This window comes from Chanodichthys erythropterus, chromosome 13 (genome assembly GCF_024489055.1).
Source record: "Chanodichthys erythropterus isolate Z2021 chromosome 13, ASM2448905v1, whole genome shotgun sequence".
Classification (NCBI taxonomy): Eukaryota; Metazoa; Chordata; class Actinopteri; order Cypriniformes; family Xenocyprididae; genus Chanodichthys; species Chanodichthys erythropterus.
The window spans coordinates 17074948-17205341 of record NC_090233.1 but is presented as its reverse complement, the minus strand read 5'-3'; the positions used below and the strand labels follow the sequence as shown (position 1 = coordinate 17205341).

The window sequence follows — 130394 nt, the reverse complement described above, 5'->3', positions numbered from 1 at the left end:
GTTTTCCTGTATTGTCTGATTTGTCATTATATTCACCTGTGTCCTGTTAATTAACTCTTTAGTTTCTTTGTTTGCTCTGTGTATTCAAGCCCTCCGTTCTCCCTTACTCTTTGTTGGTTCTTGGTAGCTTGTGTGATTTACTCCTGCCTTTATTCATGTTTCTAGAGCATTGATATTAAAGTCTATTTCTCTGTAGTATTTCTCGTCTTTGTGTTCTTCAATACTATGTACCGTAACATTGCAAGAGTAATGATGTAATCCAGAGTATCTTTGAGTGTCTTATCCCTGTGATGTATAGTGCAAGTTATGATGATCTCTGTAACTAACTGATATTAGAGGGCAACGCACCTACTATAGTACTCTGTGAGTATAAGGGGAGTAGTGCATTAGATGCTTCAGAGAGAGGAAACAGGCCCTAAGAGGAGGGATTTCCAGGAACTGGTCACAATCTTACTGGTCTGCTTTATCAACCTTCCTCCCTCAGGGCTGATTGACTGGCCTCATTGTGACAGAAAGCAGAATACAATATAACACATTCACATGCTGTGTGCCCATGACTTTACCATGAAGCATCCCTGGTGAATTTTGAGGGTTTGTGTTGCTGCTATATCGGAGTGTGCATTATCTCGTTCTAGGAATCTGTGTTGATAGTGTTTTTAGAAGGGCCACACGGGGTGTCCAAACTTTGACACAGTACAGAGGTGAGCTTTTTCTGTCACTTTGTGTACTTTAGGTCTGTCAGTATACCATAGCAACATTAAGTATTATTTTTCAAAATGTCTTTGTCATATGATCAAACCCTGATGTGTGTATATATAATAAGGAACTTGAAAGCGTAAGTTTTACCTTTTAAGAAATTATCTTAAACATCAATCAGAAATAATAATAATAAAAATATGGGTTTGTTGTATATCCTGGTGATATTTGTCACACTTTTAATATTTCTTTTTGTGGGTTTATTAAATTCTTGATTATTTTACACACAAGTCTTGACTACACAAAAGCTGTTTAGTATCTCTACCACTATTGCTCAAAATTAGATCAGCTCATGGACCACAATGTGGCAGTAGTAGGACTAATTGTCACACTGTGCTAAACTATGCTGAACTTTTTAGCAAAAATTAAACTCTAAAAAAAATGAATAAAAACTTTAAATGAGAAAAAAAAATGTAAATGGCAACATAAAATACAAATAATTCAAAAATATATATAAAACCATTGCTTTGGTCAACAGAAATTGTAAATGGTCAAGGCCAAAGTTACAGAACCCCGGACAAGACATGCAGAAAAAAAAAATAGTAGGCTAAATCGTGCGCAGGATTTACTATTTCGTTCCCTCGATTTACTAAATCGTGCACACAATTTACAAATTCGTTCCATCGATTTACAATCGAAGATTTAATTTTTTTTCTTGCATGTCATGTGCGGGGCTCCGTACAAAGACAAGTTTATTTTTTTAAATCAATTAATCGATTAAAAGTTTGACCCCCCCCCCATGTATTCTCTTGTTTAAAAAAAAATCACAACAGTATATGGAATTGAAATAATTCACAAACATTATTTTATTTTAAGATGTTTTTGTACTACAGTAGTGGAAGTTTCAAATTCCAATATTTTATTCAGAATACAACACAGATGACATATCAAATGTTTAAACTGAGAAAATGTATTTTAAGGGAAAAATAAGTTGATTTTAAATTTCATGGCATCAACACATCTCAAAAAAGTTGGGACAAGGTCATGTTTACCACTGTGTGGCATCCCTTCTTTTTTATAACAGTCTGCAAACGTCTGGGGACTGAGGAGACAATTTGCTCAAGTTTAGGAACTGGAATGTTGTCCCATTCTTGTCTAATACAGGCTTCTAGTTGCTCAACTGTCTTAGGTCTTCTTTGTCGCATCTTCCTCTTTATGATGCGCCAAATGTTTTCTGTGGGTGAAAGATCTGGACTGCAGGCTGGCCATTTCAGTACCCAGATCCTTCTTCTACGCAGCCATGATGTTGTAATTGATGCAGTATGTGGTCTGGCATTGTCATGTTGGAAAATGCAAGGTCTTCCCTGAAAGAGACGATGTCTGGAAGGGAGCATATGTTGTTCTAGAACTCGGATATACCTTTCAGCATTGATGGTGCCTTTCCAAATGTGTACAACTTGTCCTTGTCCTCTTTAGTCCAGATGACATGGCATCCCAGTTTTCCAAAAAGAACTTCAAATTTTGATTCGTCTGACCACAGAACAGTTTTCCACTTTGCCACAGTCCATTTTAAATGAGCCTTGGCCCAGAGAAAACGCCTGCGCTTCTGGATCATGTTTAGATATGGCTTCTTTTTTGACCTATATAGTTTTAGCTGGCAGCGGTGAATGGCAAAGTGGATTTTGTTTTCACCAACAATGTTTTCTGGATGTATTCCTGAGCCCATGTTGTGATTTCCATTACAGTAGCATTCCTGTATGTGATGCAGTGCCGTCTAAGGGCCTGAAGATCACAGGCATCCAGTATGGTTTTCCGGCCTTGACCCTTACGCACAGAGATTGTTCCAGATTCTCTGAATCTTTGGATGATATTATGCACTGTAGATTATAACTTCAAACCCTTTGCAATTTTTCTCTGAGAAACTCCTTTCTGATATTGCTCCACTATTTTTCACTGCAGCATTGGGGGAATTGGTGATCCTCTGCCCATCTTGAGAAACTGCCACTCTGAGAGGCTCTTTTTATACTCAATCATGTTGCCAATTGACCTAATAAGTTGCAAATTCCTTATGTGTACATTTAACTTTTCCAGCCTCTTATTGCTACCTGTTCCAACTTTTTTGGAATGTGTAGCTCTCATGATATCCAAAATGAGCAAATATTTGGCATGACATTTCAAAATGTCTCACTTTCAACGTTTGATATGTTCTCTATATTCTATTGTGAATAAAATATACGTTTATGAGATTTGTAAATTATTGCATTCCTTTTTTATTCACAATTTGTACAGTGTCCCAACTTTTTTGGAATCGGGTTTGTATAAAGCTGAAGTAAACACACATTTTTGTAATTGGATGTTTGACTTAAAACTTCCCAATTTGATGACTTGCCCCAGTCTCTCCTATATAAAAATGTTACTTCTGCTCAATCAGTATAACCAGATTGAGTAAATATTCTGGAAAGAAGATGACGTCAGTTACGGTTTTCTTTCTTTCCTCTCCTTCCCTACACAGAGAGTAAATAAAAATCAAACTTACAAACTTGCAAAAGTAAACGGGTGGAGCAGATGTTTGTCTCAATGGCTCAGTGGTGAGATTTTGATTCCAAAGTTGAAATTATTTGATTCATTAAAAGCTTTTGTTGCTTAGAAACTGATAAATTACAGCAGTAATTAGAGACTCAAGCAAAGCCACTGTCCTGAGGGAAAATTATTTTTGTGTGTGTGTGTGTGTGTGTGTGTGTGTGTGTGTGTGTGTCTCTTACAGTCAGAATGTGATAATGAAATGTATGCTGGCCCTGCTAAGTTTAATATGTATGTCCCATTGTAAGTTAATCTGAAATCAGTCTCTGTCGATTCATACATTTCATAATCACATTCTGACTGTAAGAAACAAAAAACGTCTATACACTGATCATCACTGCTGATTTCATGCTAGCTTGATTTCAACAGCATCACTGTAAGGTTGTGGCTGCCCACTTTCACTTTAACTTAGCTCTGTTAAAATATTCATCTACATCAGATGCTTGAGTTACAGGTGGCTGACTTTGTCCTTCTCTGCTGGGACACTTGAAGTGAATGAAATTAAGTAACTGTGTGATGGGCTATTAATATGAGAAACAAATAATTTATTAGAATAACATTCTGAGGGGACGTAAAGAGAGCTTTACTTGTGCTCCACAAGTAAGGATGAATATATGTGACACCTTTTTATCTGATTAATCATAAGCAACTGATATATAAATTTCATATATATATTTAACACATAAATGCTGTGCTTTTTTTTTTTTTATCTTTCTATTATCCAAAAATCCTGTATTTTTTTTATTTTTTTTTACTTGAGGCCCACATGGAATCTGCATCTGGAAAAGCTCCACAGATTTCCACAGAAATTTTGGTTATGCTTATGGCTACTGGTGGTGTAGTAGCTTTCAGCTGTTTAAGACATTTCAATATGTTTAAATCCTTTCTGCAGAATTCCACATTTTCTAACACTGCAGAAATTTCAAAATATTAAATATATAAATAAATCGCATGGGCCTGGTTACACATAAGGATCTGGCTTTTTATTAATATGAACAAAGTTTGCCAACAAATACCAGGTTCATGAGCGTACCATTTATTTTGGTTATTTTGCCAACACCATCCCAGTGACAACAACTTCATGTAGCTGAGATTAAATTAATACGTTGTTCCATCACTCATTGCAAAATGTTGCACTGGACTGAGTACAGGGTTTTTCCAGAGTCTCCCTAACTACAAATTGATCTTTTCCGTTGGTGGAACACCTTGATCTCTGGAATGAATGAGAAATGCCTATATACCTTTATTGGATCAGATACAATAAATGTCAGAACTTGCATCCCTCCCTATTTTTATGATGGTTATCTTTTGAAAGATGGGTACAATAAACACCAGATGGAATTTCCCCTACTACACACAAACACTTGTTCACACTCGCTTGTTCACACACGTGCTTGTTCTCACATACACAAACATATACCTGTTTGACCTGCGTAAAAGAGACTGCTACAATCAAAGGTGAAGCTGCAAATGTTTTTTTTTTTTGTTTTTTTTATCAATGACAATCTGTTTTCATATTCATCAATTAACACCAATTCTGCATTAATTTTGCTGTGATATTAGAAAATAGGCTTGTTGAATGAGATTCTGCCTTTTCACTTTGTACTCTCAAATTGCAGTTCATCGATAAACTGATATATCGTAAAAAAGGATTCGTTTCACAATTGTAATGGGTGCTCACTTGCATTTTGCATTTATGTGGACAAGCTGTTCTTTTACTGCCAATGAACATTACACCTCTTAATGGTCCATGAGTACAAAAATGACAGTTCCTGGCATGAGAGAGTTTATGCTTAGTCATTATTACACAATACAATATTGAAGCTTCTATCCGACCCAGCCCTTTGTGCAGGTGCTGGAAAATTCCATGAAGATTATTATTCATATGTGTTTGCAGTGAAGGCAAAGCCAAAAAGAAGTACTAAGTACAAATTCCAGAGTTGAGTGAGCTTCAAATACATTACGAAATCCTTATGCCTCAGCATCAGCAGAAAGATTAATTGTTTGGTTAATTGCTCTTAGACTTTTAGTTGTAGTAGGCCTCCAGGTAGGAGACAAGCCAGGATCAATTCAAATTAACTGACTTGCATTTCCTGATTGCAGATGAGGGAGTTAGCAGAGAGTAAAAACTAGGATATGTACGTCATTGATGACGTCTTCAGCTATCTACGCAACCTGCTATTAATCACAATACAAGACCAGCACAGAGCTCCCTTAATGTTATCTTTGAATGATTTGTAAAGTTTAATTTCTTTAATGCAGTGAGCACCCTACAAAAAATGCTGAATGTAAAGCCGTGAGTCAGTCTTCTACAGTCTAATGGCAAAACCAGAGCAGATAAATGATAAAATAATAATTGACTGCACAAATCCTGTCGCAAGACCACCACAAACCTATATTCCATCTTTTGGTAACACATAAAAGTATATTATATATATGTTTCATATATATTTCTCAACAGTAATAGTACTAAATACATTGCAAAAGACAATAATAATAATAATAATATAGATTTTTAATACAGGAAGTCAGAGTTGCCACCATTACAGGCAATTAACAATAATATTAACCCACTACATCTCACATATGAGGGAAAAAAATATATATCATTGCATATCTCTGCTTTAATGTAATATGGAATATTATGCATTTAAAGCAAAAGTATACCTGGGATCTACATCATAAGTTTTTCAAATGCCTTAAATATTATATTTTAAATATACTGGTCAGATTAACTGATATAATCAATCATGATTATTTTAAAAGAATATTTTTCTTTACATATTTTGTATATTCAACTAGTTTTACAGTTGTTTAGCTGTCATAAAGTCCTAGCACATGTGAATCATGCTAACTTTTTTTTTTACCAACAACCAAGAGATAAAATAGATATGGCACTAGTATCACAAAAATACTTCTGAAAAAAAAAAAAAAATAAAAAAAATAACATTTTGCTGAAGTCAGAGAACTCCACTGAGAATATGCTACTACATTTACATAAAAGCAGATGCTTTCATCCCAACGACAGGGCATTAAGTGTATACTTCTATATATTATATTTTTATGTGCATCATTTATCATCAGCAAATATATACACTCTAAACACTCTTTTGACTTTGGATATTTTGGTCCTGCTGCTCTTTATTTGTTGTTGTTGTAAATGCAGCTTCTTTCTGCCCATAAAAGAAGTTAGTCGCTTTGTGTGGGATCAGTTATAGGAGAGAAAATAAATGAAAGAATTATGAAACCATTGAAATTAACTATTAAATTGTTTTGGATACGTAACAAGTTAGGTAGGAATTATTATGCCTAACTCTATATGTTGTGCCTCCTGATCCTTTAATGAGTTAGGTTGCATCCATTTCAAGTGATAAGAGATAAGGCACTTTGGAGTATCATTGTGAAACCTTTCTGAGCAAAGAGCTTAAAGTGATTTGGACATCCTGCTGAATAAGAATGGTTGAAAGTAACTTTGAGGTAAGAACCTGTCGAATGAGGGGCTCTATAGTGGCTCACCCCAGGTTTCCCGCTGGTCCTTTAGCACCAGTGCCCATTGATATTCAGCAGTATTGACGTCACATGTTTGCAAGGAGTCCCTCTGCAGCTGTGAGAACCAGAACACTGAGACCAGGAGCAGACGATGTAGGAAGTGCATTCAGTCATTTTCTAGGCTCCCTCTGCTGCTGACATTCAATAAGGAAAAGCAATAAGAGGGTGCACCAGAACTCTGGCTGGAAAGGCTTCGATACTCTGTTATAGGTGCCATATATGAATTTAGATCGGTTACTCTTTTCCCTACTGTATGTGCTTCCTATTATACATCAGCGCTATATGCTCCCTAAATTCATCTTAGTACTCATGAGGGTAATTTCACAAAATCCTTCAAAAAAAGATTTAAAAACATTTTAATTTCAGTCAGACGGGAAAATTTTTTTTTCAAGTGTTAATGATTTGATTTTTTTTTTTTTAAATTAAGAGTCTTAAGAGTAAGACCATTTTATTATTCATTTGTCCATTATTGTCTTTTAAGGTCACAGTATGTTGGTTAATATAGAAAGAGAAAATAGAATAAATAAATAAAAGAAAAAAGAAAAGACATTTACATTCATGATGTCATTCAGTGTTCATCATAAAAGGATGATGTAATTTTTAAGTTTATTTATTTATTTATAAAATTGTAGATCATATACCAAATATACAGGGAAACTAAATTGAAAATATTAAATGGGGACTGGTCAAAAAGACATCATGGAGGGAAAAAAAAGAAAATCAAATTAATATTTACCTTTATTATTATTATTATTATTTTCATTATTATTATTATTATTATTATTATTTATTTATTATTATTATTTTATTTTTTTTTGATGTCGTTTTTCCCTTAGTGTCAGCTTTTCATCGGTAGAGTCATTATTCGCACATATTTATGCTGCACACAAAAACCATCCTTTTCTTGACATTTTGATCATCTTGTCTGCTATACCTTCTCGTTCTCCCGATCAGCAGCCCGCTTTTGGCTTTCTGTCATTCTGCTTCCCCACCCAGCGCTGCACACGTTAACATGTCGTTGTGGACAAAGGAAAGAACAAAAAAAAAAATATTTAACGTGCCTGAGCATATTTTGTTTTTGTTTTTGTTTTGTTTTTTGTCTTCTTGTGGTTTTCTTGAGAGTTCATCGTGTAGCCGCTAGAGGGTTCTCAACGCAGCGGTGCGCAAAATAAAAACACTGTCCCGGTTCAGATAAGCACTGAGAAACAAAACAGCGAGCAGGTTACCTGCTACTCCTGTCAGAATGAACCCGGCTATTCGCACTGTGCCTTCGGCCAAATAAAAACAATGTGACGTAACGACGAGTTGCCTGAAACTTGTAATCATATCTTTTTATTTCCACTGTTACGAGTCGATTTAGACCGTTTTAGATATTCGAATGTTATGTGTTATTTCAACTTAATGTACGCGAATCCCTCTGAAGAAATTCACGCCGGTCTTGCCAGTGACCCCGTTCAAATACTCATACATGTACGCGTATAGAGTTGTGCATGTGATATGTTTGACCAAGTTTATTTGAAATGCGGATGAAGAAAAAGTGAAAGGGAAATGATTTTGACCTCTCCACACTGATTGATTACTCAGTCATCCCTGCAGTTTAATGGGATCCATTCAATTGAGAAGGTGGAGCACTTGGATGAATTAACATATTCCTTTCCCCCCTCAATCTGTGTTGAAGTGTCTTTGAAAGGGGCAAGGAAAGGGGGTCGTGGCTTAACATTATAAAGGAAAAAATAAGACAGCATTGCCGTCTTGGTTGGTGTTGAATACGCGTCTTGACAGGCTTTTGTAAAAGCAAAAGACCGGGAAAGATCTCCAAAGAGGAGCGCTATTTAGTATTTTGAAATCATCAAATCCCCTTTCCATTGACAAAAATCTCTTCTCTCCACTTGAAAATGAAACTTTTGCCCATTTGCACTTGGCTCCTATGCCTTTTGCTTTTTATCGTGTGCTTGGGATCTGAGTGTGGGACTCCACGGCGAATTACAAGGTCTAAAAGAGACTTGGTACGCATTAGGGAAGCCAGAAGTACCTTCCCAGGAGCTTGTGCCACACGCCTGCCTCGGGGCAAACGCTCACTTCCCGGGATAGATCGGCGCTCCCCTCGCCTGTCACAGGCGGGGGAAAACAGCCCAGGTCGGCGGAGGGCTGTTTACTTTACCGGTCGAGGAGACCAACTGCGTCTGAAACCCAATGCAGAGGTGCCAAGGGGTAATTTCACCCTGGAAATGTGGATAAAACCTGAGGGTGGGCAGCGCTCTCCAGCTGTTATCGGAGGTTTGATTTGCTTAATTATGACTTGCATTATATTCACTGCAGAAATCATTTCATAGTGTAACTGCAGCATGCCCGTGCTTCATAAATCACCTCCAGCTTTCGAATAGTTGCATAAACACTTGCCACTAGCACTTCTTTATATCACTTTGACTATTTATGAGCTAATGCATGCATGTACTGAGAATAGTTAACAATAACTGATCTCTCCAAAGACGGAATATGAGCCTTTGCTGTTGTTTACAAGCAAAAACTCTCTTGGGTTTTGCATGCGATCGGCAGGTTATCGCCACCCAACTTTTGGTGGCATCTTGTAGTTTTAACGTTACCGACTTAAATTGCGTATCTAGTTGATGATCTTTGGACGGTTTGTTGTAGCTAATATGGAGTAAAGCAATTTCAGTACCCTAATATGCTATATTTATTGGTTTGATGTTTAAGCGTTTATGAATTTTATTGGTTTATTTATTGTTGTTACCATTTTTTGCATTTTTAAAACTGCACTTTAAAGTGTCTGCGAGAAAACTGTGATAGCGGCGTAGTCTGTAGATTTTTCTCTATGATGCTGTATGATTAAGTGTCTGTGTCAGAAATCGCTTAAACAAATACGTCATCCCTTTGATGCATAGGCTACTGTGCTCCTTACGTGCACTGCTCTGCACTAAATGCTACACATACACCCTATATCCCAAACTGACACTACAGCGGGTGCTTATTTTTCTTTAGTCATAATGTATGCTTATTCTTAATTGTGTGTTTCATTTTAAAATGTGTTTTTCAAGTATGTATTTCCCACTAACGAAGCGCGTATAGTTTATAATCGAATAACAAAATCCCTACGTTTATTTTTCTTGAAAAATATCTACTTACGCGCATTACGCATTATTCTTATGGGGATGGAGTAGCATAGGTGGGCGTGTTAGTTGCTCGGTTGTATTTTTTTTTTTTTTCTTTAAACAAATTTATGTGATTTCTTTTTTCCCCATCCCTTCTCCAGCCAACAGAGAGCGTAATACCCGTGGAGTCGGTTTATGAATCCTGCGTGCACCCCATGAACCCCAATAGCACGCAGTTTTGTGGGAACATAAACGAAAATGTACTCTAATGATATACAAATCAAATCATTTTTATTATCTCTCTAAAATGCTTGGGGGTCACTTAAAGGCTAAGTAAAATGCAAACCCACGTGTAGTTGTTGAAAATGTATGTAAAGGGACAGATTTGTTAGCTTTAATTACCAGACTGCCTGCTTTCTTATAGTTTCTCTAAAATGTAATTAGAGATCTACAAAAGAACAACAGTGCTTAGTTTGTATTTTCACAAACATCACAAAATTATGCTTATATAAATTAAACTTAAAAAGTAAAAATTACAAGATCATGTTTTTTATAAATAATTCTCAATTAATGAGACATGCACATGCAATTCGGTGGTAGATTTCAAGATGCATGATTTAAATTGCAAATCATAGACTCAGGACATTGAAAATTAATTACATTATATACAGTTGGGTACATTGTCTTTAAATAAGCTTTATATCTCCAGAGAGCTGCATGCTAATGGATTGATTGAATACATCTTGTCAGTGAGTCATCTAAAATTAGTCCACTCCTCTGTCCTCACAATGATCTCCTTAGTCACAGTAACATTAAGAAGCAACGAGGGGGCGCTGGCAGAGTTTATATAGCTTCTCCAACTGCGCATCAAATACAGTTGTTCAGCAAATTTCGCTTTAAACAAAGCATTAAATGTTTGTGGTCCATGTAACTAAGTTGTGGCCCTTGTATATTGACTGTCAGGTTTTAACCCACAAATTTGTGCTGTTTTATAATCAGGAGTCTTCAGGTAGTGTAATTAGAGAAGAGAATGATTTAAGTGTCAGTCCAGATGGAGGATGCTATAAAATTAGTGCCTTGTCCATCCTTTCTTCAAGTGGTTTTGTTATTGCTTCTTCTTGTAAAGATATTACAGTCCTTGCCACAAAACATCATGAAATGGACTCGGCAGTGCAGTCAATCAGATCCTCAGATGCAAGAGCGCACAGAGAGGCACTGAGCCTGTTCTCAGACAGATGACTTTTTTACTAGAAGTTTTACAGCATGTCTGCTGACGTTAGGCGGCGGCAACTGTTCATCCGAATTTTTACTCAGTCTGATTTCAAATAGAAATGTGTACATTTTTACTTTTTCTTGTCACTGTTGTCAGTGGGATGAGGTATTTTATGGCACATTACAATAAATTAATAATCACCTCATAAAACTGTCAATAGCACAGCTTAGAGGTTTGTAATGATGGCCATAAAAATTTAAATATTCAGCTATCATGTTACCAAATAGAATGATTTATGTTTGGTAGTTGTTAACAGGTACTTTGTTTCTGTAATGGTATTAAGTACTTAATAATATAATATAATATACGTGTGTACTGATAAATAATTATAATGCATTAGTGAAAATATCATAAAAAACACTAAGCAATCTAGATTGTTATTTTACTTTAAAAGGATTTTACTGACCCCATAGCTAACAGAAAACTAGTCTAACAACTAAGTGTAAAAGTAACAAGTCTACAATTCATTATAGCCTTAGATGTTTTAATAAAGGTTTACAGACAGTACTGGTGTATATACATATTTCTAAACAGCTGCTGCGCTTGTGTCTTTCATTTCGTAATGCTCACTTTGTAGTGCTCTGTCCATGGTGCTGGATACTGAGATTGAATGAACTCAAAATGGATGCGTTCATAAAATATTGGAAAGGATTACAAGGTACGCCATATTCGGCACAAGGAGCCAACTGCATTCATTTCCGAAATTACATTTTTCAACTTCAGCATGTACTTAGTTCAATGACTGGATTGATTTCATAAAGTTAATTTGCAAAGCAAACTGTATTATATTTGTGTACGAGACTTTTTCTCCACTCTGTTTATCATGCATTAGTATTTAATGCATTATCTTTGAACTATTTAAAGCTGTGTACGGTTTTTCTTATGCTCTGTTGTTTTTAATGAAATCTCTATGGTGATCAATATAAAATTAGCATTCTCTAGTGCATCCATCCATCCATCCATTCATTGAACCCCTATCCCTCTCCCTACACTGAGCCCCTTACATGTCTAAAGTTTGGTGCTGGCAAGAATTGTACCTGTTTGTTATTTCCCACTTAGTGGTCTCATTCCAGGATTTCACAGATTGTAATTTCCTCAGTTTTATGGCACAATTTATTTTTATAGATGCTGGCAGTGGTTCTGCTGGCAGCCCAGAAGTGAGAGGGAACTACATGCTCCTGTCTGCTCTTTACTAAGGCGCTACCGAATGAATGATCTCTTTAAAGTGGTCAGTCCTAGCGGTCAAAGGATCTTCATGCATTCAGCTTCACTGATGGAGATTTAAGCAGTTCTGTCCAAATGCATTTCCCTGTTGCAGAGGCATGTGTAAATTTGGAGTTATGTTACATATTGTGTGTAGTAATGTGGCATAGTAATATTTTCCTCTGCTACCCTGGTAACGCTTTACTGCTGATTCGCACTAACTGAGTTTCACCAATTACCTCTACCAAACACACTTCTCTCCGCTGTGAGATTTCCTCATGCAGAAGACAGAGTGAGGGTCACTAGATCCTCACTTTCTGTCTTTGACTTTAGGTTTCATTGCTCAGCAACTTACTGGATTAAGCTGCACTGTGTGGATTTGCAGGGCTTGTTGGTTAAATGTTAGAATTAAAATTTTGGAATATGCCCTCTATCTGATTTCTGCAGTGTTGAAGTACAATGATTCAAATAAAATCCTCTTTTACACATTCTGGATGATTATGAAGGACGCTTACCCATTAAATGTAAGAATACGTTTCCTTCTGGAGCTCTGCACATGGTTTCCAAATGAAACAGGAAGAAAGGGTTTTAGAGCCCCAATCATAATACGGACTGTGCCGAAAAGGACCATTTTTGATTTCAAACATCCCTACTGCTGAGGCACATTTCAAGAAAATAGACTGAAAATTCAAGTAACCTTTGCTCTGTTGATACAAGACCACACTGTCTGGGCCTGATTGCTAGCAGATGCTTCCTCGTAGGCCTGTAGTCCTTGGACTGTACTGTTGCAACGATTTGATCATGGGAACCACTCTGTGTTCCCCACTTTTCTGGACAAACATAGTTTTTCGTCACTCTCTGTATCAGGCTGCGGTAACTTACGTCTGTGCTGTTGCGTCAGTCAGTTTGACAAATTACTACTGTGCACCTTTCCTTATATTTCATTATAAATCTATATCTGCTAATTGTGTTTACTGAGCAGTAAATATCAGTACTGATAAAAGATACAGTCTAAAAGAACATCAAGTTTAAATCTGAAGACAAAGTTTTAGTATTTAGGGAAATTGAAAAATAAAAAATATATATATATTAACAAATTATAAAGAAATTGATGCTTTTATTCAGCAAGCATGCATTCAGTTAGTCAAAAGTGAGAGTAAAGACTTTTAATTTGTAACAGAAATGTATATATCAAATAAATGCTGTTCTTGTGAACTTTCTATTCATCAAAGAATACTGAAAAAAAAAAAATCCACAAAAATATTAAGCAGTTGTTTTCGACATTGATACTAAGAAATGTTTCTTGAGCACAAACTGGCGTATTAGAATGATTTCTGAAGGATTATGTGACTATATTAATAATGCTGAAATTTCAGCTTTGCCATTACAGGAATAAATTACATTTTAAAATATATTAAACTAGAAAATAGTTATTTTAAATTGTAAAAATATTTCACAATATTACTATATTGGCACTGCATTTTTGACCAAATGCAGCCTTGGGTGAGCATAAGAGGAATGTTTTTAAAAAACATTTAAAAAATCTTACCGACCACTTTGAACAATAGTGTAAACTTTGAAATAAATTTTGAAATAAAGTCTTAAAATATAGTAATAAAATGATGAAAGTTATTACAAAATATGTAAAATTATGCACTATTTTTAGGTCACTCACAAATCAAATTAGTTGCATTGATCATGTGACATGTGAGTATTGAAACTCAAGATGTTTTTTTGGCTCTATCTTTAATCATGCTGGAGAACATCATCAGGTTTTACACAAACTTGTGGAGTTCATGCAGCTCGAGTACTTCTGCTATAGAAGCAAAAGAGACAGAATTACTGAGACTTTCTGAAATCACTGTTAATTTTCCCATTTTCACTCAAATAATTTTCCTGATAATATAATTTATGAAAAAATTGCATTCAATAAAAAAAAAAATGCATTTTATTTTTGACCCCTCTGTACTTAATCTGCTTGTTCATGAATCTAATATTTGTCATTTCCTTCAGGTCTCTATGATAAATGTTTCTACGCATCCAGTGATAGAGGATGGTTGCTTGGCATCAAAGCAGTCAGTGACCAAGCCAACCGTGACCCTCGCTTCTTCTTCTCCCTCAAGACGGACCGAGCCCACAAGCTCACCACCATCACCTCCAATGCACCCTATACTCCCAATCAATGGTCGCACGTCGCCATCACCTACAATGGTCTCTTTATGAAGCTGTACGTTAACGGGGCGCAGGTTGCTGTAAGCAGAGACCAATCTGGTGAGATTTTCAGTCCACTTACCAAGAAGTGCAAGGTGCTAATGATCGGTGGCAACGCGCTAAACCACAACTTCAGGGGTACGATGGAACACTTGAGCTTGTGGCATCGGGCTCTGACACAACGTGAGATCATTAGATACATGGGCCACAGTTTAGGTCAGTTTGGTGACCTCTCTCAGCTAGTCATCCATGAGAACTTTGAGAACATGTCAAGACGGTGGCTTACGGTGAAAGATGGCAGCTTCCCCCGGTTGGAGCACTCAGACCGAAGCCTGGCAGGTGACCTCAGTGACACTGCACTGAAACCTCCACCTTGCGGACAGACCGTGTGTGACAATGTGGAGGTGATTACAAACTACTACCAGCTCTGGAGCTTTCGAAAACCCAAGACGGTGCGCTATCGAGTGATAAACGTTTACGATGATGATGGACGGTGGCCGACGATTACCGATCACCAGATCAACCTTCAGCACCAGCACTTGAACAATGCTTTCCGTGTCTACAACATTTCCTGGGAGCGAACCATTCACAACGTCTACAACTCGTCCTTACGGAACCGCCTAATACTGGCCAACTGTGATGTCAGCAAAGTGGGCGATGAAGAGTGTGATCCAGAATGTAACCACACCCTTACGGGCTTTGATGCCGGATACTGTAAGAGGCAGAACGCACGCTGCCCTGAATACAAGCAGGGGAATGGGGTTTGTGACCCAGAGTGTAACTGGGACAATTTCTATTACGACCATGGGGACTGCTGCAACCCCAACATCACTGATGTCACGAAGACCTGCTTTAATCCTGCGTCACCCCTCAGGTAATTCTCAGACTGCTATTTCAAACCTATTCAGTGAAATCCACAGAATATTGCATACAGATTATTTAGTTCAATTTATTATTTATGCAAATATTCAACTATATCAAGTATGGCTTAACCCTGTTAAGCATGAAAAATCTTTTTTTTCTTCTTCTCATTTCTTTTTTTTAATGGAAAAGATTATTGAACCTTTAGACTAAATCTAAAAAAAGTTTGTATAGGTTTGCTGCTTTTTTTTTTTTTTTTTTCATATTTAATAAATCAGGCTTTAATGGCTCATATACACTGCCCGGCCAAAAAAAAAAAAAGAAGAAGAGTCGCTGTTTGGATTTTAATAGGCAAATATTAGGCAAATACTTAAGAGCCTATGGATGGATCATTATTACAGTGATTATTATTTTTCTAGCATGTTATATGTTTGGCAACGGTTCTTTTAACCCAAAAATTTGGAGTGTGTAGCTTTTCATTTCTTAAACAACCATGTATTAAGATGTATTTATATTCCAGGATGATAGTGTCAAGATTCATCAGGCTCAAATTGTGAAAGAATAGTTGGGAGGGAGCATGAAGAATAATTTTCACACATGAATTGGCACTGACCTTAACCTCAATGTATGTTTTTGGCTTTTGCTGGAGGAGACTTTACAGAGTGCTCACCTCTTGCATTGTCAATACAAGATCTTGACCAAAAAATTACACACCTCTTGATGGAAATAAATGTTGTGATGTTATTTCCATCAAGAGATGCATAAATTTTTGGTCTAGTTCTTGTATTGACAATGCAAGAGGTGAGCACTCTGTAAAGTCTATTCCAGCACATCCCAAAGACTTTCAATGAAATTAAGGTCTGGACTCAGAGGTGCCAATTCATGTGTGAAGATGATTCTTCATGCTCTCTGAACCATTCTTTCACAATTTTAACCCTGGTGAATCTTGACATTGTCTTCCTAGAATATGGTCATGATGTGTCTTCCTACATGGTTGTTTAAGAAATGAAAAGCTACATACTCCATCTTTAAGGGTTAAAAGAACCATTGCCAAGTATATATCATGCTAGAAACATAATAATCACTGTAATAATGATCCATTCATAGATTCTTAAGTATTTGCCTATTCAAATCCAAGTGACTTTTTTTTGGCTGGGCAGTGTATGATATAGGACAGGGGTATTCAGTTAAAATTCCAAGAGGTCTGGTCTCTATTTCCTTCCTAGGACTGAGAAAACATACTGGGGGTGCAGGGTTTACCTCTTAAGAAAAGTATGGACCATTTTTATCTTTTACTCAATGTAATAAACTACTAAAAATAAATGACATACATAAACTAATAATTAACTGTAGTAAGCAAAGTTAACTGATTTTAAAGTTGTTGTTTTTTTGTCTTCCCTTGTCATCTCTAAATAATTTTCCAGATTATAACATAGTTTATTTTGAAATGTTAAAATAATGCTAAATGTATAGAGGGAAAAACAAAATATATAAAGGCACCACACGTTAATTTGTCACAAACCTGGTTTAATTCACATTTCAATTCAGTTCACATTTATTTGTGCAGTTCACATTTATTTCACAATACATATCGTTTCAAAGCAGCTTTACAGAAAATGCATCTCAATGCATTACAATTTAGAGTAATCTATTATAAGGTGTCCAAATGATCTCATTTCAGAAATGTACAAACATAAATCACGCAGATAGCTAACAATGTATTAATTTAAACAGTGTATTAATTTAAGGCAGAAACAATGTGCTCATTGAAGTAATGAATATATGTTAACGGTGATTAGGATAAATAGCAAAATTTGGAATGGTGCATGTTGATCCAGAATTCGCATCACCCGAAGTCCTCGCAGGGGGTTAGGGTCATCCCTTCAAAGGTGTTGAAGCATCTGAAGTCTTCATAAGAGGCTGAATCCAAACTGGATCTGATGTACTCTCTAGTTACCTTGGGATGGGCATCCCGAAATAAAACAGCAAAGCAAATGGAAAATAATTAGCATAGCTGCTGTTCATAACATTAACCAAAAATAATCATGTGCATTTGATCTGATATAACTGGAGTACAAGGTTATGAGATGTATTATGTCAATGCTTGGCAAAAGAGAAGTATATTTAATCTAGATTTAATCTGGGAGAGTGAGTCTGAGCCCCGAACATAATCAGGATGGCTATTCCTGAGTTTAGGAGCCAAATGTGAAAATGCTCTCCCTCCTTTAGTGGACTTAGATATAGATATATAGACTTAGCCAGTGTAGAGGTGTTAAATTGATGTTATATGATCATATTTTCTTGACCTAGTAAGAACTCTAGCAGCTGCATTTTGGACTAATTGTAGCTTGTTTATTGAGGATGCAGGGCAACCAGCTAGTAATGCATTACAGTAATCTAGTCTAGAAGTCATGAATGCATGAAATAACTTTTCTGCATCAGAAACAGATAACATGTTCCGTAGCTAAGCGATGTTTCTGAGGTGGAAGAAGGCTGTTTTTGTAACATATGAAATGTTACAAGTAAGTTGGAAAGGACAAGTAAGTTGCTGTCTAATATAACACCCGGGTTTAAACTGTAGAGGATGAAGTAACAGTACATCCTTCTAAATGCAAAATGTATGCTAAGAGATCATGTGTGTAGATTTTTGGTCCAATAAGCAATACCTCAGTCTTATCTGAATTTAATAGAAGAAAATTACTGGTCATCCAATACTTTATATCTTTAACACACTCTGTCATCTTGGATAATTTTAGAGATTTCATCTGGTCGTGATGAAATATATAACTGAGTATCATCGGCAAAGCAGTGGAAACTAATTCAGTGTTTTCTTATTATGTTACCAAGTGGCAGCATTTATATTGAAAATAGTAGAGGGCATAACACATATCCTTGCGGCACTCCAAAATTTACTGATGTTACCATAGATTTTTCTCTGTTGAAATAAACAAAATGGTAACGGCCTGATAAGTACGATCTAAACCAGCTCAATGCCTGTCCCTGTCCCATTTAGTTAAATGGTTGGAGTCATCTGTATGACAGTCTATCATTGACAGATAAAAATAATTGTATTTGCTGTATTCTCGTTGTCTGCCATGTTTTAGTAAATATCTATTTTGCTGCTTGCCATCTTTCTGCTAGTGTTGTTAAAATAACTGCGTCATCTGCAGCTCTTAATGTGATGCTTTATGTCTTTAGCAGGAGAGAGAAGCAACGTGCATGGTACGGAAAAGATTAGAATGAAGCATGTTTGGCTCTAGATGAAAATATTAGGATATAGTACCGTAAGATCATAACCGTAAATGACCCTGAGCGCTTGTGGTGTGTACCGCTCTGTTGTTTTGACAAGCTGCTCACTTTAAACTGTAGAAATGGTAAAGCGGCAAAATTATGTCTCACGGTCCAGATGGAACCAAGGTCCGCCATTTGAATACCGCTGATATTGGAGAATATAAAGGTATAATTCAGAGGTCCAAACTAAGCAAATTAAGCAATTTGGTGCAGTTGCTGATATTTATATCTAAAATGTAAGATGCAATGTTGTAATATAAATCAATGAGATATTTATAAAAGTACTGCAGACTACTAACATAAAATGCATATAAATGTCAGTTGTCACTCCAAATAATATGTCTTAGTAAGATGATATTTAACTGCTTAGTTTTATGATCAGAGCTCTGTAGTTTTTATGTGTACCACGACCATTATTTTAAAAGTCCTTTTACTTGTTAAAAAGTATAAACTCTCAGTCAGTCAACAGAAGGCATGTAGTAGATGGTGTACAAGTTTTTCAGCAAAGTTTTGATCCTGTTGATAATTTAGAGGCTTTAGACATTTGTGTTTCAAACTGGCACAGTAGGATTTATATGGATAAAGTGCTTTGTGGGTCAACGACATGATGCTCATTTTTCATCTATTAATTTGTTCAAAAAGACTTTTTCAGATCATACATTCAGATCATACATACAATGATTAGGTACCGCTTCTATGATGAGCATGTTTTTAATTTCTGAACTTGGAATTTATTTATTTTTTAGACATAAATTGAAATATTTCAGAGTGATAATGTCCAGAATGATATTATTGTAAAGAAAAAATAATTAAATTGTATTTCTCATCAAAAAAAATCAATTGAAATGACATTTTATGTTGTAAAATGTCATGTGACGTGACACCTTTTACCTTGAAAATTATTTTTAAAGACCTTTTTGAAAATATTATGGCGTATCAAATGTATTCAGGGTGTGAGGAAAATATGTTGGTATATTTTACTTGATGGTTACACCACAACATTTTTAGAGTCATGTTATAAATGTTATAAATGTTTTTCAGAACCATATGAATCCAACATGAACTGGATCTGTCCCTTTCTTTATCTTGGATACTCTTATTTGTCATTGACCCTTGTACAACAGTTTTTTCTTCTTATGAAGCTCAAGGTTAGAAGTTCATAGCTGTTTAAAGATTTTGGAAGGGAACTCTAGGGTACTATAATTTTCATTCCTATGTGTGAAGCTTTCAGCTATTTTAATTCTGTTCCATTAATGCATTATGACGTGACATCCTAAAAACATCTTAACTGTTTAACCGGAGTCAGAGTTCTGGAGCATGAATCAAAGTATACAGGGATGGATGCAGTTTGAGGGACAATAAAACACCATGAAGGATGAGTCTCTGCCCTATGGTTTGGTGCGCACTGTTTGGTGTGTCTGCACTAGTGAGTTTCAGGCCTGTGCTTTTGTGTTTCATGTATCCCCAGAGTCCATTTTGGCACCGATTCAGAGCTCGGCAACCAATCACGATTTACTCTGTGGGTGAAATGAACTACTCTCGTGGTGACCAGATGTGAAGACTGAGGAGATTCTAGACATAGTTCTCCTTTTTTTGTAAGCTTATAAAAGTGATTTTGATAGAGAGTAAGTGGGAATGGAAACTATGTCCCCCTGGACAAGCAGGGGAGCCAATCACAGCTTAAAGCAGAATCTCCAACACTATTACTTACAGCATTAGAGGCTCTTCTGGGAGTCCTGCTCAGGAAAAAGAACCTTCCAGAAATATGTTGAGGTTGTGGGGGCACTGGATACTGTTGGGGTAAAGCACTGTATTTGTTCTCTGGATGGTGGGACAAACCAAAGATCTCTTTTCCACTCTTCTTCTTTCTCAGCAACAGTTCGTTAGCCTCAAAGCATAATTGCCTAAGTCATTTTTTGGCCAAATTGTGATATCTGCCTTTGAAATATGATCTGGGCAATTATGCTATAAGGCTAACGAGTTCCTGTAACCGTTTTGTGACATAAAGTGGGGTTTAAAAGTCTACACTGACAATCTGGGATTCAAAATTGAATGTTTGAATCCCAGAATATTTACATTTTTTAAAAAAAAATTTAAAGAGAGAAACATTATGAATAAATGTTATAATAATATAAATATTTGATTGGTGATTAAAGAAGTGATTAAAGAAAAAATCTGAAATAAGTAAATTTGTGACTCAAATCATGCTAAAGAATACAGAATTACTTTCTGAAATTCATGCTAATTTTTCAATACAACTTTTCACTCAGATCATGCTGATAATATAATTTGTCAAAAAATATGCCATGTCATAAAGTATTAAAATGTAATAAAAGAAGCATTTTCACAGGTGGACTTTTGAAACCAACTTTATGTCTGCAGCAGATTCTTGAAAGCAAACCGCTGATTATCATTTAGTCCAGTTAGTGTATTTAATCAGAATAAACAAAGGCATTTAAGGACAACCAGCGGTCTGTGCCAGAGATCCAAGATGAAAGTTTTATTCTCTGGAAACAGTAACTGGATAGGGTTGAATGATTGCATATTTAATATCTGTAAATCGAAACAAATTAAATATAAAAGGCATCACTTACCTTTCAGAGGTTCTATAAATTAAAATATTGGTTCCAGGTTCATAAACTAATTGCATTGTGGCACTGCTCACAAATTCCATAATCATATTGCTTCCTGTCCATCTGTGGTTACAGATCCTGAGTTCACTGTATTTGTTTTTTAGTTGCTGTAATTGCAGTTTGTCCTGTTGATGTTTGTGTGTATTCGTGTGTGAGATGAGACTAGATCGTGTGGTCAAACGGAGAGCACTCCAACTTGTTTGTTGCTTGTTTTTATTTGATTATGGTATGTCTGGAGAGCTTTGCCGAAGGCTGCATAACGAAGTGATTTGACATTCCTTTTTGATTGTACAAGAATGCATGAACAAAGAGTTGTGCAAGAACAGAACAATGAAATCAAATGCTGTGGTGAATGTGTTTTTGCCTACAAATCATGCAGATGTCAACTTTAAAATCTGCCATTTTCAACTAAATGTTTTATTTATAAGTTTTAAAAAGGTCAGGGTTTTATTAATCCTGTTTTTCATATCTGTATTCTTTCGTTAATGTATGTGATATTGAGTTGGGTTTTAGTTAATAATAACTTAGTTGCCTTTATTTTAAAGCAAAAAATCTCAGTAACAGGTTGTTATTATAATGTAGCGTTAGTTCTAACTATATTGTGATACCATTATGATCACCAAGGTCTCTTATGTTCACTAAAGACTTGTTTACACTGCAAGCGTGTGTGGCAGGTTACAGCTGCGATGCGGCTACCGGAGCTGATACACGGCCACTCTAGTCAATGCTTGTGTGTACGCCAGCCGTGCCGCGGTGCGTTTGAGAAGCGTCCCAGAAGCGGCTCGACGCGCCGCTTTGCTAAAGATAGGCGCCTCGCCTATTTTTGACGGACGCCGCGTCCAAGACGCGCAGCTCAAATACAAAATAAAGTCAAAATAATCACCCTGAGTAAACTCCCGATCATATTTCACATCACTAGGATGCCAGAAACTGACGTCAAGAGATTCGAAGTTGAAAAACTTGAAATTTCTGTTTTTGTTGTCCATAACTGGATTTTTAAGTGTATTAACTTCATCTGTATGGCTACAGCAAAATAAAGTATGGTATAGCAATAAACACAATAAAACCGGACAAAATATAACAATTTAGCCATTAAAAACATGAAAAAAACAATGTTCGACAGGCAAATCTAGTGGTCTCGCGAATCCAGTCACTTTGCTTCTGAAATGCTTCTGGTGTGAGTTGACATTGCGCAGAGGACGGAACAAAACCTTGCCGGAGCCGCAACGAGCTGAACATGTGTGCAGTGTAAACAAGGCTGCATTTGTTTGATCAAAAATACAGTAAAAAGTCATATTGTGATATATTACAACTACAATAAAATTTAAACTGCTTTCTAGTTTAATATATTTAATTTATTACTGTGATGGCAAGGCTTAATTTCAGCAATTACTTATTTGGTGCTTTACCGTCATTTTTAATCAATTTAATGCTAGCAGAATAAAACTACTAATTTCAGTAAAAAAAAAAAAAAACTAAAATCCCAAACCTTTTAACAGTAGTGCATGATAAACAACCACAACTTTTTGTGGCTGTAAACACAATGACAAAACACCAATGACAAAGACATTTAATTAATATTAATTAATATTAATATTCACTTTAAGCTTATGCGTACACACCAATCAGGCATAACATTATGACCACTGATAGGTGAAGTGAATAAAACTGATTATCTCTTTATCACGGCACTTGTTAGTGGCTGAGATATATTAGGCAGCAAGTGAACATTTTGTCCTCAAAGCTGATGTGGTAGAAGCAGGAAAATTGGACAAGCGTAAGGATTTGAGCGAGTTTGACAAGGGCCAAATTGTGACTGGGTCAGAGCATCTCCAAAACTGCAGCTCTTGTGGGGTGTTCCCGGTCTGCAGTGGAAGGAACAGTGGGGAACCGCAACAGGGTCATGGGTGGCCAAGGCTCATTGATGCACATGGGGAGCGAAGGCTGGCCTGTGTGGTCCAATCTAACAGACGAGCTACTATAGCTCAAATTGCTCAAGAAGTTAATGCTGGTTCTGATAGAAAGGTGTCACAATACACAGTGCATTGCAGTTTGTTGCGTATGGGGCTGCATAGCCACAGACCAGTCAGGGTGCCCATGCTGACCCCTGTCCACCACCGAAAGCGGCAACAGTGGGCATGTGAGTATCAGAACTGGACCACAGAGCGATAGAAGAAGGTGGCCTGGTCTGATGAATCACTTTTTCTTTTACATCACGTGGATGGCCAGGTGTGTGTGCATCGCTTACCTGGGGAATACATGGCACCAGTGGTGTCAGTGTTACTGCTTTCACTGATCATCGATGACTTGAAGGTCACAACTTCAAGAGAGAAAAGAAAATGCATTGCTAACAGCACATCTCAAGTGCATACTTGTTTGTCTCAGAGCAATCAAAGGTACTGTATATAGCACTGCTGTGCTCTCTCTTTGCCCCCTGCTTTGTCCTTGAAAAGGGGATCCAGCTCAAATAATATAAGTATGTCTATTAGACTTCACTCTGTGACAATCTAAGCCACTTGGCTTGTAAACTAAGCCGGCTAATAGCTGGTTAACTTATCAAGGATTTGGACACTATTAGCACCTTTTTTTTCCCTCTGGAGGCTTGAGAAACCACCAGTCTACAGAAGTGGCAACCTAAAAAAAAAAGAGATTGAGATCTGTCTCCCTATTCATCGCATGCAATGGCACACACTCATAGGCACACAGCCACAAGGTCCAACCCCTGGTGTTCAGAAGTAGGTTTGGATAAAGAGTTAAGCCCTGGGGACAGAAGGATTTCCTCTTTCTAAACTGCAGCAATTAAATAGTCCTTTAACATGCCAATGTGAAGCCAGCTGATTCATTTGTGTGTGGAGGCCTTTTCATCGGGGACTTCCACTCCACCACATTAGCATCACTGGACACACACACAACCTTATTCAGTTTTAAGGAAAGAGTTTCAGTCGTATTTCAAAAATATTTGCCTCCTAAAATATAGTGAGAGATTCATAAGAACCAAATAATGCTGATGCTTTGTTGCAGCGTTGGTGTTTGTGTATCTGGCTGTCTGCATCGAATGTGATGGTACACAACTCATGTTGAGTCAGCATGAATAGGCCTGGTGATACAGTTCTCAATATTTTTCAGTATATTATATTATATTATATTATATTATATTATATTATATTACATTACATTACATTACATTACATTACATTACATTACATTACATTACATTACATTACATTACATTACATTACATTACATTACATTACATTACATTACATTACATTATAGTAATGTATGTATCTGAAATGGCTCAAAGGGCTGTATTTTTTTTTTTAAATCAAAATAATAGTATTTTGGAACAGCTACTGTTGCCACATAGATTTGCAATGTTTAATATTTAGCACAAAAAATCGTATTAAAAATAATCAAGGCATATTTTTCACATTGTATTTTACTAAGGGGACCTGGTGGGGGGACAAAAATATGAGATGAGATGAAAAAATATATATTTTAATGCTTTTGCATTCACTCACAAAACTTTTGCTTTTCCTCCCACCTGATATTATTTTCCTCACAAAAGTTTTGTGAGCGAGCACAGTTTTTCAGGGGAACTCAAAGTTTTGCGTGAGAATGGAAAAACAGAAATATTGAGATGATTTATTGTGATTCATTAAAGCAAACCATTGGAACTGAATCATGAATTGAACACAATGAATGTTTATTAAAGGCTCAGCAAAAAAAAAAGGAAAAAAAAAGAAAACATATATATATATATATATATATATATATATATATATATATATATATATATATATATATATATATATATATATATATATATATATATATATATATATATATAAAATGTTTTTTTTTTTTTTTTTTACTTTTTTATTATTTTTAAAGCTGATGCTGATGTTTTTTATGTGATAAAATTACTATGATTATAAGTAAATCTTTTTTTATTTAATAAATTAACCATATTTGTCAGATTTCTGAGAGTGTAAAAAACAACAGAAGTAATGGAGGATTTAGGAATATACAGTTCAGAAATGAAAATGTCATTGTTTTTAAAGACTTTGGGCAGGTGTTTCCTGTGGAAAACAGTCTCAGACATACATAGGAATATCCATACTAAAGCTGTACATTGCTCTCATTCTTTTGAGAGCCTACAGTGAAAGTATTGTTTACAATATTCTTTTCATACAATATTCCTATGTTTTACCAACTTCAGTTCTCTTTTTTTCATTTTTAAAACAGCCCCCGTTTTTCGTAGACCTTGCATAAACGAGTCCGCCTCTCTTCTTCTAGTCCCTTTTATGGTAACTGTCTGTGAATTATATTATTCCTGTGGAGGTCAGCTACAAATTATCCCACGAGCCTGTGAACTTCACGCCTGGTTGTGCACGATGCTAATTGTATAGATGATTGATCACTCCTCTTATGTACTTGGAGCTGATGAAAAGATCCCTGAAAGGCTGAGAAAATTATAGCCCTCTCAGCCAACTGGTGAACACTGCCATGCCAACCCGCCCCGAGCAGCTCTACGCAAAACCACACTCAGTACATCTGGATGTAAGGCCGTCTTTACTGATTCAGATGAATAATACATGGGTGTAAATGGATGAAGCCATAATCACGCATTTAATAGGCATTAAATATAAATGCGTCAACACACCACTTGGAGCACTCTGAGTGCAGCCAGGCGGAACTGATCAGCAGTGACGTCTCTGCTTTTTTCCCCCTTTTTTGCTTGTTTAATGGACAGCCTTCCCATGACACAAGCCTGTACTGTACATGTCGATATGTAGATGTGAATGGACTGACCTCTTTTAAGACGTTCTGCCCTGTGAGATTGGCACCAGACTATTTTGCAGAATAGTCTGGCATTCATGAAGGTGATCACCACGAATGTCAGCCTAGTGATTCATTGTGTGGCTTCAAACATTGTACTGCCAGTGACACCCACTTCCCTACTCAGCAAAAAACCCTCAAATGATCCTAAGCAGCATTGTGCAATACATGACCACTGATGCCTGCATACTTTGGCTGGACATATGCATACTTTGGCCTGCTGTTTTTGTAGTAGGCCTACGTCCACATCTGATTTGTGTTGTGTTTTTGTAAGTGAGCCAGTGGATTAAACTTAATTGAACTCAGATTAGGTGGCTTTGACCTACAGTAGTGGAACTTTTATTAAAGCTGAGGCCCTGCATTTTAAAAAACAAGTTCTTTTTGCACTTACTCTATAGCTGACTTATTCATCTTGCCATGAAACTCCCTGACCCCCTTTCCCCCTTCTGTACAGCCAAAAAGCCAGCCAAATATTTTCATAGGAAATAATGAAATTCCTGAAATTATTAGGAGGGAAACCTTATATCATCTGTTCTCCTGAGCTGGCTTCCATAGTTTCACAAACGAACCTCTGCCGCCTTTTGATTTCTTTTTCTTTCTTTTTTTTTCAACTTTTTTTTTTTTTTTTTTTTTAAAGGACGACATCATTTTATTGCAGTATTGCTATATATATATATATATAGATAGATAGATAGATATATAGATAGATAGATAGATAGATAGATAGATAGATAGATAGATAGATAGATAGATAGATAGATAGATAGATAGATAGATAGATAGATAGATAGATAGATAGATAGATAGATAGATAGATAGATAGATAGATAGATAGATAGATAGATAGATAGATGCAGTCTCACTTTTCTAGATAAACTAGACTCTAGATCAAGATAAACCAGTGAGATACTTGTCAAAGTGCTCATACAAGTGTCAAAGTGCTCATTCTTTTACCCATAACCAGTGATTATCACAGTAATGTTGAAAGAATATCTATTCTATTTTGAGTTGTTTTCTAAATATATAAATATATATGTGTGGAATGAGGCAGGTTATTTGAGAACTGTACCACACAAGATGTTTCCTTTGCTGCATCTCATTGGCAGCTGTGTTGGCTTGTAACGTCACCACCACAACTAATCATCAATGTTCTGCCTAGAGAACATCACGCCCTCAGCGTTGTTTGTTCATATTTGTGCAACATTATCATGCCTCTGTCCTTTGCTTTCATTCACACAGAAGGGTTATTATATGGGTCAATGAAATAACAATCTTTTTTCCAGATCTAATTTCTAAAATGTTTTTAAAAATGCATGATTAAAATACATTATTGAAAAATGCATTATATACATATAATGACTTGAAAACACCTCTTCTACGATGAAAATGTTTTGTTATATATAATATTTGGGTGGATATCAAAGAGACTGATGACTGTGTAAAATATCAGTTTATTTAATTAGAAAATGTAATATCACTTAATTTAAGCTTAAGATGGAAAATGTTATTGACCAGATGTTGACTGAATTTTATTCCCACAAAAATTATTAGATATTTGACTGAGCATATTGTGCCCAATTTGTGTTGTTATTTTAAAAATGGGATATGCAATAACCAACATGCTTTATGTATTTTGTGTTTGATTGGAAAAGTGATCCAGTATTTAAACGCAAAGTGTGTTTACTAGGCTTAGTCTTCTTTTGAACTGTCATGAGGCTTCTAGTGTTTCTCTTTTATGACAATGAGTGATGACTTTACAAGACATAGTGCCATAGTATAAGGCTTACGAGAAAATAAATACCAGGAAATGGTCATCCTGTCTCCTAAGCCTGTGTCTTCCTTAGAAGGTTAATACATCAAAAAGCACTACAAAGTAATACATACATTTTCATAATGTCTCGGCTAACCCTGGGTTTAGCAGTATGACAGCAGATACCGTGTTTGATTGGTCCTCATGGTGAACTGGCTAACAGATGTTGCTCTTAAGATGAGGAATGAGACCTGGCTGTTTTTTTTTTTTGTTTTTTTTTTGCCCCCCCCACTTTTAAATGTAGTGTTTACTACATTTAAAAGTGTTGGTTGTAGGAGCTCAACACCACTTGTATTCATTTTTGTTCCAACATTTTTCAAAAGGGAAATGTTTTGAGAGAATTAAACTGGGCCTCCCATAAAGACAGAGGAGGTTAGCGGAGAGGTAATATGAAATACTATACGTCTACGCAAATATGAATATATGCATGGTTACATGCTGTTGTACTTATGGAAATGTATGTCTCCAGCAAGCCAGCATTCATCACTCCAGTGAGGCTTGTCTTTGTTTGACTTGCATGACAGTTATCACTGCAGGGGAAAGGCTTGCATGGGAATAACATACCCAGTGTGTTTGAGGTGAAATAATAAGCATTTTAAGGGGGCCGTGTTTGGAACTATCCAAATGACACAATGCATTCCTAACTAGACAGGGCCAATGACCTCTGACCTCAGCGCTGGCTGCAGAGCGGAGCTCAGGTTTCCTTCCAAATACAAACTCTGTGTGACAGCCTCACTAGGGCCATTAAATTACAGATCACTACTTCTCTTGACAAACATTTACACACATGCTCTTCGTGTATTTTCTGTACAGGCTTTCCCATTTATCCTGAGACTGTTGTATTTCATTAATAAAAAATTCCTCAAAATGTGGTCATTATATTTACACTTTAATTGGACATTTAGAAAACCAAAAAAAAAAAAAAAATTATCATTTGTAAATCCAGCGATTCATGTAGATATAGATCTCCCTATTTGTTTCACAAGCTCACAATGTGATTCAGTTCAATTACGATTCATATTTGACTTTATTTAAAATATTTCTGGGAAATATTACAGGGAAAAAAAGGTCCATTGTATATTGTTAAAAGTTAAGTACAACTCACACAGAAGTCACTTTTAAACCAAACAGATTTCTTTTGGTCAATGAGAAATCTGCATTTTTCACCCTCACGCGACATTCCAGATTGCTTGGTTTTTACGAAACCACTGTAAATAGGCATAAAAGATCAATATTACCATTTTAATAATTGACTTCAACATGGTTAAATTAATTGGAAAAACAATTGTTGTAGTTTCAAACATTATCAAGATCCACAATCTTATCCCGATTCTTTTTCATGTTGGTTTTAAGACTATTTTGCAAGTCACTGAGCAGAACAGCCAGACTAATTTCTCTATTTTAAAAATTTAGCCTTGCAAGGTAACAAAATAAATTATATATTAATGATCCTGACTGTTGTGTCACAGTGGGTGTTATGTTATGTCGCCTGTTCTTCGGAGGTCTTTTAAACAAATTAGATTTACATAAGAAGGAGGAAACAATGGTGTTTGAGACTCACTGTATGTGATTTCCATGTACTGAACTCTAATTATTTAACTATGCCAAGGTAAATTCAATTTTCAATTCCATGGCACCTTTAAAGCTACTGAAGGTATTAAGAGCAGTAAGTGATTTTTCTCTGTCTTTTGTTGTTAGATTAACATTAATTACACAGACGGCAGCAGGTTTATTAGGTTGCTGTCACTTTAATACCAAATGCACAGATCTAATATACTAATACACATCTGAACTGTTTGCATTCACTTATGATATAAATGACTGTGTTTATGTAAATTTTGTGTGTATTCAACAGTTTAAGTGCAATAAGATGCGAATGAGAAATTAGTTTAGTACTCACACTCGGTGTGACAGGCTTTTAGTCTGTATGTGCTTTGAGTATTTGTGCTCTGAAAAGCGGATGTCAGAACAGCAGTAATAATCAGGCAAGAGTCAGAATTTGGCTGGACAGTGGCATCAGAACTACAGCTGATAGAATGTGCACTGTAGCACGATATTACGATCTTTGTAAAAAAGCAGATGGTGAAGACATTTTAACCCCTTAGCATTCCTAAGGTCTCTTTTGGAACGGTATTTGTACCACAGGTGGTACAATGGAATGCCTATTCATTCACAATCTAAAATCATGATATCCCACACCCCTACAGTATAGGTTGAAGATTTTGAGATTTTGAATAAGTGGTGTTTTTTTTTTTTTTTTTCTGCAGGGCTTACATGAACGTGAAGGAGCTGAAAGAGGTTTTGAATTTGGATGGATCCACACACTTGAACATATTCTTTGCTAACTCATCTGATGAAGATGTGGCTGGTGTGGGCACTTGGCCTTGGGATAAAGAAGCTCTAACACATTTGGGTAAATAAATACAGATAACAGCACTTAGATTAGCATCATATATTTTGCAGGTTTTAGACTTTTTAAAGTGCCCCTATTGTGCTATTTTAAAGGTTCCTAATTTTGTTTTGGAGTTTACAAACATGCATCCAAAGTCAAAAACATTTTAATTTTCTCATGATATATATTGCACATACTTTTTAAAAAGACTAAAAATGGTCTGTTCAGTCTCTCTAAACCCATCCTTTCTGCAAGCCTACTCTCCTCTGATTACTCAGATGGCCAAGTCTGTTGTGATTGGTCTAGAACAGGGGTGGCGAACATCGGTCCTGCAAAGTTTAGCTCCAACCCTGATTAAAACTCACCTGTCTGTATGTTTCTAGTAACCCTTCAGACCATGATTAGCTGGTTCAGGTGTGTTTGATTAGGGTTAGAGCAAAACTCTGCAGGACTGTGGCTCTCCAAGACTGACGCTTTCCATCCCTGGTCTAGAGGCATACAATGTCAGAAACTCAACTCCTCTTACCATATCTGAATTTCAGATCCAGAGGCTTCCTCAGTGCTTGATAAAACAATGATATGAACAGTAATGATGGCATAGTTTCCCCATAGTTTTCTGTATCAATTCCACCAAAAGTCCTCATCCTTAGGAAAAGCATGCACAGTGGCAGCACTGAAAACAGCATCTTCTTGATATGTCAACAACACAAACTTCAGGCCTTAGCTATAACTACAATGTTTGAGGGCAGGTCAAAATAGATGTTGTTCATGGGCAGTGAAGACCATAGGCTGGTTTTATGCAAATGTTATGTACAGTAGGTACATTAAGTGAGACTGGAATTGCTGACGACTCATTTCAGCAGTTTCTTTTAGGAGACAATAAATTAATTTGTTGTGCACTTTGATCTTCATTTGTCATACACTTTGCAGACCTTTTACATTCACAAACAACTATATTACACACTGCATGAAAGATAATATTCGAAAAAGCATAGGGGCATTTTAAAGAGCAGTGACCAAAAAGTTACCAAAAGTTACCAAAGCTATGGCACAGTGGTAGCGCACATTATGACATTGAGTCTGAATTGTCATTTCCTGTCAATGTTCATTGTCAACAGAAAATAGACATTAAACATTCCAAAATGAGCAGGTACCAAAAGAAGATGATGCTTATGATACCTGTTCTTACTCTGTCTTTTTTGAGGTGGGATTGTATTAAACCCTTCATTTTATGGTACGTTTGGCCACACTCACACCATGATCCATGAGATTGGCCACAGCCTCGGACTGTACCATGTCTTCAGGGGAATCTCTGAGGTGGAGTCCTGTAACGACGCCTGCTTGGAGACTGAGCCCTCTCTTGAGACAGGAGATCTGTGTGCAGATACCAATCCCACACCCAAGTACAAGTACTGCAGAGATCCTGAGCCAGGCAATGATACCTGCGGCAGACGTCATTTCACAAACACCCCCTTCAACAATTACATGAGCTATGCTGGTAAGACATATCAGCTCTCAATGTCTGTTTGTTTTTTTAGCATTTTCTAGAATGGCTAGAATGGTGTAACGTCTGTGTTTTTAAAAAAAATTCTGTTCCCATAAAGATGATGACTGCACAGATTCCTTCACGTTGAACCAGGTGGCTCGGATGCACTGTTACCTAGATCTGATCTACCAATCTTGGAGACCTGGCAGTAAACCAGCTCCTGTTCCTCTACCTCCTCGAGTAACAGCGCAGGACCAAGACTCCCTTACCCTGGAGTGGTTCCCTGCCCTCACTGGCCATTACTTAGACAGGTGAAAAGAACTAGGAACCAAAGCTATTTCTAGATAGATCATTCATTCATTTTAATAACCAAGAACCTTTATTAAATTGTGAAACCCAAGATGTAACATGTTTTTTGGTGTAATAACATAGTCAGAAGTTATTGAGAATTAAAGAAAAAGTAAAATATACTAAAAAAAAATAAATAATAATCCTACAAAAATATTTAGGAAAATATGTTTTTACAACATTTTGTTAAAAACAAGCTAGCTCCTACTGATTTATATCTTAATTTAGTTTAAATTTGAAAACCTGTTAACCACTCTGGTGTACTTTTAAAAATACTTTTTTTAAATTTTGATGTTTTGAAGTTTACTGTTTGATTTTGTAATTTTATAGAAATAAACAAAAATTTGAGTTTTAAATTGTATATAAAAATGTCCCAACAAAAACTTCCTCATATAAATCTCAAAGAAAATGAAAAATAAAAATATATAACATTTAGTTTGACCTTGAAGATCAGCATTTTATAAAGGTAAGGCACCTCCTTCAGCATACAGTTATTGAAAAAGGGGAAGAGTTTTAGCTCTGTACAATATTCATCAAATATGCCTTATATTGAACGAATGACAATCACTGTAGAGGAGGGAAACCTGATAAAAAACAAAAAACAAAAACAAAAGTACACTACAATGAGATGTTCTGAGTGCATTCAAGACTTGTTTCAGTAGTTAATTTTCATTAGGTTTTATTAGTTCATTCCAGAAATTATTGATTATGTTCAATACCTTATATTATGTAAGTACCCCAATAAAAATTAATGGTGAGAAGCTAAACAAGTAAAGGTCAATCATGTCAATAACGATTAAAATTTATGTAGTGCAGTATTGCACGTGCCACCCAAAGGTATGTGAGTATGATGGAGAGATTTGAGTCATGTACCAATTTCTCTCCCATCACCATAGCATTTCTCTCAACTGTTTTATAGATTTTTAAAGGCATCAAGAGGTTATACAAAAGTTTGTGGTGTTTCTGTGTCTAAGTTGCTACTTTGGCTGTCTGTTGATTTCCTAGAGAAGTGGGATCAATTTGTGACAGATGTACTGAAGTTGGGGTGCTCCTGCAGTATGCCTCGAACTCATCCTCTCCCAGACCCTGCGCCCCCTCCGGCCACTGGAGCCCTCGTGAAGCCGAAGGTAAGACTTAAAAACTCTAATGAATCCTTAGACTAAAATATTATCCAAAAGCCCTACAACAGATGCCTTCTTTGTTTGACTGATATGCATTGTAAAGTCAGACCAGTCCCGGAAGATTAAAGGTATATATATACCTATTTTTATATATACCTATATATATATATATATACCTATTTTATACCTATTTTTTTATATATATATATATATATATATATATATATATATATATATATTTTTTTTTTTTTTTTTTTTTTTGGAGTGCTATTCACAAGATGCTCTGGAACATAACAATAGGATAGTAAGATATTAATGGTTGAATTCACAATGACATTAAGCCATAATAAATCACATAGCATATGATGAAACTTACAGGCCATTTAATGGTTTTGTTAGTGGCCTACTTGAATCATTTTAGGAGGATTCCTGTTTGGATTTAAACTGACTGCTTTGGCAAAGTGAAAGGAACCTGTTTCTGTTGACACTTGGAAATTGTGTTCAATTGGTGAGTGCCGTTCAAACCATTAATGTGCAGTTTTATTGAGTGGGATAAATGATTAAAGCATTGCATCCAATGCAGGTTGCCAAGTGAGGCCAATATTGGATGGAACAGCAAAGTAATCTATGAGGAGAAGAACTAAAACGTGTGGAAAAAATTAGTCATAGGGGTTGTCATAAATTTCGATTTTCTCATGTGTTTATTTTAAGGCTAGAAAAATGTGGACATATGGAAGAATTGGTCCATAGAGCTTTGTGCACATAAATGAATGTTTTTTACCACGGGGAATGAGTCATGTTTTCCTGCGCTGTATCAATGATCTTGCCCTCGTAGTTCAACCTTTGATCCGGTATCACAGAACGAAGCCAAACTGCCATGGTCAGGCTATTCTAATCGAAAGTCTGATGGAATCTTTTTTCTTTTTTTTTTTTCGGTTGTTATTTTTGTATTTTATTATAAGTATGAAATATCTGTATAACTTACCTAAGCACTCAGAAAAAGCTCTAGGCCCTAACGGCCATGACATATGCCCACTATTTTAGCTGGAACCGCAAAAGCTCTTGAAAAAGTGAATTGGACTTGACATTGAAATGTTGAAAACAACTTCAGAGACCTACATTCCAGAGGCTGGCTGTTTTTCTGTTTAATTACTTAATCACTTCATTTGGGTTGCTTTTAAAAATGGGTGAGTCAGACTTGTGGCGGGTACAGCCGTAAGTGCATGCTTGTATCCCTCAAAGCCAAGTTGGCCCAGCAGTGGCTACACGCAGTCAGCTGAGAAGGCATGCCCAGGCTTGCCATGGCCACAACTCTTTAACTATGCTTTGCACTTGGATGGATTCCCTGATGTACTCCATTGCCCGGGCCATCTTTCCACTGTTTACAATCGGATACAAAACCTGACTTTGACGACCTGCAGCTGGCTTGAACCTCTGCCCTTTACGCTCTCAGAAAATCACCTGCCTGCAGTGCACACCTCATCTAATGCATGCCCCCTGTCCTCAATCATCTTGGTAAAAAAAAGCCATTTTACCCCCCCGTTCAAGTGTCCTTAGTTGACTTTCTGGAAACAAGCATTATGGCAGGGTTGCCCTTATCATGTTGCTGGAATTCAAGAAAAGAACAACACTGGCACAATAAATAGATTGATGCGAGAGTGCTGTGCAAAGTCAACTCGATTTGCTACGCAAATTACTCTGTGGTTTCTCGTGCTCATGAGAAGGATCCCACAGTTGACTGAAAACATGAAGAAGACAAGAATGAATGTGAGACACAAAACCAGGAATGCTAGGAATTACTTGTGTCTCCGTCCCACTCTTACCTCAACACTTTGTTTGTCTGCTGTGTACCCATTGATCAGCAAGTGTTTCCACTATGGCTATCAATAATCTTCAAGTGTTTGTTTTTTTTGTTTTTTATCTGAAAATGTTTGGTTTGTTTGATGTGAGTAAATGCAAGGCTTGTGATATAACTTATTGGTTTGTTTTGGAAAGTCCAGTTCTGCTTGATGGCTTGCACTATTTCTGGCTTTGTCCTTTCTCCCATTTCATCTAATATTTCTTCTAATATTCCCTTGATCAGCAGCTGAGGTACATGGGGGACCTATGTAGGAGACATTTTGCAAAAATATGTGCATTTGATACTGTGAAAATGCATCTAGTTTCTGAACATCCCAGTTTGTTTTGGCCATCTAACTGAGCAGCAAATACCCACACTGTAAAACTCAATAAGTTCAGAATACTCAAAACATTTGAGGAAACTTATTACCTCAAAACATTTAAGTTAACTAACTTATTTTTTTTAAGTTAGTAGAACTTAATTTTTTTGTGACAAGTGGGGCGGGGCCGAGAGCCATGGAAGTGGAGCAATGCTAGTGTGGTGCACAGGTGTCTCTCATTAACAATCACATCACTGGCATTCCTTCGCTCCCACAGTTCTCAGCCTCGCCCTACTCAAGTACATATAGTTAATTTACATAAACATCACATTCAAATCTTGGTTAAATGTTAGTTAGCAAAAAACACATGCTATTATAATTATCAAAGAGACTGTCAATATATACTTGCATGTATATAATCAAACAACATACAGTATATGTGGTCTTAAAAGTTTTGCAGCCCATCCTCAACCTAACCACACGGTCTACTCTTCACCAGAATGGTAACCCTACAAAACTAACATAACAGAACCCCCTGTCAATCCCAACATAACACAACATTAAACACTAACTTATGTCTCCCTATGTTAATCTTATGCAAAAACACACAAAATAACACTTTATTTCAACATTTAGACAGTCTGATGCAAAGCATGCTGGGAATTAGAAATCTGCTGCAACTAAAACAGTTTAGTTTACTTGAAATATGTCAGTGCTGTGAACTCAAAAGTAAAAGAAAGTTTTAAATACTCATAACTGTTAATTTAACTGAACTAATTTGTTTAATTTAAGTTTGTCCTACTCAAACGAATTAAGTATTTTGAGCATTAGGGTTTACAGTGCACCCTAAAACAACAGTGATATCAGAGTCAGACATGCGAAGGAGGTTAGTTACCTAGATGCTTGGCTGAGGTCAACCAAATAAACATTAACACAACTTTTGCCCAACTCTTTTTCCATTTGTCATTTCACTTGTAGTCAGACTACAAATGATGCTTGACTGAGGTCAACCAAAATAAACGCTAAAGAAGCTTTTACCTCACCTTTTTTCCATTCGTCATGCAAACCGGTCAGATCAAAAACCAACACTAAAAAAGCAACAGTGGCTCCAAAAAGGGATGCTTAAGCCACACATAAAAATGTACAAATGTCATGAAATTAAATAAAATAATAAAAATATCAATGTGAAAGATGGCAGCCACATTTTGTAGAAAGACATTTGGTAGAGCTAACTAACTAAATAAAGCAGCACATATATAAAATACAAAGGTATACATAATATGAGAGTCACTGGGCATCTTCAAGAATTTCCTGCAGGGAAATTTGAGAATATAAGAGAATATTAGCATGTTTCATCCACATTTTAGTTAATTAGGTTTAGCTAATTATTTAAAACAAACAATTGATGTGCTGCTTAAAATTAGGATTACTTTGGAAACATTAATTTGGAAACTTTCTGGATGTAGTTACGTTAATTATTAGTGAATCATGTTTTATGTGTGCTGAACTGAACCTGTGGTTACTCTAAACATGTGAACTTGAGAAGAACTAACTTCATACCTCCACTAAAATCACTGCAACACCATTTGGTAAAAAAAGGTTCAATGAAGGCTAGCATGATTTATTTGCAGATGCCACTTGGTTTGTTGTTTTCATATCGAATGCAACCAAATACTTTCTGAGTTTATATCTGCAGTTCTTCAGTTTTTTTTTTAGTGGTGTTTTAAAAATCCATGGCTGCATCTGAAAACTTAAAAATGCTGCCTTCTGAAGATGCATTCCAAGGTATGAAGGCATCAAGGCACGTCCGAATCCAATGTTCCCTGTTGAAAAAACCTGGTTAGGTATGTTTTGAAACATGGTAGCTGGTCCTTAGCTGGTCATGAGCTAGTTTAAGCTGTTCAAGTGCTGGTCGTAAGCTGGTTCTAAGCAACTAGCTCTAGCTCAGGACCATCTTATAACCAGCTCAGGATATACTTAAACCAATTGCTTCAAAACATACCTAAAAAGCATATGCTGTTTTTTTCAACAGTTTCTGTCTACAGCATAGATGTATCCTTGGCTGTCTTTGATATCCCACAATCCTGTGTGTTCCATTCTGTGACAGTTTTAAAATAAAGATGGCATCTGAAAGTAGCAGTTGGTGATTAGTTTGTGTGTAAATGTATGCTTTTGATCAACGTTTTCCACTTTCAATGTCATTTCTTGCAAGTGCTTAGTTATCACTGAAGATCATTAAACCATTACGCTGCCTCAGAAGTCCGAAATCAGTTTCGTGAGCTAACTTCTTTTGCAAATGATGCCTGCAAAGTCATTGCCTGATAAAGCAGTGAGGCAACAAGTCAGCTACCTAGGTTTTCAGACATAACCCATGTATGATGAAGAACCATTATTGAGATCATTTTGGAGTATTTAGGCTATCCACCATGACTTTGTTCTGCAAGCCAACAAAGGTTGCTGGAAATAAATATATAATTCTGCAGAAACTCATCTCATATAAAATAATAATTATTTTTACTTGGTACAGAATATCAGCAAGCTTGTAGCTTTTAGCCACTGCTGTAGGTCTCGTTTTAAGCAAATTTTCCTTCAGAACTTCAGTGGGGCCTCATTGTCAAGCTCACCCCCTCTCCGGTCCCCTTCCCCTTCAGCTGCCTCACAATGACCTCTTGACAGTTTTTAAAAAGGAAAAACTGGGCCCAGGGCCAGAATTCTCCCCACGACCTCCTGCCATCTCACAGAAGAACATCATTTGGCCATCTTAGAAACTGTTTGTTTGTTTTTGAAATGTCATTCATTAATCCAAGAATCCAATAATCGTATGTAATAGCAGAACTCACTGCAATTGATATCATTCAGTAAATAATCAGCGGTGCTTGCTAAGGCAAACATCAGTATTACTATATGTCATTCTTAGGTTTTTAACCACATAGTACTTTCCTGGCAAACACGCTTCAGTGTAAAAAGTTTTTTTTTTAAAAATCGTAACAGTAAAATACTATAAAAATGCTACTGTAAAAATCTGTTAATTGGTTAATAGAAAGTTCCCTTGTGTGGTAAAAACCTTTAATACATCTTCAGACACTTTAAGTAAATTTACAGTAAAATAATGTTCAGATTTTTAATGTTCAGAAGTAAAAACGAACAGTCATCTTATAATTTAGAGTTAAATAATTATGTTTCTTGTTAGTTTTTGTTATCAGTTTTGTATATTCTGGATTTATCTCACATTTTATGGTGTTTAATTAATGTTTATTATATTATTCTAGAGCCATGTGTCATAATGTGTTCCATTATGAAGTTTTGTATTTGTTTGCATGATAGTGTGTGCACCTTCTGTATATTAGTGAATTACAATATTATATGCTTATTTCATACAACCAGTTACATTTTTATTCATCCACAGATGCAACCAATATGTAACATGAACATTAAATTAAACTTTGAAAATGGTAAATCCTGCATCCCAGTTGGGACCTCCACAACACAAAATACACTTTTTAAGTGTTACCTTGATGGAGTTTTGTATTTGTATGTATGACATTGTGTGCACCTTCTGTATATTAGTATATACCTCAGCTTGTGGAAATTATACAGTAATTATGATAAACTCTAACTCATCATCTGTCTCTTTTACCACCTGTATTATTGAGTTGGTTATTAGTATATTGTACATGTACAAAAGACTGTAGTAGGGTGTAATTTTATATCAGTTAATGACATACAGGGTTTTTAGCACAAATGTTGGTTCAGTTTTGTGAAACCTAAAATGTTAAAAACCATATTTTTTACGGTAAAGTTTTGGCAACCACAGCTGCCATTTTTTACTGTAAATTTCATGAATTTATTTTTGGGAGTGTAGCATCCTGACAGCATCAAAATACTCCTCTTGTTTTCATGACTTCACAGTGTTAAAGGGCAAATAACATGACATTTTCTTGTGCTTCCAAGTTTGAAATATGTTTTTGGTTTTCATCCTTTGCTTTCCTCCTTAGGTCCACCAGATGTAGAGCAGGCCTGTGAAGCGAGTGTCAGCACTTGGAGCCCCAACGCCGGCCTGGACTCAAGTAGCGTTGGCTCAGCGTCTTGCCCACCTCAGGGCTGTATGCTCCAACTCGAGTTTGCCTATCCACTAGTACCTGACTCCCTCACTGTTTGGGTCACCTTCTTCTCTCCAGAGGAGACTGGACTGCCTGCAATCCACGACATCCTTTTGCTGACCCTTAGTGGGAACAACATCTCGCTGGGTCCACAGTATGTGTTCTGTGACACACCATTAACGCTGAAGCTTGATGTGAAGGAGGAGGTGTATGGGGTGCAGTTCTTCACCATGGAGCAGCACTTGGAAATTGACGCCACATTGCTCACCTCAAAGCCAGACAATCCTTTGTGCCGGTCATGTCATCCTCTACGCTATAGACTGATTCGCCAGCCACCGTTCACACACTCACCACATGGGCTGATCCTTCAGGAACCCACTCTGAAATACGTGGACAGGTAAGGCTTAGGGATGTAAATCTGATGTTTCATTATCTGATAAGTGTTATTTTAATATTAATTATACTATTATAGTTTAGTTATAGTTATATATATTTTGAATTTGCTTTTATTTTTATTCTTTCAGTTTTTACTTTAGATTTTAGTTAAATGCTTTGTAATTTTGCGTAGAAGTTTCATTTCAGTTTTTTTTCTATTTCCAGTTAATAATTTTAGTTGAATGTGAACTGAACAAAAATGAGAAATGTTGCTAACTGAAATAAGAGTTTCTATCTAATATTTATATTTTATTTTATTTTAGTTAACAAAAAAAGTTTTAATAGTTTTAGTTCTAGTTTTAACAATAATAACCCTGGATCTGACATTCATTCTCTTAAAGGGTTAGTTCATCCAAAATGACATAAACACAGAAGCCTGCACTGCGTATGACAACAGTTCAAATTGTTACAGTTTTTCTCAATTGCTTTGGCACATTTTTCGAAACCGACTTAGCATTCTCTAAACCGTAAGTGCAATTGTCACAACTGTACGCTGAAACATCAAAACTCTATTGCATGTCTGCAAAATGTAGTTACTCACCCAAAACATTTAATTCATGCTTCAAAACCTAATTATTGTGTCAGTAAATTGGCCAGTGCCACCAAAATAACAAGTGTTTTTGCCATCGTGTGAGCCATACTGGTCAAAATGTTTAGATGTTTTTTAAACTATGGAAATATTTGTGTATCACATGTGCATCACACTGAGCTTTAAAATATAGATTTTAGCAGTAGATAAAAATATATACTAGGAAAAGTCAATACTGTAGTACACAAAAAGAAAATGGACATTTGTTCCCACTTTATATTAGGTGTCCTTATCTATTTTGTACTCGCATCAAAAAATAAGTACATTGTACTTATTGTGTTCATATTGCAAAACACTTGTGCTGCTATTGAGGTGGATACGGGTAAGGTTATTGACAGGTTTGGTGTATGGGTAGGTTTAAGGGGTAAGGGAAGGCTCAACAGTGTAATTACAGCTGTATTCTTTATTTATTTTTAAATAAGTACAATATAAAACATGTATGTACACAAGTGCATTGTGTCAAAAGTAGTTAATGACACCTACAATAAAGTGGGACTGAACATATTTATTTATACAGCACATTTATTTTTTGTAGAAATGTGTTACATGTAAACTGAAAATTCACAGTTGCTTTTTAATTTAATTACATATTCTATTACAGTATGTCTTCCCCAACACCACACATTCTTACATATCTTGCTCTTTCATGTCAGTTTTGTCAGTATATTTGTAACACATTTCTTGAAAAATAAACTGCTGTTGCTGTTTAGGGACTTAGACTCCATGTTCAAAAATGGTAGTGATTGTACTGGGCAAACTCCATATAACCTATACTGTATGCTTCCAAACTTGATTGGTTGATTGGTAAGATTGTTATTCCTATTCGTTACAATGGTAGGCCATTTGCCAATTCTGCAGACATTACAAACATTCCATGTCACGGGTATTTATGGAATATACATGCATGTCTGACAGATTTTGATAACTGAATGGATCATTTTGCATGTGGAGGCTCACATGATGAAAGAATGTTTAGAAGTTTGAAGAGTTTGATGGTTTCACTGAGAATCAATTAATCAGTTTTGATCAACAAGCCATGTGCATGTAGTTAATGTGCAAATTGTAGACAATTGTACTTAATCTTTTGCACACATGTGCCAAAATGCATGTAAATTGCTTGTCAATAAAAAAATCAAAATTTGATGTTAACAAGAAACTAATTGTTCAGAGACCTGAACTTATTGTTTTGAGAAATAAAAGTCTCATTTGAGAATTGAGCCAAAGCGATTGAGAAAAACTGTTTTTGCTCACAAAAAGTATTCACTTCATAACATTAAGGTTGAATCACTGTAGTCACATGGACTATTTTAACGACTATTTTAAAGTCTTTAATACCTTTCTGGACCACACAAGTTCCAATGACTTTGCTGCCTATGTGTGGTTCAGAAACCCCCGGATTTCATCAAAAATATCTTAATTTGTGTTCCAAAGATGAACTAAGGTTTTATGGGTTTGGGACGACATGAGAGTGAGTACTTAATGACAGCAATTTCATTTGTGGGTAAACTAACCCTTTAACAAGCATACAGCGATACCTCAAAACATGCTGATACAATTATAACTTGATCAGATTCAGGGCCCGTGATCGATATATCGATATCATGATATTATGTGCCTATTTTACACAAGCAGTTACATTTTTATTTACTCAGTGCAACCATAATATAATATGAACAAATAATTGAACTCAAAATTGTAAATCCTGTATCCCATGTGCATAGTATGCATCACTAAAAACACACCATTGAAAAATAAATTATTAAAAAGATCAAGTTGCACATTAGATCATCAATTGTTTAATGATAGCTTATCATTGGGTAGTGCAATGAGAAAAGCAATGACAACATTCAAGAAATTCTGACATTTCAAGACATTTCTAGGAAGACGCATGGTTTCTTTGCTTTTGCCATGTGTTGATGTGCTTTACCGTTGTATGGATGTCTTAGGTACTTTTTGTGAGGTCTTCTGACATTTGCCTTTACTCCTTGGGCTGCGGGTTCAGGTCAGCTCAAAGAATTTCACAGCCAGCTTGTTGTCATTTGAGAAATACATGCCGAAGTGCTCCCAGGCAGTTTAACTTCATGGGATACTCATAAATTCAGAGTGGCCACAAAACAGTTGGAGAGCGTTTTAAGAGCCTCTGCCTCTTTGATGACAGCAGAAACAAGTCCGACAGTTTGACAGGCTGCAGGCTGATGGATGGATGGATGGATGGATGGATGGATGGATGGATGGATGGATGGATGGATGGATGGATGGATGGATAGATAGATAGATAGATAGATAGATAGATAGATAGATAGATAGATAGATAGATAGATAGATAGATAGATAGATAGATAGATAGATAGATAGATAGATAGATAGATAGATAGATAGATAGATAGATAGATAGATAGATAGAATTGCCAGTGATGTTCTTGTTGTTGTAATTTCTCGAAATAACTAATGTAATAAACGTGAAACATGGATCCAATTTCAAAGGGCTTCTTAAAAGCTGTAAAAATCCATTATTTCTTTCTGGCATACATCCCTCTTATTAACAATACATTTAATGAAGACTTTAGTCATTTGGTAGGCAGCCATTGTGTCTGTTTCCTTTTGTGCTTCAGTTGTGTTGGCCTTTTTTTCCTCTGTTTCTGAATGCTGGGCTCTCTGGCAGAACAAGACCACACCTCATTCGGCAGGCTGCCAATAATGTACATTAGCTATCACAAAAAATCAACTCAGTGCATATAAACAAGACCCAGTGTGAACCCGCTGAACTTCACTGTCCTTACTCTGGGCTGTTTTGGGTGTCTTTTCTTGTTTCTGAAAAGTTGGCTGACAAGTGAAACTACAGTGAATACAACGACAGCTGCAGCAGCAGTACATTACGAAAAGACGTGGTGGTCTTTTCATCTTAACAAATAAATATCTAGATATTATTATATATATAATATTTAGAATTGAAAAGAGTCTTAACAAGTCGTTGCCGAATTAAAAAGTAGTATTTATAGTGACATATCCAAACATACATTAAAGCTGTATTTAGTTTGTAGTAGCACAGTCCAAGTTGTATTAGCGAGGTATCCCGATTCATCAGCCAACAGTTTCTACTCAGATAATGTGTTTTTTTTAATTGAAAAGGTTTGTTTTATATATTAATGCTGCACAGCTGTATTCACCAGATGGTGAGAAAATCACCATCCGCTCTTCCTACCGCTCTGGGATCAGCAAAAATCTCCCCTTGTTTGAAATTCATTAACACAAAGCGAAAGTGCTGTTGGCAAAGCTGTTCTGAAGAGTAATACAGGATATTTCAGAAAGACCTCCACTTCAACTAAAAGTGCAATCCAAGAAATTAATTATTCAGTAGTGATTCCTCGAGTTAGGCTACCCTATGGGAATTTTACAGTAACTTTTTTGAGTACTGATATTGCACAAGCTAGTCTAAAGGAATTCACTGCAGTAGTTGCATTCAGTATGAACATGTAATTGAGGGCTCAACAATAAGTACTGTATGGACTGATGACCTGGGGTTGAAGAAACAGTGTTGTGTTACATTATTTGAACTTATTCATGTGTTTGACTTGGTGACTTAAACTTGTCACCAAGGTGACGTTATCAAGTTTACTGACAGTTTTTTCTAAAAACTGTGATTTTCCAGAAAATGTGCACATTTTAAAATGTTTGCACTGCTTAATATTTTTGTGAAAACCATGATGCATTTTTTTTTAGGATTCTTTGATGAATAGAAAGTTCAAAAGAACAGCAATTATTTGAAACAGAAATGACTTTTGTAACATTATCAATTTACTTTTGATCAATTTAATGCATCCTTGTTAAATAAAATATTTACTAAAAACAGAAATGCCCCTAAACATTTGAATGGTAGTCTATAATCATATTTATGATCAGTAAATAGTTTGCTACCTGAAATGAAAAGCATTACTACAGGCATGATTCTTGCCAGTCCCATTGTTGTTATCGTCCACTATCTGTTTTTCACCCTTCTTCTTCCTTTCAGTGTGGGTGGCCTTTGCTGAGTGCACACAGTCCTGATCTTTCATCGCTGTGTGACAATTAACTAGAGATCGTTTCATATCATCCAGGAAAACAAGGGCCATAAAATGTTTTGTCAGCTCCAGAGTGGCACAAAATTACATGGCCATTTCATCCTCCAGGTGCAAGCCTAGTTCGGCTCCAATAGAGGCAGGCAATCACTCATTGTGACCAGTGAAAGCAGCCCCAATCAAAGTGGTGTCTGGCTAAAAGAGGCAGGCTTCCTAATGAGAGCTCTTCAGTGTGGCGGGGGAATGTGCTGTAATATCTGATCTCAGCCAAAGAACAGCCGCTATAGATCACTGCTGCTATAGCATGGGGAGTGATTAAACAGCATGGCCTCTGAGAACCTCCAGACTGCTTCACATGCCTGTGTTTTCATTTTCAAATTTATCAATATGTTTGTCACAGAGCAACAAGACAAAGTGTTGCAAAAGTACACACAACTTAAAATGTATGCTGCATTCTCTAAGCATGTACATGATATATAAATGTAACTTTATCTTGTGCACAACTTAAAGCTGTTGCATATATGCATGAAGTTACTTAGTTTCTGTTGAAAATAGCAAGGAACTAAAGCAGAGTCATGACTTCAGAATAGCTAAATAAGTATCTATTCACAAGCAAGACATTCTGTGTTAGACATCTGTTTTTGTGCAGTGTCTTGTTGTTCTCATAATCTTAAAAGATTGCGTCTTACCTACTTGAAGGTCAATATTGCAAGAATTCCACATCTTGTACAGCTTTTCCCCAGAGCTGTCATGGATTCCAGCAGCGTGTTTCTCTTTCATTGATACAGCGTATAGTAAGAACCACTTGATGGATCTCTTGGGTTGAGTTGCGGTATGACCAAACAGCTGTGGTTTGGTAAATTATACGATTGAGGTTGTGTTGTTGTTTTATTTAGCCATGTGAACTCTGATTTTGATTTTAAATGACAAATCATTTCCACTCCTTTTGAAGTAATTAAGTTTTTAGATCATCGTTCTCCTCCTAAACACTTCCAGCAGCGAGCAGCTGCACAGAGGGCTTAGCATTATGAGTTGCATCTCTTTGATTTCTTTTGAAGGTATACAGCGAATACTATAATATGATTTTTCCAGCATCTGGGCTGAAAGAGAGGAGTACCTTCAGAAAGACTGGTTTCACTGAGGAGGATGAGTGTGCTCCTCTATAGAGCTCAATTACAAGCACCAGAAAAGACGGACTTATATATCTCACTCTTCTGCATAGCCTGTTTCAAAGTCCAGCTGCATTGAAGTGCAGACCACGTTGTACAAAACAACAACAAAAAAAAACATACCAGTTTTCATTGCATATTTGATAAATGCTAGATGACATTTATTTTCTTAGTCTGTGCAAGACATTTTCATAATTCACACATCAGATTACCATACAGAAAAAAACTGACTTTAAAGTCATACTTTAATTTTGACTTTAAAAAACTTTAATACTGTATACCTCTCCCATGATGTAGATGTTTTTAATTTCTGAATTAAAATTAATATTGTGATTTTTTTGCGAGGCATAAAGTCAGAATGTTAGGTTGATACAACTGCTCTAAAATTATAATAAAGGAAAAAGAAAAGTAATTTGGCATATTTTTTAAATCATTTTTTAGAAAAACATTTGAACTGCTTGACTTATTAATACTTGAAAAATGTTTGTCAGCCAAATCAATGTCATGTGAGACAACCAACAAACTACAGAAATATTCATAAAGAAAAGCAGGAAATTACATCATAATGTGTCAAGGTCTCTTAAAATATCAGACAGTTTGTAAGATGTTATGTATATAGTTTATATTTATGAATTAATCATTTGTAAAAACTTTTTTGAAGAAATGTTTAAGATCTGTGTACTCTCATGCAATGTTATTAATTTTGGTTACCCTTTATTTCGATGGTCCACTTTAGACATTCTACTAACTATAAATAACTTTGCAACTACATGTCAACTAACTCTAATTAGAGTATTAGTTACTCTCATTAGAGCGATAGTAGACTGTATGTAGGGTTAGATGTTAGGGTTCAGGTTAGTATAATAAGTTACTCATAGTCATTATGCTGGAGCATCAAAATAAAGTCTTAGCAGATATTAAGCAGACAGTCTACTAATAATCTAATGTAGTTGCAAAGCTACTTATAGTTAGTAGAAAGTCTAAACTGGAGCATTAAAATAAATGGTTACCTTAATTTTTACTTGATTACACCACAGAAAATTTTTAAGTCATTAAAATTAAACTTTTAATGAAAATAGTATAAACAAGTTTCAAAACACTAATAAAACTTGAAAACATGAATACAGAGAGTACATTTGGAAGAGCTCAAACACTAAAAATAAGATCAACTTATGTCTCGAGACCTTGCATTTCTTTTTTTTCATTGCTTGTGACTTGTCTTGTGTGAATGGCCCTTTATATGTCATTAACCCATATTGTAATATGGGAATGAAAAAAAAAAATTCTGGACAGATGAAAACCTGTGAGGTTAGAAACTAACTTATGATTTCAGGAAGTGAAACTACTGTAGTCATATATATACCCAGAGGTTTGAGCTGCTTTAGTGTCTGGTTACTGTCTTGTTTAACTGCCAGTGTTCTTCCTGAACATTGTCAGTGTTGCACACTCCCACCCTGTTGACTTAAGAGTGAAGGGCTCATAGCTACAGTGTTTTCCCACACTACTGTGGGGTATCCCACATGGGAATAGCGATGATGTCATGAACTAGCACAAATTCCAGCACAGAGCCTTGAAAAATGTTGTTATCGTCCTTAAACACAACGACAGGAAGGTGCTGTGACAGATTGCAACATCTGAATTGTTACTCTTATGTGACTTTAAAATTTCATTTGAACAATGTCTTCATTTCCAGCATTTCATGTACTGTGTCTTTGATATAAAACATTTAATATATGCAAGTTTTTTTTAATTTTTTAAGAATGATCTCTTCTAAGTGTTTTTAGTTGGGGTGTAACGGTACACAAACATGACGGTTCGGTGCGTACCTCGGTTTTGAAGTCACGGTTCGGTACGGGTTCGGTACGGGTTCGGTAGTAGGGTGAGAAAACAAAACAATGTTTTCTCTCTTTTTTTTTTTTTTATTAAACAATGTTTTACTGAACCAACTGTGTCTCTGTCTTTAAATGTATTCAATTATAATTAAAATATTCTTGAGAAGAAAAAAAATCTTAGGGAGCCCTTACTTGCACATTACAATAATAAAGGTTACAGTTAACAACAGAGCCCAAATTATTAAATACAGTTGCTATTTATTTTTAGACATAATCATCAACATCAACATCAATAAGGCAGTTTTTGCATTAACTTCTTTTTATCCAATTCATTGTTGAAATATAATCATTTACACAATGGCTGTCATAACTTGTTTTCATTACGGATTTATTTAGGCCTTACATTAACTAACATGTTAAGTTGAATAAAATTAATATATAGGCTAATATATTGCATATATTTAGCGAAACAGTTAATTTCTAGCGAACTAACAAACTATGGACACTGAATGGCTTTTCTGAGGTAAATGTAATACTACGTGACATATTGTTTACAAGCTGTTTTACTGACATCTTTCCCCGGTTGAAACACTAAGTTGTTCTGTATCTTTCAACATACCTTCATGTTCATTCATGTTCATTCTGTAGTAGTGAACAGGAAGGGATGATCGCGCATCAAAAAGAGTCAAAACGGCAATTATTGTTTGAATTTCGTGATAAAATGGACAGAATTTGAAAGATGGCATTTGGTTTCTTATCGAAAGTAACAAAACACAGAGCTTATTGCGATTATTGGTGGTTAATGCTGGTTAAAAAATAGGTTTGACTAAAAAGCATTATTGTGCACGCCCCCTTCTGGATTGGAGTGTGGATCGCCTGTATTCGTCGTCATACTGCATGAACTGAACCGTGACGTCCGTACCGTGACCGTTCGAGATGAAAAAATTTACCGTTACACCCCTAGTTTTTAGTAATGCACAAAATCTCCAGTTGCTCAAATAAATGATTATGATTTCACAAACAAACAGCCTTGCCGCAAATTCGTAATGTAGCCACAAGATATTGATGGCTAAATTGATACTTACTCGATTCAACGGGCAAAATATCCTTTCCTCGTTGTGGAAGCTGAGCCAATGGTCTACCTCAGGAGTCACTGTGGCTGTTAAGGATAGCAGCAGTACTCTTTTAGCTTTGCTCTGCCTCTCCACAACAAACATGTCTTAGAAATACACAGCCACAAGACCACATTGCGGGCCAAGATCTTCCAGCTTCTGCCTTTGGGGGTTGGCTCAGACTCTGCATGCAGTTCTAGCAAAGTGTCCTCTGGCACTCGGCAGTTCTCACACCACTGAGGCTCTCTGACCCATATTTGACTGTTTGGGAAGTCTGCAGCTGGAGGAGCTTGTGGGGTTTTAGAGCCTCTTGGTGGAGCTGATTGAGTCGAATGTACCTGAACCAGCTGTGAGGCTCCACACACTGCACAGTCCCTCCAAGTTTGTGTTCCTGCAGGCGGAAAGTTAAAGCGGTGTAAAGGATCTGAGAAGCATATGTGCAGACAGAGGTTTAAGGGTTGATCTGAGTGGCGATTAAAATGTTTTCGTTAACCCGAGCCCCATAAGCGGCTGGGTCGATAGTAGAAAGATTTAACGACTGGTAATGCAGACAGATGGGCGTATTGTCCGAGAGAAAAGTGCCATACCACCCCCTCTGCCTCCTCAATTGATCCTGCGCTCCCTCCACCGCCATTCTCCGTGGCTCTATTCTTGCCATTTCATTGTGAGGTGATGATAAATAGATTAAGAGAGGAAATGCATTTTATGGGATGGGGGGGGGTCTTGGGTTATTTGGGTGGTCCGTATGCTGGATCCTACGCTGCTTTATGTTGAGCTTAGGCTAGGCCTGCATTATTCTGTATACATTTGAAAATGGCATTTTAGTTGCAAAACATTCCTTGTCTACACTAGCATTTTCCAAAGTGAAACGCTGAAAAATGCTAAAATCATCTTACTCCACATGTGTAAAATGTAATAAAATCTCATTGAGATGATTTCAAGAGACCAGACATAATAAAGTTCTCATTTAATTAGCAAACTATTATAGGACTTATACACTCAATCGCCATTCCATGTATGGTCTAAAACGCAACTGCCCTCATGTTTTGCAGCAGGACAGTAAATGGAGAAAAGTAATATGAAGATTGTACAAAGTAACATTTATATTTAGCAACACTAAAAGTGATTAGCACATAGCAGGCACATAAACATAGATATCTAACATTACAATATGCGTCACGTGACTAAACTCGCATCCCCGTTTTCAAATACTTCTGTTTTCACAGTCCATACTACAACGCAAAAACAGCATTTTATAATTCATCCACTTGAGAGAGTGTCTTCAGAAAGCTCCTTTTTTGCAGGACAAAAATGCCATCTCGGTGTGGACAGAAGGCCAAAATGTAGAGAAAAAAATGTTTTCAGATATATCTGAATTAGTGTAGATCCCGGCACAGATGATGACTAGAGCTTTACCTTGCGCTGTTTCAGCTGAGTCTTGAGCTTCATGTACCTGAAGGGTTGTATTACAGTCATGACGAGTGCCAAGTACAGCACGCTTTGTACTCTACATAGAGTCACATTACAATAGCCATCCTTTCTTAGCATCTAATTGTTGGTGCTTGAAGATAAAAGGAGACAGTTTGTTTTGCAAGAAATCACTTAAATTAAATGGACTGAGTGCTTATCGCCTTATATAATGACAAACATTAGAACTGTCCCATAAACGCTCATTCCAAAGCAATTTTCTATCTCTCAGCTGTAAATATTTAAACACTGTTAATATCTTAACAAACATAGGTAGAGGTAAGCAGATTGCTATTAAAGGTTTGTTAAAGTAATTATATTAATGTTTTTGTGATATATTTTTGATATGGAGATATTATAGAAAATTGTGCACATTCTATAATAAAGTGATTAAAAATGACTGTACTTGTCATGTTTTGTTGAAGTACTTATAAGCTGTGTCATTGATGATAGCTGTCATTGATGAGCAGCAGTAACATTTGTACTGGACTTTTTTGAAAGTTTTATTAAACTGTCTGAAAACCTTTTATTCAACCACATTGTTAGGAATGCAAGCTTTGATTTGGGAGGTTTGGGCTTCCCTAAACCACCCCATAATTAACACCTTGCATGCAAGTTCAAAAACATATTAATAGCCATTGTTTATGTGTTCCAGGGACTTGAAGCCTGATGAAACATACACCTACCACGTGCTGACAGTGTCTAGAAGAGCAGAAAGTGAACCATCTCCACCTCTCTCTCACCAGCTGGGCTCACCCTACTGTGGAGATGGACTCATCCAAAAGTCAGTTTACTCTCTTTACTCTCACATTCATGTCATTTTGAATGCAGTGCTTACACACTTTTTTCCCTCAAATGTATGCAGTAACTTAAACAAATGTATTTTAAATGAAAATTTCCAGTGTATCCCAGTGTTTTTTTTTTTTTTTTGCAACCAGCAGTAAAGTTTTTTTGTGTGATGTAACTCTTTTAATGACTTAAATGTGTTTGCCTTTCAGATATCTTGGAGAGCAATGTGATGACATGAACTTCGCTAACGGAGATGGCTGCTCAAACCAGTGCAAGAAAGAGCCGTTGTTCAACTGTGTTGGTACGTGACCGTCATCTGTAGGTAGAAATGTTAAAGGAAAAGTTCATAAACTTTGTCTTTATGTCATTCCAACCCATATATGTTTTGCTTTTTTTTTTTCCTGGGGAAAACAAAGGGAAAATTTGTGAAAAATCTTGGCACAGCTCGTTTCTATACAGTGATGTTCATAAACGTTTAAGTTTCAGTCTGTATCTCACACAAAGCTATTGTATGACTTCAGAACACTTGGAATATAGTGCAGTAGCCTTTTGGTGCTTTAAGTTTTTTTTATTCTTCTTTTGGGAACTTGAAAGTCATGGTAAAATAGTTCTATAACTGTCATTTTATGGAAAGGAGCTGCATAATGATCCTTCAAAATACATTTGTGTACCTGCTTTTTTTGTAAAACAAAACAAACAAAAAAAAGCATATGGGTTGAGAATTACTTTTACAATAAAATAGAAGTATATTAAAGTATATAAGTGTAGCATCAGTTTGATTGATGTTTTGCTTCAGCAGCATTTAGCTGTATTGCTCATTACTTCTCAGCACTCTATTGATGTCAGTTCTACCCGGGTGCCCAGCCATCAATCTCATGGCTTCAGCCTGTCATCGGTGTCACACAGTGTCCTACACTGACAATGTGTGAAAGGACAAGAAAGTTCTGTTGTACTATCTCTTTATATCACAAAACTTGTTAGCTGGTTGTGATGTTAATAGAGTGCTTTGAGTTGTGAGCTAATCAGTCTGTCAAAACAATTGGCCGCATAATTGGACCCTCTTACAGGCATTTAAGTCCCCTCACAAAAGACTTTACTCTTTGCTGTAGAGCTCTAAGATCTGCCTAACGAGCACTAGCAGACCTTTGTGGCACTTCTTCCTGTTAGCAGTAATGCAACAATCCCCTTTTCTTCTAAACGTGTGGACGGAAAGCTGGAGTGGAGTAAAAAAAAAGACAGAGAAAAGAAAGGAGACAGAAAAGGAAGAACAGATAAGAAGGGTTTTTGAAGTTCGCTGTTGAATGTAGCCAACATTCATCTAGCTGAAGTCTTGTCTGACCTCTAGGACACCTCTAGAAGTCTGAGGTTGCACTAGTGCCCGACAGTGCTTAATTGGCAGTTCCGCTTTTTTTGGAGTAGGTTCAATGAGTTCGCATCCTTTGCTGCCTTAAAGGGACAGTTCACACAAAAATTTAAATTTGTCATCTACATCAAAAAAAGGGAAAATAAATCAACATAAATGTCACAGAGACATCACTTTCATGGATGAATCTGGTTGTTGTTGTAATTTTTCAATTATTCATTTCACAAACATTGTCTAAATGATTTGTTTATAAATCAGACTGATCCGGTTCTCAAAGTCATCTCACTCCAGATGCAACAGTAAACAGCGTCACATAAAACACGGATTTAGAAAACTTGAAATAAAGTGCATGAGTCACATGGATTTTAATCTTGAAATCTTCAGTCTCAGATCTTCAGATATATTTGTCTATGATATTGTTGAGTATGAAACTCACTTTTCATAAATTAACAAAACCAAAAACATGCATGTTATTGAACAAATCACGTACGTGAATGATTCAATGACCCCATATATTCTGGCTGCGTCTGAATTATTTTGAATAAGTAATTACTTAGAACTAATAAGGAGTATGTTCTATATAGAATAAATATGTGTAGTATGAATGTAATTAAAACATACTAAATTTGACATGTCACTGTCATGTGATCTACAAGTCACTTCACTGCCATTCACAAAATCCTATCCTGTGGCCTCATGGAATAGTAAAGTGTCCATCGTATGCGCACTTCAGAATCTTGGTGGTGGTGGTGGTAGTATTAGGTCAACCAGTGCATTAAAAAAAAAAAAAAAAATCGCCTTTTGCTTTCCATTGGAAAAAAAAAAATAGCTATATATGTTTGGAACTACATGAGGGTAAGTCAGTGAAGATTTTTCGGTTTTGGCTAAACTATCACTTTAAATAATGGCCACTGATTTTCAGCACATTCTACTTGCTTTTTAGATCAGTTTTTTTACATCTTTGTGTGGAAAGTTGGCGCTCTCTATGTCACTTTCAACAACATCTCAATTTTTGGTTTGTTGCTTTGTCCAAAATAGCAGAATGCTTGACAGAAATAACATGACTTATCTCAGCTTAATGTTTTTGTGAAACTCGCATTTATGTTGAACGAACCCCAAGACAAACCTCTGATCAAGCAGAAGGGCAAAGATCTATGGTTACGTCAACTTTGCGCTTCTAGATATTTTCCAGCGTGTTTTTAACATGTCACGCGAACCGTACGCAGTAACACAGTATTAATAAAACACTTCCTGTGCCTTTTTAGTACAGGAAGTGATGTGACAAGGTGCAGCATGGATCCTACTGCCCTTTACACATAGTAGCTTCCTTTGAATGATGTACTGCGGCTGCTGTGCGCCTGAGGATGCCTATAACTTTACATAGTCTGTCCTTGTTAATGTTGTTTGGAGCCTGCTGGGGAAAGAGTGTTTGATTTGATAAGTGAACATCTTGCAAACATGTTTCCTGACTGCTGTTAGCATTGATTGACACCTTGTAGCTGTTGATTACCAGGATGGCTGGACTGAACAGGTGATAGAACGATGCAGTCAAAAGCATAAAAGCATTCCCTTAGTGTCAGCTATACTCGTTCAAATTTTGCTGACACCTCAGGGCCTGGGTAAAAGCAGGAATGGGACATAATAGGGCACAAAACAAAGAACAAACAACACAAAACAATATTTTGAAAGGGTAGACCTCTTATTAAAAAGAAGCTTAAAGTCCTTCACCTGATAATGGTAGTGGGATTTTAATTGAGGTGATCATTTTGCTGAAAATGTGTCTGGGCTGCTGATATATGAAGTACAGTCATAAAAGATAATCAATCTGTCATCATGAATGATGATTTATGACTGTCCTTGTTTGAAAGCCAGTAAAAAATAGAGCGTGTATTAACACTGTGAAGTAATGCCAAGTAAAACAATGAGTGTTCTAAACAATCTTTATGACAAACTAAAGAGAATGTCCTGTACTTAACTCAATTAAAAGTCAGCTGTTTTATAATCCTAAAAGGAAAAATGGGTTTCACTTTATTTTGATGGTCCCTTTAACACATCTTGCACTCAATACTTGGTTGTGCCTTCTTTTGCATGAATTACTTCATCAGTGTGGCGTGGCATGGAGGCAATCAGCCTGTGGCACTGCTCAGTTGTAATGGAAGCCCAGGTTGCTTTAATAGCAGCCTTCAGGTCATCTGTGTCTCTCATCTTCCTCTTGACAATACCGCATAGATTCTCTATGGGGTTCAGGTCAGGCGAGTTTGCTGGCCAATCAAGCACAGTAACACCATGGTCACTGAACCAGCTTTTGGTACCTTTGGCAGTGTGGGCAGGTGCTAAATCCTGCTGGAAAATGAAATCAGCATCTCCATAAAGCTTGTCAGCAGAAGGAAGCATGAAGTGCTCTAAAATTTCCTGGTAGATGGCTGTGTTGACTGGACTTCAGAAAACACAGTGGACCAACACCAGCAGATGACATGGCAGCCCAAATCATCACTGACTGTGGAAACTTCACACTGAACTTCAAGCAACATGGTTTCTGTGCCTCTCCACTCTTCCTCCGGACTCTGGGACCTTGATTTCCAAATGAAATGCAAAATTTACTTTCATCTGAAAAGAGGACTTTGGACCACTGAGCAACAGTCCAGTTCTTTTTCTCCTTAGCCCAGGTAAGACCCTTCTGATGATGTCTTTGGTTCAGAAGTGGCTTGGTACGTGGAATGTGACAGTTGTAGCCCATTTCCTGAAGACATCTGTGTGCGGTGGCTCTTGATGCACTGACTCCAGCTTCAGTCCACTCCTTTTGAAGCTCTCCTAAGTTCTTAAATCGGCTTCGCCTGACAATTTTCTCAAATCTGCGGTCATTCCTTTCACTTGTACACCTTTTCCTACCACACTTTTTCCTTCCAGTCAACTTTCCATGAGTATGTTTTGGCACAGCACTCTGCGAACAGCCAGCTCTTTCAGCAATGATGCTCTGTGGCTTACCCTCATTGTAGAGGGTCTTGATGATCGTCTTCTGGACAACTGTCAAGTCGGCAGACTTCCCCATGACTGCTGTTGGGATTACTGACCTAAACCCAGTATTTATAACCTGAGAATGATAATTTAATAGAACTTGAAATTAAATATTCTAATAATTTGAGATACTGATTTTTTATTTTTTTATTTTAATGAGCAGCAAGCTGTAATCATCAAAATGAAAACAAAAAAGTCTGGAAATATTTTACTTTGTCTAATAAATCTAAAATATATTTAAGTTTTACTTTTTGAATTAAATTACAGAAAAAAAAAAAAATCATGATATTCTAATTTATTGAGATGCACCTGTAAGTAATGTTGCACCTACATGTCAACTAACTCTCATTAGAGTATTAGTAAACTGGTAGGGTTAGGGTTAGAATAAGTTGACATGTCTGTTGGAGGACCATCACAATAAAGAGTTGGCAGATATTAAAGATGGGGTATACATTTTTTCAACTACGCTGTTAGACATTGTTGATGTTTGAAATTAACCCAAACAAACCCACCCCTCTCTTCATTGCCCTGCCTCCAAAACTCACACTTCAATTCTAACCACCCTGCTCAGAGTCGGTCTCAGCACAGCAGCCCCAGACAATCATGACACTCAAACCCAGTTTTACTCACATGACAAGCGGGTTCAAGGCCTTCAGGCCTTCAGGTGTTTTCAGGCCTTCCCGCCTAGCTCTCTCCAGCGCTGGAAAGCTTTTTTTAAATTAAAACAGGTCCTAAAGCACTTGCCCAGTCATAAACCTTCATTCCAGTAATATTCTTTTGAGCTCTTTTTATATTGTCTCTCATCATTTCTCTTTGAGTTTTTTTTTTCTCAAATCCCCCTCTTACTCCTTCTCCACGACCGTCATACACCCTTTAATGCTGATTGGTTAGACGTTTGTTGTTGGTATGGGCCCGACTAACTTCCAAACATTGTAGTTGAAAAACGGATACCCCACCTTTAAGCAGAGAGTTTACTAATACCCTAATGAGAGTTAGTAGATATGTAGTTGCAAAGTTACTTATTGTTACAAAATGGTGTTGCTGCAGCAGGGATGAGTCAGAAACGGACTTCTACGAAAATAGCGTATTTATTCAACAAGGGAACAGAACAGTGAACACGTCTGAAAAACCATACGAACAACAACGGACAAGGAGTGCAAGGAGTGAGTCCAACATAAAGGGTGTGCTGATGACGAGGAACAGGTGCAGGGAATCCAGGGAGAGCGGGAGGGATGAATGGAGCGGGTTCATGGACTGTAGCGGGCTCCTGGGCTAGAGCAGAGTCATGGGCTTGAGCAGGCCCGTGGACAATGGCGACCGCCCTGTTGGTCCACCGCTGTGACTTCTTCCTTGGGAGGCACGGGGTAAATATGGACCAGGAAGATTCCCATTTTGATCGTAGAAGTCCTGAGGTTTGGTCCGTTATTCTGTTACAAAAGGGTGTTGCTGCAGCAGGGATGAGTCAGCAATGGACTTCTACGAAAATAGGGTATTTATTCAACAAGGGAACAGAACAGCGAATACGTCTAACAACCATATGAACAACAACATAACAACACCAGACAAGGAGTGCAAGGAGTGAGTCCAACATAAAGGGAGTGCTGATGATGAGGAACAGGTGCAGGGAATCCAGGGAGAGCGGAAGAGATGATGAGGGAAGTGAGATCAGGTGTGGAATGGGGAGGAACATGGGAAACGGAGTCCGGGACAAGCGTGACTGTAACACTTATATTCAACAGAATGTTCAAAAGGGACTATCAAAATAAAATATTACCGAAAAATGTTTTACTCCTGTTATATTGATGCCACTTTAAAGTTACTGTTATTATTGCAATATCTTGTATTACAATAACAATCATTATCAAAATGATTTATTTATTTTGAATTAGTTATTACCCACACAAGTATTTTAGTTTTTAAATATTTATTTGCATATTATTTCAGGACACTTTTCCCAAGCGAAATACAATCATCCCTTAATCCAAGGAAGATAACAATGAATAAATAACTAGTGACCATACCAAATTTCAGTGTTTCCAAAAAAACAACAACAACAAAAACAACAGTCAAATTAGTATAAATAAAGGATTTTTTTCAAATTATTACTTAAAAACTGCACATGATTGTCTTGAGGCACATGAGTAGAGTGTTTTAGGTGGTCTGAAATTTTTGTTTTACAAGTCGTCCACCACCTGAAAATGTCTGAGAACCACTGGGTTAAAGCTGAGGATGGAATTAACTGCTACCAGCTCTAACAGTCTGCTGATCATAGCATTTAAAATGGGATTTTTATGCAGTGGTTCAGTATTACTCATACTGGTTCATCTCTGCCTCTCTCCTCTGAAGATGAGCCCAGCTTGTGTTACTTCTACGATGGTGATGGTGTGTGTGAGGACTTTGAGCGTGAGGCGAGTGTAAGGGACTGTGGTCTCTATACCCCGAGCGGCTTCCTGGATCAATGGGCCACTGCAGTGGAGGTGTCCAATGAGGAGAAGATGCACTGTCCAGCAGAGGTGGCTGTTGGATATCCCGCAGTGACGAAGGTAAGACCACACACTCACTGCGTATGCCTCAAGAGACATTGGCCTGGTTTCACAGACAGGGTTTAGATTAAACCAGGTTTAGGCCTTAATTCATTTAGGACATTTAAGTAGCTTTTATAAACATGCCATAGAAAGAAAGAAAACAACATTACTGCATTCTAAAAAATGCTGGGTTAAAAACAACCCAAGTTGGGTTGAAAATGGACAAACCCAGCGATTGGGTTGTTTTAACCCAGCGGTTGGGTTAAATGTTTGCCCAACCTGCTGGGTAGTTTTATTTAAACCAACTATTGTTTGCAAATTGCTATATGGCTAGCTTAAAATGAACCCAAAATAGTTGGGAAATGAAAAACCAGATGCAATTAGAGGCAACAATAATAGACAAAAGGTGAATGTTTATTAATAAGCTTTAATATTTTATTAATATAAACTTAATAGTTTAATAGTTTATTAATATAAATTTATTAATAAGCAATTTAATAAATGTTTATTGTTAAAAATGTTTATTCATTGAACATTAATACATGTTCATTTCCAACATACTTTGGGTTAATTTTAATTTAGCAATACAGTAATTTTTAAACAATAGTTGAGTTAAATAAAACTACCCAGCAGGTTGGGCAAACATTTAACCCTACCGCTGGGTCAAAACAACCCAATTGCTGGGTTTGTCCATTTTCAACCCAACTTGGGTTGTTTTTAACCCAGCATTTTTTAGAGTGTGGTGTGCATCTTAAGACAAAATAATGGCACTGACAAATTTTATGATATGTCAGTCCAAGCTGCTTGTCTGGGACTAGGCTTAAGCCTTATATTTATGTGTGTATGTATGTATGTATGTATGTTTTTTTTGTATATGGGTCATTGATGAAAGATTTTTAAAAGTGTATAAAAACACAATGGAGATATAATTAATTTTCAAGTTTTATGAAGTGTTAACAATGCGATTATGTGGTTTTTATAATCAATTATCACTGTTTTTCCTCTTTCTTTCTTTCTTTCTTGACAAAAGAAAGATTGACAAAATTTGTCACCAAAAAAGTAATTCGGTTTAACCAAAACATGATTTTCTTCAAATAGTTCAGATAGAGTTAGTAACTTTGCTTCACAACCATGTGGTCCTTTGCAGGTGTCTGAATGATCACATCCTGTCACCTGATATTGAACGCATAACTTGATCCAAAATGGTACCTTTATATTGGTTACTCCGAATGAAATCGATGAAATTAATTTTTCCGGACATTCTTTCTCATAACAAAGCAATGACTTCTACACATAATTTTAATACCATTTATATGATGTTATAAAATAATGCCAAAATAAAAATATATATATACATTAAAGATATTTTAATCACTAGTGAAATGGCTGTATTGGCCTTTGGAAGATTAAACCGAATTACCTTTTGACTCTTCGAAAACTTTAAAATACCTTTATATGTAGCAAAATATAAATAAAACCTTTTGGATTTAATAAAAGTGATCTAGTTGTACTACCTTACATACATTGAATGTCATATCTTGTTTTTTTTACTATTATTAAGGCCTAGTTACTATATTAATGATTAAACCTAAACTTTTTTCAGTTAGTTGCAGAGGTAACATTTCTATTATTTTTTTAAATCTAATATTATTTAGTTTTTTATTTTATTCCAGTTGTATTTCATTTAACTAAAAATGTTTTTAACGCAAATGCTCTCTAGAATGAGAATGTCCCTCCCACTAATATCACCTGTAATCAATTAGCAAGAAGCAAATCATTTATCATTATCTAAAGGCTAATGGCTTTTTTTTTTTTCTTTTTTTTTAAGTCCCATTCAAACTTCCTGTTTTAATAGGAAAACACATAGACACAGGAAAGGAAACCACTTGCCAAGCCATTTTATGGGGTCTTTCAAGGAGAAATGGTGGCTTATTGAAATGAGCAGTTATTATATATGACCACAAGTGGCTCTTTTAACTTAAAACAGAAAAAACTCAGATCTAAAATATTGTTTATAATGACGATGAAGTCAGATTGAAATGTGCAGTTTTTGACAATAAATGGCTGAGAAGCACATTCTGTTAAGGAGAGATTTGAGACATTGCTCTAACCCTTCACACATGGAAGTAGTAAAGAATTGGCTCTTTCTGAGGGACGTCTAAAAAAACTGTGTTGTTTTACTCCCTGGATATTTCAACATGATACATTTGTAATTTTACAGTTTTATTGGCCACTTCTCCACCTCCTCTCCCCCCTCTCGTGATGTTTGTGGAGCGCGAGTCTCCTGCGCCCAAAATCGTGCAAGCTCCTGAATTAATCATGTCACAAAACTATTCCTATCATGCTGTGCGCAACCTAAGGATTTATGGCACTGAGAAATGCCCATTTTTCACAGTTGAGCTTGAACCTCATTGTTGCTTGAAAATGTGTATTGTGGCTCATAATGGGAAACGGTGGCACATAGGTTACAATGACTTTAAATAGTTAGTCTTGCCAATAAACCTTTGTGTGGAATTTGTACTTTCACTTCTCGCAAGTTTTTTTTATATAAATGTAAATCCTTTCAAGATGGAAACAGACTTGCAGCTTAAGTGAATCTGTTGGTGATCAATGTTAGTTGCGTACCAGAACGACTAATTGCTTCTTCACTTATTGTGTGGCACAGCAGCCAACGAACTTTCAGTACAGACTGTGTTGGGGATAAACAGTTTAGGACCCTTGAAACCAGATATGTTGAATAAAGACCCGGAGTCAAAGTTTAAAAAAATAATAAATTGAAGAAAAATTTTATGAAGAATAGTTTGCAGTTTCATAAGCAGAAGCCAGCTTCAAGTCTCACAAGGAGTTCGTAGGCCGCTCTGCGTACATTCATATTTCCACAACAATTATACTCTAACAGAGTCCACTAACTACGTCATTACTTCAGGTTGGATGATTCTGATTGGCTAAGGAAAATAGACAAGATTAGAAATTTTCCACACGTGGACAGATAGTAAGAAGCATATCTCCCTTCATCACGGTGATGACGAGGGGGACCCTAGATTTAGGTACCGGATGTCCTTTTGGGGTCATGATGTGGCGTCTGCTGGTCTCGAGCAGAATGCCAGTTGTCCAGTACAAAGGGACCTGCACAAAACACTTAGCGCACATGCACAGATACACATGATTCACAGCTTCTTCAAGGCTGAAGTTGATCTGAGCTCGGCTCTGAGCAGGAAACTTTCCCCAAAACATACTGATAACATGTTCTTTTCTCTCAGTGAGAGGTACAGAGGAAAATAGATCCTTTAACATACATTGAAGAAGTAATTCAAATAATTTAACAGAAATATAAATGTTGATTTATAACTTAAAAGATATATATTGAAGCGGCAGTGGATTCCAGAATCCACCCCTTCAACTGTGTACAGTAGTGTACTTGAATCAATGGAGTGGAGGTGGTGGACCAGGGAATGGTGTCATTGAGGTTACTGTGGCGTGCTGAGAGAGAGAGATAAAGAGAGAGAAAAGGAGAGAGGAATCTCAGGAGACTATGGAAGAGCAAAGCGAGGAGTGCAGAAACTAACATCCTCTCATTCTCTTTTTTTGCACCCCATTTCTCCCTTTCTACATCTCTTTTAAGCATTACATCAGAATTCTCTAGTTTTGCAGCTAATTTTGTAACAGTTTCATTCAAATTTTATAAGGCATTTAGAGATGAAAAAGATGTTATGAATCCCCCTGCTCCAGTCAGCTCTCTCCCCGCAGAGCTGTCTTAGAGTAGTGAATGAAGTGAATTGCCGGTCTCTCAATCTAATTCATGTAATGTTACATCACCTCTAGATCTGTGAACTCTAAGATGATTCCACTTCGAAAGACATATTTATTTCTGTCTAGAAAGATTGTCTTTGTGAAATGTAAGAACAACTGGTGAAATGTTTTCAGTTGTTTAAAAAATTAAATGATGACACCAAGAATGACCTGCATTAATACTATGTTTTATCTTCACTTGTATTATGTATCTTAACTTGTTTTCAGTCAAAAAAAATGTTAATTTACTTAAATCACAAAATTCTTCAAATATGTCTACAGTATATGTAATCAAAATATTAAGAAATGTAGGCTTTAAAACAAGAAAAATATTCTCATTTAATTAAGCAAATCAGATTAATTAATTACAGGAAATCTAAATCTCATTTCTTATCTGTAATATGTTTTCTTTTGTACTGATTGAGTCATATATTTATCTGTAGAAGTTAAAATGAACTGTTTATTTTTCTAAAGAAAAATAGAAAACAGATTTTCTAGAATTTTCATCTTGAAGTGAGGTTTCAAGCGCCTTGAAGCTCTCAAGTTGATGTTAAACAGAGAGATAAATGTTTGGAGGGGAAATGAGGTCAATGTAAAGGCCAGACAGTTACCAGCACAGCTTTACTGCTGACCAAGCAGAAAATACCCTCTGGATATACTACCCCAAAAATCCCAGGGACGTCAAAATCTGCAGCTGTAGGAGACAGCATAAGCGATACCACTGCTGCCCTGATCTGCTCCCGCTGCTGTTGCACATACACAAACATCGAACACATAATTAGTGCCATTCACTCTGTGAGGAAGCGTGCAGCTCACCAGTGTCACCTAGCGTTGCAACACTGTCACCCCACAGTTGGGTTCAAGGGGTTCAGTGAGGTTCTCTGTCACATTATTCTACAGTGAAATGAAATACACTCGATGCAATTCACCGTGAAACAAGGGCAAAGATTTTAGAAGACTTGGACTAGGAGTTAGCTGTTCAGTGAAAATGCCACTAGAAAGGCAAAAAAAAAAATGAAAACTGGGTTTTAGATTTTCATATAAATATGGACTTAATAGAAATGAGGAAAAAATTTAAAATAAAACAAGTCAATTAACAAAATGTTGCATAGAAGAGTACAGTGTTTATTTATGTTTCTTCTTTTTTTTTTTTTTTTTTTGCTTTGTCCTAAAAAAAAAAAAAAAAAATGAAAAAGAAAATTGCATTTTAAGGTTTTTTTTTTGTTGATATAATGTCCTAAGCTGCCCTTAATATCAGAAAACTGTTACCGGCATTGTACCTGCAGGCTTAATATCCTTTGCCAAGCCATGTTGGCCTGTATATGTATATATATACACAATATATATATATATATATATATATATATATATATATATATATATATATATATATATATATATATATATATATATATATAGGCTAACGATATGTTCGGATAACGTCTTCCTCTGGATATATATATATATATATATATATATATATATATATATATATATATATATATATTTATATTTATATTTATATATGCTAACGATATGTTCGGATAACGTCTTCCTCTGGCATTCCAAAGAAATTAATATGAGGGGAAAATGTTTTCTCCCTTCTGCCACGCGCTCCCTGTGCCATGCAGCCATGTTGCAAAATGGGTTAAGACATGCTTTTTTGGGGTGTTAAATAATGGCGCAAATATCAGTAAATTGACGAGCGCAAAGATTAGTAAATCATGTTGCGTGATTCATTTAAATACTCTTCTCCCATAAATTTTGCATCTGAAAGGGAAACTCCTACAAATGCATATGCAATAAGGTCAGCCAAAAACCAACTCAGTCCACACCTTCTCAGCACTAATTTTGCACTGCATGTCTTTAGTAAATCCCGACAGTAATTTTTTAATGCCAAAAGAGGGTTTGCGCTGGCCAAGCTGTTAGTGAATCTGGCCCATAATGTCCTAATTTGCCCTTAATGTCAGAAAACCGTTACCAGCAGTGTACAGAACTTCCATTTCAGTCCAACATGACCTTCCATGTAAGCTTGTATGATTGGTGAATTTCATTCTCACACAGAGTGTCAAACTTCTTAATTTGAGTAATTCTGAAACTCAACAGTCACTAGAGTTTGGGCCAGTTCTGATGCTATTGCGGTGTGCTCACAGTTCTCAGAAGAGAGTAGTAGGTCAGTTCACCCTGTTTACCCGGATTTCACTGGCTTTCAGTCTGATCTGGAGTGGCACTTTAACCTGGCCACTTGTGGGGCCAATTGTGAACTTCCAGAACTTCCAGCCTCATCATTACTCTGTTTTAGTGCTTTTATATAGTGCTTATATATATATATATATATATATATATATATATATATATATATATATATATATATATATATATATATATATATATATATATATATAATTTTTTTTTTACAGGATTCCTCTTTGAAACATACAATCAGGATATACATCACTTGTCCTTAGTTATTTGGCAAAAATTCAACCATTTTAATGGCCAAATTCAATAAGGAAGATAAAAACAATAAATATATCTTGTGTTTGTTAACTCAGAGCTGTCAGTCGAAGGTTTTTGACCTGTCACATGGCGTGTCTCAGTATGCTTGGTTTCCTTGTGAGGAGTCTCAGCAGCACAGCTGGACTTCGCAATATTGGCTAAAGGTAAGAGATGGCTAATTATGGTGATCTCTCTTTTTACTTTCAGTTGAACAGATTGATGTCATATCACATCAAGTACATAAATCAGTATAATGATGTGACTTTCCTTCTTGAAGCACGTGTGTAATCAGTCCAATGGCATTGCGGGACGTCCTACTGTAACGTCATGACCAGGATAAAGCGCACCCAGACCAAATAATGTCAGCTTCTGTGCCTTTACCAAGTGCTCTGAGTTCATAATTGTCTGTCTAATTGATGTTGTTTGTCCCATAAGAAGCATATATATTAGAAAATAAGTGAAATGGCGAGCAAACAGCGTTTTAATTTTTGTTTTTCTCCCTGCCCTCACCACATCATGGGTGGGAATACGCACACTTTATGTGATGTTTGTTTGGTAGCAGAGCATGCACGGACAGCTCTCAAGGGGTTGATTGTTCTCATTTTGAGCAGTTACCTCTGAGAATGCTCCAGTCTATCTATAATAATAAAAAATAATAATGATATGTTACATTCATACAGTGCTTTTCTGGGTACTCAAAGTGCTTTACATATGGAAAGATGTAATCTCCTCAACCACCACCAATGTGTAGCATCCACCTGGATGATGCAACGGCAGCCATATTACTGAGTGGTGAAGCCAATCAGTATGGCAGCCCTGGTGGCCGCAGAGAGGCATCTTTGTTTAAATCTTTCTGGGATCAAAGAGAAGGATAAATAGTTTCTTCTGAATGCCCCACTTTCCCCTCCTGGCTTCTTTGGTGACACAGTCACCACTGACGTCAAGATGTTTCAGAAGGTAGATCAAGCCGTGGCATTCCAGAGGTATCTTCTTGCCAAGCTCAGATCTGAGAGGATACCAAGGAGAGGTCCCAGCCGCCTACCAACTCCTCGTATTTCCAAGAAGGCTTCGGCTAAGGGGTCCTGATGCCCAGTGGTATCAGGCCTCTGAGGGCAGGCCCCTGCAGGAAGAAGTGGCTTAAACCTCATCATACGATGCCTGCTTTTCCTCTGTGCTCTCAGGTGGCCATTCTGCCAATCCCGACACCTCTGGTGCTTTGGGGTGCAGTGGTTTCCAGCGAGTTCAGGTCTCAGTGCCTGCCCGAAGATGTTGCAGCACTGGGAGACTCGCCCTCTCCAAGGAAGACTTCAGAGAAGCCAGTTCAGTTGTTCCCTGGTGGTCATCCGCTTTAAGGCGCAGAGCTGACTACTCGAAATACACCAGATACCAGTCTTGAGAGGCTGGTTACCTTAGTAGACCATCTGGCAGCATGGAAACTTCTGCCGTATGTGTCTCAGTGAGTCCTGCAAACTATAGAAGAATGCTACAGAATTCAGTTCAGTTCTTATCTGCCTCAGTTCAACAGGATCGTGCTCACAAGCAGGCTCTGGTAATGGAACAAGAAGTCATAGCTCTTTTGGCGAAGAAGGCCATAGAACGTGTTCCTCCACCCGAGAGAGTGTCTGGATTCTACAGGCAGGAATTTTATCATTCTGTAAAAGGATGAGGAGTTGCATCCAATTCTAGATCTGCACCAGGTGAATCGCATATTAAAAATATTAAAGTTCAAGATGTTAATGTTTAAACTAATTGTGACTCTAATCAGACCCGAGGACTGGTTTGTCACAATAGATCTCAAGGACTTATACTTCCATATATCCATCCTTCCTCAACACGGCAAGTTCCTCAGGTTCACTTTCGGAGGTGAAGCTTAACAGTATCAGGTTCATCCTTTTGGCCTAGCTTTACACCCTGCACCCCACAAAAGGCATGGATGCAGTTCTGGCTGAGTTACCACTCCAGGACATTCGCATACTGAACTATATCGATGATTGGTTGATTCTGGCTCAATTGGAGCAAATGGTGGTTTGGCATCGAGATGTCATCCTCACCCATATGAGGGAGTTAAGGCTGAACGCCAAGAAAAGTGTGCTTTCTCCATTACAGTGGACCACCTTCTGGGAGTGGTATGGGACTCGATGATGATGCAGCCATGTCAGTCACCCGATCATATTGAATCGATCCTTTCAGCCATAAACAATATAAAGCTAGGCCACTCCATCACCTGTCAAACAGTATCAAAAACTGTCAGGTCTGATGGCAGCTGTGTCCAACGTGACACCTTTTGGCCTGCTGTACAGACCTTTGCAGTAGTGGCTCAAGACCTAAGGGGTTTTCCATGAAGGGTTAACCTATTTTGCATGATCAAGGTTACACGCAACGGCTTTAGATGGGGTCCAATTAATATTTGTAGCTCCATTCTGGCCGGCCTGAGTATGGCTTTCGGACCTGATGTCTCTCCTCAACGGCTCTTCATGGGACTTTCCCTTTAGGATGGGCCTTCTCATTCAGGCAAGGGCACAATACCCATGACCGGAATTGTGGAAACTGTGGGCTTGGCCTCTGAGGGGGGGCAACTCTTAAACTCTGGCTTCTCAACTGAGGTTGTTGAGACCATACTTAACTCTAGAGCTCCCTCCTCGAGGAAACTGTATGCCTTGAAGTGGATAGTTTTCACTTCATGGTTTGGAAATCATCAGTTGGACCCAGTTAACTGCACCATTTGTTCACTGCTGGAGTTCCTTCAAGATCTGTCCTTCAATGGTGGTGAGTCCTTGGGGAGAAACCCATTGGTGTCACATTTCCTACATGGTCATTTGAGGCTGACACCTGCAAGCCACACAAGGATTCTGACTTTGGATCTGGCCAATGTTCTGGAAGGCCTGTCGATGGCTTCCTTTTGAGCACATTAAAATCATTGCAGAGAAATTTCTAACCTTAAAAACATTTTCTGCTGGATATTACATCTCTAAAGAGAGTAGGGGACCTTCAGGTCCTGTCGGTTGCCCCTTCGTGTTTGGAGTTTGCACCTGGAATTGTGAAAGCTTTTCTACACCCTAGACCAGGGTACGTGCCTAAGGTCCCCACTAATGTGATGCGATCTATAGTGTTGCATGCGTTTTGCTCTCCTCCTTTTCAGACGTTGTTCCAGGAGAAGCGATGCTATGTCCAGGCAGGGCATTGGATGCTTATGTCCACAGAGCTGCCCTGTGGTGAAAGTCTCATCAATTGTTTGTGTGCTTCGGGTCACCTAGACAAGGGTCCCTAGCATCCAAGCAAAGGATGAGGATAGTCATAGTCAGTGGATATTCAAAGTTATTTCTCTTGCATATGAGACAGACCTCACCTATAGCTGTCAGAGCTCATTCAACTAGAAGTATGGCAGCTTCAAAAGCCTTGGTGTCAGGGCTATCCCTACAAGAAGTTTGTGATGCAGCAGGCTGGTTCTCTCTGCACACATTTGTGAGGTTCTACCACCTAGACTTGAACTCCACACCGGTGCTCATGTCCTAGGTTTTGCTCGCCAGGATTCACACTAGACAGGCAATTGTCAGTACGTTGGAGTAAGTATTTACATTCCCATAGCTTCGTAACTTCAGATGCAGCAAGAGTTCCCTTGAAAGGGAACATCTCAGGGTACAACTGTAACCATGGTTGAATTCATGGGAATGAGATGCTGCATCTCCCGCCATATTTCCTGCATGCCTGTGATCGACTTGATTGACAATCAGAAGCTGACATTAGGCTCGTTTGAGACGCGCCTCACCTCGCCTGATATGAGAGTGAACTCTGCTATTCTTTTATGTTTAAAACTATTTTTAGAACTACATTTTAGAACTACTTTATTGTTATCACTATTGCTATTGTCCTTGTTGTGAAGAGGCCTTAAGACTCGAGTTAAGAATGTACAGGTTTATGACTGTTTAATCAAAAAAGATGTTGATCCATGAGCAAATGCTACTTGATAAAATCACAATCACAAATAAAATGATAGAAATGACAGTGAGCCTTTTTTTCATCTCTTAATAGGCCTATTACGCCCATCCTATGGTGGCTGCTGCGGTCATTATCCATCTGGCCGCTGATGGAACAGCTGACATTGACCAGAGACAACACAACATTACTGTTCAGCTGGTGGACACTAAGGAACAAACCCATCCTCTTGGTCAGTCTCACCCTTATCTCAATAAAATGTTAACACTCTTTTTACTCCAAGATATGTGTTTCTAGAAAACAAAAGTGGAGGGTAAATTTTGTTCTGTATATTGTGCAATGGCTGGATGGTTGTAGGGGACTGGAGGCTGAGCTGCCGGAACAATCCACTGGTGATTCCTGTGAGTCACGACCTGAGCGTTGCCTTTTACAGGACAAAAGCCATTATAGTGAGCTTCGGCTCTCCTCTGGTGGCCATCTCAGGTGTTGGACTGCGCTCCTTTCAGTATTTTGACCCCATCACTATCAGTGGCTGCCAGAGCAATGAAATCTATAACCCCATGGGTCAAAGGTGAGTAGATAATCTACCATTGCTCCCTGTCATGTCAGTGTGGAGAGTAAATGTTTTGCCAGTCCTCAGCATATCTACCCTTATGAAAAGAAAATATATTTCCCTATGTATGAATGATCAATATATTAAATGAATTAATGGTATATTTGAAAATATACAGCATAATATATTGTGTTAATATATTACAATATATTGAATAATACATAAGGAATTGCCGCTTTTCATATATTGAAAAATATGTGACAATATATTTACTAATATATCATAATGCATGTAATTTTATATTCAGTAATACACTTCATAATATATAGATTTATATGTGATCAAATATGGTACAGCATATGTATAAATATATTGCAGATATATTTACTCATGCAGTAGAAACACACATATACAGAGAAATATATAATGTAATGTATTTCTTATATTTTATAATTATATACAATAAATGTTTCATATTTTCAAGCTAGTTAAAAATAGCACAAGTCAAGCACACCTGCATGTACTAAAGTATTTAGCAAAGAGACTATCACTGTGCTAAGGAGTGCACAGCCATTACTTTTTAAATTAAGTAATATATCGTCTTTATGGTTTTCGGCCAATTGTCAACCGAACCACAGGCTCTTCAGCACAGTGTCAACCCCAAAAACTCACACAGACCAGAAACCCTTTTAAATTCCAAAATAATAGAACATCAAACACTAACAGATCTCCCCCTATATTAATATTGAGTAAAAACACATGAAATAACATTTAATTTTAACATTTACTCTCCTTTAATAGTCAGAAGCCAAGCATGCTGGGAACTAGAAATCTGCTGTAACTGTGCTATTCTGTGAATTTGTGTATATACAGTATGTGTGTGCAATATATGTACACAATAAAGGATAAAACTTTATGAATATTACATGTAATGCTATTTTTTGTCTTTATTTCTAAATATTTTTTATATATATAAAATATAGCCATACATTGTCAATACATATATTGCAGTATATTGAAAAAAATGTAAGCACTAATTACCCATATATGGAAATGTATAATGTAATACATCGCATTATGTTTTGCAGTATATTCCCATATATTTTTGTTCCGTAAGGGTAGCTAGATGTGGTCTAAGATAAGATATTATAATAATTCTATTGCAATAGTGAAGATATATTGATGACACTTTTTTTTTTAATCCTCTATTGCACAATGTTAGGTAATAAATTAATCTTCTTCACTTTGCAAGCACATGATGCATAAAAGATGGCAATAAATGATTAATAATAAAGGCATGACTTTGGAAAAAAAAAAAAAAAATGAAAAAAAGCTTTTTCTTGGTCATGCTACATCCTGACAGTCATCAGCAAAGCTTTTTGTTTTCCACCCATTAAAATATGATTCACATTTGCTAGTGAGCAAAAATTCATTTAAATGCATTAATAGTGATATAAATTATTTGTTTGGTATAAGAGATTGTGAAATGTTTTCTCAGTGTTTTCTCTTTAAATAACAAATTTGTGCAACAGTGGAAGTGATACGGATGCAGTAATATAGAGTAAATGTCGTAGTTATAGTCTATCATGTAGTAATTAGTAAAGCTGTCTTTGATTAATTTGATGAATTCATTTCCATTGTTCCACAGTTGTGCTTTCATAAAGATGCGGTCAGATTGGTGAAATCTTTTCCTGCCAAAAAGGTCAATTTTCTGCTGTCAACATTATAGCGATGTATAAAGCACAGCTTACACAGAAGTCATTTTCAAACCAAGCAGCTTTCGGTTGGTCAAACATAACTATCTTGAACAATCGCGTAGATTCCTTTTGAAATGGCAGGATTTCCCTCACGAAAATTTGCAGAACAATGGTAAATGTGAATGCACCAAAGCAATAGAGGGTTAAAGTAAAATATATAATAGGTGTAAAAGGAAATTTTACCCAGTAGAATTGATAAGGTCATTTAACTTTATATCATCATAATACATGGTAATTTCTGTAATCCCTCAGTTGCGTTCATTACTCGTGCGATGCCATTGAATGTCAGAAGCCGATGATCAGTAATGCAGAGATGAAGTGTAATAGTCCTGGATACTTCAATGGAGCTCGTTGCACCATCACCTGCAACCGAGGATATACGCTGAAAATACACCGTGATGATGAAATCATCAAAACACAGGTAATACAGTTTTGTTAATTCCTTTTTGTATATTTGTGGATGTTACACTGTTGGTGTGTAAGTGTGTGCTTGTGTTTTTCCTGCAATAAAATGTCTTACGTTTTCTGCCAAGTATTTTGACCAGGTTTCATAGAGAAGCACACAACATAAACATACACAGCCACACTCGCACACACACAGTGGTTTATATTACATTAAACAATAATCATTGACTCATGCCCTGACCACATACAGAGAAAGTAGCATTAAAGATTTATGGCTCACGTAGGGTTTGCTAACCAAACTGTGAGACGGTAAGTGAATGGTCACAATAGCTGGCGCTCAGGCCGGTGGGTTCTGTGTTATTGGCTTGATGTTGTTTTTATGTCTTTTTCTCTGCCTGGAACTGCTGGAATAGTCCATGTGGCTCAAATAAAAGAGAAGCTGTAGATTTTTCATAAACATTACTCTCACTCTCGCCCTCCCCTCTGACTGGAAGTTTTGTTGTTGTTGTTGTTGTTGTTGTTGGTGGTGGTATTGTAATAGGCTAGAAAATCAGTTTGACTCAACAGAAACCTCAACAGTCATCTGAGTGATGGAAATGAAGTTTCCTACCAGAAATCACTGTCTGGCTAACACAAACACACTCCTTTTTTCCTTCAGCATATGGCTGCATCATTTTGTACTTGCATATCAGTGGGTTTGTCTTGCTTTTGAAAATTTCCTAACAAACTTGATTCTTCTGTATGGTTCTTTGTACTATTACATTTACAAATAATTGTGATATTTACGTTTTTTTATTTATTTTTTTATAATTATAAATAGTTTATAGGAGTTTAGGTTAATACGATTTTTTAATGGTTTAAACAATTGTTTAATGAATAAGATTTTTTTGTCTTGCTTTTTGAAAATTTCTATAAAATAAAATAAAAAAATCCTATTGACCCTAAACCTTTGAATGCTATAGTGTACCGTAGTACCAGTCAACAAATCCTTGATAAACACAGAATTCTCAGCACATTTATTGATTATTTTCCTATTTTTCAGTCCGAAAGTGTGATTCATTCTGTGATGGACAGTCAGTTTAACCAATTCAGTTTGAATTCATCCACTGAATTCAGCAGTTGATTTAGGGTGAGTACAGGATTGAGATGAATCACAAAAAGGTATAATTTGCCAGACAAGATGCAGTAGAACAGTTTTCTAGTTAACTATTTTTGTCTTCTGATGTCATAAAAATATTTAGCAAATCATTGGTGTCCATTCACAAGTCTCATAAGGCTCTGCCTTGTGTCTGCATACCTGTTCATACTTGGTCTGCTTGTGTCTTGCGTGTGTGTGCCTTGCACATCTGTTAATTGCGCTTGAATTTTCTGGTTCACCGCTGTTTGAATGTGTGAAGAAAGTGTCAGAGTGTAGTCGGTCAGGATGCAATTTGTTCGAGTCTATTTGACATCAAACAGTGGAGCACCATGCTCAACCGCCACCACAATCCCTGGGGACTTTGTTTAAGGCACAGCCACGGATCAGTGGCACTGCAGATCTGCCGGCCCAGTACACCCTTGCTAAGCAACAAGCAATGATTACTGCAACCCGTTGACCTCAGTCCTCCACACAAAAGGCCAGTGGTGGTAATGGCAATCCTTTACCCCACTCCACCTGGCCAAGTGTTTTGCACTGTACTAACTCCACAAGCTCCCAGCCGTCCTTCACCCCACCCATTCACAAAGAACGTTTTGGGCCATTTGCAGCTCTGGCCTTTCAAAAACAACTCTGTTCTGTTTTCCAATGCTTGTTCTCTTGTTATATTGACAGAAGGAGAACAAGGGGAAGAAAGAAAGGGGAAAATGTTAGTGTAAAAAAAAAAAGAAAAGACGAGAAAGTGCTGTGTGTTCTTTGTAAGCACTTGGGCTCTACTGTATGTTGGGTGGGTTTCTGCCAGCAGCCGCAGTCGACTGAGAAGCTTGGCCTGTGAGTTATTACGCATTTGGAAGGAAAGGCAGCAGGCAGTTTTTCTCTGCTTTTGGGAGGGCTCGGCTTATTTAACAGCAGTGCACATTGGGGTTCAGGACTGGGGGTTTCAGGGGCCATTGGGGAGATGTCTAGTCCGGTTATGTAAGGTAAGAGGGGAGAGTTTTCATAAAGATAGCCACGGCTGTTACAGGAACTGTAGTAGTGGTACATTTACAGCACTACTCTGTAAAATTTAAAGAAAAAAATGAGTTCTGAAATAACATTGCACTCATGTCTCCATCACTTATCTCTTTAAAATGCACCCGTAATCCAACCCTTAAAGTTTTCTAATTAATTTATTTATATTTAGCTTTAATTTATTTTTATTTCAGTTTTAGTAATTTAAGTATTTCAACTTATTTTATTTCAGTTAGTTGCCAAAACAACATTTCTAATTTTAAATTACATTTTTTAAGTTCCCTTTTGAAATGGAACTTCGATGCAGCATCTGGAGTCAATGCTATGTGGACTGCCCTCAGCAGTCTGAACATGTGTACCAAATATACCAATCTATTGGCCAACAGCAGTCTGACACCATAAGTGTAAGTCGAAGCACCCACGAGTGTAAGAGGGTACCTGCAATGTACGTCATCAGCTTTTTGTCTTCAGGAGCCATTTGTTTTGAACGCTTGGACAGCAAAATGGCTCTTGAGGGAGCTGGATGTGCCCACTAATAAGTTCACTTTAAAAAAGCTATGATCACGTTTGTCTCTCTTTTCAAGGGGGGGGGAGACAATTGCCTGCGTCTCGCAGGTCTGTCCCTGCTGCAGTATGGCAGCTATACTATATTGTGGGAGTCGCAAGTTGAGCTGGCTGAGGAGTTTGGGTATTGAATATTACCCGATAACCTCAGGCAAGTTCAAGTGATCTGCTTGATTTAGAAGCGTGCTCAGCTGGTTTTTCTGATCATGCAGAAAGCAGGTTGCTGGTGTCATTCAGTTCTGAGGAAATGGATGTGGTTGGAGAACCGCGTGATGATGTTTTGACTGAGTCCGGTTCTCTTGCCAGCCCTACATACGGTGAGCTACTGGATGTAATGGCCTTAACTGGATGTTAAGTTTGCCCTTGAGAGATGGGAAGTTGCTTGCGGCTGTTTGGACAAGCGCTACAGTTTCTACCAGATCTTCATACTGCGATAGAGAAGTCTTGGAAAAAAACATACTAGGCTCTTGTCTTTCCTTTCCAGCATTTGTGTTATTCAAATGTGGAGGGACAGGGTGACCACAGGTATGAGAAGGTGCCCCCTGTGGAGGAACCACTAATGGGTTATCTCTCACAGGGTGAGGCATCTTCATTTAAGGCTCCACCTTGCCCTCAAAGCCATGCCAAACCACCTCATAGGGAAGGTGTGTGCGACAGCGGGCCAGGCCAGTGGTGTTCTGCAGAAGGAGATTTTAGCTTGGGCACACTTTTACATGCCCTGCTTTCATTTCCCTTCTACAATCAATGTAGCATATGGGCCTCCCTTTGGAGGAAGAGCAAGATGAATGAGACTATGGGACCTAATACTCTCTAAATCTCATTTATCTCCCCTCCCCATTCATTTTTTGGGTCTGGAAGCAAGGGTTTCGCTCTTGGAAAACACACTACTCACATTTATTTGCCAAATGAACGTGAGTATTACTTTGGTGCTGAATGGGGTCTGAAGAGTCCTAATTCCCCTGTAGTTCCTGTGGGGTTAAGCTAGGGTCATAAGCTATTTACTGGTGTGCTTCTCCCTGATATCCCTCTTTCCTTATTAAGAATGAAAATGTAGGCTTCCCCTTGTTTCATGGTGGTTAGACGAAGTGGTACGTGTAGTGGGGACACGGCTTGATGCTCTGTGCTTATTCACCCTCTTTTCCTAAACAAGAGTAAGAAGTAGGCTTCCCCTTGTATGGGCAGCAATAGGATGGCTATTTGCTAAGGTTTTGGCTCTTTGAAGACCCCTTGCTAGTCTGCACTTGAAACACCCCTTAGAGTGGAGGAGGATGAATAGAACCATATGGATGAACTCATGGTATACCTTCTTGTTTCTCTTAGGCTCCCCCTTGTAGGGCTGCAGCTGTAAGGTTGTAGCCTGTAGGCTAGTTAGCAGGCTCCCTTTCTTACCCCTTAGGGTAGAGCAGGAAGAATGGAACTAGGAAGGGTAACTCACATGGCTCCCTCTGTTTTGTTTATCTCCCTCTTCGTTAATTAGAGCTTTAAGAAGGCTCCCCCTTGGTTGAGTGGCATTAATAATACTTAAAAACTATTACTAAGGGTTAAAAGCATCTTGGAATAATTCTCGATGCTGTTGTGCTGCTCTGACAATATCCTTCAAGGTAGAGCAGGATAAATGGAATTGTAATTAATCCAGTTCTGTCTTTTCCTCCCCACGTTGTTCACCATAATGTCAACTCCAAATGCCACTTTGAAGTTCCACTTTGAAAGGGAACATCTCAGGTTATGACTGTAACCATGGTTTCCTGAGAAGGGGAAAGAGATGCGGTGTCTCATTACCATGCATTGGGTTGCCTGCTTGTCTCCTTCAGACAAAAGAGTTGATGACATATTTGCAGGTGCTGCCTTACACTCGCGGGAGCTCTGCTCATGACGTCATAGACTGCAATGGCCAATAGATTGGCTTGTTTGGTACATATGTTCAGACCACGGTCATGCCGAAGGCCTTCACCATAGCGTCGACTTCAGACGCCTCGTCTCGTTTCCCTTCTCAGGGAACCAGGGTTATGGTCGTAACCTGAGACATTTTTCATTTAATTTTTATATTTTACTTCAGCTTAATTTCAATTAACAAAAAAAGTTTTATAATAGTTTTTGTTTTAGTGATAACACTGATCTGATGTCCTTCTGCAGTGATAGTTTTGTTGTTTCGTATAGCCTATTTATAGATATAAAAATATACATTTCTAGATTTAAATTTGTAGATATGTTGCACTAAAAACAAATACTGTACCAAAATACTGTACTAAAATTAAAATTACTAAAAAAAAACATATTATTTGAATAATCTGTCCAGATTTTTTTTTATTAACTAATAATAATAATAATACATTTATTACATGTATTTTAGAGCAATAACACACTGTATAGTATATTTACATTATCTCTTAGTAATTCTAAGTTTAGTGTTTTTCAGTGTTCCTGGAGTGCTGATTTCATAGACAAGCAACAGTTAATCCTGCTTTGTTTATCCTGATTTATTTTCAGTGCAAACAAATAAATAAATGAAAATATCTGGACATATTGTATTGTTTTGTTATTATAAAATTATGTCTAAACATACACATTATAGTAAATGGGCATTTAGAAGATGGTAGTTTCAGGGTTTACCCTAGAAAATGTGACCATATTAAGGTTAAAAAGAAATTGGCTGGATTTCCATGTCTCGCTCGAGCCCTCGTACCTTTACAGAGCGTTATTACAGCTTATCAGTCATCTCCAGGGAACTCATAATGTGTGTTCCTAAAGTCTTTAGTCAGAGACAAATTAGCCATTTTATCATTAACCTGTTACCGTAACATCATTGAGAGGGTGCCAATATGGTCCTATTGAGGAAAAAAAAAAAAGCATTAGGAGTGGATACAGACAGAGATAGATGTGTGTTTATAAGGTTGTGAGCCGAGCCAAGCCAAGCATCAAGGGTTATGATCTCGCAACCCATCAAGAACGGAGGACAGTTTTGGGAGCAGATAACTACAGCAACAACCACCACTACAGTGTCATGTCTTTGTGTCCGCAGCTTCCTGGCCGCCGGCCCCTTGTTTTTGCCAAGGTGTTATTGAAAGCAGAGCATGTCCTGAAATCACTGTTAGGCAAACAACATTTCAACAGAGCAAAGACAGAGAGTTTGAGGTTTGCTTTAGCCCCTGTTTTTTTTTTTTGTTTTGTTTTTGTTTTCTTTTCTTTTTTGTTTGTTTTTTTAAGCGCTTCTGCGTGTTTGTGCGTTCGTGTGTGTCGAGCATGTGTGCTTACGTGTATACTATGCATTTGTGAGTGTGCACACGCGGAGAAAGAAACACAGGATGGGGCTGGGGTGTAGAAGAAAAGCCAACAGAGGCATCTGTGTTGAATTAGGCACAGTAGTCAGTGGTAGTTAAATACTCAGTGGAGGAGGAATCAGCAGCTGTAAAGTTTTAAAAGAAGGAAACTCCGCACGCAGACACCCCCCTCTGCAGCTTACCACCCCCCAATGTACGGCAGTCCCCTTCCCCTATGTTCACCAGAACGGCCCGTCGTGATATAACTTTCAGGCAGGAGCAGCATGTGTTTGTGTGTGTTTTCGTTTGTGCATGTGACACGGATTATGTGCTATACAGGTGGACATTTAAACAGCCCCCTGCATGTGTGTGTTTCTTCAGTTCAACCACAACAGTTTATGTTTTCCTTTTTGTCCCACATAGTCCCTGTGACTGTGGTCATTTCTTTTACTGCTCCTGTAATGCAGCCAGTGTCGGCCAATAAACCTTGTGTCTAAACTGCCATTGAGCTTTGAAACGACTTTGAGAGAGCCAGAGATGCCTGGGCAGGGAAAATTAGATGACACTTTTATGTACTTCTGTAGCCTCTCACAAGTTTTATAAAGAAGGCAGGTATGTGCACTAACACGCTCTTTGGCATTGTTATGACAAAGATGGCAGCCTCTCTGACCCTAGGGGGAGATGTTGAGTAGATTGTGACTGCTTCTCTGTTTGGGATTTTATTAAGCCAGTGATATGAGGTAAAAAAAAAAAAAAAGAAAAAGAAAAGAAAGAAAGAAAGAAAGAAAGAAAGAAAGAAAGAAAGAAAGAAAGAAAGAAAGAAAGAAAGAAAGAAAGAAAGAAAGAAAGAAAGAAAGAAAGAAAAAAAGTCTTATTACACTGCTGCCCTCACATGAAGTTGTTATAAACAGTTGTTGTGTTATTCTTTATTTTGTTTTGTTTGATTTTAGCTTTTGCTTCAACTTTTGTCTTGTACTCAGTTTAGTTTTTGTTTAGTTATTCTGTTTATTTATTTTACTTTTATTTTTTACTTCTGCTTTTTTTATTTTGTTTTTGTTCTTTTTTTACTTTGCTTTTTACTTTTAGCTTTTGCTTCATTTAGTTTTGTTTGTGCTTTAATTTATTTTGCTTAATTTCATTTTAGCTTTTGCTTCACTTTATTTTAATTTAGCTTTGGTTTTGTCATTTGTTTAGTTTTTGTTTTTTGTTCTATTTTCTTTTTGTTTTGCTTTAGTTTAATTTAGTTTTTGTTTGTTATTCTTTGTTTTGTTTTGATTTGCTTAGTTTTATTGTTGTGCTTACTTTACTTTTGTTTTATTTTCCCCTTGTTTTGTTTGTTTTTCGTATATACACCTCAGATATTCAAGACTCACACTTCCATGGTGAACTGTTTTCAATAAGAGCTTCAGCGCAAGAAAAGGAAGAGGGAAAGAAGGGGGCAAAAAGTGTTTTGTAACTGTGTCTGGATTGCATTTCAAATGCTTCCCGCTGCTTTGCTCAGTTTTAGGTGCTGGTACATTTCCTGAGAGGGTACAGAACATTAGATAAGCTCACCACATTCCAGCCCATTTAAATCTGCAATTTCAAGTAAAGAGAAAGGAGACGAGAGAAGAAAAATGGCCTGGGTCACAGTAAAGCAGCAACAAAAACTGTTCATACATCTTGATGTTTTGTTTTGTAGATGCAAGTTAAAGAACATTAGCCACAATAATCTGTGCCTTGCCAGCAAAAACTGTTTGGCTTCACAGAAATTGTTTCAATAAACATAGCTGACATCCTTTTTTTTTTTTAACCAACCAGATTTCATCACTTGTCATAAACAAAAGGAGAACTCTGTGGAGAAGTGCATGTTTTACTCCAATTTCTTTAAGTGCTTCACTGAAACAGTCTGGACTCAATGCCCACCTACAGCCTGTGCCCAATCCGCTGAGTATGGTTTATGTTAAACATCACTTTTTTCGTTAATGCATAATACCACACACAAAAAGTACAACAGTCCTATAAACCCAGATATTAGATGACAATAATATTTTTGGCTGAGAAAAGTCTTAAATTTGCTGTTGTGCAGTAAAACCATAAACCTTTCTGCGTGGTTCACACGTTTGAAGATTCATTGAGGAGCTAATAGAAGAATACAGTGTTTTGCTCCTGGTGACAAATTCACGACTGTTATTCCTGCTTTGTACACAGTAAAGTTTGATTTGTTCATTGTTTGCAGGCACAGTAATGGTTTTGTGCTACTAAAATCAATGATTTATTTATTGAATCAATAATAGGTCAGTAAATGTCCCCTCAAGTTACTCAAGAGACAAGAATAATTAAATAGTCCAAATAAACTATAGGCAGACTAGTCTTCATTGTTGGACTGCATTTGGATGGAGTAAGAGGAGAGACAGTGGCATTGTCACTATACAGAGAAAAAGAGAGCAAGGACTCACACTTGCTAATTTTTTAGCATGTTCTCATGCACCTCTTGAAATATGCGGTGTCTATTTTGATTAGAGGAAAGTCGTACTCATATATGTGCAGAATGGCCTGGTTCATTTCCCATGGTAGAATAAATTAATTTATCCTGTTTGTAATAAATCAAGTAAAATTGCTCTAGTGGATGGATGTAGGAAAAGGAGCGGGAAATACTACTACTTATACTAACATTACCTTAGAAACACCATTCGATATGTTATAAATGTTAGTATTCGGGACAAAGGTTATTGTAATTTACCGTAAGTGTATGAACAATCATGAATTCGTGACGATCTGTAACTTTACCTTCATGTGAAAACGAGGATCTGTTTCCTCAGTCTCATTTTCACGGAACTGGGCTTGGCGCACTTAGACGCGTTCAGTATTTTCCGACAGAAAATCAGTTTGAAATCACTAATGAAACAATTAATAAAGTCACTGTATGTCATGGCAGTGATTCGACAGAAGTTTTTGAAACAGAACACGGCTCCATAAGTTTAATTGTTTTGTTCTTTTTTGGGGGTCTGGGATGTGTGTGGTTTGTGGCTCTGCTAGTGCAAATGTCTTTGCAGACATCACACAGGTCTGACATGACTTAGTAAAACAGCAGAAATGACCTCTGACTCATTCTGCCTTCAGTTCTGACAGCTTTATATGTTGTACCCCGGCTATTTATTATCACCAACTCAGACTGTTAGCTTCCCACTGCTTCCTTTTACCAAGAGATACATAAATATATTTAATTTAGCTGTACTTTTTGTCTCTATATAGTTTGTAAAGTGTTACTGAAGCAGATGTGTATTATTTGATATGGTCTGGTCTGACAGATTGTTGTGGTTACAGTGAATTAAACGAGAGAAAACTAAAGGTTCTTTTCCCATGTCTAAACTCTTGCCTTTATGTTTTTTTCTCTCAACAGTCTGAATCCATGGTGACCCTCACCTGTGCGGATGGGAAATGGAACAAGCAGGTGACCTGTGAACCTGTGGACTGCGGGCGGCCTGACAAGTACCATGTGCACCCGGCTGTCTTTGAGTTCTCGGAGGGTACCACCTACGGCAAGAAGTGCACTTTTCAGTGCCGGGAGCCGGCTCAGCTTGTGGGTGGGTAGACCTTGACAGTTCCTAAATCAAAAGGCCCTAGGGATTGAGAGGTTAGCAGTGTAAAATGCCAAATGTGGTTTTGACCCCCCCACCCCCCACGCCCCCCCAAAAAAAATAATAATAAAAAAACACATAAAAAAAATACATTGAAAAATAACAGTGTTGGATATGACATCATATTGACGTACAAGTCATATCTGTACAAGTCAACTTGTCCTGTACCTTTGTCCTTTTGTCTCAACAGGCAGTAATAACGTGCTGACGTGTATGGAGGATGGCATGTGGTCTTTCCCTGAAGCTCTGTGTGAGCTGCGTTGTCCAGTCCCTCCACCTGTACCCAACGCTGTCCTGCAGACCAAACGCTGCAATGCCACAGGCCTCAAAGTTGGGTCTTTCTGCAAGTACAAGTGCAAGCCAGGCTACCATGTGCCCCACATAGACAAGCCCAAAAGGTGAGAGACCACTAAACTAACTCGGATGAATAATAATGACTTAGATTAAATAACTTCAGTAAGGTCCCATTTGATTACACAAGTTAATGCATAAACTCACATTAACATTTAGCAATACATTTGTTACTGTATTTATTAACCGTTGTTAACATTAGTTAACTATTCATTGTTAGTTCATGTTAGCTCAGGTCCTTTAAATAATATTAACAGATACAACTTTAGTATTAGTAAATGTTAAAATTAACATTAACTAAGATTGTGAAATACTTTAGAAGTATTTTTCATTGTTAGTTCATGTTAACTAATGTAGTTAACTAATGTTAACAAATAGAACCTTATTGTAATGTGTTACCAACTTCATTGCATTGCAGATTTAGTTAATCATGTTATGGCAATTGAATACTCCGGGCTGTATCAATTGTTTGAAAGCTTGAATAAATTTGTAGTCATTTACCCTGTTGGTCAATTACTCACATAGCCAGATGTAGCCAGACATTAGACTATAGTCATAAATCTGGTCCACTTTAAATGTCAAATTCAGATTATTGAATTTGACAGAAAGAGATTGTGTTATCAACATGTAAAGAAACCAACCACAGTTAGTTTGGTTGTTACATGCCATTTAAATGAGCGGAAATGTGACTTTGTGATGAGAATTTCTGTCCGTTCAAAAGTAATAAGTACTGAATATTTCATTCAGAGAAGAGTGCAATATACCAGGGGTTTTGTAACTGTGGGTCACGCAAAGTACACTCGGCTGCAACTAAATTTGCATTTCAGTAAATGACACATGCAGTTTAGTTTAGGGCTGTGTGATATACCAACATTAAATAGAAATAATATCAGAGTAGAATTAGAATAATATTGCTTAGTGCAATTATCGAAATGCAAAGGCCACGATTTATTTACATAAATATGCTCTGCATGTTTTAAAGCTTAGATGGTTGTGACTTATAATAATGGTGATGGTCTCAGAGTGACTCGGTTCATTATTAAGCGGCTCGGTCCACATTATTAATGAGAAGGAACTTGTTCACTCCAATCTCTGTGCTGTATTCTGCATGAGATTGCATTACACCGGAGAATTCAAATGTCACGAAAGGCCTTTTCAGGTCTGTTCATTCATCTCTGTCTTCTGTTCAACTCAGAGCTGTCTTTCAGAGACATATAAAGAGTGTGTTTTTTTCGTTCCTTTCGGGTGCATTTGGCTACCAACCAACACATAAGGAAACTGTGTCTTAAAAGCATTTCACATATACACACATAGAACGAGCATGAGGGTGTTTTCTGCGCTGAACACCGCGATGAGTTTAACAACACTCGCAGAGTGGTTTACAGTTCATATCCGAACCTGAGTGAGCATGTTTCAAGTTTTTATGGACATATTTCATATACTCTTTAACATTTGTAAATTAAGAAAATAAAACATAAATATTAGTATTGAAATTTTACAGTTGTACTATAATTTTTTTTATTATTATTTTCTGTCTTATCAAAGTTTTAAGATTGAGCTTACAGTAATGTCAAATGTTTTCTAATTGTAAATATTTTGGTGGGTCTTGAGATCGATTATACTCTAGGTGGGACCTGGAATGAAAAGGTTCCCTGGGAACCCCTGCAATATTCAGTCATTATGTATTTTACTTTGGATAAAATTTATGGCCTGCAACTATTAATGGCGACAAGATGTTTGGAAGATTCCATCAGTGGAAAAGCCAATCAGATTAGAGCTTGTCATTTGTGTCATTTTCTTGTCTAAGTGCTTGCCAGTTTTATGTGCAGTATTCATCAGACAGTCAATGAACGGAGAACTGTCAATTATTAAAAGCTGTTTTTAGGCTGGAATATGCTACACGACTTTTAAAATCTGAACAGATAAGCATCACACACCAACTTAGTAAATAGTTACAGAGGAAAAACTGGGCATATTTAAAGCTGGAGTAAGTATTTTTTTCAAAAACACTGTTTGGAAGTTATAGTCGGGCCGACACCAACAATAAATGTGTAACCAATCAGCATTAGGGGGGATATGATGGTCAAGGAGACAGAACGAGCAAGAGGGAGATTTGAAAAAAAAAACTGCAGAAAGAAAGATGAGACACAATACAAAAAGCTCAAAAGAATATCACTGGAATGAGCGTTTATGACTGGGCAAGTGTTTTAGGACCCACATTACTATTAGAAAAGCTTTCCAGCACTGGAGAGAACTGCACTTAGTGCACTTTCCTCGCCTGCCAGCAGCGAATGGGCCGGGGTTCGAGACTGACTTGGAGCAGAGTGGTTAGGGTTGGAGTGTGAGTAGAAGCAGAGCAATAAAGAGAGGGGTGGGTTTGTTTGGGTTAATTTCATATATCAACAATGTCCAACAGCGCTTTTGAAAATCTACTTACCGCAACTTTAAAAGAAACAAAAACGAATAGAAATGTCAAAAACATAATACGGTAACACTTCAGAATACTGTTTCTTACTTAGTGCATAACTAATAAGGAATTACTGAAGAACTAATAGGTAATTCTTCATTAACACTTAAGTCATTACTGTTAACTACTAAGGAAGATGTGTTATCTAATCAGTATGTAAAATAATTTTATGATTATGTTAAGTAACACTTAGCTAATCAATAACTAATGAATTCTGTCATACCTCCTGAAGAACTACTATTAATTATCTACTAATTAATGTTCAAGAAAAATAACTATGAAGTAACTACTAATGAACAGAAAATGATACATTTTCAAAATTACTTGAGTAAAATTACTACTACTTGCAGAAACATGTGCTCAAAATCTACAGACTGGCTTTCAGAAACTAGCGTTCAGACTGCAAATCGGGGCAAAATTCGAGGCAGAAGTCGTATAGTGTGTTCCAGCTTTTATGCTTTCAAAAAATATGGCACAGAATTCTGCTCAATCTATTCATGTTTGTGTTAATGAACGTGTCGCAGGTCAGTGCCTGTGATGTACCACAGGCGTGCATTTAAGCGGCAGTGTACAGAGGATGGAACCTGGCAGTCGGGTGAGTGTGTGGCAGTCACATGTGATCCACCTCCTCCCATTTTCCACGGTACCTACAAGTGCACAAATGGCTTTCAGTTCAACAGCGACTGCTGGATCGACTGCAACAGGGCTAACCACACGGTGAGACAGCACAGCCGCTGCAAGCAGGTCTGTCGTGTTCTCTCTCTCCTCCTTGTTTTCTCTTTTCTTCCATCGACGTCTCAGTCCATTACTGTCTGCGGCACTTTCCATTCATCATGCTCACCCTATCAATCACTTTTAAGCATTGCAATATTTCTGTGTCGTCCCTTTGGCTGTTCATCAGCAGCATGACTAGTAGACTGACAGATCTTACATGTGCTTTGTTTCATTCGTCAGTATCACAGCTTCTAATACTTGGACAAACAGAACCGTAAGGTCATGCCTATCCTTGGCCTCCACTCTTTCATTAAACCACATGTTTGTTGTGATGGTTAGTGAGTTTGCTTTATGATGATTAATGAAAATGTTGGTCTTTGCTTCAGGGTCCTTCCACCAATATTATCCGATGCAGAAAGGATGGGAACTGGACCGGCTCCTTCCATCTCTGCCCCAACCTGACAGGCCAGTGTCCCCTCCCACAGAATCTCAGCCCAAATATCCATCTCAGCTGCAAGGATGGACACGGCATAGGTCTCTGCCTTTCTACATTTCACTTCTGAGGCCCAAAAGATAGATTGCACACATATATGCACTGCATTCTCAAAATTGCCACAAGTGCCTCTGTAACTACAACAACATGTTTTTAATTGGATTTTGATTGATTTAATATGAATTTTCACACTCTGTACTCTCTGAATCAGAAAATGGTATAGTTAAACCCATCTGTCACATAGTCTAGAAGAGCTGATTTAGCTCAACTTTGACTAAATATGTAGTTAATGTGGTTTGCCTTTTTGGGGCAGTATTGTAACCATTAAAGGTCCCACTCTTCGTGATCCCGTGTTTCGAACTTTAGTTAGTGTGTAATGTTGTTGTTAGAGTATAAAGCTCAAAGTTCAATGCCAAGCGAGATATTTAACAGAAGTCGCCTACATCGAACGGCCAGTTTGGACTACATCCCTCTACTTCCTTCTTTAATGACATCACTAAAACAGTTTTTTGACTAACCTCCGCCCACAGGAATACACAAGAGTTGCGTTTGTAGAGTGTGTTTGTCGCCATGTCGAAACGCTGTTATTTTCAACCCGCAGTCCAATCACCGGGTCTGATTCCGGCTCAAATTGATAGGGTAAAATTAAAGACATGTTTACAATAACACTGAGCGCATGCATCTCCACCATAGACTGTGATCTCCACGTTATGGTAAGAGGCGTGACTTTTCCGGGCACGGTGCGCTCAGAGCTGTCGAATCATAACACAGGAACAGCTGGCACAATCAGAACTCGTTACGTATTTCTGAAGGAGGGACTTCATAGAACAAGGAAGTCATCAGCCCGTTTTTATGACAGTGGAAACAGCGGTATACAGATAAGTAAATTATGTGAAAAATACTGTGTTTTTTTACACGCGAAACATGAACACATGTTATATTGCACACTATAAACACAATCAAAGCTTCAAAAAAACACGAAAAACGGGACCTTTAACATAAACTGCATTCCCATATAGTCAATTTTATCATTCAGGTCAACTACTGTCTTGGGTTTGTAGAGAATTTGAGCAAGTTATTTAAACTGTCCACATGTTTGTAGGTAGCTAAAGCACTGTTAAGAAGTTTGGGGTCATTTGTGATTTTTTTTTTTTTTTTTTTTAAATTAAAACTTTTATACAGCAAGGATGCATTAAAATGATCATTTATAATATTACAAAAGATTTCTATGCATCTCTGTATGTAAAATGCATCACAGTTTCCACAAAAATATTAAGCAGCACAACTGTTTTCAGCATGACTAAAAAAAAAATTAAGCACTGAATCAGCATAGCATATTAGAATGATTTCTGAAGGACGATGTGACGCTGAAGACTGGAATAATGACTGCTGAAAATTCAGCGTTGCCATCACAGAAATAATTACATCTTAATATATATTAAAATGCAAGTCATTTATTTTAATTTGTAATATTTCACAATATTTGTTTTTACTGAACTTTTGATCAAAGACCCCAAACTAAAAACAGTAGTGATCCTGAATCAAATGGGACCATCATTTGAAGAAATTTGAAGGTTTGTTTTGATGAATAACACCTGTTTGTGATGGCCAACAGGAAAGGAGTGTGAGGTGGCCTGCAGAGATGTTAGTAGCAGTGTGGTCCTCTTGCCTAGCAACATGAGCGTTGCAGCTGTGATAAAAGACCACTGGTGGAACCCACCCAAAGTTAAGGTGAGAGCACAGACCATGTAAGATTTGGGTGGGCTCATTTTACTTAACTATTATAAATGTTTTGTCTCCTTAGTTTGATCTCAGATTCCAAACTTTGCCATATTTTTGATGAATATTACACTGAATATGTTTAGTAAATGTTTGAGACCTGGTCATAATACAAGCTGAACCTTCAAACATTTATGTAATTCAGTAACTTTATTTAACACCATGCAGTGCGGTTTAACACGATAATGACGTAACTTCTCAGAAATAATCTACTGTGTGATAGTTCAGTGCAGGGTTGTAACTAATACTAAAAGTAGTCAAAATAAACACCTTAAGATGTGAACACACCAGCGCAGTCGGCAGTCGTTACTTAAAGCTTTGAGATTAATGCTCAGATTGATCATTAACAATAAAAATTGGCATTATAAATTGCTCCATGCTGTTTTAAAATCCAATGCATCATTATGTTTACCTAACTGAAATAGACTGGACCACACACACATGCTCATTCACAGTGGTGACATTTGCCCTTTCCCCTGTGCTTTAGAATGTATGGGGGTATTCCAGAAAGCAGGGCTAACTTATATTATAAACCCTGTGATTTAAACCCTTGACTCTCAGTTGATTAACCTAAATCTTTCTCACTTTATCGGTTATCGGTTTCAAAAACATGGCTGGGAGTAAGTTCAGCCAACTCAGAGCATGTTCATGGTGATCACACAAAGACGTTCTCAACAGAGTGCCAAATCCAGGAGTCACTAAAAAGAAACGTGCCATATTTCTTCTTTCTTCTTCTTCTTTTGTTTGATGGAGATTTAGATTCTTAGTGCATATAGCCACCTACTGGGTGGTTGCACAATATTTTTTTAAATTTTATAATCTTTAAAGGGTTAGTTCACCCAAAAATGAAAATTATGTCATCAATGACTCACCCTCATGTCGTTCCTAACCCGTAAGACCTCCGTTCATCTTCGGAACACAGTTTAAGATATTTTAGATTTAGTCCGAGAGCTTTCTGTCCCTCCATTGAAAATATATGTACAGTATACTGTCCATGTCCAGAAAGGTAATAAAAACATCATCAAAGTAGTCCATGTGACATCAGTGGGTTAGCTAGAAGTTTTTGAAGCATCTAAAATACATTTTGGTCCAAAAATAACAAAAACTACGACTTTATTCAGCATTGTCTTCTCTTCCGGGTCTGTTGTATATATCAGCTTTCACTCCACAGTGACGCTGCTGCTTCTTCTTCTTTCCTGTTTTACGGTGGTTGGCATCCAGCTTATTGGTGCATTACCTCCCGCTTCTGCTCTGGACAGTGACGCTGATGACGTGTTATCTAGTGCGCCGAGCTTCGTTTACAGTCTGAGGGAGACGCACGCTGTATTCAAGCTATTCTACATTGTTTGTATTTTGCCATTGCTATATTTTTTAAAATGGTGCTTAGGTGTGCATGTCGCGGATGTCCTAATCGTGTCACTGTCCAGAGCAGAAGGGGGTGGTAATGCACCAATAAGCTGGATGCCAACGGCCGTAAAAAAGGAAAGAAGAAAATAAGAAGCGTCACTGTGGAGTGAAAGCTGATATATACAACAAACCCGGAAGAAAAGACAATGCTGAATAAAGTCATAGTTTTTGTTATTTTTGGACCAAAATGTATTTTAGATGATTCAAAAACTTCTAACTAACCCACTGATGTCACATGGACTACTTTGATGATGTTTTTATTACCTTTCTGGACATGGACAGTATGCTGTACATACATTTACAATGGAGGGACAGAAAGCTCTCAGACTAAATCTAAAAAACTGTCTTCCGAAGATGAACGGAGGTCTTACGGGTTTGGAATGACATGAGGGTGAGTCATTAATGACATAATTTTCATTTTTGGGTGAACTAACCCTTTGATACCTTTTTTTATTACAGTGAACATTAATTATATTGTTTGTTTGATTCTAAATATATGAGTTAAAAACTGAAGATTAATTAAACTAAAAGATTAATTATTTGCTTTCAAAGAAAATATGGCAGTATAAGTTTATTTTTTTGTTTATCCATTTTGCTTTCCACATTTGTTGTAAGGTGAGATGCATTGCATATATATTTTTTTCATAGAAAAAAACAATATATAGAAAATGTCCCACTGCAAAAAAAAAAAGACTTTTGAATGCAGATCCATCCATTCGTGTGTGTGTGTTTGTGTGTGCGTGTGTGTGTGCGTGTGCGTGTGCGCGTGTGTGCACAAACTCTGTCACACCCACTGGAGCCTCATGAATAGGGAACACATGCACTGAATTCCTTTGTTCCGATTATGTTCAGAGAATGCAATGTTTCCCACAGAATTTTGTGAGACTGTGGTGGACGTCAGTCCCTCTAGGGAGGTCTGGGTGCATGCCACACCAGAAGAAAATTGTGTACATTTTAAAGTTAAATTCATCAATATTGTGCAATTTGAGAGTTCAAAATTAAAGGTAGAGTAAGTAGATTTTGAAAAACACTGTTTGGAAGTTAATCGGGCCAACACCAACAAAAAACAACATCCAATCAGCATTAGGCGTGGCTATAACGGTCGATGAGACAGAACGAGCAAGAGGGAGATTTGAAAAAAAGAAAAAATATTGCACAAGGAGAGATGATGAGACACAATACAAAAGAACTCAAAAGAATATCACTAGAATGAAGGGTTATGACTGGGCAAGATCTTTAGGACCCACGTTAATATTAGAAAAGCTTTCCAGCTCTGGAGAGAGCTAAGCAGGAAGGCCTGAAAACAGAAGGCTGCTTTGATTTCGCTTCACATGTGAGTAGCACTAGGTTTGAGTGTCATGAGCTGATGTGCTGTTGGCGACTAACAACAAACTCTTGTTTGTATTTAGACTCTTGTGTACTTCATTTTTTGTGCTTCCTTGTCGTTCGTTCATCAACTGCACTTTATTTTTCGTGTATTTTGTTGTGCATCAGCTGTGATAAACAGACATCCACTTTCGTATTGCAAGTGTAACAGTGGCCAGATAGTGAGAGCTGTACAGGTAAACCACTGCGCACTGACAACTGCTAGAGAATACAGTGTTTAGCGTCATTGTTAGTGCACTCGCCTCGCCTGCCAGCAGCGATCGGGCCAGGGTTCGAGACCGACTCGGAGCAGGGTGGTTAGGATTGGAGAGTGAGTTTTGGAGGTGGAGCAATGAAGAGAGGGGTGGGTTTGTTTGGGTTGATTTCAAATATCAGCAATGTCCAGCAGCATCTACTTACTGCACCTTTAAGAGCTCCAACCCATGTTCGGTGTTCAAATTGAACAAATAAAAACGTTGGTGAATTGCCTTACACTTTAAAGGACACTTAAGGCCTTTGCACACTGAGTCCGAAATTTTCGCATGCGTTTTTTCGTATTCGCAATCCTAAAAATTCGTCACGCACAGAGACCTTGCACACTGAGTCCGATGCGTATTTATGAATGTGTTGCGAAAAAAATCGCAAAACAAATCGCAAAACAATACAAAATGAAGTCTTCAAGCAGTGAGCACGATTAGTTGTCTAAAAGAAAGAGGAAATATTGGGTCTATCCAATCCCGAGACTGCATAGAGAGAAAGGAGAGTTCCACCTCATCAATGAGCTGCGGGATTATCCCGAGTGATTCAAAGTTTACTTCAGGATGTCAGTGGCTCTGTTTGATGCTTTACTACTGGAACAATCTGTCTTTATATTCGGTGTCTTTGTATTCCTCACGTTGTTTGTCATTCAGTGCTGCTGCTTTGTGCTGTAGACGACGTGGATCAACTTGTCAGATGGCATTCTGGATTTTTGCGTTCGCGTACAGTGGCTCTGAATTGTCTCTCAAAATGCATGCCACGGATGCGAAAAACGCAGAAAATCGAACCTGATCCGAATATTTTTTTGACGGACGAAAGTTTCGGAGGCAGTGAGCAAACGCGATTGACATAACGTGAGGTCGAATTTATTTTTTAACGTGCAAAAGTTTCGCATGCGAATTTCGGACTCAGTGTGCAATGACCTTTAAGCCTCATTTCAGTTGATATAGTGTCTCAGTCTACATTACATTCATTCTGGTGTTTTAAGAAGCCAAACAATTAAAATATAATAATAATAATAATTTTATATTGCTATTCCTATTACTGTAATAGCCGTATATTGTAAAACAAATACACTGTAAAATAAATGAAATGAAATATTTACTAACTATATTATTTTTTACGCTACAGTAGGTAAATTACAATATTTTTGCAAGAGATAAACCCTTGAGCTTTTATTTTGATGGATACTGCAGTTGAGCTTTCATTTATAGTCTAGTTAATGAATGTGAAACACTGGAATAAGTTGCTTTGGCTACTTACTTACCCTAAAAGTTACCTCAGGTTTTGTTACCAAAGGTTGTAGGTTACCTGATTTCTGTTACCTGACCCGCACAACCCGATTTCTTGAATACCCCACAAGAGAGGGACTGGAGGAAGGAGGAAGAAACGAACGATGGAGGTTCTGTTCCAGTGTAAATAATTGTCAGACCCACAAACAAATATCCTTGTACAATAACAGCGTGACCATACGGCTGCATTAATGTGTTTGGACATTGCCAATAGTTGGGCACTTCCTCTCAGGAAGCTTTTGTCACAAAATATGTAGTAGACACAAACAAAAGCTTTAGACAGCAATAATGCGTATTTCCTTTACTTATTTCCTGAGAGCATCGCAGTCTAGACCTGGAGTACTTTAGAAAAAATGAGTATGATGAACAGGCAAACCAAATGCTATTCTCCACACCTCGACCTGTGGTCAGTGATGACCAAAAAATGCTTAACCTTTACCATGACTACTACATGGTGACTGTTTAAACCATTGTCATATTCCAGATGGCTGTGGGTTGTAACATTTGAAAGGGTCTCACCCCTCACCAACACTTGCTCCTCACAGTCCTCAGAGTCTGTAAGACGAGAAAGAAGTGATTTTATCTCAACAGTAAGGTCTTTGCTTTGTGTCCTACTGACAGACGGTGACCGCAAAACAGCTTGTGACTCGTTGAAGCTCATGGAAAGAGTCAAAAGTGTGGTTTATTTTTCTATATCTTTGTGGAAACTAGTGATTTCATACGACAGTATATCAATAGCTGCGGCTAGGGTCACAGAGGCCAGACAGGTCTCAAGGAATATCCATTTCCGTATTTACTATGTCATTCATTTATATATGGACTACTGAATGACATTTTTGGGTGACGTCATGCCCGCTAGTGGTTATGAGGTTGTCTGGATTATTCATTCCATATTTGCATTTCCTCCTCTGTACTATTGTGGATGTTCTTTGGTGTGGTCATGCTTTTCATTCTTTTTCAATGTGGTCTGTGCAATGTGGTTCTTTACTTGATTGTTTAAGCTGTAGTGGAGCTTTAGGAAGCACAAACAAATTTACCGCTTACATCTGAGAGTGCTGCTATAGCTTCCTCCAGGCCTAATCCTAGACATTATAGGTTTTCTTGAGGATAAATCAGCCTTGTAGGGGGATTGACCTGACAAGGTCTTTTGAGTTTGTTCATGGAATTTAATGGAGATCGAATCTGAGCAGTTTATTTCCATCAATTTTAATATTGTTTTATGAGACTTGGAAGAAAATCCTGCTGTATGCTGTCCTCCTAAAGGCCCCGATATACTCATGGTGAAGTTCTTTTTTGTTCTTCAAAAGTTTGATATACCTCAGCACCAGTGTTGGGCACTTTACTTTAAAAAAGTAATTAGTTATAGTTGCTAGTTACTTCTCACAAATAGTAACAGAGTCTGTAACTGAGTTACATCATTATAAAAGTAACTAATTACCAGGGAAAGTAACTATTGCATTACTTTAAAAAAAAAAATTAAATATGTCAAATAACTTGAATGCCCCCATTCATTAAATATAAATCTAAGAATAAATAATTCTTGATCCGACTCGTGACTCATGATCTGCTCTTGCTTATGAAATTTCTCTGTACTGTTATTGAAGAAAATGTAGTTTCATATATATGTTTAAATAGTCCTATGTTATGTTTTAAATTAATTTACTTGATTATGAAAATTGAACAGTATGAGTAAGATGCATCATAAGATGCGCAATAAATCGGGAGTCATGGAGTGGGTCAGTCATGATTTTGACCACTTCATTAAGTTTTGTTTTATAGAAAGCCTCTCTTTAAAGTGAATTTCGTTTTGTAAAAATTGCATCTTAATTTTAATCAATGTTTCATCAACCAATTGCCTGGATTTAATAAAATCGTGCGCTTGAGTGCATAGCCTATAAACGCTCATTATAAGTTTATTCTCTCCAGTATTTAAGAAATTAAATTAATATAAATGTGATTAGTCAACTAATGGCTTAATTGTACAACTACTAGTCGACTAGAAAAACTTATTTCATGTATTTTCGATCCAGCATGTCACATGTTTATCGCAGTAGATAGGATCTTCGAACCAGATAGACACAGCTTACATTTGACTAAAAGGTTTTTGTCTTTATGCTCAACTAAAGTGAAATAATGAGCATATTTCCACTTTGAGAAACTCGTCTTGCTCTCGCCTTGACCCGCCATGACTGTCGCACACACTTAAATAAACGGAAACACGGCCACAGTGCTTCGTGTTACAGTGGTTAGCATCCACCAATCCTACATTGCGTCGCTGCTGTGAACAGGTTAGACTGTAGGCTACACTTCAGCCAAAAATTAATTAATTTAAAAAAGTAACGTACTACGCACCATATATGGTAATGGTAATGGAGTTAATTTATTTTTAAAAGTAATGCATTACAGTATTAGTTACTGTCAAAAGTAACTGCGTTACAGTAGACTTGTGCCGATATTCGGTAATGCGATAAATCGCGATAATGAATATGCACGATATTGTAATCGTCGGCACTTCAGAATACCGTAAATAATAATTTATTACCAATTATTAATTTTTTATAAGGCAATTGAGAATACTTTACCCATTAATCGTATAAAATGCACAACACCTCTGTATTCTGCGTCAAAAGGACACACGCTCAGATGTAAACAATCCCAATGTGCACGAGAAGCACATGGCGGAACCAGTGAAGGAGACGAGCTGAATGAAAGTGCGCGTTCACTCTCTGACAGCAGAGGGCGCTGATGGAACAGCAGTGTGCAGCGGTTACCACGGAAACCGTGCAAACAAAGTAACTGCGCTAGTGAAGTTTTTAAAATGCTTCAAACAGCCATTCATTTTTTTGTAATCTCATTGTTGTTCGTTACAGCACCAAATACTGAATACTTAAAAAAAGACTTAAAAGGATATTTATTTTCAAACCTAAACATTTTTATATTTTAATCTGGACTACAACATGCCCTAATGATTAGAAATGTTCTGATTATTTGTTATTGTTCAGTAAAACTTTGAAAACATACAGCTTCATTAGTTAACATGTTAATTCATTATCACTAAACTGACAATAAAAATACTTATAAAGTATTAATTATTATTAATTAATGTTAATTTCTTAGTTACTATTTAATAACATTACTAAAATCAAAATAACTTATTTAATGGACCTGAGATAAAACTAACAATGATCAGTTGTGTTTCTAAACATTAACAAAAAATAACACTTTCTGTTACAAAAGTAGCTATTGCTCAATCTTAGTTAATGCATTAAATAGAGTAAAGTGTTATCTGTTGTTCTTTATAGCCTTCTTTTGCATTTTAATCTGTTTGAAAATTTCAGTCAGAGTTGTTTTTGTTTTATTACAAAAAGAGTTCTTAAACCTGTTAAACTGACAAAAATGGTTTTGCAACTTATTTTAATATCGTGATAATACCGTATACCATGATAAAAGCTTCATCAATTAATCGCAACATGAAAATTTGATATCGTCACATGCCTACGTTACAGTAACGCGTTACTAGTAACACGTTACTACCCAACACTGCTCAGCACCTGTATGAATACATATGCATTTATATAATATAATATGTATTTAGATGAATATGTTAAAGGGTACATAACACACACAGTTTCTGCGAATCTCATGTTAATCTTGAGTTATAGAGTAGTATAGCATCCTTCTTATCTCTGAAGAGTCTTTAGTTTTATCATATTTATAAAAGCTGTACCAAGTCTTTCCAAAAACAGCCGAGCTCCTAGAGGCATGCCGTGTGAGCAGAACTAAAGAGTGACGAGCATGTGCAGCTTTTGTGCAGCGATCTTCTGCAAGCTATCAATGGTCAGCTAAACAAATGTATTTAAACACACACAATACACCATTGCATTATCCATGGATAACTTTTGAATCACTTTAATGAGTATAGTAAATGATGAATTTATGAATTCACTACATTCGTGTTGTTTATATTATATGCACTTAGGCGCCAATTGCCAACAAAACAGACATTTGATGCAGTTTTACTTAACACCTGCAGTTCCGACTCCTGACCAGGATTATTTTCGCTGTGACCACTCCATCTTTCAGTTTCAAACGATCTGTAAATCCAGCGTAGAACTGTGTTTGTTTATAAAACCATAAGCGCTGATCCTGAGGGCTCGAGCAGCCACGGAAAAGCACGAGATATTCTCCATTCATTTTAACCAATAAAAAAGTGATTGCAACTATCAGACACGACTTTATCCTTATTTGATTATTACTTGTCTTTCGAATACTTGGGTATTGTGTTAAAAGGTGCTCCTCGCATTCTACTTATAGTTATCTACTGGCCTCCAAAATACTCTCCAGCCTTTGTGGAGGACTTTACAGAACTGTTATCAGCAATTTCCTCTGAGTTTGACTGTTTTGCTATCACTGGGGACTTTAACATCCACATAGAAAATGCAGTATCCAATATGGTTAAAGAAATCATAACTGTTTTGAATACTTTTGATCTGACTCAACATGTACATGGACCTACACACAATCGTGGACACACTCTAGATTTAATTATTAGTAAGGGTCTAAACATTTCATCCATTGTCATTAAGGATGTAGCGCTATCTGATCATTTCTGTATTTTCTTTGATTTATTGATCTCTCCGACTATTGAAGCTAGATCTATCTCGGTCAAAAAGCGATGCTTAAATGAGAATACTAGTGCACTGTTTATGAAGGCCATATCTTTAAGACCAAGCATATCTGCACGACTCTGTTGATTTTCTCCTTGATTCTTTTAACTTTAAAGTACAGAATGTTATTGATAACATTGCTCCTGTGAAAGTCAGGAAGAAAAGTGGCAGACAAAAAGCACCATGGAGAAACTCAACAGCAGTGCAAAATATGAAAAGACAATGCAGAAAAGCTGAGTGCATGTGGCGAAAGACAAAACTTGAAATCCATTATAACATCTATAAAGATATTCTTCATGCTTTCAATGTGGAATTAGGCAAAGCTAGACAGACCTTCTTCTCAAATATTATAAACAAAAACTTAAACAACACCCGCACTCTTTTTGCTACTGTAGAGAGACTAACAAACCCCCCAAGTCAGATACCCAGTGAAATGCTCTCAGACAGCAAATGCTGTGAGTTTGCTTCCTTCTTCTCTGAGAAAATTAATAATATCAGAAAGGCGATCAGCACATCCTTGAGCTGCACTGGGGTAAAACAGATCAGATCACAACATCAGAAAGCAGCTATTATGTCTGTTTTCAAAGCAGTTGATGCTAAAATTTTGGAAGAAATAGTACAGCACCTTAAAACATCAACCTGCGCCCTTGACACACTTCCCACATCTTTTTTCAAAAGTTTGTTTAACTGTTTAGAAGCAGATCTCCTAGAAGTGGTAAAGGCCTCACTTCTCTCTGGGACTTTTCCAAAATCCATGAAAACTGCAGTTGTCAAGCCCCTCCTGAAAAAGAGCAATCTGGATAACACCATATTGAGCAACTACAGGCCAATCTCAAATCTTCCTTTCATAGGCAAGATCATTGAAAAAGTTGTTTTCAATCAGCTGAACAAGTTCTTAAGCTTGAATGGATACTTTGACAACTTTCAATCTGGTTTCCGACCGCATCACAGCACAGAGACAGCACTCATAAAGATAATAAATGATATTCGCCTTAACACAGATTCAGGTAAATTATCAGTGCTGGTTCTACTCGACCTCAGTGCTGCGTTTGACACTGTCGATCACAACATTCTTCTTGACAGGCTGGAAAACTGGGTTGGGCTTTCTGGGATGGTCCTTAAATGGTTCAGGTCATACTTAGAAGGGAGAGGTTATTATGTGAGTATCGGTGACCATAAGTCTGAGTGGACATCCATGACATGCGGAGTCCCTAAAGGTTCAATTCTAGCACCCGTCCTGTTCAACCTATATATGCTGCCACTGAGCCAAATAATGAGAAAGAACCAAATTGCATATCACAGCTATGCAGATGACACCCAGATTTACCTAGCCCTATCACCTAACGACTACAGCACCATTGACTCCCTGTGCCAGTGCATTGATGAAATAAAAAATTGGATGTGTCTAAACTTCCTTCAGTTAAACAAAGACAAAACTGAAATCATTGCATTTGGAAACAAAGATGAAGTTCTCAAAGTGAACATGTACCTTCACTCTAGGGGTCAAACAACTAAAAATCAAGTCAGGAATCTTGGTGTGAATTTGGAGTCAGACCTGAGTTTCAGTAGCCATGTAAAGACAATAACTAAATCAGCATATTATCATCTCAAAAATATTGCAAGAATTAGATGCTTTGTCTCCAGTCAAGACTTAGAGAAACTTGTTCATGCTTTCATCACCAGCCGGGTGGATTATTGTAATGGGCTCCTCACTGGTCTTCCCAAAAAGACCATAAGACAGCTGCAGCTCGTACAGAACACTGCCGCCAGGATTCTGAGCAGAAGCCGAAAACATGAACACATCACATCAGTCCTCAGGTCCTTGCACTGGCTTCCAGTTGCATATAGAATTGACTTTAAAGTACTGTTACTTGTTTATAAATGGTCAATGGTCTAGGACCTCAATACATTGCAGATATGCTCATAGAATATAAACCTAACAGATCACTCAGATCATCAGGATCAAGTCATTTAGAAATACCAAAGGTTCACTCAAAGCAGGGAGAGTCTGCTTCTAGCTGTTACGCCAGCCGCAACTGGAACCAGCTTCCAGAAGAGATCAGGTGTGCTCCAACAGTAGCCACATTCAAATCCAGACTCAAAACACATCTTTTCACTGTGCTATGTCCAGACTGTTTGCACTTTATGTTATACGTATTATCTTTTTATTCTTTTAATTCCTTTTACTGTTTTTATTTCATTTTTAGTGTATTTTATATCTTTTATGTATCATCTTGTTATTCTGACTTTTACTGTTATTTCTATTCCTTATGTTCTATTTTTATTATTCTTTTTTATGTAAAGCACTTTGAATTACCATTGTGTATGAAATGTGCTATACAAATAAAATTGCCTTGCCTTGCCTTATTTTGATTTAAGTCGATTTCTATGGTAATTTTAATGACAAATATCGAGAGCGCATCAGTGTAATGTGTGAGCACAAATCTCTCAGCTCAACTTAACACTTTGTTCTTTGGGAAGCAAGGTTATCTTTCCTTCACAACCAAAAACACAATTCTTTGGTGACATTGTTGATTTCATGGTCTAAAAACAAAGTGACATCTTTCTCGAGCAAGTCCTGTACAGGACTTCCGTAAAGCCGAACGAAGTGCATTGATGGGCATGCTCTTGCTCTCTGGCTCTGGTCGATGTGTGCATGTACGCTCTTCCAGGAGAAGGGCCTGTACAAGGAATTCGGCCCTTTATTACATAATTATCCGAAGTTTGTGAGAAATCTGAAGAGTATTTTTGGCACAGACGTTATAACTCCTTTCTTTAAAAATTTTGGCCATGTTTAGCATGAGAATCCAACTCTTTATCAGTGTAAATAAGAATGCATGAAATAGCATTAGGACCCCACATATGTTAATATGTGCTGCTTTCCTTTTAATAAGAAATTAAAGTGATGGAAAAACAACAGTTAAGAAAGCACCTGATCATGGGGATGTGGATATGTTTGCACAAGCTCTGTAATTTGCCACTTCAGTGAAGCTGACACTTTTATTTTTGTAGCATTTTATGCAATAGATTGCTTTAAAGCAAGTAGTTTATAGTATTAGACATGTCAACTTTCCAGCGTGTTAAAAACATTAAAAGTCTGACTTTGACGGACTAAACAGAAGAAATTAACCATAATTTTTTTTCCACGTCGAAGAAGGCAGAGCCCTAGAACACACCTACCTATTGTGTTATCACCATGGACCAATGGTACTTCGAAGGTGTTTACCAGCCGAAGCAAACTTTACTGGAATGTTCACTTTGGCAAGCTATTTCGAACTCCAAATGAACTTAGTTTTGGCCTGCTTTTGTTTGAAATGACATTGTACCAAATTTGCTCTTCGATTTCACTTGAAGTACTGTATATTGGGGTGCATACTAGCTTGAGAGAGCCATCAGGAAATGTTGTGTCTTGACCATATACAACAGAAAACATGAAAGTCCTTAAAAAATGAAAAGCAGTCTCTGATGCATATAGTATAAAACTCTATTTAATAAAAGCCAGGTAGCACTCTGGGCAGCTGGGCCTTTGGAGAAACTATAAAAACAAGCACAAGTTCAGGAGCAGACGGTTTAAATTAGGCCTTGAGTAAACAAGCCGCTTGGGTCCTTGATGTGACATTGAATACTAAGCATGTGTATGTGTGTGTGGATGGCCACAGTTGGCCAGCAGGGCGAACGCCTGCTTTCTTGGAAATGTTCTGTTTATGCTCACCCTTTCCATTCCTCATTGCATCTGGAGTTCCCCCAGACTGCGTCATTTCACCTCTCCAAACATCCTCTCTACCTGTGCTAACCCAGAAGGCTGAGCTGCCGAAGTCTGCCGCCTCCGTTTCTCTCTCCTCAGCAGGGGTGGGAGCTGGGTAGCACTCCTGGAGTTTAATGAGTCCCCTACTTAGCCAAACTCTTAAGACCGTAATCCTTCAAGCCGAGCTCTTTCATTGATTCCGAGCTGATTTAAGCATCACCACCGGAACAGTGGGCTCATAGAGGATTTTATTTGTTTGTGTTCTGTGTGTTAGGCAAAGAAATCTGTCAACAAGAAGAGCAAAGGTTCTCCACATTCAAACTGAAATCCCTGCCAGACTGAAGGCTTATTAGCAATTCTTGCTAAGGATTTGAACAAACCCCTGACCCTGTGTGCTGAATCTTAGTCCGTAACTCATCCTCCGCCGCGTTATAGACATCAAATCATGAGGCTTTTTAAAGGAAGCTGTGCTGTTACTGTTCTAGTAAGCAAACTTAAGTTTTTGGCTTGCTGGATAATAAAACAGTCGGAAAAAATCCAGTAGACGTACAGTACATTAAAATGTAGTGATCAGAATATTACAGAGACTTGGAAGTCTGACTTTTAACCACTCAGAACACCTCGGCAATAGTTTTGTGTAGGCAAGCATCACTCACATTCCCTAAAATATAATATCCACAGTGGCTGCTTTTTGTTTAGTTAATTAATTCTAATGTAACTAATGAATCTGAAACTGTTAAACTTTAACTTTGTTATTCCATCATTTTCTCTTATACAGAATATTGTGTGCACCATGGGACTCAAGTGGTACCCTAACCCAGAGGCCCTCCATTGCATAAAGGGATGCGAGGTAAGACTTACCTGGCTTATTTCTACATTTTTTTATTATTATTATTCTCATTTAATTTTATTAAAGCTGCAGTCTGTGATTTTTGGCACTCTAGCGGTTAATTAACAGAACTGCATGCGTATTGCAGAAGAACGTTGTAGCCGGAGCTACTTTTCTCCGTATATGTCTATGGCTAGTCACGCAGTTACTGTGATACTCTGCGGCGGGTCCTACCAGTCCAGTCTGAAGTAGTCAGAATATAAACACCATAATGATTCAGGGTAAGACAATAACACGGTTTGGAAAATGGATTCATGTTGTACATTCATGTTGTACATTATATAATTTTTGTGAATTTTGAACACAAAAAAAGTTACGGACCGCAGCTTTAAGATATTATGAAAATTATTGTTTATTTTCCATTTTCATTTATTTTTATCATTTATTTTGTATGTCTATTTTTTATTTTATTTATTTGTTTTTAACTAATTTATTTTAATAATCCAATTAATTGTCTGTTCGCCATAGCTGAACAACATAATAGCAACATTATGCCCATGATAGTTGTTTCAAGGTAATCTCGTAGCCACAGCTTTAAGCTCTATACAGTCATGGAGGTCTGTTCTCTGGAGCCTGACCTTGAACAGTTGTTTCTGCCATCTTCTCACGCTCTTTGAAGTCTAATACATAAATAAACATGCTGTGCTTAGTGTCTTCCTTTCCTTTGCTCTTTGGGCCAGTCTAGTCTAATCTGAGTATGGTTTAACAGGGCCAACAAAAGCAGACAAGTGGGATTTGTTACCACCTTTGTTTTTTAGGCCAATTTGTTTTCTTTTTGCATTTTAAAGGAACCTGGAAACCTCATTTAGAGGGTATCATTTTCCCAACTTCCTCAAATCACTGAGTGAGAATAAAAAAACAGGTGCTGTGTCTTCTTGCTGAAAGAACTATTGAAAAATAATTTGCCATTGAAAAGAATGAACCGACATTTCTACAGTACATATATGTTGCTCTTTGAACTTAATTTCTACAAAGCACATGTGACTTTTCTTGCCAAAGACACTGCACTGCTACTCTGAAAGTGTTCTCCAGCTCAGTATGAAGATGTGCGATTAATCTGCACCTCACTCTCATTTATAACATGTCTTGCTCTAATGTCGCAGTGAGATGACCAGTCCATTTTTTATTCGGGTCAGAGCTGCAGACTTTTGAACCCAACTCATCCTGACCCAGTTTCAATGGGTGTTAATTAGCAGCCCTCTGAAAGCTTTTGGGTTGGGCCAGAGAGATGATTTCAAACTGGAAAAGGTCACAGGTGTGTTGGGCAACCTTTTGTGCCTGTCAAGATGGAAATGTGTAGTAACTCCCAAGGGAGACACATATAAGTTTAATAGGGCTTCGGTTTCCCCATTAAAAGCGGCCTCCACCATCCACAAGCCCGGGAATACTAACTCAATTTTTCCAGGGCAAAATAATTGCAACAGACTCAAGTCTGTGTGTCTATTTTTACACAGTTGTGGATGTATGCAAGTGTGAATGTCTCTTTCTTTCTTTCTTTCTTTCTTTCTTGATGGGAAGGGGGAACAGATTATTATTTGACAATTATTTATATAGCATTATGTTCATCACTGATGTTATTTGTGTTTATATATTTAGTTAATTTGTGTTATTGAGCATTTTTAACTGTTTTCCACCAGCCGTTCATGGGTGATAATTACTGCGACGCCATCAACAACCGAGCATTCTGCAACTACGATGGTGGAGACTGCTGTCATTCTACTGTTAAAACCAAAAAGGTATGTTTTATATATATATATACATTTAATTAGTTGAATTTCTTGTTTGTGCTTCCAGAACTAGTAATTGAATAAGTAAAAAGCTGTAAAGTGTGTAATCTGCATTGTTACTACATATTCAGACAGGGCAAATATGTCTTGCGTTGTTATAATTATCTCCTTGGAGAGAAAACACCCACACAAGTGAGGGAAACTCTGTGAACCCTATCCACAATGCATTCTAGACATGTGAAGCACACACATATATGTTTGGGTGTTTTTCCAAAGCCATGGCAACGAACAGTTGCATATAGCATTTCCATATGGACATTCACCTCACTTTCCAACAAAGACAAAGATCCGTGAGTTTAATCTCGAGGTTGGTAAATAGCCTTAGAAAGGCTTTTTCTGCACGCTTGTGTACTGTTCTTTTTCCAATGGACTTGTCATCCTCTTTCACTTGATCCTCCCTTGCTTTTTCCTTGAGCAAGTTTTCCTGGCTGCCAGAGAAAGTGAACTTCTCTTTTGACAGACAAAGAATGAAGTAACTTCTCCAAAGTTACAACAGCGAACTCTGGAAGCACACTGGATCGCTGTACCCACGCACAGTGCCAAAACAAAAAAAGTTGGCATGTGTGATGACGCATTTCCCGGCAGAATACACAACTTGTTGTGAAAGGTCTAGAAACGGCAGTTGGAACTGGACTCTTAACATTTAAATACAGCTGTAAATCATATAGAAACTTGTAAACTCAGGGGGCCGTTTGCTTTGTCACGCCAGAAGATTACCCAAGCAAATAATAAAACTAGGTACTCATCCTCCTCTTGAAAGGCTGAGCTGCTGACGATACATTGTCAATCCTGAATTGTGTTAATAAGCGGCGGTAAAAAAAAAAAAAAAAAGGAGTTTCAGTTTCTTTGTAAGTTGAGAACAAAAGAAACTTTTACAATATTCTTGTATGAATTCTGAAAGGTAGCTGCCAAAAGTAAATAATTGACTAAATTGCTCCTCTAGAGGGTAAGTGCTTCTGCCCGGTGTAATTTTTGTATTTAAAAAGCCAGTAAATGCTTAATTTTCATCTTTGTCATGTAATTTTAAAGAGTTTCAGGGGTAATAATGTAAATGCTTTCATTATGTTCTGGCTATCACATCCACCCATGACCCTGCACTAATCTTCACCTACCTTGGCTATTGAAATCTATCATGGAAATTTCTGTGAAAAGTGTGATTTTTCAGAAAAATGCATTCATGAAGTGATACAAACTGATTAGATATTTTTCTTATGTGAGCATAAATTAATTGTGACATTGAAAAGCATTTTTATCTGTAATTTTTCAAAGTTTTTTTTAACATGATATAATGGTTGGAAATCAGAATTGAGGCAAACACTTCTCACAGTTAACTGAAAAGAGAACAGACTCATTCGAAAGTGATTACTGTAAGTAAACAGAACTGTTCCTAACATTTCTACATTACATTCACTATGGTACTGTGAACTAATTACTATCAACACTACAACGATCTCAATCATTACATAAAAGGAAAGACGTTAATAACATTAATTTCCCTCTGAGGAAAAGTAGGTGTTTGTATCCTGCATGTTCAATTGGCAGTAAGGGTGACACAAAGTTTAATTAGAATGAAATTAAGATTAAGATTTAAAAACGAAAACAATAATGGTTTTATCAATTTAGTGTTCATAATGTAAGTGTGCTTAAAAAGAGACATTACACAAATCAGTTGAACCACGAACATGCTTTACACAGGAGGTGCGTTTGTAGGTACTTTTGCGTCTTTTAGTAAGGTCTGAGATCATTTGGGGTGTTCACATACAGTATACACGTTATATTGGCCCCAAGACTGCTTGAGGTGCTCAAATGAACTAGATGCGAAAATGTCCCAAAGCTGACACATATTCTCCAAAAACATTAAAATATCTTACTGACCCCAACATTTTTGAATGGTAGTGTGCATTAGAAAAGAGCCAAGTTAAGCTTGACTGAGAAAATAACAGACTAAAGTAGGACTGGTGAGTAGCGTATTTGGGATGAATATTTCAAACTTCCAATAAATATATTCAAAGCAATAAACCTTGTTTATTGTGTGCTAAAGTTACACTATTTTTAGAATGCCTGTATACTATATATATATATTTTAGTTCCTCCTTTGGCAGATACCTATATTTTGGTTTTATTTTGTGTGGTTGCCACAAAGATATCACCTTGCACAATAGCCTGAAAGAAGACACTGTAGATCTTACTTTAGATCTTAATTTGGTAGCCTCACTGAGATGCTTTGACTGGAATGCTGTGTACTTTTGTCATTTTCGGTGGTCTTCTGTGGGCTGTTTTCATTGTTTTTTTTTTTTTTGGGGGGGGGGGGGGGGTGGGGGGGGGTTGGAAGGACTGTGTGTTTTTCATTCCAGTGTTCCGATAACTCCCAGTATACATTGCTTGTATTTGTCAGAACTCTTGTCAGCCAAGGTCTTTTCCTCCCAAATGCACCATCAATAGAGGATAACTGCCCTCACAAGCCCCACAGAGCAATTAGGAAAAACTAACCCGGGCCTCTGACGTGCTACAAGCAGACAGAAAAGCAACATTGACACAAAGCATCCTATTAGTTTGTTGGACTTGAGGATGACCAGGATTTGAATCTGTGCCTTGTAATGATGAGGTCTTCCAATTTAGAGGTGAGGTCATGACGGGAGAACTAAATTTGCTCCCAGTTGATGTGTTTAGTGGAGACACTAAACAATTTTCTACCAAAGTTCTTCAGATTTCTGTTGAACACAGATCTAAGGCATGCCCCAATATAATCCTTAACTTAACTGCAAAATTGCACCCTATACATGAAACTACATTGCCTAACATTGTGTGAAGAGCACAGATAAGCAAAATGGAAATGGAATTTCAGAAAAATGATTGTAGGGTCTGAACTGGTGGGTCGCAACCCAAATGCAGTCTACGTTAACTTGATAAAAATGGTTTGTTCAGAGAGAAGACATTTAAACCAAACACTCAAACTAAAGACAATGTGCAGTTGAACAGGAATATATTTCAGTGTTTGATTTTAAGGCCATTTTCAGTTTTCTCTTGTGTCTCAAACAATTTTGGTAGTGTTTTGGGTTGCCACTTAATATTCAGTGTAAAATTTGTACAGTATTTTGAAGCAAAATCAATTGAGAAGCTCTGAACTTCACAGTTGTACAACCTGGCATGTTTGTGTGACCAAACAAACAAAACAAATAATTTTTGAATGAGTTTCCTTACATTGTTGTGGGTGATTGCTCTAATCTGCTTTTATTACTGTAGCTACTGGAGGAATCACAGTACCTCTACTACCGTCCCAATGACATCAATACAGAAAAGGTCAGATGTTGTGAGAACATTTAGCGGTTGCAAGGTTTGCTGAAGTAAAAGTGCACTGACAGCTCAGCTTACTGTCAAAAGCTTCCTGCAGACTTCTCAGCCTCACTTCTTTCAAGCTTATGTCAGAGTTTGTCTGACTCTTGTGAAATGCTGATATTTATACTATCCAGATGTCATGGTCTCAGGGGCATGAACTGAACATTAAAAGTAAGTTTGCTTGCATTGGCGTCACCTAACGTCAGTTTAGAAGCAAACAACATAGTTACTGTAGCTGGACAAATTTGTACTTGTACTTAATACAGTACTTGCGTATTAAACGTTGACACATAATTCATGCTGTGCTGATTTTAAATTGTTTGTGCAGTTGGTTGAGGTGTGCTATTACATTCTTACTGTGGATTTAGTATTATTTTTGTTTATTATTTCTATTTTAGAAGTTCAAAATAGTGTAAAAAAGAAAAATAGTTTAAAACAATTTTAAAGTAAAATGAAATGCACTTAAGAAAATATGAATAAATTTTCAGATAATATTTTAATCACTACTTTTGGCTTTAGTACAATGAAAATATGCTGTAAAACTTTTTATGAAGGGGTTCCCTGGATAGGAATTATCATATTTTGTATGGTTGTGTGTATATATATATATATATATATATATATATATATATATATATATATATATATATATATATATATATATATATATAAAATTTTCATTTTAGTTAAAACTGTAATAATGTAATTGTGTTTTTTTTATTAGTTTTTGGTTTTATTTTAAGAAAAAAGTCTATATAATTTTTATTAATTATTTTGGTACATCATGTTAAACTAAATGGAAATGATAAATGTGCCTTGGCAACTAGATAAAAAATATTATATAGTATTTAAATATTTTATTTGTTAATGTTTATTTTACTTAAAAAAATGTTTAAAAAAAATCTGATTTTTTTTTTTTCGACTACGTTTTGGTGTTGAAACTATGGAGAAAAAATGACCAGTCCTATTATAAAGAAATAACCAGTCCTACTATAAAGAAACAATGCACAGTATTTTCATGAAAGATTTTTGTTTTGCAGTGTTTTGTTTGTTTTCCCTGGAAACAATTCAGGGATGGCTAAGGGCAATGAAAACATTTTGAAGACACATACACACGCACACTTAACAACTGGAGAAGTGTTGGTTGGTTGTAATGAGGAGTGTGGCAATGGAGGGAATGTTGTCAGCCAAAGTTTGTGGGCACTATGAATGGACTAGATTTACAGTTGGGAAAATCCCCTACAGTGGATGGGGACACCAAAAGGAAAGGCTTGTGTATTTCACAGGGGCAATAAGAGGGCATTCCTTCCCTCAGTGCTCTGAACACAAGAGATCCCTTGTTCCTCTGTACGCATATATGCTCTAGCATTTTCTCTTTTTTCACTCTGTGCTCAGACGATCTCAGTGCGCTCCCACTGATCTGACAGTGCACACATACAGTATAGCTAACAGGGAATAAAAAGGCTGTACCACTTTCTGCTTAAGATCAAAGGTAAAAACAGGCTGAGATGAGCATACTGTTGCATTGTTGTTGCTTCATGTAAAATAGAAGCGCAGGTGTGGATCAGGTTCTCAAAAATGAGTCCTATTTCTTGGATATTTGTGGACCCATGGGGTTTTCTCAATGACAAACAGGAATTACAAACTATTTAGCTAATTCTGACCAAAAACAGTATTGTTTTTGGTTCCAGCTCTAGTGTTCCACATCCTCTTTTCACCAAATGTAGAACAGTTAGCACTAAATAAAAGGATAACAATGTTCTTTATAAAATGAGAGCACATTGTGCTTTGTTCAGCTATATCATTAAACACATGCATGCACTCAGCTTTCGCTGTATCTAGTTTGCCAAAACTGCAAGAATAATGATGACTGATATTTGATGGGTAACACATCTCACCACAGTATCAACCAAGGTCAGATGTAAGGAATTTTGTTACTGTTTACATTTATGTTAGAAGGGAAAAGGGGAAAGCAATTGTTTTGGGCCCTCTGTGGGTAAAGAAAAAACAAATTTTAACTCTCGAAATTTGAATTCCTACATTAAGCCAATTGTGAAAATTCTGGGAGTTATTCTGATTTCTCCCTTAAAGGGTTAGTTCACCCAAAATTGAAAATTCTGTCATTAATTACTTATCCTCATGTCGTTCCACACCCATAAGACCTTTGTTCATCTTCGGAACACAAATTAAGATATTTTTTGATAAAATCCGATGGCTCAGTGAGGCCTCCATTGCCAGTTAATTGCCAAGACAATTAACACTTTCAGTGCCCAGAAAGCTACTAAAGACATATTTAAAACAGTTCTTGTGACTACAGTGGTTCAACCTTAATGTTTTGAAGCAACGAGAATACATTTTGTGCACCTAAAAAACAAAATAATTTTTTTTTTTTAACAATATCTAGTGATGAGCGATTTCAAAACACTGCTTCATGAAGCTTCGAAGTCTTTACTAATCTTTTGTTTCAAATCAGTGGTTCGGAGCATGTATCAAACTGCCAAAGTTGTAATTTAATTTGTGTTCTGAAGATGAACAAAGTTCTTATGGGTGTGGAATGACATGAGGGTGAGTAATTAATGACCGAATTTTCATTTTTGGGTGAACTAACCCTTTGAGTTTGACCGACACATTAATACAGTAGTTAAATCAAGCTTTTTTTTCAGTTAAAACTTCTGTCCAAAGTAAAGTCCTTCGCATCCGTTAAAGATCTTGAAAGAGTAAAGGCCGGGACACACCAATTCGACGTCAAAGAACTAGCGGCAACGAAAGCCGACGGTGTTGTCGCCTCACGTCGGCTACGTTAGAGAAAAAATATGTGCTTGAACACACCGAAAGAACTTGCACCGAATAAGCACCTAGCACGTGTGTTCTGCACCTGCTTATAAAGGAGAAAACTGTCTATTTAAGCAGATATATTTATTTATATTCGAAACTAAGACCGCATGTATACAAACCATAAAGCAGAGCTTGCTTACCGTTTTGAATATCAATCATGCTGATCACGTTCTTTATTCCACCCTTCTCATGTTATTATAAAAATATTTGTGCATTCGAGTGTTCAGGTAAGATGACGTAAAATATCTTCTGTCTCTGCCGTCATGACTTATTTACTTGCTTTCATAACTTTTGTTTATATTCTTGTGAATTGACTCGTTTGCTATATTGAACAGCCAATCAGAGTTCTCTCTCTCTGATGGCCCGAAGCCAATTCAACATGTCGAATCGACCGAAAAAAAAGCTGACGAGGACCAACTTCAGCCGACAGTGCTGAACACACTGAGGAAACTGAATCGTCGACGCACAAAAACTGTCTGACGCTTGACCGTCAGCTTGGTGTTTTCCAGGCTTTATACATACAGTCATTTTGTATTAACTCGTTTGGATTATTGTAATTCCTTGTATGCTGGCATATCCCAGTCCTCTATGTCATGGCTTTAAATGGTTCAAAATGCTGCAGCTAGATTTTTAATTGACCCTTCGACGGGAGTTTGATTGACCAGCGATGTAACCAATCAGAACGCAGAATCCACCATTTTGTCCGACAAAGCAGTCAGGAGTTAAAAGATTAACCTTGGTGGACTTAAACTTAAAAATGATGTGTACTGACGTCTTTCCGCATTTGAAACAACATTCATTCTCATGTTCATTCATGTTTATTTGATGCTATAAATTAACTACTAGGAAGAGATGATCGGTTCACGAGCTGCTTGAGCTGAGGCGCTACAGCAATCTGTCACGACACATTAAAGAGCCACAAAACGTTTTTTTTTTTTTTCAAATTTCTTAAAAAAATACACAATTTGAAAGCTTGGACTTTGTTTAATATCCTAAGTAGCCTGCTCTGTCTTGTTTGTCGACGTACTGTCAGTGTCCTCTTTGCTCCGCGATGTATTTTTCACTCTGTGTGGCGTGACAGCGCCATGGTTTGTCGGACAAAGCAACAGTAATTAAGGGATGCGGGTTTTTGCAAAGGGTCAATTAGGGTCTGTAAATGAGAACATATTACTCCAATTTTAATGACTCTTAATTGGTTGCCAGTGCATTTTAGACCTGAATTTAAAATGTTGGTGTTTGTTTTTAAATCCCTAAACGGTCTGACTTGAATACGCCAGTCAGATTCTTGCAGTACACAAACAATAATACTCTGTCCCATCCAAGATCAAGGTTGAAGTTGAGAGGTAACTGGACCTAGGCTATGTAATTGTCTACCTTACATAGGTTTAAACTTAAGTTAAAGGTGCACTAGAACTTTTTTAAAAAAAGATGTAATATAAGTCTAAGGTGTCCCCTGAATGTGTCTGTGAAGTTTCAGCTCAAAATACCCCATATATTTTTTTTATTCATTTTTTGCCTATTTTGGGGCATCATTATAAATGAGCCGATTCAGGGCTACTGGCCCTTTAATTCTCGTGCTCCACGCCCACGGATCTCGTGCTTGCCTTGAACAGTGCATAAACAAAGTTTACACAGCTAATATAACCCTCAAATGGATCTTTACAAAGTGTTCATAATGCATGCGGCATGAATGCGTCGGATTATGTGAGTATTGTATACTGTTATATCGTTTACATTTGATTCTGAATGAATTTGAGGCTGTGCTCCGTGGCTAACGGCTAATGCTATACTGTTGGACATTTATAAAGAATGAAGTTGTGTTTATGCATTATACAGACTGCAAGTGTTTAATAATGAAAATAGCGACGGCTACAGTAATAAACGATGGTAACTCTTACCACATTTAACAGTACATTAGCAACATGTTAACGAAACATTTAGAAAGACAATTTACAAATATCACTAAAAATATCATGTTATCATGTCAGTTATCATCGCTTCATCTGCCATTTTTTGCTATTGTTCTTGCTTGCTTACCTACTCTGTTGATTCAGCTCTGCACAAATCCAGACGTTAATACTGGCTGCCCTTGTCTAATGCCTTTCATAATGTTGGGAACATGGGCTGGCATATGCAAATATTGGGGACATACACCCCAACTGTTACATAACAGTCGGTGTTATGTTGAGATTCGCCTGTTCTTCGGAGGTCTTTTAAACAAGTGAGATTTATATAAGAAGGAGGAAACAATGGCGTTTGAGACTCACTGTATGTCATTTCCATGTACTGAACACTTGTTATTTGACTATGCCAAGATGAATTCAATTTTTCATTCGAGGGCACCTTTAAAGGTATATCTTTTTACCTGGGCATTTAAATCATCATAAACTGATATAACTATATATATATATATATATATATATATATATATATATATATATTAAATGAAATGGCCGTGATATTATGGCAGATGTGCTCATCTCAAGCACTTGAACTCAACTCACTTGATATTTTGTCTGTGCCAGGTGATTCCATTTCCGATGTCATGTGACATTCGAGAAGACTGTGCATGCCGAGACCCCGACGCCCAGGAGAACAACAAAGGAGTCCGCCACCGGTCCATTGGCTGAGCTTCATACACCCTGTGGCACCCAGGGGGCCTGCTGGGAAACCATTCTTCTCTACATGCTGCTTATAAGAGGGCCTTTCCACTCACACCGCACTCCAACATGCCCTCGTTTCCTCATTAAACAGCAACAACTTAAGAGGGTATGACACTCAAAAACAAACAACCAACCAAACACATCAACAACAGGTTTTGCAAAGGATATGAAGTGGAAGTTTTATGAATGACTTATGGCAATAGCAACCATAGATGTTGTCAAACTAAGGCTCAAACAAGCCTGGACTGACAGTTTTGTTTTTTATGTTTGCTTTCATTGATCATTATTTGTAAAGCGCAACCATGGCAATGTTGTTTTCATGTAGAGCCAGAAGAAAAAATGGGGGGAAATGAAAAAAATGCAGCTGTTAATGTTTGACTGTAGTCAGAATGGGATGATTCCAATCGAGTCAAATCAAGATCACCTAACTAAAGTGAATCAATGAACGAGAGGACCGCTGATGTTTTCATGATGCCCCTAATGTCTGACCTCCAAGACTGTTTCGATGACAGTTTAGCCATTCGATGTGTCCTCTTATATCAAATGTTTTCTGTGTTCTTATATTTATCAATTCAAATATCAAAGAGAAAATATACAAATGGACCTTAATAACAAATCCAAATTTGTGTCACACGGATGGCTTGCACTCCTGAATGTTTGAGCTGCTTTTACTCACAAAAAAAAAAAAAAAAAAAATCTGGCTGACGACCTCAGCGCCTGTATGAAACATCGAGGGATGATGGGAATGTTTCACAGCGTATAGCAAGATGTACGAGTGCAGCTGCTGTGGCCCTAAATCACAAAATCCTGTATATCAGCAAGAAATGCACAAATCTGATGCCGAAAAATCATCAGAGGAGGTGTTGATCCAGTGAGTTACATCCCCAGCAGAGAGTGAGAGAGAGATTGTGAAAGACGTTGTGTTAGCACAGCTGTTGCTGCTAGTTTTGCTGCTGTGGCCATGCAAGCCAATTCTGTCTATGGACAATTTGTAGTTTAATGTAAGTGCAGTCTGCCATAGATTTGACCTCTGGTTAGATCAACTTTACAGGAAAACACATTCATATATGCGCAAACAGATTTATGCATGTAGATCTACTAACAGGTTCCCCTCTGCTGAATTTTTTTTTTTTTTTTAATAGACGTTAGGGCTGTCAAAGTTAATGCACTAATGGACATAACAGTTTGTCTGTTCTTTGAGATTTTCTAAAAACTTCGGAACATTCGGAGCTAATTGAAATGGATCGCTTGTTCCCAGCAGAGCATGTTTTTCTCAATAAATGACGGAACATGTTCTTTATGGATAATTGGTTTATAAATCAATCCCCGATGGAGCGTTTAACAAAAGTCATTTGCATTCTTGGTGAAATGGAACTATTATCAAAGTGAGATTCATCCTTATCCTGGTAAGATTAAGTCCATAAAGTGCTGTTCAATTTTCACAGTTTTGCATTTCCTATCTGTGTGTTTGCTACAGTTTGTTAAATATAATGAATATTAGTGATTAGATTGAACATAGAAATTCTTTTTGAGGCGAGTAAGGAGCGCGGTTGCTTAAATTTAGCTCTGTCCAGTGTCATTATGTAAATAAGTCATCCACATTGCCAAATTCAAATAGACATTCTTTGGAACTGAATGCTTTAATGCTATGCATTATAACTTTGAAGAAAATTATGAGATTAATCATTTTAACAGATTGACAGCCCTACTAAAAACACAATGGCCACTAAGATGATTGACTAAAAGAGTAATAAAATTATGTACAGGCTGGCATGGCACATACCAGACATAATTAATAATTCAAATAAAATGGAAAGTCAGTCAGTGTTTGCTTGTTGATGAAGAACCATTCAAAAGCAATGCCAAATGAATACAAAATTGAGTTATTTATTGACACAAAGAATGTACTTGTACTTCATTGTGGAATATTATATGTATTTAGCATTCACACGGTGTTTGTGCTAGCTCAATCTGATGTAGCATTATATTTGTAAAGAAAAGAGCAGTTAAACCATGTAGAAGTAGATTAATAGTCCTCTGTTTTTGTAACAGAAGTATCTCATTGGCGAATATGCCAGTGCTTCCCCTTTTTGAGGTGCTCATTACTTTTGTGAAAAATAACAACATCATTAGTGGATAATGGCAGTGTATGTAACAACTGGCTTGTAGTTCAACACAGTATGCTATTTTGTAGGAAGTGTAATAACAGGCATTAAGTTTTATATTTGTATGTAAACCAGTGTAAAACTGGAGATTATAGTCGATGGTGTGATCATTTATGGCAGTCAGTATGACTCCATAAAACACATGATCTTTTAATATCCACACATTGGTATGCAAACCACTTTTTAAAAGTATAGCCATCTAAAAAAAAAAAAAAAAAAAAAAAAATCCAAATGACTTTGAAGCATTTTTAGCCACCCTCACATCTCAATCTCCCTGAGCTCTTAAAAAATACATCTAAATGACATCTTTCTCATTACATTAGCATGGAAACAACAACTGTTGTGATAATGTTTAGCAGTCTACTTATCAAACCAGGATATCCCAACATGGTTGTGTCAGCCCATCATGAGAGGTTATTTCTATGGCATTAATGTCTGAAGATAAATATTATGTTTTGCAGAATTGAAGAGTTTAGGGTAGGAAGGGCCTTGTGTGTATATTTATATGTGGTGGTTTTGTTCAATCGATATGTTTGACCACAGCTGCTGCATTTGTCTTTGTACAGTTGTTTTGTAGATGAAATAGAAAAAAAAAAAAGAAAGAAAAGAAAAACGTTTACCATAAAAAAGCTGCTATGGTCAGACAGGTTATCATAATTGTTAAATTAAATAGTCATTTAGTGTATGACATTATTGAATAGTACTTTATACTGTGTTGTTATTTTCTTCTCTTTTCACTACCTTTGGTTGAAACATTGAGTATAAAAGAGAGGTGTGTGTAATCCAATTAAAAATACAGACGTTAAAAACACAGCTACCATCAAAGCATATCCAAAGGAAAAAATCTGACCTATGAGAGACGTGAGATGACAGAGCAGTCACTGTCTTATTTTTTCATGTACACAAGCAGCTCTGTTGTTATTTCTTTTGATGTAAAGATCATGTCATATTAAGTCTTTTATTGTTCCTAGTATTAAACTGTATGCTATTATTGTATAGTAAATGTTAAAATACTGCTGCTTTTATTCAATTATCACTTGGAAAGAGTGCCTAGAACAAATACCAATATATGTGCAATCTTATGAACCAGTATCACGACCGGTTTCAGACATCACTGAAAATGGACCATTACTGAGCTTTACATACAGTTCTATACTGGGGTTTTGTACACAAACAATGATCACATTTTCTGTCCTTTTTTTTTTCCTGGAAATGTTAAGAAAGCTCAATGTATTCTAGCGCAATGTTACCTTTTTCTTCTTAAGCCATGAAAAACAAGATCAAATCAAATGAAGTTTGGTGAAACAGTCTACTGTAAACATAACAGGATCTTTTTTTTTTCTTTTTTTTTTTTCTGTACCTCATGCCTGTAATGTTTGCTGCTTACTTATTCAATATTTTAGTAATTTAAATCTCTTAGCAATATACAATGTTGTAAATAATAGAATTATTTATTAAGAATGTTGTCTTTTTTATTTATATTTACACAGTTCATCTAAGTTATTTTTTATGTCTGCAGTGTTACTTTGTGTGATCAAAAGTCTTTTTTTCTCCCTACTGTTTATTTCTCTGTCTGTTCCTCTGTTCCAGTTAGAAAGCAAAGGTCTGGTGTAAGAAGTGACCTGTTTTCCCAGCCACTCAATTTGTATGAGTAATAAATAAAAGTCTCTAATTCACAAGGAAAATGTTATAGAAATGTCACCTTTGGAAAATCGTACAAAGCGGTCCTTTGCCATATTGACTTCCACCCATGTTTTAGATTCCATATGTTTGTATATTCTGGGGAAATTGGTCAGAGAGGTTCCGTTTCCAATTGCTGAGTAGATACATTGAACCGGTCTGGAGCCATGGGGCTAGTGTGGTTTTGTGTAAATAGTAGAATAGGTGAGAGAAACTGAAAGACTGCTTGTGGTGGCTCAGCTGCTGATGTTTGGCCATGTATAGAAAGCCTCATGTATAGATTCCTTCTATAATCCTATGTGTGTCCCTACATTTTTATCCTCACCACAGAAAGAAGCATGTCCTCATGTCCATACATGCAAACACAGTTGTACCTCAGCAAATTAATATCTTATTTTGTGATATTCCCTAGTGTTGTTTCGTTGACGAATAGCCCATTTGCAGTGTACCGTATATTGCGTTTTATTACTTATAAAGCAAAATCCCCCAAGGTCACTTTGCCTCCTGATATTAGCATCTCAAACTTTTGCAGTAATTTCACTTTTCATTTTATAGCTTTTGTATTTTCACACAGAGAAAATATGGGTTTTCTCTGTGTAGGTTTTGTACAGAGCACTCAGTAACATGACACATTTTTGACGCCAATATTACTCCAGTTCAGCAAGCATGTTTTTCTCAAATCTCATACCCTGAAGGTTACAGTTGCATGATCAAAACCGTGTTCCCAAATTCTGAGGTGTAAAAATGTCATTGTGTGCTACTTTCATCAGAGTAGTATAGCAAATATATATGTATTTATCATACAGTTAATTGCAGTGAGTGAAATATCTTACCCCATACGTTTCATTTGAATATTCATTTTGTGTGTTGTTTTTATTGTTCTTTTCAAAACCTACATTTCTAAATCTAATATGTTACATGTTATTTGATTTTTTTTTTTTTTTTTTTTTTTTTCCTGAGAATGTTTCTTTTCAATGCCCTGCTCCATATTGTCATGTTTGGTCTCCAAATTTGCAAATTCTTCTGCGACTGCACTGACGTAAAAATCAAGACCAGACATGATGACAAACCTGTTGTTCCTTCTTAGTGTATCTCAAATACAACCCTAAAAGGCTAGACCTCTTACACTGATGGTCTCCATAAGCACTGGTTAGACTCAATAAACCCACTCTGCTCAGTATACAAACTTAATGCACTGTTTTGGGCACTTACCACAATATTATTTTAATAGCCAATTGATTTGTACCATTTGTCATTTTTCATGAGTATCTCTGATGTGAGCAGTTTGCCACTGTTGTTTGTTTGTTTTTATATATAATATTGTGATATTATTTGTCACAGAGCAGACTCGTGTACTGTATATTTTCATGAACTCCTCAAGCATTATTAACAGTAAGTACATCAATGTTATTTTTCCTGATATGTATTATTTAGAAAATAAACACTGGTTAATGAAATACAATTGTACTGCCTGTGTTTAATTGCTTTATAAACCTGATGCAGGTACTTACATGCATACGCTTCTTGTCAGTGATATTGCTCCTCCTGTAAGTATATTTCTGAAATCTTTAAATATTGTGGAGGGAATTTCAGGGTTACAGAAATTCAGGGATACTGGGTTTTGCTTTTTTTATTCAGAATATGTTTAGCATTAAGCTTTGAAATATTAACATCCTTAATCAGTACAGTGTCAGTTAAATGTATAAAGTTTTAAAACTGTATATACTTAAAATGTGTTGGGGAAAGTTAATTTTTAAAAGTTATGTTACATTACTTTTGCATTACCATTTTGCATAACAACAACAAACATTTTTGGCAAATGTAAAGACCATTTCACACCAAAAGTGAAATGAATAAGACTCAAAGAAAATGCTGAAAGAAAATGATAATTTATGCCTATACAGTAGATTATTTAGCTGTGCTGCCATTCTAGATTGTAGAATAATAGGATGTATGGTTGAATGGGATCATCGAAGGTCAGCAGCAAAGACATTGGTTTATAAAGTGAGATTAAATACATAAAGTATATTTGTGTTATTTAACATTTAATTATAGCAGGTAAGTTTGCATACTATTCTGAGTTTGCATTTCACTCTTCTTATTAATTTTGAGGAATATTGAATCTGTTTTTGTGTATGCAAGATGATTAAAAACATGCTCACATTTAGTCTAGAACTACAATAACCATCATGTTTACTCAACACACACAACAGCTCTGCACTTACTCCTGATTTTTCTTAACTTGTGGACAGGAGAGGTGTCAGTCAATAAATGGGAAAATGTCTCTGGTTACAAATGTAACCTAAGTTCCTTGAGAAGGGGAACGAGACACTGCATCTGACAAGACGCTATAGGGAATGCCTCAGCGTGACCTGTGTCTAAACAATTGTATTGGCCGGTGACAGCCTATGACATCACTACCAGTGCAACTGTAAGACTAAAAAAAGTACAAAATACAAAAAACATTTGTATCCCGAGACATTGTCTTTCCAATAGGAACCCACACGGAGTCTGACAAGACGCTATGGGGAACAAATACCGACTTCCCTATACTGAGGGGAATACATGCCCTATCGGCTGTGACTAAGCACTCAAAAAGCTGACTCTCCTGACCTCACTGATGGAGTTAGATTCCCCAAAGGTACGCACCAGCAAGCTATCAATGACACTATCCACTATGGCCACTGCCCAAGCTACATACTCAAAATGAGGAAAGTCCACTCAGGGAAAAGCGGTAGGGCTTGGCCCAAGGGAAGAGCCCAAAGGCTTGGAATCATTTACCTAATGAAAAGATTCCTTTAAGGGAATATGGCCAGGCACAAAAGACACCCTGGCACTTCACTTCAGAGGACATATCAACCCCTAGAATCAACAGGGAGGTTGACTTCCGTGGACCTAGCAGAAGAAGCCTACAACCTTTCTGCCTAAGCAGAATCTCTAGATTCAGCACTTTCACAGAGGCCTCCTATTTGACAGAAATATACAAAAAATTCTAGGGAGTGGAGTACTCAGTATAACTACCCTCTTAAGCAAGGGAAGTATTAATCACGCTCAGCCTAAAGAGAGCTCAGCTAGAAAGGGCTCTAATGAGCGGAGTCCTCAGCAAGATGACTCTCTGGAACAAGAGGAGGCCTATCTACACCTTATACTAGACAGCCCCACCAAGGAGGCTCCTGGAGAACCAGGCCACTAGATATCTCTATCCAGACGGATCTCTAGGGAGCATAAACCTCAGCTGAATGACTCTCTAAACTGAGAGGAGGTAATTAAATCCTTATACTAATGGCAGCTTCATCAAGGAGGTTCAAAGAGATCCATGTTACTCAATATCACAGAACTCAGGAGAGCGGAGGTCTCAGCAGAACAATTCTCAAAAAACTGGAGGAAGCCTATGGACTATAGAGACAGCATTCAAGGAGGCTCATAAGGAGTTCTAGCACTGAGCGAACGCCTAAGTAGGATGACTCTCAAAATGAAAGGAGGCCTGATTCCTATGCTAAGGACAGCTCTATCAAGGGGGCTTCACAGATAGCCATGTCACTTGACACTGCTATCCAAGTGAAGCTCAAGGGAACGGAGGCCTCAGAGGAATGACTCTCATACCCCTTTTCCACCAAGGCAGTTTGAGTGCTGGTTCGGAGCCAGAGCCTACTTTCAAATCAGTTCTTTGTCTTTTGACACACAAAGCACCAGCTCCGAACCAGAAAAAGTGGTTCGTAAGTAGCACCAAAACATTGCTGGGCTAGAAGTAAGAACCGCTTGTGTCAGGGGCTGGGGTTACCGTGGCCAACAACAAACTTGTGACCGCCATTTTTGAAATAGCAGCTAATTGAGCTAATAGCAGCTCGATCGTAATCTCCGTCTATACAAATTACGGCGAGCCGTGTTTGGATGCCAATGTAGGTTCGCAAAGCCATGAGCATCAACAGTAGTGAAACATCTGTGATTGTTGATAGAGGGCTTGTTCGAGATGCATCGGAGCAGCGCGGACCGATTCGGTGGGTGCCGTGGAAGCATTTGTAGAGCATACGACTCCTTGTACTTTTGGATCGTTCTCACGGAGCTTTGATGTCATGCGCCGATCGCTTTTGCGAGAAGCCGATGCATCTCAAACGAGCCTGGTGTGTTTGTGTTTGGCACTGCAGCGCTAGCTTTGCTGTGAAATATGAGACGTATACAGTGACGCAAGACCTGGCTCTGTGGTGGCTCTCTAGCCTGTGGAAAGGCAAACTGGTTCTTAGAAGGCTCGTGAGTTGAACCAACTCTGAACTGGCACTAGCACTAGCTCTGAACTAGCACCTGGTTCGTGCTGGTGGAAAGGGGGTATCAGTGAAGGAGAGAGAGCCTAACAACACTCTACCCTAAGGACAGCAGTCAAGGATACTCATAACAAGCCCTAATGCTACTGTCTAGAAGAGCTCTAGACAATGGAAGCCTCAATGGGATAACTCTCTAAAATGAGAGGAGGCCTAACTACACCATTAAAAAAAAAAAAAAAAAAGAAAAAAAAAAAGGGAAATCTCACTGAGAGCCATACCACTTGGCAACATCATCTATGGCGGTACCTACAAACCTACAAACCCTAGTACCTAACCATGTGGAGCTCTGGGGAGTGGAGGCCTCAGCAGGACGGCTCTCTAAAGGAGACCTAGCGACACTTTTGTGTTACCCCCAGTTCTGCTTAAACTAGGAGTACATAATAGGACCATGTTACATTCATACTGTAACACTGTTCGATAATAATTGTAAGAATGGTATGTGATCAATGCAAAAGTACATGAAAATGCTTACAGTATTTTGTATGTGTGCATACTAATGTTAGTCAATTCAAATAAAAATGTTTTAAAAAACAAACTTGACATACTGTAAAAAGATGAATGAGCACACGATGTACAAAAAAAAAATCTTTGTTTATAATAAATAACTTGATTGGTCAGTTTAGATGAGGCATACACACTGTTAGGGAATGTTGTGGAATGCCCAGTGTAAAATTTCTTCATTGAGAGGAATAGTTTGTGATATAAGCAGCATGTTTCTCTGGGAAAGAGGGAAGTTTGAGCCTAGATTGACACCAATGTCGCATGATAAGCTCCCCTTTATCCTTCCAGTTGTTTGCTAAGCACAGGGAAAATGTGCTAAAGTATTGAAAATGAGAAAAATGTCTTTTGAAGTAGCCTAGATTGAGGTAACTGAAAAGTGTGACAGCCCTTTGTCATAAGCTGAAATATATAAAAGATTCTTGTCTGACCCAGGAGGTATCAAATATGTCTCAATTTGCTCTCACATTGTTCACCAAATCTAAATATATTTGGGACACTTGATGAAACGGAGATCTGACACCTTTGTTGCACATTGTTTGTGTTTGCAATTTTGCATGTTAGCTTTAACATCAAGTTAAATTAATGACATGAATTCATTATTACTTTAAGGTTCTTCATATATGTAAATACTGACGTGGCAGCTTCAGTTTTGCATGCTTCTGGATTTTTCTACATCTGTAAAAGTCAAACACATCCTCACAAACTCTTCATTGTACACAGTGAGTAATATCAGTTGAAAAAACTTGCAGTTTAGGGTCAGTTAGGATTTTATTTTATTGTAAATGTATGTATGTATTTTTATTTCATTCAGAAATGAATGCTTAATTGATCAAAAGTGACAGCAAGGACTTTTACATTGTTACATTAAAAATCTATTCTTTTGAACTTTCTATCCATCATAGAATCCTAAAATGTATGCTTTCCTCAAAAAAATTAAAAAAAATAATGAAATGAAAAAAAAAACTATTTTCTAAAATAATGTTCCCTTTCAGTCGGTCACGTTCGACGTACGTCAGTAGTGACCGACGAATTGGGATATCGCTTAGAGAGCCCTATCAGCTTCGTGTAAACTAAAACAAGCCAATGGAATTGGCGTGCGATATTTGCATAATGCGCACCGCCCCCGACAGGTGTATATAAATAGGAAGCAGATGCAATCGCACTCTGTCTTTCGCTTCGGAGCCATTCAGTGGTGTCCTGTTTAAGAATCCAGCGTCCCGCCCCAATGCCTTTCTTCCCGGAAGTACACGATGAGGTGACCAGGTCTTGGCAAGCTCCATATGGGGCTCGTACAGGACCTGGTCCCTCATCCGCCTTCACCTCCCTGGACGGCGGGGAAGCCAGGGGATACGCGAGGATCCCGCCAGTCGAGCGGTCTGTTGTGATGCAGTTGTGTCCAACGGCCGCTGGCTGGCGCGGTGAGCCGCGTCTCCCGTCCCAGGCCTGTGAATTCTCAGCCGGTCTGACTGAGAAAGCTTACAGTGCCTGTGGGCAGGCTGCCTCTGCCCTGCACGCGATGGCCCTTTTGCAGGTCTATCAGGCAAAAGCGCTGTTGCAGATGCCCCAGGAAGGTCCTGACCAACAGCTGCTTGGGGAGCTGCGCGCTGCCACTGACCTTGCCCTCCGGGCAACGAAGGTGACAGCGCGTTCTGTTGGCCAGGCGATGTCTACTCTGGTAGTCCAGCAACGCCACCTCTGGCTGACCTTGGCAGACATGAGGGAGACGACAAACATCGGTTCCTGGATTCCCCCGTGTCTCCGGTCGGCCTTTTCGGCGACGCGGTGGAGAGCTAAGCAGTCGGCAAAGCAGCAGCCTACACCAGCCAAACAGCAGGGTGCCGGTCGCGGACGTGGTGCCCAGCCCGTCTCTGCCAACCCAGGTGGCAAGCGGTCGGGGAAAACTCGGCCCTGAGACGGGCGACCTGGAGCGGAAGGTTCCTGCCCTTTGGGAGAGTATTCCATCTGCTCTCCCACCCCCGGAGGAGGGCCGGGGGGATTTTGTGGCGGCTGTCCATCTACCGCCGCTGGCTCTCCAGAGTCCAGCGGTACCCACTTTGCCACAAAAAGAGCAGTTTCCTCAAACTCCAGGTCACAACTAGGTGTGTCTGCCAGTGTGCCAGGCTCCGCCTCGCCGCTGGCAGCTCCCTCCCCATTCGCCAGCAGGCGGCAGTGTGATGGCGCAGACCGCGTCCCGTGCGCCGTCTCCCATGCACACTGCTGCCTCGCAGAGTCCGACCCCACTCCGGGCCGCTCCCAAGCCGTCCGAGTCGGGTCCCTCTCTGCCTTGCTGCCCCACCCCCGGTGCGTCTGTGGTGCCTTTGGTCCCACTGGCTCAGTGTCTGGAAGCGTGGATAGCGCTCCCCAGCCTGTCCAGTTGGCTCATTCGTACTATCAGACTCGGCTATGCGATTCAGTTTGCCCGGCGTCCCCCGGTCTTCAGGGCTGTCCACTTCACTCAGGTGTCGTTGGACAGTGCACCTGTTCTCCGGGCGGAGATTGCTGTCCTCCTGGCGAAGGATACAATCGAGCCGGTCCCTCCACCCGATATGAAGTCGGGGTTCTACAGCCCCTACTTCATTGTACCGTCCCCAGGATTGGTTTGCAGCAATAGACCTGAAGGACGCGTACTTTCATGTCTCGATTCTGCCTCGACACAGACCCTTCCTCCGGTCTGCGTTCGAGGGTCGGGCATGTCAGTACAAAGTCCTACCCGACATGGTTTTAGCTCCCAGCCGGTTGGGTCTTCAGGTCAACTGGGACAAGAGCAAACTCGCCCCCGGGCAGAGGATCTCTTGTCTCGGTCTCGAGCTAGACTCGGCTGCACGGACTGCGCGTCTCACCGAGGCGCGCGTCCAGTCGGTGTTGAACTGCCTGAGCTCGCTCAAGTGCAGGACAGCGGCTCCACTGAAAGATTTTCAGAGGCTCCTGGGGCATATGGCATCTGCAGCCGCGGTAACGGCGCTCGGATTGCTTCATATGAGACCGCTTCAACACTGGCTCCGCGGCCGGGGTCCCGAGATGGGCGTGGCAGTGCGGCACGCTCCGTGTCCCCGTGACACCGAGCTGCCGTCGCACCCTTGTCCGGTGGTCGGACCCTTCATTCCTGCGGGCCGGAGTACCCCTCGAACGAGTGTCCAGGCACGCTGTGGTCTCCACAGATGCCTCTGCCACGGGATAGGGGGCCACGTACAACGGGCATGCAGTGACAGATCTTTGGACGGGGCCTCAGCTGCATTGGCATATCAATTGCCTCGAGTTGCTAGCGGTTCGTCTTGCGCTGGCCCGCTTCAAGAAGCTGTTGTCAGGCAAGCACGTTCTAGTCCGCTCACACAGCACTGCGGCCGTTGCGTATATCAACCGTCAAGGTGGTCTACGCTTCCGTTGCATGTCGCAACTCGCCCGCCATCTCTTGTTGTGGAGTCAGAAGGATCTGAGGTCCCTTCGGGCCACTCGTGTCTCAGGTGTGCTCAACCGTGCAGCCGACGAGCTGTCACGGCAGCCTCCACTTGCGGGCGAGTGGCGGCTCCACCCCCAGGCGGTCCAGCTGATTTGGCAGCATTTCGGCGAGGCCCAGGTAGACCTGTTTGCCTCCCCGGAAACTGCCCACTGCCAGTGGTTTTATTCCCTGACCGGCGGCACGCTCGGCACGGATGCCCTGGCACACAGCTGGCCCCCGGGTCTGCGCAAATATGCGTTTTCCCCAGTGAGCCTTCTCGCACAACTCCTGTGCAAGGTCAGGGAGGACGGGGAGCAGGTTCTGTTAGTGGCCCCGTACCGGCCCACTCGGACCTGGTTCTCAGACCTCATTCTCCTCGCGACAGCTCCTCCCTGGCCGATTCCTCTGAGGAAGGACCCCCTGACTCAGAGACGGGGCACCCTGTGGCACCCGCGTCCCGATCTATGGAACCTCCACGTGTGGTCCCTGGACGGGATGCGGAGGTTCTGAGTGATCTCCTGCAAGCGGTCGTAGACACCATCACTTCCGCTAGAGCTCCTTCCACTAGGAGTCTCTATGCGTTGAAGTGGAACCTGTTCGTCGAATAGTGCGCCTCTCGCCGAGAGGACCCCCAATCATGTTCGGTCGGATCCGTGCTTTCCTTTCTGCAAGATGGGTTGGAGCGAAGGCTGTCTCCCTCCACCCTCAAGGTGTATGTTGCCGCTATTGCCGCACATCACCACGCAGTTGAGGGTAAGTCCCTGGGGAAACACGATCTGATCGTCAGATTCCTGAGGGGGGCCAGGAGACTGAATCCTCCTCGCCCTTCCTCCGTACCCTCTTGGGATCTGACCCTGGTTCTCACAGCTCTCCGGGGTCATCCCTTTGAACCTTTGCAATCAGTCGACCTGAAACTAATGTCCCTTTAAGACGGTTCTTCTGGTTGCATTGGCTTCCCTGAAGAGGGTAGGGGATCTGCATGCATTTTCGGTCGACGAAACGTGCCTAGAATTCGGGCCCGGTTATTCTCACGTTATCCTGAGACCCCGGCCTGGATACGTGCCCAAGGTTCCTACCACTCCCTTCAGAGATCAGGTAGTGAACCTGCAAGCTGCCCTCGGAGGAGGCAGACCCAGCCCTAGCTTTGCTCTGTCGCGTCCGCGCTCTGCGCGTTTACGTGGATAGAACGCGAAGCTTCAGGACCTCAGATCAGCTCTTCATCTGTTACGGAGGCCAGAAGAAGAGGAAAGGCTGTCTCCAAGCAGAGGATGGCCCACTGGATAGTGGATGCCATCGCCTTGGTGTACGAATCCCAGGGCGTGCCTTGCCCGCTCGGGTTGAGAGCCCACTCCACCAGAGGGGTGGCCTCTTCCTGGGCGCTGGCTCATGGCGCCTCGCTGACAGATATCTGTAGAGCTGCGGGCTGGGCGACACCAAACACATTCGCTAGGTTTTATAGCCTACGTGTAGAGCCGGTATCCTCACGTGTACTCGCATCCACTAGTCGGTAGACGTGTTGTACCCACTCTAAGTGTCGGCTTGCAATGCCATTCCCGCCACTGGCCGGATACGTGCATACTTTCACTCCAGTCGTGTTCCCCACCTGGCGAACCCTGTCGAGTTCCTCCGCCTCCCCCTTCGGCCCGGACATTGCGGAGTGTCTGATGCCAGGCCTACATCCGTCGCTGACGCTGTCTGTTGGCTGGGGCCCATATGTCGTGACCCCTCTACGTGAGCGGTCCCATATGTGTAATTTCCACGGTTTAAAACTCCCTACGGGCAGAGTCCGTGTCTTTCCCTTAGCAGAACCAGCTCTGCTGTCACCTGTCAGGGAACGAGGGTTACATACGTAACCGAGACGTTATTGATCTTATTGTGAATGATTCAATTATGCATGGTTCATTTTATTTTTAAAATTTTCATTAAATATATCTTCACCTTCACATTTTAAAATAACAGTTTAAAATAGATTTAAATTTACTGTTCAAATAAATGTCGTGGTGAGCATAAGAGACTTCTTACTGACCCAAAACTTTTGAATGGTAGTGCACATATTTCAAAAATCTACTGAAAATACTTTAGTATACCATCTGGTTAACTTTGTTGTACTGTTTGTAAACCAATAATGATACTATAACTGTAATTTTGGAAGCTACCTAGAATGGATCATGTGTATATTAAGACACAGCAACAGGTGATGAAATAGCCAGAAACAGTGGCTATTAGAGGAGTTATAGGCTCAGAAAGAGCAGTTTACTTGTCATGGTGACACGATATTCCAGCATGGATGTGTATTTACCATGACATCCACAGATCTTGTTCTGTTTTTAAAGTGCGTGCCATGCTATAATGTTCCCATTCATCAGCCAAGCTACTGTGGTCCAAACAGAACTGATGGCAGAGTTTGTTCAGTAAGACAAGCTTGAGATCAACTAATGCTTTAGAGATATGGTCCTTGTGACCTAAAAGGGCACATTGTTCATTGTGCTGTAATTAAAAGTCAAACTGCAACGCATCCTTTTTCAGGTGGCCGTTGTACGTGCGTTAAACACATTTGCCCCAGCCACATCAGCCAACTGTGTTTGTGTTTTCCTGCAATCGACGGCCACTCAGAGTAGGCAGTAAAATTGGCTTGAGCGAGACAACTGTGGCTTTATGGTTTTAAGAACAGCCAGTTTAGTCCCAGCCTCACGAGGTCACCCAGAGGCCCAGCTGCAGCTGAGAGGACGTCTGAAATCAGAGCGGGTGTCCCTCTTTCACTGAGGGATTTTCCCCTGGCTTCCACAAAAGAGGAAAAATTGAAGCGCAGATCAGTTTTGGAAATGCACTTGACCTCAGGCAATGGTGGTGAACAATTATCCCGAGCAGTGGAGCTTGTTATTTTTTAGCTCTATTCTGGGATCAATTGGAGAAACTGGTGAAACTGCATCTGCTGAAGACTGGTGGTTAGTGTGAAAATACAACTGTAAACAAGCCCACAGGATATGAGAATAAGTAGCTGTTTCTTTATTTGAATCAGGTTGTTTATCTAACTGGAACCTCATGAGGATCTTACACATGTAATCCACATTATGACTGCTGTGCAACAGTGGTATTATTTAACTTTTCATTACCCAGAAATGATCTTGATAACTGTAGAATGATAAATAATCTGCAGAGAGTATCAGAGCTCAGATTTTTAGAAAAACTGCTGTTAGGTGTAAGATGCTGAGAGGGAGCTTCCGGAATAGCATGTTAGATTTTTGTGATCTTAAATTAATGCACATTCCCTGCTAAACTGTGTAATGGTTAAAGGTAATAAAGGCTGTGAAAATGAAAAGCAAGAGAAAAAGATTTATATAGCACCAGCTCTGCCCCATTTGTGTATGACTGAAATCTAATGTTTATGGTACAAAATGTACCCAAGGCCTATATTTTTATGGGCCTATGCTTACACCCGCAGAATTCACTGCTGCTGAAAAATAGCCCAAATACAACGCAGCTATGCTGTGAGGACTGCAGCGGATTGTGTTACTTTCCAGAATTCTTCTGGCACTTGATGAAGACACAGGGCCATTATCCCCATAGTTGCTTAAATAGTTTTCCCCGTATAATTTTAGCATTAATGTTAAAGCAAAAATGAATCCTACCATCTCATATTTTTCCAGCATCATGACCACCTCATCACTCGCTACTCTCCTTAATCCCCATAGACATGTTTAGCCCTGTGAGACCCTTCAGAAAAGGCAAATAGTAGAAACTTTTACACCCAGGTAGTCATGGATTTCAAATTTCAGTTATTAAATTTCACTTTTCATTAATGAATCATTAAACCTAACTTCTATGAAACTTTTCAGAGTTGATCTATAGGGATCACTTACAGCAATTATTTTTTCCAACATCTGTTTGCCTTTCTTTATACATCTTTAAAATCACAAACATGAAACAATGACAAAGTGAGCGAAATGGCAAACCTTAAATTAAGACTTTGCTTTAAGTTATTGAGACAAGCTCAAGGATTTTGGTCATTATATTTTACAACACAGTTTTGCATCACGTTATGATTCTGTAAAAGTTATCACTGGAGCAGCTTTGATTGAAACATAGACATCTGGATTTAGGTTTTGCATTTTTCACAGCGAAATATTTTCTGATCCAATAAAAATGAGTGTAATTCATATTGTAGATATATGTCACAATTCTTCAACCCTGCTCCAGGGGACTGACTGTCATGCAAAGTTTATTTCCAACCTACTTCAGCACACCTGCCTTTGTGTGAAGCCTCTTGAGTGAAGCCTCTGAGCTCTTTGCCCAAGATCTGATGATCGTTGCTGAGAGGCATGAGGGTTCTGCTGCCTCCACAAACTGTACTGGAACCATGGATAGGCTCTTGGGTGAAGCCTCAGAGCTCTTTTCCTTAGATGTGATTGTTGTGATTGAGGGGCATGAGGGTTCTGCTGCCTCCACAAACGGGGCTGGAACCATGGATAGGCTCTTGGGTAAAGGTTCCAATGAGCTTTCTGCCTTTGGTGTGCATTTTGGCAGTTGACGGGGCAGCTTATGTTCATCAATATTGTCCTGTTAAAAAAACAGACATGATCATGTAGCAATTTTACCATTTCAACATGAGGGATCTAGAATTTAAAAGGTATGATACTGTTCAGAGATTAAAGAATATATTTAAATACAATACAATTACTACAAAGGATCTAGAAAACCTAGTTGTTTAGTTCCAGTGTTTCTTTTTTTAATAAATGTGAAAAAATAAAAAAATAAACATAAGAGGGACAAACCCATTCTTTTCTGCTGCGTGGATATTTCCTTATCAGATTAGGTTGGGAGCTTGGACAAGGTCTTAGTTGCTGCCTACAGCGAACCCTCTGGTTCCTCTTTTTTCTTCTCCTTTCTTCTCCTTTGTTCTCCTTCTGCTGTACCTTCTCATCCTTTTCCGTGCGTCGTTTTTTTATGTTAAGGACACAAAAATACATTGTCCTGCTTAAAGAAGAGACATGAGATCTTCATGTAAGCTGGGCAGGTTTAATGAATGCTTATTAGAGATCATCTAATCCCATAATGTGTCTATCATGCCTGAAAATGTAAAAGAGTATCAGACCTGTCAAAGATTAAAGTATGTATTGACATAAGAAATATTTACAATAGTAGTTCCAGAAAACAGTAATACAAAGAGTAAGACCAACCAATGCTCCTTCTTTGCATTGCAGCTTCCTCTTCCAATTGGACTGGGAGCTTGGACCCAGTCTGATGGGCTTTGTCTTTCTCTGAAGGAGGCAGGCATGGGTGCTCCCTGTAATAAAGAGGTGGGCATTGGTGCTCCCTGTATGAAAAAGGCAGACTGTTACTTAAACTGTTTTATGATCCTAGACTGAAATTGAAGTATATATTGAAATGTAATACAAAGGATTTCCAGAAAAGGTTCCAGAAAATAAAGACATTTGGTTCAGGACAATGCTTCAGATTTTGAATAAATGTAAAAAAAAATAAAAAATAAATAAATAATAATAATAATAATAAATAAGAGATAGGAAGGATAAACCAATGCTCTTTTTTTCCATGGGCACTTCCTCTTCTGACTGGGCTGGGAGCTTGGAGAGGCTGTAGACTGAAGGCTGCTAGAAGCTCTCTGGCTCTTGTCTAATGAGCTTTGTCCATGTGTTAAAGAGGCAGGCACCAGTGCTCCCTCTGGAACAGAGGAAACCTTGTCTGCTCCACCAGGGAAAGAGATGGGCACATGCGAATGGAATGGGGTAGAGGCTCTTCCCTTGGAAAAAGGAGTGGGCACCTCCACTCTCTGTGGGGAATTTTCGAGCATGGGGGCTCCCTGTGGGGAACACTTCAGTATGGATGATTCCTCTGGGGAACACTTGGGCACTGGTTCTTTCTCTGAAAAACTCTCAGGCACAGGTGCTCCCTGTGATCTTTGTGGGGCTTGACATTCTCTGTCTTAAGGAGGTTTGAGTCTTATGCTGTCTGCACTGCTGAGGCTAATGTGAATGCCGTTTCTTTGTTCCTTGTGGAAGAGACAGGTACAGATATTCCCAGAGTGAACAACTAGGGCATGGGTGCTCCATGTAAAGAGCAGGCAGGCATGGGCGATTCCTCAGGGGAACATCTGGACAATGGTCCTTTCTCTGAAAAACTCGCAGGCACCACTGCTCCCTGTGTGCTCCTGGTGGGCACAGATGCTCTCTGTGGGGAACATTTGACCATGGGGGTTCCCTGTGGGGAACACTTCGGTATGGAGGATACCTCTGGGGAACACTTGGGCATTGTTTCTTTCTCTGAAAAACTCTCAGGCACAGGTGCTCCCTGTGGGGTCTCATCAGGCATGTATACTTCCTGCTGGGATCCTGTGAAAACCGGTGTTCCTCGAGAGGAACACTGAGGAATGGGCGTTCCCTCTGAGGAACACCAAAGCATGGGTTCTCCCTCTGAAGAACACCACCTGGGTGCTCTTTGTGAGGAACAATCAAGCACAGGTGATCTTTGTGGGGGCATGACAGGCAAGGACATTCTCTTTCTTAAGGAGGTTTGAGACTTATGCTATTTGCACTGCTGAGGCAGATGTGAATGCCATGTCTTGGTATGAAGGTTCCTTGTGAAAGAGACAGGTACAGATATTCCCAGAGTGAACAACTTGGTCATGGGTGCTCCATGTGAAGAGCAGCTCTCTGTGGGGAGCATTTGAGCATGGGGGTTACCTGTGGGAAACACATGGATGGATGATTCCTCTGGGGAACACTTGGGCACCTGTTCTTTCTCTGAAAAATTCTTAGGCACAGGTGCTCTCTGTGGGGTCTCATCAGGCATGTGAAGAGTTTGGTTCCAAAGCGTGATAAATGCCTTTTAAAAAATAAAAAATAAAAATTGAGTTTCCGCCAAAATCAGTATTGTATCTGGTTGGTATTAAAAAGTAATGTGATATCCGTTGCGTTATTCTGCCATGTTTTCTCCCTTTATTTCCAAAACACGACAAACGCCAGTCTCTCTTCTCTGCAGAATGCGATATAAGTTTGATGACAGAAACCACACTTAGACATATGTGCTCCATGTGGGATCTCAGTAGGCTCAGATACTCCCTGTGGGGTCTCAGCAAGTAATGCACCCTGTGGGATCTTAGCAGGCACATACAACTTGCAGGGATCCGGGTGTCTTTTGAGAGGAACACTCAGGCACAGGTGCTCCAAGAGAGGAACACTTTGGCATGGGTGCTTTGGGCATGGGTGCTTCCAGCAGGGAACACTAAGATGGGTGATCCCTGAGAGGAACACTCAGACATATGTGCTCCCTGTGGGATCTCAGTAGGCATGGACACTCCTTGTAGGGTCCTAGCAAGTAGTACACCCTGTGGTTTCTTAGCAGGCACATATAAACCTTGCAGAGATGCGGGTGTCTTTTGAGAGGAATACTCAAGCACAGTTGCTCCCTGTGAGGAACACTTGGGCATGGGTGCTTCCAACAGGGAACATTCAGGTATGGGTTTTCCCTGAGAGGAACACTCAGACACATGTGCTCCCTGTGGGATCTTAGTAGGCACGAATACTCTTTGTGGAGTCCCGGCAAGTAGTGCACCCTGTGGGGTCTTAGCAGGCACACATACACCTTGCAGGGATCCGGATGCCTTTTGAGAGGAACACTCAGGCACAGGTGCTCCCTGTGAGGAACACATGGGCACGGGTGCTTCCAACAGGGAACACTCAGGTATGGGT

General features: G+C 38.1%; 1 protein-coding gene across 1 annotated transcript; it reads left to right on the top strand.

Annotated features, from left to right (window-relative positions):
• Nucleotides 1-8720: 8720 nt before the first annotated feature.
• Nucleotides 8721-111008, top strand: pappab (pregnancy-associated plasma protein A, pappalysin 1b). The gene is made up of 22 exons (XM_067407521.1): nucleotides 8721-9102; nucleotides 14425-15496; nucleotides 30327-30472; nucleotides 31656-31949; nucleotides 32056-32248; nucleotides 33291-33412; nucleotides 39561-40062; nucleotides 50980-51108; nucleotides 51323-51414; nucleotides 57838-58034; nucleotides 64361-64468; nucleotides 68334-68469; nucleotides 68595-68808; nucleotides 70800-70968; nucleotides 80302-80485; nucleotides 80730-80937; nucleotides 83906-84101; nucleotides 84458-84605; nucleotides 86180-86295; nucleotides 99856-99927; nucleotides 101604-101702; nucleotides 110450-111008. The coding sequence occupies exons 1-22, from the start codon at nucleotides 8721-8723 to the stop codon at nucleotides 110552-110554; spliced, it is 4884 nt and encodes a 1627-aa protein (XP_067263622.1). The 3' UTR covers nucleotides 110555-111008.
• The last annotated feature ends 19386 nt before the right edge of the window (nucleotides 111009-130394 follow it).

Excerpts from the sequence above, each read along its gene's own strand:
- pappab (XM_067407521.1), top strand. The coding sequence starts at position 8,721 with ATGAAACTTTTGCCCATTTGCACTTGGCTCCTATGCCTTTTGCTTTTT. Across the intron at positions 40,063-50,979 it reads ACTCTGAAATACGTGGACAG|GGACTTGAAGCCTGATGAAA; the intron begins GTAAGGCTTAGG and ends TATGTGTTCCAG. Across the intron at positions 84,606-86,179 it reads CAAGGATGGACACGGCATAG|GAAAGGAGTGTGAGGTGGCC; the intron begins GTCTCTGCCTTT and ends GATGGCCAACAG.